Consider the following 144,179-nt stretch of genomic DNA (forward strand, 5'->3'; position numbering starts at 1 on the left):
TTTTATTTAGTGATAGAAAAATGCTTGGTATGTATAAAGTAGTACTTAGTTGTATTGTAAGCTGAATGGAGGTGACACAGCTTGTCATTCTGAACAACTTTGGTAAATTCTTAAGTCCCTGCCTCACTTACGACTTACTATACATACTAGACAACTTTTGCAATAACCTGTAGGTACCTAAAGCTATGACCATTTCTTTGCCATCTATGCCACGATTATCTCCTTCAAAAGGTTATCTTTTAAAAACATCCTCACGAAATACCCAGCGAAATCCACATTCATATAAAAACCCTCCGAACCTACCTATGTACAGTCAAGCTTCGATAATTCTTCCACTTGTAAAACGAGTCTTACGGACCAGGTAATAAGATATATCGTTTAAAGTTATGGATGACTGCGTAGCTGTAAGTCCCCCCCTCCGTTGCCATGGCAACCGCCTTGGGGCGGGGTGTATTATGTACTAGGGTGGAAGGGACCATAGATACAAGAGGGTAAGTTGAGTTTTCGTGGAAAATTTTCGATTTTCATTTGTTTTGAGTTTTGACTGGTTGACGTTCGAATTGGGAATGCTTTTGGTTTTTTATGAGCGCTTCTCGGAATGAAGCAGTTGATTTTAATTTAAATACGAGAGTTTCCTAACAATATGTACATTAACATTGGAATTGAGTAAAAACACTCACAAGCAATGAAACAGTTTCTCTTACAAAATTACGAATTTGACCAAAATATTTACTTTGTTAGTTAGTACTTAATACATATTCTGATGCTCTATTAAATGTACCTATTCCAATACATATAGCAGACGGCATCATTAAGCGTGTTTTCAGTTTAGGAATAATTTGGTGCATTTGCAGACGACCGAATGGCGTAGTGGTTAGTGACCCTGACTACTGAGCCGATGGTCCCGGGTTCGAATCCCGGCTGGGGCAGATATTTGTTTAAACACAGATATTTGTTCTCGGGTCTTGGATGTGCCCGTAAAATGGCAATACGCCCGCCCCCTATTACATTGGGACTAACATAACACTCTGGCGAAAAGTGGGTGCAGCAATGCACCTCTGCCTACCCCGCAAGGGAGTACATTAGTACAAGGCGTGAGTGCGTGTTTTTTTTTGGTGCATTTGCCACTTGAAATTTTTCATTTTGTACTAGGAAAAACTACAAAAAGTATATCTAACCTGTGACTGAAATACCTTATAAACAAACGTAAAAATAGTCAATATTTACCAAAAAGTGGAATCTATTTACTTATACTTTCAAGGAAACAAATACTTGAAGCAAGTTGATATATTATTGATCAAACAAAACACAAATACTTGTAGTAGATTGAAATATTACAAAGGGTGCCTTTATCGCCATAAGTTCTCTTCCAGGCCACCTTTACGTGGAGGAATGACTTTTTGAATAGATGAGGTAGGCGTTCAAATATTCCACATTAAAAAAAAAAACACGCACTCACGCCTTGTACTAATGTACTCCCTTGCGGGGTAGGCAGAGGTGCATTGCTGCACCCACTTTTCGCTAGAGTGTTATGTTAGTCCCAATGTAATAGGGGGCGGGCCTATTGCCATTTAACGGGCACATCCAAGACCCGAGAACAAATATCTGTGTTTTAAACAAATATCTGCCCCAGCCGGGAATCGAACCCGGGACCATCGGCTCAGTAGTCAGGGTCACTAACCACTACGCCATTCGGCCGTCTAATAATACATTTTAATCGGACTTTGAGTTATAATTTTATGCTACTAATACACTCACGAGCAATGAAAAAGTTGTACGTAGTCAAGCCAATATTGAAGTAGGTAGGAACATTTAACCTTTCATTATACATAAATTTCACCATTTAATGCACAGAAGCGTCCGTAGTCGAGCGGGCCTCAGTGATCGTAACTGATCGCTGAGGTTAAGCAACAACTGACACGGTCAGCCATTGGATGGGTGACCAATTTCAAGTGGTGCTTTTCTGGACGCTTCCGTGCTTCGGACGGCACGTTAAGCCGTGGGTCCCGGTTGCTGCTTCGGCAGCAGTCGTTAAGCCTAGTCAGAGGCCTTCGGGCGGCTTGAAAGCATCTGACAGTCGGGTTGCCCACTTACCCGACAACTCTCTCAGCACAAGCTTGCTTGTGTTGGGGTCCACCAACCCGCACTTGGCCAGCATGGTGGACTAGGCCTAAACCCTTCCTTCATTGGAAGGAGACCCGTGCCCCAGCAGTGGGGACGTAATGGGTCGTGATGATTTAATGCACAGCGAAACTCTCTAATCCTTTATACTTTTGGAAGCATAATATTATGTACATTTCATTAAACACAGAGACACACTAAAAACGTAACTGCAACACATATTATTATTTTCAGGCCAGATTTACAAATAAAGCAAGACATTTTATGTATCGATTGCGGCAAGTGACCCTGTAACCCTCACGCGAGGAGGCACAGCGATTAACCACTTGACCTACGGAGTATGAGGGCTAGAGAATGCGTACTCGATTGTACTCGTGTATATTATCTGTGAGTGCAACAGTACTCAGTACTCAGTGGGTTACTGAATGGTGCTTAATTTTAGAACTGCGCTGTTGGATGTTTTTGAGGCGAAATGTATTTTTTTCGTTCTTTTCGGTCGGAAAAATGAGGTGTTCTCATTCTACATATGAAGTTTGACTGCTAAAAAGTCTATTTGACTGGAGCTACAAAATAAATACCTATAACTTTTATCTTGATTTAGATATTGTAAATACTGAATGTCAATTATAAAAAAATATTGATGTTGATTCTGAAGGAGGAAATTCTAATTTTAACGCTGTCAAACTAAAAAATTTGCTAGCATAAAATGAAATTTACGGAAACAATCATAGAGTCGAATTTTAAACAAAGAAATTAAGGTTTTGACATCGCTAAATTTAAAATTTCTGCCTTCAGAATCGATATCATTGATGTCGATTCTGAAGGCAGACATTCTAATTTTAACGCTGTCAAAACCTTAATTTCTCTATTTAAAATTCGACTCTATGAGTGTTCCCGTAAATGTCATTTTTTGCTAGCAAAATTTATAGTCTGACAGCGTTAAAATTAGAATTTCCGCCTTCAGAATAGCTACCAATGTCTATATAAAAATGATGACTGTAAATTGCGTTTGTGTATAATTAATATTAGGTACTTATTGTCAAATAGCTAAATAAGATTCACAGTCACTGAAATCAATAAATAATTAAGTAATACAAGGTTTCCCTAGTTTAGGCATCAGAAGATTACTACATACTTTTGAAACTATTCAACTTAATCAATTACCTACTTATTTTAACATAGTTAAATTAACTAACTTTACACTAAATTCATTATTCTGCTAACAATCGTATGTTTTGTGAATTATCTTTTGCAATAAAGTATTACTTCTCAAAGGCTCAACTTCAAAATTCACATTATAATGTCAAACCAAAACTAGTAATAGGTATATATGTAGGTATATATAAAACTAGTAATACTTAACTGAAAAGCTGAGCTAATATAGATAATATATACTTATTGAAAGTTAAATTCAGACGCTCGAAATATAAACATACGATAGCTGAAAAGTCACTGAACTTAGTTACAGAATGGAAATTAAATACATAGTCACAGGGCTCTTTAATTTTTCTTATAGTGCCTACACTTCTTTATAATGTGTGTGTAAACTTGAAGAAAACTTAAGTAAGGTAAGGTCTTAAACTTATTTATTCAGTAAAAGCATTCCCAAAACATGACCTAGGTAAGTATTCTTAGTTTCAAATAAAAACATATTTTATATTAACGTTCATCTCTTCTACTCCTTGCTAACCATTTCACTAAGTAGAAAAGGGACAACTATATTCTATCTTGTCCTATTCACAACGTTAATGATATGCAATGCGACCCTCTTTAAATAATCTGTCTCTTTCACCCTTGCAAAAGTTATGCGAGTGAGAAAGAGATGGGTATACTCATTGAATTTCATCGTTTAGTCACAATATGATGTGAAATGATATCGCCACTTTGTATTGACCTGTCTTCGCATGACGTATTTGCTGTAGACAGTGTCTTTTTAAGCTGGTCGTAGTAAAGGTATGGTTGTACTGGAGGCTAAAATAACTTAAGAAATTATAAAGCTATGCTTGGTCTTTCTCTGAATGATCCTATAAGAATAAGAAATAAGATAATTTGGAGAATAAAGAACGATTCCACATAGTTATCACATCTTGAATAAATACCTCTTAAAATCTGCTAGCTTTAATTCTTTGTGTCAGGGCCGTCATATCTGCCAAAGAACCGATAAATACGTAATACACCCACGAGCAATGAAAAAGTTCCAGACTTTGGTGAAACTAGGCATAAACTGAAATATTGAAGAAAGAGGAACGTTTTCGTAATTAATTCCTTAAAAAATGTCGTGCTGCTATTGGACTATACAGTATAGGTATAGCCATCAACGACGGTGCGGCCGTCGTCGTAACTCATAACCCACGAGCGCTGCAACAACCATCTACATAGATGCTGTGGCCGATGAATAATTAATTAATGAATGAACCTACCTTTTAATATATTTCTTTTCTTAACAGAGATACTCTGTATCCTACTAATATTATAAACAAGAAAAGTTTGTGAGTAATATTATGGATGGATTGATTTTTTATTAGTTGTTACTCTTACACGATAAAACGGCTGGACCAAGTTTAATAGTTTATAAGCTTTTTCGACAGACGGGAAAACTTTTTAAGGCGAAGCGAAGGTTAAAGCTAGTAAGCTACAAGCTTAGCTTTTACTACACCTTGCCCTTACGTCAGCGAAGCGTGAATAACAAATGAAGGTAAAACATGAATTTTATTTATGTATTCGTCTGTTGACAGCACATAGCGTTAATGAACTTTTAATGTATACTACGCTTAGGTCATGATAAATCACTGTAGGTACGCTAAGGCTATTTATGTAAGGGTTTTGAAGATTGAAGATTTGATAGGGTACTGCTTATTTATAGAAAATAATTTTTTTTTTCTTTTTTTTAACATATATTATGTAGGTATTTAAAAGAAATTAATTAGTTACCTACAATGATTTACTACTGTTTTCAATAACAATATTAGTTATGTATTTGCAGGTTCAAAACTTTGTCACCAAACTTTCCTGAGGCAGATAAAACACAATTTAACATAATGTTAAGTGAAGGAAAATATATCACTACTAGCTGTTCCCGCGAGCTTCGCTTCGCCTTAAAAAGTTTTCCCGTGGGAATTTCGGGATAAAAAGTAGCCTATGTTCTTTCTGTGGGTTTAGACCATCTGTATATCAAATTTCATTCAAATCCGTTTTAGTTTTTTGTTTTACTCTCAGAGTAACAGACAGAGACAGTGACTTCATAATAAAAGGAAGTTAGTATTAGGATTGAAATCCTTTAGGCACTAGGCAGTTATTATATTGCCGTTTTTTCGAAATTCTCTTGTGGAAATTCCGTCTGAAGAAAAAGCAACGTCATTCTTATCATAAATTATTATTTGTAAGACACAATAAAAAAATACGATGTTGTTAATTGGAGCGAATTTAAATGCATTATTTTAACCAAAAATAATATTTTTATATGGAATGAGACCTTTTTCACCAATTTCAGTTTCATAGAGCAAAAGTTGTTCAGAATGACGACTTTCGGATTGCAATATAGAGATTTATTATTAATACTTTATTGCACACAAACACAGAAAATGCACAACATAGACGGTACCTACAATTGGCGGCCTTTTTACTAAGAGATTTGTCTTCCAGACTAGGTACCTCAGAGCAGAAATATACCACTTTTGCAATAAGTACCCATTGGAGTTTAGTAAGATGTATACAGCACTCAAAAGTGTAGTAAGTACTTAGATATATTGCAGGCATATTTCATACAGGTTTTTTATTATTATCAAATTCTTTACTGCACAAAATAATACCTACTATAGTAGCATACTCTACCAGTTAACCTTTTATTCTAAACTCCCTACCCTAACCAACAATAGACATCATGAACAGAGTTTCCACTAGTTTGACTCTGAAAATTGGCACAAATTTTCTTTCTCATATTTGCCTGTTTCACAAGGGACCAATTTACTTATTGTGTGAAATTGGCCGTAACTGAGGGTTGAAAGTTGCGAATCAAGATGTATTGTGCGAACCCATTGGTCCAGAAGTGGGGTGCGTAAGGGTACATAGTGTATACCTAGGTTAAGACGACGATTTTTGGTTAAATCTGTCGCTAGGGTAGCCCCTGTGCTAGATAATTCTTTGATGTAGTGCATCAGAAATGAGTTTTAAAGGTCCGCCATAAATGTATGCAGAAAAGGCGTCAGCAATGCCGATAAAGTGGAAATAATGCGATGTGTCCGTTGCGTACCATACCAAAAGATGGACGTTTACCCTAATTCCGATGAAGAAATCTTGATCTTATGAAAATGGTGGGTGATCATGCTATCTAACACTATTCATGTCTTCTTAAACCCAAGAGAACCAGGCAATCCTACTTTGTATTTAATTGAAATTAAGCTGAGATTGTTAATCACCACGCTGCCCGATGCCCTAGTGAGGGATAGTGGACCCCAACAAGCAAACTTGTGCTGAGAGAGTAGTCGTAAGGGGCAACCCGACTGTCAGATGCTTTCAAGCTGTCCGAAGGCCTAGGCTTTACGACTGCTGCCGAAACAGCAACCGGGACCCACGGCTCAACGTGCCGCCCGAAGCACGAAAGCGCCCAGAAAACCACTTGAAATCGGTCACCCATCAAATGAGTAGCCATGCTATGTATCACACTGAAGCTAGCTCGACTACGGAAGATTTCTTAAATACGTTTGGCACACCATAGGCAGTCAGCAACTGACACCTAATCTGACGAACTACGATAGAAAAAATATCAAGAAAAAAAACAACTTACTTGCGAGTTACATCTGACTACCCCTTTTGGGATTAGGTACAGTTGCATAAGCACTTTATTTACCTCTACACCCACACAAGGATCACCCTCACGTCATATCATGGTCATTTCTACCAACCCCTCATTTCAAACCACTAGCCAACCCCGGAAACTAAATTACATAAATAAACCATAGACATTTTCTTTTTTTTAAACCGCAGCGGCGACAGACGCACGGCGCCTAGAATTGGTTCCTTTTTTGAAAATTTAAATTTAAAATTAGAACGTAGCACGTAATGGCGTCGTCTGGCCGCCATCATTAAAAATAGATCATAGACGTTGGATTCATGTTTTTGTGTAATTCTATATCGATGTTTTTATTATTATAATCATCATTGTATTTCTTTGTTACAGTCTTTAAATTGTGTAGGGAATATTCTAAGATTTGTGTGTAGATTTTAGCTTTAACACCAGCAAAGCAACTTTAGCGTAAGTTCTATGTGTCACCCACATGCCAAGAAGAAGATAGTAAGTAATTTAAATAATGTGGTGTAATTTAATGATTCGATTGAATGAAAAAAAAAATACCCTTAAGCATAACACTTAATAAAAACAGTAGCCATATTTTTATTAATCTAACATAGTCCCTGGAGCTAGAATTAGAGATGTAATTTAAGTTTAGTTTTATTATTATTATCATATTAGTAAAATTTAGTTATAAAAGGTCATAATTCTATAATAGTAAAATAGGATTTAAAAATCAACAGTACCGTAATCAACAGTATCAAAAGTAACCTAATAACTACCAGTTTCACTAACTGTATCTCTGTCTCTCGAATTATATATTTGATATGTAACTGTTCGTAATTTTACTAGCAACTACACTCACAAGAGCAATGAAAAAGTTCCAGTTATAAACACACACACACGCACTCACGCCTTGTACTAATGTACTCCCTTGCGGGGTAGGCAGAGGTGCATTGCTGCACCCACTTTTCGCCAGAGTGTTATGTTAGTCCCAATGTAATAGGGGGCGGGCCTATTGCCATTTTACGGGCACATTCAAGACCCGAGAAAAAATATCTGTGTTTAAACAAATATCTGCCCCAGCCGGGAATCGAACCCGGGACCATCGGTTCAGTACTCAGGTCACTAACCACTACGCCATTCGGTCGTCAAGTTTCAGTTATAATGGCACCAAATTACTCCGAAACGTAAACTAATGACGCCGTCTGCAATATTAAAGTGCATTTAAATAAGTATAAATATGTGGGGACATCTCACACACGGCCATCAGACCCCAAACTAGGCAGGGCCTGTGATATGGGTATCGGACAGCTGATATAATATTTATAAATTTTAAAAAAAATATTTATTAAATATAAAATAAATATCAACACCCAAGACCCGAGTACAAATATCTGTCTTTAATTTAAACAAAAATATCTGCCTCAGCCGGGAATCGAACCCGGGACCTTCGGCATAGCAGTCAGGGCATTTAACAGCGCATCAGAATATTATTAATAATAATCTAAAAACATAAACGTTTAAATTAAAATTTATAAAACATTGCGGCAATGAAGTGTCGGCATTTTGTTAAATTTTGACATATTGTCCCAGGAACTATCAAGTCGCTTGGACCCAACTAAACAGTGAGTTAACTGTCCCCACATATTTATTATATTTATTTAAATTTAACTAATATTGCGTGTTCATAGGTATTCCTATAATTACAGAAAACAAACCGGACTCAGTCATTCGGTTTTTCAAAAACAACTAAGGAGTATTAATGCTCATAGTCTTGATATAATACACTTCCAAAAACTATCAGCCCGTGATTATCATAATCTATTCACAAAACTTTATTCGAAAGACGCATATGATTATATGGAAAACATAAAACGTCTAACCACTTATTTCCATACATTGTTAATTCAAACTTTGGGTTTTGAAGGAAGTCTGGCGCCTTTTAAATGGAGCCGTCCGCAAGTTTACTGGTAGAGAATGCTGGCAATAAGTCTTCTTCATTCTCTGTTTTATAGATGTACAATGTACCTACATTGTATTAAATTGGTTTGGTAACTAGTTAAAAGTTAACTTAGACTTCATACACATAATCTATTACTTATAAGTTACGGCATAATCAGTTATGGTCGAACCTATAAAACCCATTTAGACAACATAATTATATAGACTTAGTTCCCAAATCAGCCAGAAAGAATCACATAAAAATCGAAAGCGACTTATTTAATTACTGTAAAATTTTAAATGTATTTATTTATTTATTTGATACTTTATTGCACAAATATGACATATAAGTGTACAAAAGGTGGACTTAATGCTAAAAGCATTTTCTACCAGCCAACCTACAGGAGGTACAGAAAAACTAGTAGTTTAATTTGTTTAAGATGTCTATTATTTGTGAAGGATGTGATAACATGGATTCACTGGTGAGACGGGAGCGACCAAAGCAGTTGCGTTATTTGTCATACTTGTCTACATACACATTACCAAGGTATATGAATGTATACGGTTCTAGAACATGGGAATACCTACTACCAATGATATTATTATTAAATGAACTACCTACTGATACAAGAAAGTCTCCTAATAAACAGGAATAAATGTAAAACTATAATGAAACAATACTTTCTCGTAATACCTAATTAGCTATTAGTAACATTTATCAACATAAATTTTATATAGCCAACCATTATTATTGTTTAAGGCACAACTTCTGACTGCACTTGCCACACATAAACCCTGCGTGGTTTAAGCGGCAGGTTTTTGTTGTAAACTTATGTACCTATTATAATATATTATGTTTTTGGAAAATAAACGAAATAATAATAATAATAATACAAAGTTAAAAAACTGAATGACGTGACACGTCGCAAAAGTCGAATAACTTTTGAACTGCTTAATCGATTTTAATGAAACATGGTTAAGAACACTCAGTTTAACATTACCTATGATCTTAGTAATACAAAACGAAAATCGTTTCAGCCGTTTCCACAGACAGATACACACGCACAGTACACAGAAACGTTAAACTTTTAACACCCCGCTTTTTCGTTTGGTGTTATTTATGAACAGCATCAGTAAAATGTCTGTAAAGAAGCCTCCACGAGTGACGTATCAACCTTACACACGTTCGAAGCACTCTGTAGGCAGTCAGCTCACCTGACTGGTCAATCCTGTCACCACGGTGACAAAGCTTCGTCCAGCTATTGTGTTTGTCACCGTCATTATAAGATGACGAAGAATGCCATCCCCATAGTCCATAATAATATTAAGATAGACCTTAGATTAACGATGTATGCACATGATAGTGTGTCACATACAAAAACAAAGCAAACATCTGTCCGCTTTTTCTTTACGGTCAAACCGATTTACGTTCAACCTAATGACAACCATTGCACCAATGAATCAAGTCTAAAAGTATCATCCAACCGAACTACAGTGCCACAAACTTATCTGTTCCGGTGACAGTTCAAGTAAATGTCTAATATTTCTTAAGTTTGCCCATGGTGGTAATTTGCCCTTGCGGTTATAATAAACCCATCTAATCTATATCAATATACAATTAATTAGTAAGTAATGAGATATGGATCAATTTAGTTCGTTCTCACCGGAACAGATAAGTTTGTGGCACTATAATTCAAAATAAAACCTCAGTGGCAGAAGTGGGGTGTTATTTGCCGAGACGTTTCTTTTGCACTGACACTCCATGTAGCTCGTATTAAGATATTGCGACAGACACACACACTAACACTTTCCACACACATTTCTGAACGACACTTTTCCACTCAAAACTTCGCGGAGGTTACACTTTCACTTTCGCGCTGTCTGTCTGTCTGTTCTCTGCCAAGTGTCGGTTTGTAATGGAGCTAGCTCGCGTCACAGGGCCTGTGCGGTTTTGAGACAATTATGCGTCAATTTGTTTGACTATGGAGTAATTTTGTGGGGCCCAATAATCTGTCTGCAATAAGCTTGTATTGGTCATTATTATGTTCAGCATAAACTGTTCTGTGTTGCGGTGCGTGCGACGGATAAGGGTTTGTTCGAAATGTCTGGGTTTTTTTTTAGAGGAAATGCGATTGAGTTTGTGGGTCTGTGAGTCGGTTTGTTTGGTAATAGGCAATGTAGCTCGCATTACAATTTTGTTATTTTATATTAATCTGTGTAATTCATAAGTTCTGTATTAGTTTTATAATTTTTACATAGAAAAACGAATTTATAGTCGACAGATTGGATGAATTGGCTTTAGAATACATAGATTTTTAGATTATAGATCTGACTACTGTTATGCCAAAGTTGTCGGATTTCATCCCTGGCTGGGGTAGATAGGTAAGTATTTGGTTTAAAGCCAGATTTCGGGTCTTGTGAGTTAAATGTATTAATGAATTAAATGTATTGTAATATGTTGTGAGTGTTAGAATAGAATTAATATTTATTCAAAGAAAACAACTTATGTTATTACATACATCCCACAAAACCAAGTTTTAATATGGTTTGACTGTGGGTAAGGAGTCGCACTACATAACAAATACATACTACCTACCTAAGGTTTAAAAATAAACGAAAGCGGAAACATACCAAAATGCACAAAATCATTGACTTTGACCGCAACATCCAATGATTTACAGGACATAAATTCAGTCACTAAGTGTAAGTAAGTAGTAACTATAAGTTTATAAGTAATTTTATGACTTAAATAAAGTTATTTAGTGATGGTAAAGTATGATATTATGTTGAACTAGAACGCGGCCATGACTCTACTTAATATGGTCTTTTGTAGTGTTGTTTATATTAGAATTATCACACTCACTAATAACAATAAAAGTTACAATGATACTTATATATTTTTAGCTGTCATAAAATCTTTTTTTTACATTCTTACCTTAAATTGTATTGTACTAAGCCCTGCGAAAGGAGCGGTGGTAGCTCAGTCGGGTAAGCGCCCGCTTCTCACGCCAGAGATGCGGGTTCGAATCCCGGCGCTGACATGTACCAATGAGTTCTTTTCTGAATTTAAGTACAATGTATACCATCGCTCTTACGGTGAAGGAAAACATCGTGAGGAAACCTGCATATCTAGATTTAGCACATCTAGATATGTGAACCCACCAACCCGCAGTGGACCAGCGTGGTGGGAAAATCTTCCAAGCTTAGGAAGGCAGTTTAGACCTTGGGGATATGCACAAAGGTTCCATTCGAGAGAGCCAGGTGCAGGTACTGTTACCCCCACAGAGAATAGAATAGAATAAGCCCTGCGAAAAAAAGTTTGCACAAAGATATGGTAAGCAATTAATTAATTAGGATATAGACATAAACCAACTGACTTATGTAGGTAATCTTGCTGTGTAACCAGACATGTGTATGTGTTGTGTTAAGTAAATAACTAACTTATCTATGTATCTATCACAGCGACTAGGCTTCTTATTTCAAGTATAAACTCGAAAAAAACCTAAATTAAATTAAATTCATTTATTTCAGATAACTTGATCCATATTCAGTAGGTACATGTCATAAATTTCAATTCAATAATTTATTTAATTCAATTAATATACAGAATCTTAAACCAAGTTTGTCCCAACCAACCCCACATCTGAAGCTAAAAAGATTCGCACAAAAACTGCCGAATTTCCGAAACAGTATTACTCATAAGGCCAACCTATATTCAGGTTACAGAAAAGCATGTAGGACAGATGGGTATCGAAGCCAGATTATTAATATTATAATGCTAATCCCACATTAAAGTTCGGCCGGCCTAGGTTACTTCGGAAAATTAACTTTACATTAACATAATGAGAACATGGTCTTTGTAGAGTGTTGAGAAATACAGTGGATACGTCTTTGTATAACACAAGATTCATATTTTATACAATACAATACACTTTGTTTTCACCAAGAACAAAAATTACAAAAAAAAAACAAAACTTAAAAATAAAACAGTACAAATAAGAGGCAGCCTTATTGCTTATAGCAATCTCTACCAGACAACCTTTGGATGGAAGTGAGTTTATATACTCTAGTTAAGTCTTTTACTATTTACATATTTGTGATTAATGCATATAATACACAATCATTAGTACATCGAAACAAGGTACAGAATTGTTCTTAACTAACCCCCTTATTCATAGAGAAGTTACAGAACGTTTTAACTAATAAACTGTTTTGTCCCTCTCTATCAAAGAACAAATTGTTCTATGTCGGAGAGGGACAAAACAGTTTATTAGTTAAAACGTATTGTAACTTTTCTATGAATAAGGGGGTAAGTATGTAAGGGCGTACTTACTATCGCCTAAACGCGATTTCTTGTTATGTAAGGATAAATCTACCGATGTGGTTCATGAAAGGAGCTTTCCCTATTTAGCTTAGGGAGCTTATTTCTTTCAGCTTATTTCCCTTAGGGAGTTTCCCAATCAGGGAAATCTGAGTCCAAAACTGACAGAACAAAAGAAAAACTGAAACTTTAAATACTTATATATATCTTGTTTTTACACGTTACCCATTTTCTTAATTTTATTTTTCCTATATTTATGTGGTTGTCTGAAAGAGATTAGGTACTTTCAGTAATAAAGGCCGCCGATTCTGTGTCTATTTATTTAATGTTCTATGTTTGTGAAACTGTTTCTGTTTGTGTGCAATAAAGAAAATTCTATCTGTATCTCTTCAAAATATATTATTTTCCCTACTCTATGGCATCCCAACTTGAATCCCAGCTTGGGCCGTGTCAACACTATGTTATATTATACAAAGATATACATTATGCTGTGTATATTATTACCATGTACTATATGTATTATTATATTATACCTACCAAAAGGAAATTAGGTATGTTCGCCGTTGTGACCCATAATTTCGTTCTTTTTAAAAACGTTTCATAATCATATTCATGATGTTGTTATTATTTTTGGTATTTCCGATTAGTTCGTTTAAGATGGAGTGGATTATTGTTGTTATGAGGTGGGATAAGTTTGGGCAGCTTTATGGAAAATATTTCAGTTCATTTACTTTATAGGTGAAAATAGTTTCTAATGAAAATAAGAATTCAAATCAAATTGGTAGGTATTTATTTTGTTGCTTTATAAGCTGTAACCTTTTAACAGCATTATTTTCCAAGAAGGTATAGGCAACTTTGAATTATATACAATGTAATCGAAAAACTGACTGTCTTATAAATATCGAGAATACAACAAAGCTTAATAATATTCGTGGATTAGCGGTTAGCTATGGAAACGGTTTTGTTCTCAAAAACATGTTGCAAAATTTTGAAAATGTAATTAATCTACTTTGAGTCAGTTTTCTTTTTTTTGTAAGTAAGTACAGGTAGGAATTTAAGTTTGAAACAATATAATATGTCTTAGGGTTTTCTTTGAAAATTTGACCAGTTATTTACGAATACATCTAAATAGTCCTTTTACATATTTTACAACATTTCTTGACTGAGATAAGTACCTTAGTACTCTATGTAGTTCATTGATAAATATTATATACACTTATATCCCAGCAGCCGCTACACGGGTTCGTTATAAACTTGTTTAATGCGCGTTCCACAAATCACAGTGTCGTGTTTATGTCAAATCACGATATACTGACGTTTATCTACGTCCATAACGAACCCGTATAGCGGCACCAGATACCTAAGAGAACGGGGTGGCTTGTCATATGATTGACACTTTCGATTGCTGGCAATAGCTCCATTCTCTCATCACACCACATCAAATTAAAGAAACGTAAAATACGGTAATTTATAAATACTTTTATTGATTTAAACGCCTGCCACCTAGCGCCGAGTAGCGGTACTAGCGCCGTCCACTAGCGCCACGTCACGCAGCGGTAGCTTCGGGAACTAACGCTCAATACATCAAACAGCCGACTTGAGCATTTTAATTGAACAAATTAAACAGATTTATTGACGTTCACATGATATTATCGTATGTTCGCGCGTGTACATTTGCTATTACTCGTATAATTTTGTTTACGAACATCACACTATAGTTGAGCCTTTTTTTATTAGCGTTTGAGGTAAGTAAGTAAATAAGTACATAATTTAGGTGATATATTTGTTTACTTTCTTGAATAGCTTGTGGCTTTGATTTATGAGTAATCTTCGGGCTGCTTTCATTATTTGGTAATGAGCTGTGTGTAAGTAAGTACATTTAAGTATATTATTTTATTTGGATGTTTGCTTGTATTGATTATGCTCCAAAACTACCGACTAAATCTCTTCAAATTTCTCTACCAATAGAATTTCAATTCACATTATTTCTGAAGTGATAAAGATACATAAGCTACCTCATGTCTTTTATCTCGGAATTTTTACTGTACAGTGTACACCTTTAAAAGTTAGCCACGATTTAGGCCGAGTTTTTTGATCGCATGTGTCAAGTTTATATGTCATTGTCGTATTTTATCTCTCCTTTTGTCTTTCATTTTTAATAGTTGTGATATTAATATTATGATATTTTAAGGACTTTGCTATTTAAAGGTGAGCGTCCACTATCGTACGTATCGGACCAAACGAATTTTCATAAATGTATGAAGAAACAGCGTCGGCAATGCCGATGAAGTGGACGCACTTGTGTGAATTTCTTTACAAAGAATACTGAATGCGATGCGTCTGTTGCGTAGGATGCCGAAAGGTGGAAGCTTAACTTTAACCAAACAAAAGCGCTTTATAATTATTCAAGCCAATTCAAAATGCTTGTGCCTGTTTAATTACATTTACAGTAATAAGTATAACGAGTACATTATATGTAGCTCCGATACACATTCAAGTTGTATCAATATAATGCTAGAAGTGGACCACACACGGTAAATAGGCAATAACATTTTATAGCCACAGGTTGCTAGCTGTTTCACCAATGTATCTAGTCATTTACAATTACACCGGCATATCTGAAATAACTGTAGCTGTGGGGTTACCACCACCGAGCATTAGCACTTAACAATCCTTAAGGTGCGTCGTTCGACTGTCAAACAGCTGTCAGATTCATACAGGTTACGTCAGGCAAGTCATGTCCAAACGGGAGGTTCTCAGATATTGAGAAGAATAAACTAGTGCTTCATCCCACAAAAAGCATATTATTATTATAGTCAAGAAGCTTTTTCATTTTATTTTTCCTTCTATAAGGTCGCTTTACTGTGATAAAGGTACAATTAACTACAAGTTTTGCTTAAAATTATGGAACAGTACGAGATTACTTAGGTTTTCACGCAAAATAAGGGACGAATATAAAGTAGTAAGTATATCTGTGAAATAACATAAGCAGATAGGTAGGTACGTACTTTCCTAATTCCCGAATTGAAATAGCAATTTCAGAGGTTAGCTTATACAAAATATTGAAACAAATACTTTTAACATGTTTCTGAAAAAATACTCACTGCTTCTAGAATTCCAATTTTTTCTAGCCTCCTGTCAGGGACTTTCAGAGTTTGTTACCACAATATTAGGTACCACTAAACATAGCTATTACATAAGTTGTACATATACTTACTTACCTATATAGGTATAGTCGATACAACTATGTCGTGCAAATAATGACTTTTGAGGAAAACTATAAGAAACTACCAATGACGTAGGTACCTACCTACCTCGGCACTTTAGATATTACAAATACATGCTAAAGTTTATTTCTTCTTACATTTATAAATAAATAGTAATATGTGGGGACATTTCACACACGCCCATCCGACCCCAAGCTAGGCAGAACCTGTGTTATGGGTGTCGGACAGCTGATATATCTACACAAATACATAGATAGATAGATATACCTATTAAATTTAATATAAATATCAACACCAAGACACGAGTAGGTACAAATATGTGTCTTTAAACAAATATCTGCCCTAGTCGGGAATCGAACCCGGGACCTTCGGCGTAGCAGTCAGGGTCACTAATCACTACACCATTCAGCGGTCGTCGATTTATAAACCTGAAGACACTGATAATACTGGGCGATAAAATTTAAAAGCCAGTAAGTGAGCGATATGCTATTTCAATCGGATTGTTAAAAGCTGATCGTAAAAAAGCTCAAATAAGCCATTTCGCGAATTGTTGTCATTGAGTCTTTATCTATCATCCTAAAGTTAGAGACAAGGGGAGGGCAACCAGTGCCCATTCGCCACTGCGACCTAAAATATCTATTGTAAAGGAACTACAATAATCCTAGTTTGTTCATTATAAAACAAAGAGCGTCATTTTATATTGGGAAGTTAGTGGTAGCAGTGAATAAAAGATATCTGCATAATTATTAGTATCAAACCCCGGGGCAAATAAGTTTTAAAGTAAAAATTACATCAGAAAGATTCTCGGTGTTTCATTTTAGTATTTAATCATACTAGTTTATTGAAAATAATATTGAAAATAAAGTAGCTACGTATAATAATACAAAGTAAGTTTTGTAAAGTTATTAATCATAACCGGGTAGGTATAAAGACAAAATCTTAATTTCATCCAAAATTCACATCGCGATCAATAGATGGCGCCACTAGTCATAATGATAGTTCAATTGATTTATAGTAAGCCTCTTTTCAGCAAGGATGATTGCTGTGACGTTATGGAGACATTTTGAATTTTTGAGATATTCCTTGAGGAAATTTTATAATATTAACATTAAGTGCCAATTTCTCCATAGTCGGTTATCTAACCGACCAAGGATTGGTTATCAATTATATGTCATCTACATATAAAATTCTTGACAGATGTGTCAAAAGTCCACCACTAATACCTGGTTATGCTCTAACCGACTATGGATAAATTGGCACTATTTGAAACAGATTTCAGAACAGTACCTATTTGTGCGTAATTCGCTAAATTGAAAACTGACATATAAATCATAACTACTTGCTGAAACGAGGCATAAATTATGATAAGTATAATTGTAATAATTATTATTAATACACTCACTAGTAATGAAAAAGTTCCACTTAAAAAACGTCGACACCAAAATTACCTACCCAATTTTTTTACACATTTAGTAATAGTAATATATTATATTTATTCCAACTATGTAAGTGTTACATTGGGCTTAACATTATGATTTAGTTTAGAATATGTACGTTTTAGTTGGGAATATTCTGATGCGCTGTTAATGATTTCTTAGTAAAATTATTTAGACCACAAACATAAGAGAGATTTTGAGGGCCCGTTAAAAAAAGTTTCAATAGAAGAAAAAGCTTGAAATCGTATCAAACCTTGTCTAAAGCTAAGCTTCCACCTATTGGTATCGTCCTAATCGACCCAAACAGATTTTCATAAATATGTATGGCGCTATGGAAACGGCTAAAATGTATGGATTTGACAGCTATCATAAAAAAAAACACGCACTTACGCCTTGTACTACTGTACTCCCTTGCGGGGTAGGCAGAGGTGCATTGCTGCACCCACTTTTCGCCAGAGTGTATGTTAGTCCCAATGTAATAGGGGGCGGGTCTATTGCCATTTTACGGGCACATCCAAGACCCGAGAAAAAATATCTGTGTTTAAACAAATATCTGCCCCAGCCGGGAATCGAACCCGGGACCATCGGCTCAGTAGTCAGGGTCACTAACCACTTTGCCATTCGGTCGTCACAGCTATCATAGGGTTCCTATATTTTACAAAGTATAGTAGGTTGGAAATGAGACCTGAAGGAAGGCGTAAGAGGGGAAGACCAAGAAAGACGTGGCTTGATCGTGTGAAAGAAGATATGAGAGAGTGTGGAGTGAATGAGGATATGACAGAGGATAGGGTAAAATGGCGTGACATGACGCACAAAGCCAACCCTAAATAAGGACAAGCCTAGGAAGAAGAAGAAGAAGTAGGTCTTCAGATTACAAACTTGCTTCAACAGCTCAGGTTGAGATAGGTTCTTAATTGCCGGTACATCGGTACAAGTACTTGCACAGGTTCAAAATTGGAACAGCCAAAAATCTCGTCGCAACCGCTATTCGCCAGAATTAACTATAATTGAATTTTCCTGTCACTTTGGATGCACTTGTCCATTCGCACCGAACTAATTCCAACCTTATACCGCCCAGTTTAAATACTACAATGCTCTAGCCGTGTCAGAGGCGAGGCACCAAATCACGGTTTTACATTGCTGTGGTAGAGTAGGTTTTGTTGGGTTTGTAATAGGGTTTAGTTTGGAGTGTACTTTGGGGGTCTTCTTGATACTTCAATTTGGGTTCATAGAAGGAAGAAGGGTGAGCCAGTATTAATAAATTTGTTTTATTGGTATGAGACGCTATGGGAATTTTGACGTTTTGTTTTGTATTAAAATGTACAGTTTCAGAAACCTGCATCTACATTTGCCTTCTATTCTATTCTATTCTCTGTGGGGGTGTAAGTACCTGCACCTGGCTCTCTCGAGTGGAACCTTTGTGCATATCCCCAAGGTCTAAACTGCCTTCCTAAGCTTGGACCATTTCCCACCACGCTGGTCCACTGCAGGTTGGCTGGTTCACATATCTAGATGTGCTAAATCTAGATATGCAGGTTTCCTCACGTTGCGACTACATTTGCCTTATTCCCATTGTTTCCTATAACAAATTTAATGTCCGGGAATTGTTAGGTAAGTTGTAAGCACCAACATTTGAGTAAAAATCAAAGTAATTACCTGTTTAACTATCTGTTCTTTATATCGATGGCTACGAGTAGTAGTATCTATAATAATAATAATGTACGAGTAACTTTTACACGTGTCAAAGTCACTTGAAAGCAGGTACTTAACTCTTACTATTAGCAGCGTTTCTTGAAACTGGCTAATGCACTTATTTTTACTAAGATAATGATGATTCAATAACTAGGTAGTAAAAAAATATAATTCTTTATAGAATTTCCCAAAACACTCTCATCTAAGCGTATACAATACGTATACATCCTCATTTCACTATTACTTTTTTACATACAAACTCTGTCACAATACCCCACTTAACTCAACGCACTCGAGTTGTTTAAGTACAGCACTCGTGTGTCATCTGAAGAATGTGCCCCGATGTAAGCACTTGAAAACATACTTGAATTCAGAACTGTTTGAGGGAAATTCGCTCCTCTGTACATTTCATATACAGGTCACGTTAATGAACTATTAGAAAAGGATATAGGTACCTACTGAAAGAGTTTATCGAGATACCTACTTTGTTACTTTTAGAAGTAAAGAATGAATTTTCCTTTGGCTATTATTGAAATTTAAATTACATACTCATTTACTTATTGTTAAGTATTACTGATACGTTTATAAGTAGTACAGTCAATTTCATTGGCCACATTTTAATATGACCTATGAAATTATCTCTAGGTACAATAGATTCCGTAAATACCATTAGCAGATACCTAGTATAAAAAAAATGTGTGACTAATAAATATTTTTACTCACTTTCACCATTTATAGCTTAATTTATAACAGAACCCTAACTGTTCCGTTCCATTCATTCAAGTGTCCTTCAGAAAAGTAGCGGTGGCTGTATCGATGTATGAATTCAAAGATTATTATGCAATTACGCATCTGTTACGTGTGGTAATTTGAATGTGTTGTAGCTTGTATGATTTGTAAGGACCCTTGAATGAGATTTGAGTGGGGATTTTTGAGATTGACAACTGTTTAATATTCATATTTGAATGTTTTGATCTAAGTATAATCAAAATACATGTTATAAGTAAATACAGTTCAGTGCTACCGTACCACCAGCAGCACCAATATATTTAATAGTCAAACATCTGTCAGATCCATACAAATAAAGTCAGATTTGAGAAGCTAGCGGCACTGCTGGATTCCTTATTTTAATGTTCAGTGGTAGTAGCCCCGCAGATCAACCTTATTATAAAAAAAACAAAGAGGTATGAAAATACGAATACATACGAAAATAACTTTTTCAAATTGGAAATATCGGTGACAAATACAAGAGTAGTAGACTTGGGTTTGGCAGTTTTGGCACCAAAGTGAGAGGTTTGTCTAAGCAGTCAGATTAGCCTTAGTACCTAAACCTGACCATTTTTTCAGAGGGCCTAGCACGGGTCGCAATATGCGCGTGAGTGAGCGTTCACATACAGTTAGCAGCCCATAAAAATCACAAGTAGATACAAAGATCACAACATATTTATAAAATGTTTAAGTTAAAATCCATATCCACAAGCATTTTTTTTTCTACAAAAAAAAACTTTTTGAATAACTTGTTGCACCTGATAATCTTATTTGTAAGTTTCAATTCACGAATGTCTATTCAGAAATAAAATATTGTATTACTTACTCTAAAAGTCTAAACCTTACATCACAATGAACTTGGAAAAGGTAGCGTTGTGTAAATACGCATTATTTATCATAATATTTGCAATAATAACATTATTATATTGTGTGGTGTACTTTGGGTACTTTTAATCGACTTCAAATAACCTAACCAAAGTTATAAACGCCCGAGATTCAACACTAAAAATACTTAACTATCGAACGGCTAAGCCGATTTTGATAAAAAATTGTCTAAGAACACTCGGAGTAACCTATGATGACCCTAAAACAATTGTTTCAGCAGTCTGGGAGCTACGATACATATTACATACACAGATATGCAGAAAACTATAACTTTTTGTCGGGGGTTAAAAACAATACTTACAGATTTTTGAATGTTTGAGAGGACTTAATTTACTAACAGAACACTCTCAAATTAATTACATCTCAAAAGTTTAAATTAGTCCTCCATACACTGGACAGACACATGTCAAACTTATTACACCCTGCTTTTGCGGTCGAAGGATTACAAATAATATAATATTACAGATAATAACGTAGTATATTTATTTATTGAAAGTGGAATAATCTATTGTAATATTATTGTTGGTGCATCATGGATTACCCTTTGATAGAAGCTGACGTTTATACAGGGTGTTGAGAGAACAAATGGGATTTGTGTACAGGATGGTTCGCTTTTAAGTTTTTAGTTGGAAGAGTTGCCAGCGTTTGTTTTTTCAGTGTGTTTGTAGTAACAAATAATAATAAAAATTAGTATTACCTACAAGTATGTAAGTTATGGAAATCTTTATAAATCCAAGATTACCTTTCAAACATCTATCGGATCCGTACAAGTTACGTCAGATTCGACAAGCGAGGGACCCTGCTTATGGATTGTTAATTGCAAATTCGGTGTTCGGTGGTGGTAGCCCCCACTAGTTTACAAATTAAGTTATTGCAATATTATTTATCATCATGAGAGTTGGGAAGATTCTGCCCTATACACAGGTAGATCTATAGGCACAACATACTTAATATTGATTTATTTATAGATGTGTATGTGTATGGACATTATTTCATCATAAGCCGCACAATACTCACTCATGTTGGTAGGGTGAACATGACTTATGATTTTTCTGGGATGAAAATATTTTTATTATTGTTTGATTTTTATAGTAACACTAGCTGTTCCCGCGAGCTTCGCTTCGCCTTAAAAAGTTTCCCCGTGGGAATTCCGGGATAAAAAGTAGCCTATGTTCTTTCCCAGTGTCTAAACCGTATGTATACCAAATTTCATTCAAATCCGTTTAGTAGTTTTGGCGTGAAAGAGTAACAGACAGACAGACAGACACAGTTACTTTCGCATTTATAATATTAGTTAGATCTTCATTTCGGCTTCTAATAGTTTCACATCATGGTACATTTAAATTTTGCCACACTTTTTTTTTTTCGGGACAGAGCCAAATTTGTACTTATGAAGAAAGAAAAGAAAGAAAGAAAGAAAGATACATTTATTTGACACACTGAGACAGAATAATAAGACAAAAAAAAAGAAAAAGAAACAACAACAAAATAAAGAGAATACTTAATACAGAACAAACAAAACAAATAAAGGTTGCTGTCCAGAGTGTCAAAACGGCACCAGCTCAGCATATGCTATGGACAGTGAGGCCACAGCGCTGGTTTTCAGCTGGCCCTTGTGTTGAAGAAAGCCACAAATCTTTTAACCAAATCAGTGGTAAAAATGGAGTGTAATTTTTCCAGACATTTCTTTTGCACTGACACTAGTTCGTATAAAAATCTTGTTGCAGTAAGTTCTATTTATACAATACAATACAATACACACAACATACATTAAATAACAAAAGGAGTAAGCACAATAGGCGGCCTTATCGCTAAAAGCGATCTCTTCCAGGCAACCTTTGGGTGAATGAGAGACTTATTGAGTAGAAGAGGAAGGTGTACACGTATTGCATTTAAATACTAGTGATATTTTTATGTTTTAATAATAAATACTTAGATACATACATACAAATATAATAGATACTTATATACATACATACATACCATATACTTATATAAAGATTTATACGTAGGTAGGTACTATTAAATGATGGACAGATAATATTCCTTTACTTGTCTTTTGAAAGCAAAAGCTGATTTTGCACAACGGATTTTATTTATGTACATTGTAACGTGTCCTTCAAAACTTTTGTAAGTATAAGACTGTTTTAAGTATTTACTTGTGAAATAACCGTCGTAAGCTAGTCGGTGTCCCGCAGAATCCCGCACTCATACGCACCCTCCCCGAGGCCACCAGTAGCTGACATAAAATGCATTAGTGCCACCGCATTATAAACCTGGCTATGCAACAAAAAGACCAACATATTGAGGGTTGGTCACGTCTCGGTACTACAGTCAGTGATGGATTGACCAAATGACCATCTAAAGATAGGTGGGATAAAATGATTGGACTTGTTGATTTAAGGTAGCTTCCACCTATTGGTATCGTACGTATTGGACCAAGGATTTTCATAAATGTATGAAGAAACGGCGTCGGCAATGTCAATGAATAGAATAGAACACTTTTTATTTTGCACCATTAAAGAAAACATTACAATATGACAACATTACAAAAAGGCGGTCTTATTGCTTACAGCAATCTCTACCAGACAACCTTGAATCTTGTCCATTTCATCAATCATGAAGTGGAAGCATTTGTGTGAATTTCCTCCAGCCTGCTGAAAATTACCCAGAAAATGTTAGAATTGATTTTCAAACCATTACTCAAAAGCTTCTCCAAACGCCACAGCGCCGAGCCGAAACGAACCCTCAGTCGGTCGCTTTGTCATCCAACATAAAGGTGAGTTCACACGTCGCCCGCCGCGTACATTAGCTGGGTCGCCGTGGGGCGCCCCGCTGTCTGCTATTGTGGCCGCGGCCTAATCTCCGGATTGGGCGGTGGTTCGGTAGATTATCTGCTGCATGGAAATATGTAGCACATGCTGAGTGTGGACCATTTTGCTATCACTATGCATGATATGGAGATTGGCAAGCAGAGGCAGATAGGCAAGCTGTGTTGTGATGTATTTTATCTTGTTATGTATTCTGAAGGCAAATAAAATAGTATTTCATTTCGTTTCATTCTTTCTGGAAGCTACAGTGGATGGTAGTCCATGGAATAAGTAAATAACCCAAGTAACATTTCATTCGAGCTTAGGTTGTAAGAAATGCCTTTAGGTTTTATAAGGGTTGTGAAAAGGTTAATGCTTTGCTATCTGGTCATATTGAGTACTTGAGAATGATTACTAAGTCCTAAAACTAATTGTTTATTAATACAACCTTGGAGCTGCTGATAAGAGTTTATATTAACGTTATTTTAACATGTATTTCAAGAGCATATAGTTCTAGGATCTTATAGTTGTCGTAGACTCCTGAAAAAGTTCTAGAAAAGCTAGCATTATGCTAAAGTGAGAGCTTAAGGTTATTTTTTTTACCTTGATACAACCATAAAGTTATGGAATATTGAAATCACTTATAAGTATTTTTTAAAACCTATCTTAAACCTTTAGGTTGATGAGAGTTGTATAGGCAAACAAATTAGGACTACTTGGTGAAAACCAAAATAATCAAGCACTGGCTATGAGCTAAAGGCATGATTTAAGTCCTTCAAGAATATTTTAAAGCTTTAGAGGCATCTTCAAAATATGTTTAATGCTTTTTAGTAATTTCCTAACGGCCGCCATATTTTTTCACTGAAATAAAAAAAAAAACTTAGCAAAAAGATACATTTTAATTAATTAGGGGAACATTCAGTAGCGTTTGCTATACTATTCCAAATATATGTTTTTTTATATAGACACTACTTTTATTTCTAATATAATTTTACACCAAACATAAAATTTTATCTATTTTTTTTCATTAAAATATCTTCAAATTTATTATTTACAAAAGGCCCGTCACGTATACAGAACTATTATCCGAAAGTATCACAATAAAGTGCTAGTCGCACAAGGTTTTCATATTTCCTGACTTCAGCCTAACTACTTACTATATTTTGTATTAATACAACACTTACAAGTTAGCCATTTTGAGTCTTGTAAAATGTCAGGTACCGGCGCCATTTATTATAATAATTATTAAAATCTTACACAGAAACATTTTAAAACCCGAGAGTCCTGGAAAGGCATTACAAATATCCATCAAATGTGTTTCAAGTTGTAGTAGAGTTACATCCAGGACTAATTTAGAACTTAAAAGCTGTCTTCCAAGGTTATGTTAACGTTAAATTAAGGTTGTGAAGGTTTTATTTAGGTTCTGTGTAAGTAGTTCAAAAGGTTCTGGGTTTGAGCTATAGGTTTTGCTGTAGCTCTCAGAAAGGTTCTAAAACGTGGGCCCTTTTTGCACTCAGGAGGTTAATATAAGGTAATCGAGCCTTCTAAGTCTCACAAGTTGATTTCCATACAAAGGTTCTAGAACCTGTTTAAAACCTTTCTAAAACCAAAAATGTTACTTGGGAAGGCAATAGGTTTTGCATCCGAATTCTAGCTTTCATGTGTATTTTACAACCTACTTTCAGCTTCAGCTTCAACTGTAGTAACTATTTCTAAATAATTCAATTTAATTAACAATCAAAATATCCATAAGGAGCGCTAAAATCCGACATAACATGTAGGTATGAAGCTAATAGATTATTTGACAGAAAAGTAACATTTCCGACATACTTTTCAAAATCTGCATGCTTCTAAGCCACTTTTGTCCCGAAATTCTAGCAGGAATAACTACATTTTCAAGTGACAAAACCGAAATCTGGATTCCCTGTCGCTTTACAATCGCTCGCTGGTCAAATCTGACGTAACTTGTATGGATCTGACAGATATTCGACAGGCGAGAGACGATGCTTACGGATTGTTGATTGCTAAATGTGTCGGTGGTAGTAAGGTAGATCTTTGTATCATGGGGTGGACGAAAATGCAACTAGCTCCTAGAGTAGTTTACTAACTTTGTTCCAGAAATATTGACATACATACCTGTTCCCACGAGCTTCGCTTCGCCTTAAAAAGTTTTCCCGTGGGCATTCCGGGATAAAAACTTAGCCTATGTTCTTTTTCTAGACCATATTATTATGTATACGAAATAACATTCAAATCCGTTCAGTAGTTTTGGCGTGAAAGAGTAACAGACAGACAGACACAGTTACTTTCGCATTTATAATATTAGTTAGGATTAGGATTAGGATTAGTTAGGATAACATTAGTATTATCATATTTTAACTTGATCCAAACCCAATATACACTTCCATTCGTCATCTTTCGGTGGACATATCAAAATTCTTCGCCCGAACTCCAAAAATCATTACAAAAACCGTCAGTCCTTTCCGCTCCCGATTCGCTTCTGTTTCAGAAGACACATTAATTTACGGCTGATGGATCTCTGGGGTATGTAGAAATGACTTTTTTCTCATTCGTGCTCGGTCAAACGAAATAAATCGCTTTTTGAGTCGCAGGAAGAGGCGTGGTGGTAGGTTCCGCTTTGCCCTTAGGTTTCATCTTTTGTCAGTCATAAAACACTGTTTTAGTCTGGGAGAGGGGGTAAAGAGGGTATATTTTGGTTACACTAACAAAACACCCACATCACATGGCCACGATTTTTCAAAACATTGAATTTAAAATAGTTTTTTAGATGGTACCTACATAATAATATAATTATATTCCTATACGCTGACAAACGTTATTTTATACTACAGACGGCGTCACTAAGCTAGCCTTTTTTCCGTTTTAATTAGAAGTAAGTACCTAACTTATTGATATTGTCACTGGAACTTGTTCATTGCTCGTGAGTGTTTTAGTAACATAATATAAGATCCAAGTTATAAAAGGAGCATCACAACTCATCCTAGCCTTGCCAAGGACGCCTTGTGGATTCAATCATAAATTATTTTAGGTGTTGACTCGAAACGTTAAAAAGAGACAAAAACCACATTTCGAATTAATCCCGAGTGTTGATACAAAAGCGGTGGTATAGCAAAAAGTATTTATAGTTTTGCCGCGCTGTGTCAACAACCTTGGAGTCCGGTTGTGTTTCTTAAAAACTGTTTTCGGCAATTAAAAAAATATTGCACACATCGTAAAAAGTAATTTTTTGATTGGTTGGTGGTTTTCGAACGGTGACACAGGTTTGTTGTTTTTTTTTTACTAGGAATATCTTATTGGTCAATCAATAGATGTTAGGTATTGGTAATTTACATACTTACCTGTTATAAGTAAATAGGTACATTTTATGTGTCGGTAGTAGGTATGTGTAGTTGATATAATATCTATCGCCCGAAGTCATAGAGCGTTTGACACTTTATATATGTACTTAGCTTTAAAATTGTGTATAGTGCCACAAACTTATCTGTTCCGGTGACAGCTCAAATAAATCTCTAATATTTCTTAATTCTATAAGATTTTAAGTTTGCTCGTATTGTTATTTCGCTCTTGCGGTATTAATAAACCCATCTAATGTTTTAAAATATACAATTCATTAGTAAGTAATGAGATATGGATCAATTAAGTTCGCTGTCACCGGAACAGATAAGGTTGTGGCACTATATACGTTGTGGTATACGAATTTCATCTATTTAACTGACGTAAAGAGAACTTGTGTGTTTCAAAGTCGATTAAATTTACAATACGGTCTATGAATTTCAGTGTACATGTATTTAGATTAAGATAGATGTAAGTAGGAAAGGATAGGTACTATTAGGTACCTAGTCTTTGGTAGGCTAACCAAAATATTTTTAATTTTTTTGGATAAACAGAAAGTACCTACCTACTTCATTCTTTCTGAAAACTCATCTGTCAACTCGTATACTTTTGATAAATATAGCAAGAACCCTATGACAGCTGTCAAATCTATGCATTCCCAAAACTGACAATCAAACGTCATTGGACTCTTGCTAAATTATACAACAAAATATAGTCCTTTTTACTAAAATTATGCGTAGTCTAGGCAAGCAAAACGATAAAACAAAAATATATAACATAGAAGCTTAATTGTCATTGAATGATATTTCTTAAACATAAAAAGTAGACACTATAATAGTCATGTGAAGTTAATTGCCAAGAGGCTGCATTAGTCAACTTTGACAAGCAAGAGTAATAAGTGTATTGTTAGTGGTGTAGGGTGACCATAAGGTCTTTTTAAACATAAAATTTAATACTTGTAGGAGCATTTCAAGCTTTTCAGGAATTTAAGTACAATTGTACGATTCGTGATTATACGGTGAAGGAAAACATCGTGAAGAAACCTGCACATTCAGATTTCCGGATTTGTAACCCAAGATATATAAGACTCATAAAAAATGGCGATACGACTCGCATAACCTTTCACTTGAGTATATACAGCCTCTAACTACTCATTCCTGGATCCCAGTGGCTATGTATATAATGAACCTGAGTTTTCTGCATTTCCTTCTACTATTCGCCTGTTCCATTTCAAAACCTAGTAAGCGCCAAGTGTGAAAAAACGGGTCTTTGATTTATACAGTATTTTAGGCGATTGCGCACAAAGTTAGAGTTTTCTTTTGTGCATTACAGCAACAATATTACTCATATTTGACTCATTGTATCACCATATCATAGTTTTACCAGGCCCTGTAGCACGGGGCGCTATTAAGACGTGACAAGAGTTCTCCGACGCGCTCGCTCTTGAGGCTGCGCGATGTGAGTGAGCGCGACGCAAAACTCTTGTCACGTCTTAAATGCACCCCGTACTAGCCCGTCAGGGCATTGAAATGAAAGGACAAAAACGTTATTTGGCTCTCCTGAACAATTTGTCTCATGGTTCTTACTATGTTTTAAAATGGTACAGCCGTATTTTATACCATGTGGTTATGGTTACCCTAGTTATTAGTAAAGGCAAACTGTTAATAATTGTATTTCCTCTATCTTTCTATTAGGTGTGAGTGTTTTACCATTTATCATATTTTTTATTTACTTTCGTCGTAGTAATAAGTATCGTAACACGCAAAAAAAATCCAAAATCTCTTATACTCAAACAAAATTATAACACCCGTCTATTTAAATTTGAGTTTATAAAATAAATACAGTGAAATATTTCACCCGTAGCGAATATGCGAAAAGGTACACTCAGAATCAAAAGTGCCTATTTCTATAGCGCTTTTTCTACTGACCACACCCCATCGTACAGTCGAGCACAAAAGGGCAGGATGAGAGGTGTATTATTACCTCATTGTATTTTGTTTGTTATTGTACTTTTAGATTTCTGTGATACGGATTATGTATGAAAGGAGCTTGAGCCCATTTTTGGATTATAAATATTGATTCTACATCTACAAAATACGTCTAATATAAAATTTGGCGTGGGACGCCCTCAAGTCCGCTGGACTGGGGTTACCACCACCGAACATAAGCAATTAACAATCCTTAACTAGCGTCGCTCGCTCGCTTGTCAAATCTGACGTCACTACCAAGTAACTATTCGTAACTATTCGTAACTACCAAGCATAGAAGAACAACGCGGACATGGGTGCTAACAAGAGCCTGCCAACAGTACTTAAACCATTTTAATAATAAAGCTAAACTAATACTCAACCCCAATTATAAGTGAATACCCTATCTAGAATCCCAATCGAAATGGGCACAGCAATTTTGATATCACATTTAAGGCGCGTGCCGTACAACAAATAAAGAATTTGACTCCAAAACGGTTTAGCTCTTTAACGGTTATTAATTGGGTGGTCTAGAGTTACACAACTGCACAAGGTAGTGTGTAGGCACTTAGGCAGTTGTTTAGGACGTGAAAAGATGTGTGCTTACTTATCCTAACTAATATTATAAATGCGAAAGTAACTGTGTCTGTCTGTCTGTCTGTTATACTCTTTCACACCAAAACTACTGAACGGATTTGAATGAAATTTGGTACACATATGGTATAGACCCTGAGAAAGTTAAGTAATTGAATCATTAATGTTATACAAACTTTCAAATAGATACCTACTAATAGACACAAGTTGTTAATTGTATATAAATTATAACACAGTATGAAGGTGCTGCGCACAATCCTGCGAGGATTATTGTAGTATCCTTAAGCTTGTCTTTTTCTTATGTATTATTACCTATAAATATATAAATAAATAAATAAGAACATAGGCTACTTTTTATCCCGGAATTCCCACGGGAAAACTTTTTAAGGCGAAGCGAAGCTCGCGGGAACAGCTAGTAGGAATATAATTTCTGGTTTATTGCTGGGTCGGAAAATTGGAAGTATCCATAGTTGAGCTAGCTTCAGTGATCGTAAATATCGTAACTGATCATTGAAGTTAAGCAATACATGGCACATTTTCAGATTTCAAGTGATGATATCCTGCCCGGCAAGGCACATCAGCCAATATACACTCACGGGCAATGAAAAAGTTCCACTTAGAAAATGCCGACACCAAACGACACCCATTTTATAACATTTAATAAAAAAAATGAACAAAATATTATTGTTTTTAGTTGGTAATATCCTGATGCTCAGTAAAATGTACTTCAATGTTGCAGAAGGCGTCATTAAGGTAGCTTTTTCCGTTTAGGAGTACCTATCTAATAGGTGTTTTTCTCAGTGGAACCTTTTCATTGCCCGTGAGTGTATTATCGTAAGCTGCTGTACATAGGCCTCTATTCTATTCTCTGTGGGGGTGTAAGTACTTGCACCTGGCTCTCTCGTGTGGAACCTTTGTGCATATCCACAAGGTCTAAACTGTGCCTTCCTCTAAGCTTGGACCATTTCCCACCACGCTGGTCCACTGCGGGTTGGTGGGTTCACATCTCTAGATGTGCTAAATCTAGATTTACAGATTTCCTCACGATGTTTTCCTTCACCGTAAGAGCGATGGTATACATTGTACATCAATTCAAAGAACTCATTGGAACATATCAGCGCCGGGATTCGAACCCGCATCTCTGGCGTGAGAAGCGGGCGCTTTCCCGACTGACCTACCACCACTCAGTGACATAGTAGGCCTCTAAAGGTCGAAATAACTGCTGTCCTCGGCCTTACCCATCGCAGAACGGAAGTGAATTTTCCTCTTATTTGATTATTCCAACATCTACCCTAACAAACTTAAAATGGTCCCAAATTGTGATTAGCCGATGGGTGCCAACAATAGGCGCTAATAAAATGAAAGTTGAAATTAGGTCCACGCGCCACGCCGGTCGGGGTTCGAATCCCCGTCGAGACGTAATGAGTAAATCTGTAAACACTATGTTTATTAGTTGTTTATTTGTACAACCCCTGTGATTGTGAAAAAAAAACTGTTTTTATTTTTTTATTTCATATTAGATTTGGCGTGCGTCTTTTAATTCGTTTGTTTTTTATTGAGCTTTGATATCTCTTTTGTTGATTTTGATAAGTTTCAAGAAAGTTCTTAAATCCCATAAACCACGGCTATAGATGATGACGTCACAGATAATGATATAGGTAGTTAATTCGACCCCTTAGAAATCAGTTACCAGGGTCTTCAAAGAATTACAATGTATATTCTACTCGTAGTTACTCGAAATAATCCCATCCTAAGTTTGGTCTTCTTCTTCTTCTTGGCGCCCTATGATGACCCCCCCGTGGGGCAAAGGGCAGACACAACGGTTCTCCATCTCTGTATGTCGACGGCAGCGAGCTTCACCTCGGACCACGTCATATCCGCGTCCTGCACCTCCGCATCGATTGAACGGCGCCATGTTTGTTCCTAAGTTTGGTACCAACATATTATCATATCCCGTGACGCCAGCCCGGTGGATGTGCATGAAAGGATTGACGTATTCAACTGTACTTTAGATACTTCTGTTACACCCTGGACATTTTATATTAAAAACGAGGAAATGACATAGTTATTTGCCTACAAAATGACATTTCTTTGATCCACGACTATTTCATCAGAAGAACATCTAGAAATACTGGCACAACGTAAATCCTCGTTGGTCTCGTGGAAGAAGAGAAAGAAATTTCAAATTTGGAATCAGTCGCCCGTCATGCAGAGACCCGTCGGCCGGCGCGCTTTGTCCCGCCGCCATGTCCGTATTTCTACAGCTTTTTTTCAACGCAAAAATAACTCTTTCTTCAGACGCGGTCGGGAACGTTTGTGGGACAAATATGTGGCCTTTTTTGTATGGCCGCCTGAGACATAGCTACGTGTCGCGGCCGCTATTGTTTTGTGAGGTATATCAAGGTATCAAGTGCAGGTTGTTGCCCAGAATTATGGCCGTGGGTCAGCGCTTTCCGGTCGTATTAATCTACAGCTGGGCTGCGAGCGTGATTTCTTTTTTTTTGCGAAAATTACCGCATAGAGCGTTGTCTATGAATTTTGTTTTTTATTGAGGTTGTTTGCCTCTATGATACAGTGTGACGTCACTTGGTTGTACTGTCGCGTTTGCAGTCAATTCATCGAGGTCATCATCATCATCATCAGCCAATAATCATCCACTGCTGGAAATATGACTCTCCCGAGGAGCGCCACAACACTCGGTCCTCGGCCTTCCTTATCCAGCCACTACCGGCTACCCGCCTAAGGGCTCCCACACATAAACACGACACGATGTCGCATCGTGCCACGACGCGGCGTCGTTTCACGATACGACGTCGCGTCGCGTAAATTCACGACGCGACGTCGTTACGTGTCGATACACGAACTTGTTGTGGTCTATTTTCAAGGCATTGTACTTCTTTAAAAAGTGACTCCCATTATTCATTGTTGAAAGAAATGGGTGGATCCAGTATCTTCTGAGTATCTGTCTTTTCTTTCTTCGTCTTCTTATTAACAGCAGAAGCAGTACGCGTCTACTGCGGTCCATTTTTAGGGAATGAATGTTGTATCGACGGCATCGTGCCACGGAACTTTACGTTACGATGTCGTGTTTTTTTTACGATGGTATTCGTTAATTTCCGCGACGCGACGTCGTATCGTGAAACGACGCCGCGTCGTGGCACGATGCGACATCGTGTCGTGTTTATGTGTGGGAGCCCTAAGGCTGTCGGTCCAGCGGGCAGGAGGGCGTCCCACACTGCGTTTGCCTGTTCGTGGTCTAAACTCGAGAACTCGTCATCCATCTAGTTAAGTGCTTAGAATGTTTTAGAGCTCAGTCAGAATATAATAAGGAATAAAATGAAGAACCTTTTATTTTTATTTCGCAACAGCAAACCAGAAGCCAGATGGCATTAAAAGTTTTTTAGTCTTTTGTATCGAAACTTGAAAAAAGTTTTGTATTATATTTTTCCCCTATGCGTTTCTTTCGCTTTTATTATTTTTTAAAAGGGTTCTGTAGGTGGCGCCCACTTCCGTTAAGTTATTGAATTCAAGTTTGGGGTTCCATTTCTCTTTTTAAAATGTGACACGGAGTGCGTAGGCGCAGGAAGCGGATCTAGTTACTTTTTTAAAATGGCGTGGCAATGTGGCAAAAGTTGCATTTTTATTATGCCACCTTTTTGTTGGTGATATTTTTTTATACTTAGAGTAACTACGTATGCGTACCTACACATCCTCATTTCTTTGGTAGTGATTTTAGCAGCAACTCAGTTCTTAGCAGAATGTAGTGAAAAATTACTTAGATACGTAATAACCTAATTACTTCGTCCGTATTTTTTAAAACTATAAGAAAAAAAATACTCATATTGCAAATAGTGAATATAATAACATGTAATAACTTACCACTGTGATTCCCAGGTGTAAGTAGAGAAGACCATGTCCCATGCACTTTTGTCAGTAAACTTATGCTAGACATGTCGACATAAAGTCGTTGTTTATGTCAGTATAGTTTTACTTATCCTAATCCAATATAACAGGCATTGCAATCTATAATTCTTGCGCCTTGTCACACATAGTGATACCCCAGTGTAACCAAGCCTTTAGCAAGCACTCACTCAATAACACTGACGGGCAATGAAAAAGTTCCATTAAGAAAATCACCAAATTATACCAAAACGAAAAAAACTAACTTAATGACGCCTTTTGCAATATTTTTATACATTTCACGGTGTATCAGAATATCATCATCATCATCATCAGCCAATAATCATCCACTGCTGGACATAGGCCTCTCCCAAGGAGCGCCACAACACTCGGTCCTCGGCCTTCCTCATCCAACCACTACCCGCCACCCGCCTAAGGTCGTCAGTCCAGCGGGCAGGAGGGCGTCCCACGCTGCGTTTGCCTGTTCGTGGTCTCCACTCGAGAACTCGTCTACCCCAACGGTTATCGGTTCTTCGGCAGATATGACCAGCCCACTGCCACTTCAGCTTGCATATTTTGACAGCTATGTCGGTAACCTTAGTCCTCTGACGGATAACCTCATTTCTGATACGATCCATCAGAATATAACCAACTAAAAACGTAAATAGGTATATTGTCCAAATTTCCTATTAAATCATTATAAAATTGGGGCCATTTGGTGTCTGAATTTTGTAAGTGGAACAGTCTCTTTGCCCGTGAGTGCAATTGTAGCACAATCTACAATCAATCCCAAACAGAATCTTTAAACATCAAAACAACCTGTCACTTTGCGAATTAAACTGTGGTTCGGCAACTGTTGTAGGTACCTATATTGTTGTCTTTACCTAATTTATGGACCTAATGTGGTGGAAGACTAAAAAGAAATAAAAAACTTTGTATTCACTTGTCTATGTTTTACTTTCGGTGTCTTCCACTGCGCACTGTGCTGAATTTATGTAATTCTGAATTTTGAACCACTGCCTATTTCTATCTAGGTACTTACCTCCCCAATTAGTGAAAAATATTTTATAACTAACTATCCATACTCCATTATCATTGCATTTCTAATAATTAATAAACATACATGACTTATTAAGTCATGATGATATTAAAAACATCATAATAATGATACCATAAGTCATAACAGCACGGATGCATATCACCTTAACATGTCATCCCAAACACTGGCCTCCAGCTCATAAGGGCGTAAGAGCAAAAAGGTAGTATCTGCGAACGCATGAATCCCTTTGTACCTGCGCCGGCGCAACAAAAAGCGGTTACTATGAGACCATCTGCTGCTCGACGTTTCAATAAAGTCTTTTAATTGGACGCCATTTTAATTACACTTGCGTCGTTCTGCGTGTACGCTGTTGAGGTTGTTTTTTTTATGAAAACGCTCGGCGATAATGTTTGATCGGAAAATGCTTTTGAAGATTGTTTTTTTGCTGTTCGAATTTTCTCAGCTTTGTAGTGATTCGAATGTTTCAAGTTTTGAATTGTTGTTTCTTTTGGTGGGTTGTGTTGTGTGGTGTAGATTATTAGTTTTGTTATTATTTAATTTTTTATTGAAATAAATTGTAGCTTACCTTTATATTTGTCTTTTATCTAATGTAGGAAAACGCATTGTACACAGAGAGGATACTAAATAAAATGCAGGAATTTTTTAATCTTTTTTTATTTGACAAAAGAAATTAATTCATTTTTCTCTTATTCCGTTTTTCTTATAGTACATAGTAGTAATAAAGTAATTTAGACTATCTACCTATATTTATATGTATACTTTTAATCCGCTATATATTACAAAAATATTTACAATGTTAACTTCCCGTTTAGACCCTTTTCTAGAGAATTAATCCTAACCTCAAAATCAGATTGCAACTAGAGCTTTGTAAAAAAACTGAGACACATTTTTTGTACAAAAATGAAAATAAATATAATTTAAAAAGGTGCACAACATCTGTGAGAGAAAAAAAAACTTAAAATTATTTATCACAACAGACTGGTTTGTGTAAAATACTTTTTTGATAATTAACTTTAAAATACTAAATAAATAAATCAATTTTTGTTAAAGCTTAATTTAAGATTAAAATTCTGATTTTATCAATAAACATAAAGTTACAGTGTAGGATTTGAAACAAAATTTCGTGACTTAAGACTTACAAAAAGGATACAATTATTTTGACAAAACAGAAGTTATGCCCGTTTCGTAAATAGGACCAAGGACTTTTAATACCAATATGAATAAACCACCCTTCTTGTTGAAATTAAATTACCTAAGTTAATAAAACTACATACACAAAAACGTAAGGAACAAAAGTCTTCAAAAATAAGCACTACGTTTGAGCACAGTACCAATATGCCTAAAAGATTGGTTTATTCATTTAGTAACAATTTCCTCACATTTTTTAAACAAATACAAACTTCAAATATTTTTTTCAATATTTTTGCAAACAACGAAGGCGCGCCAAAAGCTAAAATATTGAATAAAAATATTTAGCGTTTGCATTTTATATTACACATACATACATCATTTCACTAAGCACATTATCGATTTCAGATACCATTTTCGTCTATAATACACAATTATTCACTATTCTTTATAATTTTAATCAATAAAAATTTACAATGTTTTTTTTATTAAATAGTTTCTTAAATTACAGTTGGTTGTGCCATTACAAGTTAAATCAGACGCCATATTAGTTTTTTTAATTCAACTTTGCGCCTTTTAATTTTGACGTTATAACATCGTCAACATACATTTTTAGTATAGTTTTTCTCTGTATTTGTCCATAGGCTGTTACACTGCCGGCCACACCCTGTCGACAAAGAATTGAGCATTAATACTTTGTGTTTAGGGTGCGTTCTCATGAGTTCTCGTAATCGGCTTTGTCATTCTGTGTTGGGGTTCGAGGTCGGTACTGGTGATAGGCGGCAAAGTTCCCACTGTAACGATTTATAATGTTTTAAACCCACTGGTATTTATTTACTATAAGAATGGATAACATTATTGTGAAGATAAAAGATTGTGGAGTGAAAATTAAGATAGATATTGAAAATTAAACCAACACCCAAAGCCAAGAAAGAAAACCTAAACATAATGAAGTGTTCTATAGGTACCTAAGCAACTCAGTTAAAATGTCAACTGAAAATTGTAACGATGTCATCAGTGTTTCAGATTCTGACATTATTTTACTCAAACACCAAAAATCTTAAACACAGGGAAAAAGAAATAACAATGACTGAACAATTTTCAGAAAGAGCATACAAGCACTTAGGTTTTACTACACTCACGGCCAATGAAAAAGTTCCAGTAACAATTAAATAGCACCAAATTACTAGCTTCATGAAGCCGCCGCTATCTCCAATATTGAAGTAGGTACATACATTTAACAGCGCATCAGTATATAATATTGCCAACTTAAAAAAGTAAATATTTTGATCAAATTCTAAAATAAATGTTTAAACAATTTGAGGTAATTTGGTACACCGACACCAAGTAAGTGGTGGTTTGTAAGTGGAACATTTTCATTGCTCTTGAGCATACAAAGACAATGCACTCAATAAGAAACAAAACACAACTCACGTCAAAAGTCCAGGGTTGGCGTCAGCGGCCTGGTACCAGGAGTACTGCGGCACGTAGGGGGGGTGGGGCTGCGGCGCGCCCTGGTGATGGAGGGCGTGGGCGTGAGCGCCCTTCATGTCCCAGGGTCCGGGCGGCGCGCCCTGGTGAAGAGGAAGACGGGTTAGGAAACGCTGAGGTTATACGAAGTCTCGTGTGAGAGGTAAGATCAAATTCGTAGGTGGAAACGTATAAAGTGAAAAAGTGTATGTTTATTATGTTGAATACATATTTAACGTTAGATTTTAATGGAAAGAATATAACTATGTATTTGACAATAAGTATTGAATAAAATATTTGTGAAGAATATTGAATTCGTCACAATCAATTACAAAACGAAAATCATCGTAGCTCGCGTCTTAATAGCCTCCGATTAAATCAACCACAATAAACATTCATGAAACATTATTTTATAGTTTACTAAAGACTTCTTAATTGAAAGTAAACTGTATAAAAATAGTAATTTCAATGTTTACGATATAATAATACAACCTACGCATAGAACTAATCATGTTAACAGCTAGGTGTGCCTCAGGGGTCACGGCTGGGCCTGCCGCTTTTCCCCATATGTAATAAAGCATATAGCGAATTAACTTGATAGACCCATGGCGATAATTGCTTTGGACATGCAACAAGTGCTAGAAGTAGGTCAATCCACGAATCCTAGATAGGAACCCGAGAAATTCAGCGTATTCATACCATAAAATTACCTGTACACTTTTATACTGTTTTAATTGCAACCCGTGTATCAACACGTTATTTCAAAATATTATTTCCTCGGATAGTCGTTGTTAGCGGATGATAAAATATTATTTTTCCGGTCAATAAAACTTTAAGATGCTTTGCCGACATAGATGTTTATCAACTAGGTATTTGTTGTTTAACGAACATACACCATTTTATTACTTTACATATTTTATTTCGTCAACGTCAACTGAACAAAATACTAAAACATGTGTATCTGATCTGACACATAATAGTTTGTCTGTTAGAGATTGCTATAAACAATAAGGCTCTTTGTACTGTTTTCTAAGCTTTGTTTTGGATTTTCTGTTTTGGGTGCAAATAAAGTATATTGTATTGTATAATAGAGTGTGAACTTACGTATCCGACTCTGGGGTCCCAGGACTGGCTGTGAGGAGGCTTCACGTCACAATTCGCGCCATCCGGAGATCTTCCGGCGTTGGGCTGAAACAACAGTCTCTGTTTAGTATAATCTTGTCCTTTTATAACAGTATTGAGTTACACCCGCACTAGTCAGAGGCCTTGGGGTAGCTTGAAAACATCTGACAGTCGGGTTGTCAAATCACCCGACAACTCTCTCAGCACAAGCTTGCTTGTGTTAGGGTCCACCAACCCGCACTAGGCCAGCGTGGTGGACTAAGCCTAAACCCTTCATTGGAAGGAGACCCGTGCCCCAGTAGTGGGGACGTGATGGGTTGTGATGATGATCATTAAATGCGATTAACCAATGAGATAGTAAATGAATAAATTGGCAGGGTGTTTATTTTTTTATTATTGGCGATATGATTGTAGGTATTCCTAGCAAGCTATGCAAACCTATGGACCGCAGTATGTACTTATTTATGAAATTTGTATAATAATAAAATTGTACAAAATAAGCTACTTATGTCAGTATTAAAAATATTCGTCCACGTTCTGTTGACTTCATTAGTTATAAAGTTTAAAATAAACAAGTAATAAATCACCTAAGTATATTCTTCATTTACTTGGAAATAGCGAGAATGTGTATCATTTCTTAGATAAACTTTAAGATAGCGAATAACTTGATAAATAATGGAAACTGGTTTCTTGCATAGTAATTAGTTTGACTTGTAATGTCAATCAAGCTGTTACTGCATATTTAATGTGCTACGTCTAAGATTCTGTTGCAGCTTGCGATTATTATATATATATTTTATTACTTTATTTATTTTTTATGTTTCAAACAATGTTGCTATAAGTATCTTAAGCGTCTCATAATAATAATATACATATACTTATGATACATAATTATAATTAATTAGTCTTAAATTACCATTGACGCTTTTGCATTGGAAAATTTCGGAAAGCTAATTCTAACCTAAATGAAAACTAGAGTATTATTGTGCAACTTTTTGTGGAAACTTTATGCCAATACGAGCTAGTTCAATCTAAGTACTGCAGATCTGGAATTCAAACTCAGATCTTCCTAGAAAGTTGACAGTGGCAATGTGCCGGTGGTGGTACGGTTGCTACTACAGAGTAACTTAGTAACTACTCTAGTGTGTGTTAACCATTGGTTAAAATAGCTATTAGATATAATTAACAAAATCCGCATGCAGCTGTCATGCTTGACACTTGACTTGACTAATGGTTAAAGTGGACCACGGATCAAAAACCCGGCCGGAAGAAGAAGTCTAGCGAAAAAGGCCATCTTACATATCCAACCTTGACATCCCAGTTGGGTTGCTGCGGCTGCTTCACATCCCACGGGGTCCCCGTCGGAGACAGGCCTGGACTCAGCTCGGAGACAGGCGTGGAGCTGGGAGTGGGGGAGTGGGCCTGCGTCGGACCGGACTGGTAGGCTGATGGGGAGTGCTGGGAGCCGCTGGAGCTGCCGCCGCCGCCTGTGGGGGAAGAGGGGCTTAGAAGAGGGTAGTCAAAAGTCATTCGTTCTTTCGTTTATTTAAATTTTGGTTCATGTTAAGAGTGATGAGCTGATGAGCTTTTGGAAAAACCATAGGTACAATGTTTAGGAGTTGACAAGTGTTGGCTGCGTAGGGTAGCAGCAATAGTAGTCTTCATGATGATGATTATTTCTGTATTTAATCGTTTACATTGAGTGGCAAATAAGATTCTGGATTTGATAGTATATCCTATCAAATCCAGACATACTTAGAAAGAGGCAGACATAGATTTAAAGCCAACATTATCTTAACGCAAATTTGTGTAACTCCCCATTAGGACAGACAGCATGATACTTCGTAGACATAACTCACTTTAAACCGTCGGAAAAACCTCATATTTTTCAAGCTTACTACTGATTATTACATAGAAAAAAATCGCTCATTACCGTAAAACATACCGTGTAATAGCTGGTTGTTGTTCGGGGGACTCCCGGGGGCCAGCCCCAGCCCCGGCGGGGGCGCCCCCACTTGCGCCGCCTTCATCATCTTCTTGTATTTACTCCGCCGGTTCTGGAACCAGATTTTCACCTGCAAGAGGAAAGTGAGGTTAGAACAGGGTTTTTTTGGGGTAAAAGTAAGTTGGAATTTGTAGCGGTCAGAAAATCTGCGTGGCAGAGTATACAGGTCTTACTCTCTCTCTCTCTCTCTTCTCTCTTTCAGCCTTCTATAGTACACTATTGGACATAGGCCTCTCCTAACGATCGCCACCCCAAACGGTCACCCGCCATTTGCATCCAGCTGCTTCCCGCTACCTTCCGCAGATCATCAGTCCAAACAGGTCTTACATAAGGAAATAATACCAAAGTATTTGAATAGTTTTAGGGAAGCGACCCGAAGCCCACGACTGTAATCCCGAAGGCGTAGTCAGAGGTGACTCGCAAGCGAGCCACCCGCTTTTCCTTGTGCTTTTGCTCTTACGTGATATAGGTTTGCGAGCCGTATCGCCTTTAGATAAATACATATCTAAATAAAACATACTTAAAACATACCTAAACAGTACATACATAATGCTCACGACTGTAATCCCCGAAGGGGTAGTCAGAGGTGACTAGCAAGCCTAACTAAAAGGGAGTGCTGAAATACAATTTAGAATCATAAACAATATACATTTTCCGTACAGCTTTTACAAAGAATGAACTTTGTAAACACGCATTTTTAAAATTCGAACGGCTTCACATTACCGCCAATAAATGTTTACAATCGAACCATAAACAATTCGAGTACCATAGACAGTGCACATAGAGGATAGAATACGGAGAGACAACATAATAATGGAAAACTCGTGTCTGGTTGTAAATGGCTTCAGGGGTGGCTGAATGGTAGCATTTCCATGGCATGATTTTTTATTTTTATACCCATATTATAGAACACCTAAAGTGAAAAAATACTGAGTCAGGAACTTTGTTAATTACAATTCAGATAAAAGTGCAGTAAAATCTAATTTCTGTTTTTTTATAAATAGGTACTTATCGGAAAAGTTAATAAGTATTATGTAGGCCATTTACTCAAATACTTACAGATACAAGCGATTTGTTTGTTTGTTTGTTTCAATGTATTTATTAAGTAAACATAAAAAACATTGTCTCAATCAGTTTAAAAACTTCTTCTAAAACTTAGAAAATATGTCTAAAACTGAAACCGAAAAACTATAAAGGCAATTTTCATCACATTGCTGGCAACCCTAGTTATAAAGCGGCGTACATACTAGCTATGTGCGGGGGTAGATGTGGCAGGGCGGGGCGTTAGGGGCGCTCGCCCGCCGTTACTCCACCGTTACTGGTTTAGGGATGGGAAAAGTAACGATATTATTACGTCATCGATAGGTGAACACGTAAATATTAAGATCGACATGAATTAACGTGAATTATAACTGTCAAACTTAGTTGGTATCACCTAGTTTTCATACGCGAAAATGAGGGTCTTCAAACATATCTTTTACATTTGTTTTTTTATAACTCTTTAAGAATTAAGAAGAATAAGTTTTACATTTAGAAATCCTGTAAGATAATATGAGTACCTATTATTATTTTTTAACTACTAACTACCGAGTGTTGAAGTGTCTTATCTACTGTGAGAATGACAGTTACATCGCCCAAGACTTAAAGGAGACACCTGTCACTTCTTTTACAACTGCTATGTTCTGATAACTGTCAACTTATAGTTATGTGTGTCGGATGTAAAAAAAAATGCTATAACATAAATAGTATACCTACGCCCTCGGATTTTGTATGTGCTCGAAATATGGCAGTATACTACAATGGCTACAACTCTGCAGTTCAAAGAGTTGATTTTGAATATATTTTGTTACTATGATTTTTCTGTTTACTTCCTTATGCTAACTTTATTTATTGGTGTCGTGACTTTTGGTTTACTTCTTTTGCAACAGCCAGTATTATGCTATTTTTTTTATTTATGTTTGCCCAGTGTTTTACTATACACATTGATGTCGATTCTGAACGCACAAATTCAAATTCTAGAGTTGTCAATATTGCCTTATTTTCGTGATTTAAAATTCTACTCTATGAGTGTTTTCGTAAATTAAATTTTTAGCTACCAAAATTTATAGTTTGTCAGCGTTAAAATTAGAATTTTTGCCTTCAGAATAGCTACCATTGTTAAGTTATCGATACTCAAGCGTGTCCCATCACTACAGCCGTCTGTCGTAACCCCACCCCTATTACTGGGGTCACAGGACGCGGTATGACTTAACCTCAGCTACCTAACTTAACTAAGTTCAAAGAAACACAATTTTCCAGTTAAACTTAGCGTATTGACTTTTCTACTTGCGATTAAAGTTTTTTGAGTAGGTGGGTTTAGGCGAAGGGTTAGTTGGTATTGGTTTGTTTGGTATGTAAACAATAGTTATTAATAGAATTAGATGTTTAGTAAATAGCCACTGAGTAAAGTGCTTTCACTAGTTTCTAAAAAGGTAGGTAGTAATTCAAATTAAGGTAATGATAGAAAATATGGATTATTTATAAAGATTATATTGTTGAGTTTCCCTTCACGTAAAACTTTACTAGTTACCTATAGATTCACGGCCTTTCCAAAACTGATTGTACATATAAAAAAAATATACTTACTAGTACATGCACCAATACCTAAGTAATTATCCTGTTACCATACTTTGATGCCTGTTACAATATATTTGTAAACTAAAATCAAAAATGTTCAGAGGATGACGCAAAAAATGAAGAAATAATTGTACCCAAAACAGTATTGACGTGGTATTCACAATAAAATGAAATGGTTGCCTTTTGTTGGAATAAAAAAACCCTATTCTATTCACCGATGCGGTCTGTCAGGTCAGAAAATTGAATCTGTGATTTTATACTCGATATCTCTACTTCTGCTCTGTGAATTTTTGATTAATTTACTATTTTACTGTAAAATATTACGCAATGTGTAAATATTTTAGTAACTGTTCGAATACTATATTTAGTGCCAATTCCATATTGATTGGTATTGTTTATAAATTAAACGTCATCTACATATAAAATTCATGACAGATGTGTCAAAAGTCAACCACTACTCCCTGGTTATGCTCTAACCGACTATGGAGAAATTGGCACGTAACATTCTTGCAAACAGAATTTAAACTACGTTTTTCACTGGGAAGAGCCTGTTCCACAGTACTTATTTATGTTATCTGAATGTTTTAGACAGTATTCGGCATGATTTTTACACCACAGATAACCGTTACACAGATACTGTGAAAAATACGATAGTGTTAAATTCACAATGTTAGTGAAGTTGAAAAAATGTAAGTGAAGTCAAAAAATACAATACGAAAATTATTATTATTATAAAGTATCTAAAGCACCTTTAAATCCGTTTAAATTTACAATTATAATTAACTAATTACATTTTTTAAACCGCCTTTTAGCCTGTGATAAGTACAAATGAAGGAAATCATTTTTTTTTTACCACTACACCCAATCTACATAGCGTGACAGATAGTATTTTTTTTCACTTTTGTATAAATATAAATATTACTTTTATACAGAACTTGTGGTTTCTCTGCCCATATGTCATTCATACCACACTGCGTGCTACAAAAATTTGTGGGAATTGGGATATTGTAAAATACGTTTATAAAAAAAAAAAACACACACGCACTCACGCCTTGTACTAATGTACTCCCTTGCGGGGTAGGCAGAGGTGCATTGCTGCACCCACTTTTCGCCAGAGTGTTATGTTAGTCCCAATGTAATAGGGGGCGGGCCTATTGCCATTTTACGGGCACATCCAAGACCTGAGAACAAATATCTGTGTTTAAACAAATATCTGCCCCAGCCGGGAATCGAACCCAGGACCATCGGCTCAGTAGTCAGGGTCACTAACCACTACGCCATTCGGTCGTCTAACGTTTATAAAGTTAGTAATATTTTAGGTTTGATACCAGCTATTCCCGCGAGCTTCGCTTTAGCTTACCATGGGAATACCGGGATAAGAAGTTGCTCATCTGACAATCGGATGTCTATAAACTGTATTCTTGTAACGTGTCATCCAAATCAGTTTAGTAGTTTTTGCGTGAAAGAGTAACAAACTCACAACCTCAATTCAATTTCACCTTTATAAATACACTCATAACTAAAAAAGATAATATTGTGTTCAAATTTATATTTATTGTATATATATAGGATGTATGTATGTTTGTATGTATGTAAATAATGGTATGTAGGTATATTAGTTAGAATATGTAACTTATGTTAGTATTTATGTAGCTATAGTATGTATGGTTTATTTAGCTATATTATAAGTAGTTAGGTAGTAGGTACACTGCCCTCAAATTTTCTTTACTTTTATTTATTTATGTTTAAGGTTACCTGTAAGAGATCGCTCTAAGCGATAAGGTCGCCTATTGTTCATTGTTCCTAGTTTATAAGTTCTCTTTGTATGTTTTAATTTGTGGTGTTCAATAAAGATATATTCTATTCTATTCTATTCAAATTTAAATTGAATGTTTCTAAAATTTAGGGCAATTTTGGGGTCGGCATTTTGTGGGTGGAACTTTTTAATTGCTCGTGACTGTGCAACAATGAATAAAAGGCTCGGCGTTCAAAGGGCTAAGCCAGTTTGGACCTCGAAAGGCTAGACTTACACACATTAACTGCACCAAGTTCCTAGAACTCACAACAAAACCCGCTCGAAACCCGTATTTTTTCGCAAAAACAAAAAAACTCTACATACGCAATCGCATGACACAGAAAAAAATTCGTCAACGCAAGACGCAGAGGGATGGAAGTATGCAGTATATGCGAAGCGGCTTTTACACTGGACGGTGGTATGCAGTATATATAGAGGCGGCAAACACAAAGAAATATCCGGCATAGACAGAATAACCTGCTTGAAAGTTGGTGCCCTGTCGAGAACTATTCAGCCACTTCCATGGATAGGTTTATGCGCGAGCGAAGAATTAATGTGTGCAAGTGAACGTGTATGAATGTATGAACAATGCCGGCACAGGATGCGTTGTGCTCAATTTTCGCGTCAGACTTGGTGGGCATTTCATGGATTCTTTGGAGGCTGTGTGTCGATCGTGTAGCGGTTATTGGGAGAAAAAAGGGAAATCAATTTGTTTCCGTACTGATAATCAATAAAACATAATGTCTTTACATAAACAACGTGCTAGTTAAACCCGAACCTGGCGAAGGCAATTTTTCAGACAGATATATTATTAATTTAACATGTGAAAAGGCAATTCGTATGAATTTCCTAGGCACTCTAAAATACATGCTGCACCAAAAATGAACCCAGATCTCGTAATGTACATACACGTGCGACGCACCCTGGGTAGTTAGCGAGTTTAGCGACTGATGCTAATTTAACTGACAAATTCTTTCACTGCGGTGACAAACCCTAGACCAGCAGCGCTAGTGTTTGTCATCAACACGTTAAGTTAGTATATGACGGACGAACGGCTTAAAATAGGTAGTAAGCAGTAAATGTCTTGATCGGAACTGCAATTTTCCCCATTCATAAATAAACTCAGTAATTTGTAACGCACTACCGTCATTATATCTAATCATAATCATGTAATGAACAAACTGATTGATTCATTAATACATGTCTATAATAAATTAGAGGCAAAGATAATGAGTACTGTAGAATTGATACTCCTTGTATATAATGTATATGTTTATTTACTCTTCAATCATATAAGTACAGTTTACAGGTATGTACAGTTTCAGTACTTAGGCATACTCTTACATAGGTACGTCGGGAGGTGTTGCCTCCGTGGCGGCTACCGTACGACTGAGAGCCGGTCGCCTCTGCGCTGGCCTTTTATAGGGAAAGGTTGGTTTGCCGCCACGTGCACACTGACCGATAGTTTCACTACTTATACTTGTTATTTGGTCATGTCAGCTGATACATGACACTATCAGCTGTCATGACACTTTACATACATAGCTTATATATATACTATAGCTTATATACACTACATCTCTTCCTTTTTCAATAAAAAAATACATAGCTGATAAATTACTAATTATCTCATAATTGTATCGCTTAATATTATATTTATTAGTTTTGATATTTTTAATAGATTTTGGATCAACTTTAATCAATAGTTTTCTTATGCTACCAAAATATAATTTACAGTTTATGTTTTCCTTCTATTACAATATACATGCTTATTTATCTTATTATCATAATCAACAATTCTAACTATAAATTTTGTTTATTTATTCATTGCTTTCTTCTTCATCTACTTCTTCATTAATGGTATCGTTTTCATCTCTATTCACACTCTTCCACTGTCCCTCTACCTTTTTCAAATGTACTACATTCCTTCGGTATTGCTGACCTGTTAAGTCATTACGTATTTCAACATCACCGGTATTACTCTTTGCCCTAGTTACAGTGTGAGAAGCTGGGGAAAAATTAGGTGTTAGTTTGTTTTCTTTTACCAGGGTTTTAACATACACCTTATCACCTTCCGCCAATGTGTGTTCTGTCGCTTTCCTTTTATGGTCACTGTAGATTCTGCCAAGTTCTTTTTGCTTTTTATCCTTATCTCTAACTTCCGAGTCGTCTATACTTTGCTTGTTTGCTATGTCAGCCACGCAAGGTATTTTGTCTCTAAATTGTCTTCTGTAAAAGATTTCAGATGGTGTCTTACCCGTTGTTGTGTTCGGTGTACTGTTGTACATCATTAAGTAGTTAAAAAGTTCTTCCTTCCAATTTCTCCGCTCAAGTTGGCTTATTTTGATTCTTTTCAAAATGCTCCGGTTTTGTCGCTCCACTTCTCCATTTTGCTGGGGCCAGTATGGTATGGTGCTGTAAAGGGTGATACCACATTCCTGAAGGTAAGTCTTAAATTCTTCACTAGTGAATTGCTTTCCGTTATCTGCGGTAATGCTTCTAGGAAACCCTAACCTAGAAAACATCTCTTTCAGCATTTTGATTATTTCAGCTGAAGTGATGTTCCTTGAAGTTTTGACCTCCTTGTAGCGACTGTAGTAATCAATCACCACAAAAATGTATTCTCCGGATGGTAAGGGGCCCATTAAGTCCATGGCTATGTCAACCCATGGTTCTACAGGTAGTTCTCGTCTCTTCATTGGATTTGGTGGGTTGGGAGCTGATACTAAAGTACACCCTTTGCAATGCTTTACTAATTGTTCAGCTTCTTTATCCATTTTAGGCCACCAAACTTTCGTTCGTAATCGATTTTTCATTGCCACAATACCCGGATGTCCTTCATGCGCAGCTTCCAATACTCGCTGACGGAGTTTTGTTGGGATAACGATCTTATTACCTCTCAATAATACATTATCTTGGAAACAAAGTTCGGTTTCAAATATTTTGAAACTGCTCACAGAAGGATCCCAACTTTTTTGTTGATATAAACCTTGTTTCACTTTTGTTATCTCGTCATCTTTCTCAGAGAATCTCTCGATATCCTGAAGTGGTACTGCTACAGGTCTTGCATATTCGACAATCTGATTTACATGATTAGTAATGTCGAACTTTTCTTTCTTGCTACCGACACATAACCTGGATAAGGGATCTGCAATGTTACTTTTCCCTGGTTTGTATATTATTTTATATTTATACGACTGAAGTCGCAAAACCCATCTTTCGATGCGAGCACACGGTTTGGAGTGTTTGCCAAATATGACTTCTAGAGGTTTGTGATCGCTTACTAGCTCAAACTCCTTGCCATACAAATATATGTTGAAATGTTCAACTGCCCACACCAATGCTAATGCTTCTTTCTCAGTCTGACAATATCGTTTCTCACAATCACTCAAACTTTTATTTCCGTAGGCTACGATTCTGCTTCCACTAGAGTCAGTTTGAATGAGGACTGCTCCGAGACCCACTGGACTTGCATCGGCAATTACTTGGGTTTTATCGGCTGGGTCATAGTATCCCAAGGTCTTTATTTTGCTCAGGCACGACTTCAGTTCGTTAAAAGCCTTGTTCTGTTCTTCGGTCCATATATTGGTAATATTGGCATTTTTACCTAGTTTTAACCGCAGAAGTTTCCTTAGGGGTTCTGTAAATGTTGCTAAATTTGCAATCCACTTTCCCACAAAGTTAACAAGTCCCAAGAAGCTCTGTAACTCTTCTAAAGTAGAAGGTGCCCTGAATTCTTGTATTGACGTCACGTATTTGGCCAAAGGTTTTACACCATTTGGAGAGAGCGTGTGTCCAAGGAATTGAATTGACTTTATCTTGTAGAGACATTTCTTCTGGTTTAGTAAGACACCATTGTCGTCCAGGACTTTCAGAGTCTGTTGAAGTCTTTTATCGTGTTCTATGTCATCAGATCCGAAAATAACAATATCATCTATGAAGTTTACTGTTCCTTCACACCCAGCTAGTATCCGTTCTAAAGTCTTTTGGAATATCTCTGGTGCACAAGAAATTCCGAACATGAGCCGTTTGTATCTGAACAGTCCTTTGCTGGTAATGAATGTCGTAATATAACGCGAATCTGGATGTATCTCAAGTTGATGAAAAGCATCCTTTATATCAAGTCGAGAAAAGAGTTTCGCTTTCCTGAAATTTGGCAGAAGCTGATCCATTGTTGGTAAAGGATGGTTTTCTCGATCGATTGCAGTATTTGCGCGTCGCATGTCGATGCAGATTCGAACTTCGCCGTTCTCTTTGAGAACCGGTACCATAGGTGAAACCCACTTGGATGGTTCTTCAACTTTTTCTATGATCTCTGCTTGTACGAGATGGTTTAATTTGTCATTTATCTTTTGTTCTAAGGGTATAGGAACCCTCCTATAAGGTTGGACAACTGGCTTGACAGTCGTATCGATTGGAATCTCAATGAGCACGTTTTTAAATTTTGGAAACGGTATAGCTGTTTCAGCTGTGTGTAGCACATCCTGCACTTTTAATCCAATATGCAATACTCCAAGTGCCATTGCTGTGACTTTTCCAAGAAGATCTTTGGTGCCATCTTTGATCACGAAGAATGTAGCTACTTCATTTTTATCATGAATCCTGATCGTTGTTTTGAATGACCCAAGGACGACCAGTGGTTGGTTACTGCCGTATGCCAGAAATACCTTGTCTGGTGACTTCACTTGGTCATGCACGTTGATTTTCTGGCTTTTCAGTTGATTCCAGGTTTTGTCCGTAATGAGATTGCACTTACTTCCCGAATCGATCAATAGGTTTGCTTCTATTCCCCCTAGAATGCATTTAATGTTTGTGTCGTCATCCAAGTGGAACACATAATCAATCTCTTCGTTATTTGATTCCGAATGACGGGCTTTTTTTTCAGGCACGTTCAATTTGTGAGAATCTGGGTTACTGCGCTTGAAAAGTTTTCCTGACAAGCAACACTTCGCGTAGTGGCCCTTTTTTCCGCATTTATTACATTTCACTCCTATGGCTGGACATGACTTTCCAAGGTGATCGTTGCCACATCGAATGCATCTCCTTTTGTCATTGCTCCTCCCAGAAGCAGAATGGTTGAAGGTACTTTTCCTTGCATGGATTTTGTTAATTATTACCTCGGAATTCTTGTTGCCAAATTCATCCAGTTGACGAGAGACGCTTTCAAGAGTGTTGGCGTCATGGATAATGGAATCAAGTGTGACACTATCACCGGCTTGCAGTATTTTCTTTCTCAACTCAACCGACGCACATTTTTCGGTGATTTGGTCGATTAGGCTTTCATCCTTGTTAGCAAACTTGCATCGGTCGGCTTGCTTGCGCAATCTGATGAGAAATTTTTCGAACTTTTCACCTCCTTCTTGTTTCATCAGTCTGAAAACATGCCTTTCGTAGACCCTACTTTGTTTGGGGGCGAAATATTCATCTAGTTTGCTTACGGCAATTTGGTAGATATCGGTGTTTGGGTCTTCGTTGCTCTCTACATGGGCGCCAGGTACGTTGTAAATTGTAATATATCTCTTGTAAAGAGAGACCACCCATGTGTAGTAGCGTAGCTCGTTTCTTCTCTGGTTTATCGATATTGGCTGCCTCCAAATAGATATTTAACCCACGCTTCCATTTCTCCCATTTTAGGCCTACGCCAGAGGGATCACCATCACAATCAAAGTTGTCCAATGGTGGTAGATTGGACATCTTGAATCTAAAATTAAATATATATCAATAATGTAGGTCAATATATCAATGCAACAGATTCTATGGTTATTTTATTCATAGGTTATGCACGTGTTATATCCGAAGAAAAGGTTTTTTTTTTTTTTTTATATATATATAGGACATCCATGATATTTGGACCTTCCATTCAATCATTTGCTATATTTAGGACAACCATTACATGTGGTCCTTCCTGTAACTTGGATGACCATAACATGTGGTCCTTCCATTAACTAGGACGACTATAACATTTGGTACTTCCATTAATTTGGATAACCATAATGTTTAGTCCTTCCTTTAAGCAGGACGACCATAAAGTTTGGAACTTCCATTAACCAGGATATCCAATAACGATTGATCCTTCCCTTCTGTTTATAAGTTATATTAGCTGTTACCGAAAATAACACGCGCATATTCCTTATATGGATTATTAAACTCAACATAATGCATATGAAACATACATTCTGTTATGTACCACATGTATTTTTTTTTTGTATATAGGATAAAATCGATCATATTTATTAGTTTTATAGATAATATACCATAGATATGCTATATAAAGTATGTAACCCTTATATACATATCATGTATTTGCCCATATGCATTATGACGCTTATATACTATTTTTTATATAAATTATATGCATTGTTATTTACTATATACCGTATATATGCTTGTATATAGTGATAAAACACACAAGTATTTCTATACTCTTATATACGTATGTGTGTATGTATATATATATATACATATATATATATATACATACACACACATACATATATGTTTACCTAGTGTTTAGTACCAATGTAGTTTATATATTTACCCTCGTCACCAATGTAGAATTGATACTCCTTGTATATAATGTATATGTTTATTTACTCTTCAATCATATAAGTACAGTTTACAGGTATGTACAGTTTCAGTACTTAGGCATACTCTTACATAGGTACGTCGGGAGGTGTTGCCTCCGTGGCGGCTACCGTACGACTGAGAGCCGGTCGCCTCTGCGCTGGCCTTTTATAGGGAAAGGTTGGTTTGCCGCCACGTGCACACTGACCGATAGTTTCACTACTTATACTTGTTATTTGGTCATGTCAGCTGATACATGACACTATCAGCTGTCATGACACTTTACATACATAGCTTATATATATACTATAGCTTATATACACTACAAGTACTGTTCAATTATAATACTTGTACAAATTTAAACAAAACCATTTCTGAATTGATTTTTTATGATACATTTATTACGTCACCTTCACTATAATTCAATTATAGTTTTTCGAAGTACATTATGTTGTTTCATTATTATAGTTACCTAGGTATATTCTAAATAATTTTAGTGTCATTTTCAATGCCACCCTTGATGGTGACAATGTTAAAAAATACTTATATACGCATCTATAAAAGACGTGACCACATAATGCATAATATGTTTATAAGCCAGCCAAAAACCGATGCGCCGGGCTAGTTAAGTTTGACAATCTGATAGTTTAAACTGTCAGAATAATCAAGTCATATAGCGCGAGTCGCTATATCAATCACTTCCACAACGACTCAATCTTCAAATGGCCGACGGAACACATAAATAATTAATTAAATTGAAATAAATAATTATTAATGCGCGGTGCGTTCTTGCATAACACCGTTTCGCAAAAAAAAAACGGTAGCTCAGAACAGTAACTGCATTGCGGGATAAGATGAATGCAGTAGCCATTTATTACGTTTTTTTTCTGAATTCGTCTATGGTTTTCATAATTTGTATGTATGTATGGATAGGAAAGGCGAAACTGGCGCCTACCTAATTTGCAAGTTGATACTTAATTGGCGTTTTTTTTTGTTTATATTTTTATTTGGACTTGGTTTATTTAGGACATAATAATACATTTATTATTTATTAAAAACAATGATTAGGGATATTATGTTATAGGAGTTTAGTATTCCCACGATAAATTTTAGGCTCACTTTAGTTTCTTGAAAAAGAAGAAAAAAGCTATTAACTAGGTATAATATTTATTAAAAAAATAAGTAAGGTTTTTTTCAAAGAACTAACCTAATTAATTGTACTTTATACACATTTGATTGCAGATGCAAACATTGGCTCCAACTCTCAGAGCCAACAACCAAAGATCCCTCAGTCATATCTTAGCGATCTCAGAATTAGTGATGCATGTATGCATTTATGAATATTCAAGTTATATCGATAGATAGCTTGTGACGGCAACTTGTGACAAGTGAACTAGATAAAACGTATGTCTATTCATACGCACAGCATGATTTTATTACCATACATATTAGATGGTTCTATTAAGAAATAAATAAGAAAGGGGCTGAAATTTACTGGGCTGTTTTTGATTAAAACGAGAAGATTTATATACTGCAGAATTTTAAAGTAACAATATTCTATATTTTTTAAGTTTAAATGCTACTCTACAGATTTGGAGAATAATTCTCACTAGCGCAATACGTCCAGTTGCCATCGGAAGAGTCAGCGTATGTCAATAAGAGTTATGTTTGTTTACGTTTACCTACTTGCTGTAGGGACCTTTTTGATAAATCATCATCAGCCAATAATCATCCACTGCTGGACATAGGCCTCTCTCAAGGAGCGCCACAACACTCGGTCCTCGGCCTTCCTCATCCAACCACTACCCGCCACCCGCCTAAGGTTGTCAGTTCAGCGGGCAGGAGGGCGCCCCACGCTGCGTTTGCTTGTTCGTGGTCTCCACTCGAGATAAATACATTAAAATTGTTTACATACGTAGGTAAAAAATCTTTTATTTTACCTCAGATACCAAAAGGACTAGTGCAAAAAGTCAAGTTTAATAAAGTCTAGTAGGTATTAATATATCACAACTTGAAATTTTCACTTGTCTATTTAGTATCAGATTTTTTTTATGCCACCTAGAGTACCTAGATTACGTGATGAGATTATTGAGCGTTCTAGATTTAAAGAATGATTATCCTTGAGCGGTAGGTATACTAGGTATGCTATGATTTATTATACGACCGACCAGTTTTCTAATATCATACCTGTTTTACTGGAAAACCAAGCTTGGATATTGGCAAAGTAAATTAAGTAACTAAAAGATTATATCAGACTGCTACTGCTATAAGTCTTGAAGGGACATTTTTAATGTTTTTTTTATGTTTATGCGTAAACACTTAATAAAATACCGAACTTATAATTATCAACTTAATTAATTTTTACTTAGGTGAAAAGTATTTTATAAGACAAAAAATATCTTTTTAATTCATTTTGTGTGGTAAAAACATAGGTTTCCGTTTTAGAGCTATAATTCCACAGACAAACATAACATTCATGATAAGATTCATGAGTCAAATGTACTTATAACACCCTTATTTTTCAGTGTCAGGGGCTAAAAATACACAACTTATTCTTTCACTCTTTGCGAGTAGGTATGATGTTTTTATATTAAACCTATCTAGGTTCTTACTTAATACAATTTTCTTTGCCTCGGCTTATAAAACTAAAGTGTAAACTAAACTTTTATTACCTACCATTATGTCACTTTACAGAAAAAGACATGAGATAAAACTCGTACCTATCCAGCACTACTTGGCAGCTAAAATTGCCGTTAAATATATTTAAAAAGTTAGAGAATAAAGTTAAGCCACAAATAAGGTCGGTACAGCCAGCCAGTATGCAACCTTCGCGGAGGAAATACCGACTTTTTACGTCAAAATCGGAGATGGAACGCGCGCGAACTCCTCTTTCGAATCCAATGCTGAATAATTCAGAGAATCGACGCCTCGGAATCGATTTTTTGCCGACAACGAATAATTTTCATAGATTTCCGACGTGGAAGAAACGATGTCTTTGTAGTGGCATTGTGATAGAGATGTTGGCGTGAAAGCGAATTTGGCCAATGAATAAATAAATATATTTGTCGTTCAGAATTTGATTTGGGAACAAAATAAGGGAAAGGATACCCGATAACGACTTAACCTAAGCTTTAAAAACACACAACAAATTAACGACTAAACCAATTTGAAGCACGTAACTTTATAAAATCAATAAGTACTTTTTTAAATAAACTCAAGCTTGAAAACATCATAAAGACAGCGATAATTCAAAGCCACACAAAGGTCCTAATCAGACAAGCTGTTCCAATAATGTAGACTAATTGTAATCACCCGTCTACTGTTCGTAGATGTATCATCACTAGGGGGTTACCCGGGTAACCCTGAGATAATCGGACTAACCATATGGATCGGATTTTGAAGGTTAATTTTGAAGGGTAAATTGGGGTCGTCGGGTGACTTTTTAGTGGTTATTTAGAATTTTGTTTTGTTCGTGTACCTAATCCTAATCCTATCCTAACTAATATTATAAATGCGAAAGTAACTGTGTCTGTCTGTCTGTCTGTTACTGAACGGATTTGGATGAAATTTGGTCTACATATGGTCTAGACCCTGAAAAAGAACATAGGCTACTTTTTATCCCGGAATTCCCACGGGAAAACTTTTTAAGGCGATGAGGATATTTTTCTTTAGTATGCCAGTGAAAAAGTTAAGTGAATTATGCATCACACAGAGCTTTAATGTATTTTATTTTACTGTCTTTACCTGACATTAAAATTTAAGACAGTGTAGTTAAAATATTGGTAAAACAATATATACAGTATAATTATTATTCCCACACAAATCCGTACAAATCTAATGAAGCAGCAAAATCTATTCGTCAGCCTGTCTCAAGCAATAAGATGTAGGAAAATTGTACGATATCCTGCCTTGTAATTCTTTATGCAACGTTTGACTGACGTTGAACACCTTAACTGACACATCAAGGATTTGGATAAAACGGTTGATTTACCGTTGGACTTTAAATACGATTTCAAAAGCATGTTATTCTAGATTATTGTTTATTTGTGTTCCATTCCTTAATTTAACTGTAGGTAGGTAGGTAGTTAGGTATTTTTAGGGTTCCGTAGCCAAAATGGCAAAAACGGAACCCTTATAGTTTCGTCATGTCCGTCTGTCCGTCTGTCCGTCTGTCACAGCCGATTTACTCGGAAACTATAAGTACTACAGTGATGAAATTTGATGGGAATATGTGTTGTATGAACCGCTACAAAAATATGACACTAAATAGTAAAAAAAAGAATTGGGGGTGGGGCCCCCCATACATGTAACTGAGGGATGAAATTTTTTTTTTCGATGTACATACCCGTGTGGGGTATCAATGGAAAGGTCTTTTAAAATGATATAAAGTTTTCTAAAAAACATTTTTCTTAAAGTGAACGGTTTTTGAGATATCAGCTCTCAAAGTCGTAAAAAGTATGTCCCCCCCCCTCTATTTTTATAACTACGGGGTATAAAATTCTAAAAAAAATAGAGGTGATGCATGCTAATTAACTCTTTCAACGATTTTTGGTTTGATCAAAGTATCTCTTATAGTTTTTGAGATAGGTTGATTTAACTGTAATTTTGCTGCTACGGAACCCTTTGTGCGCGAGCCCGACTCGCACTTGGCCGGTTTTTTAAAGATTAAAAAGTCATATCCTTATTCAGTGACACGATACTTTTTTTCTTGAAATCCGAAAAGCAAGGAGGATTCATTGTCCAGTGGCATTGAAACCTCCATGGTCCTACCTCTTTGTTGTTCAAGTTTTATTCACATTGTTTCTGTGTGACACGCAACGCAGCAATTGCGTATTTTTTCCCTCCAACCGGAAGGCACTATAATTATTTTCGTATTAGTCACAAAACGTAAGATTTTGGACGTCTGCAATCGTCTGATTTTTCGTTTCGGACACGACAGCTCAGAAATAACGTGAGAAAACGTGAGAAGATTTAAATTATGTTTTAGAAGATTGTAAAAAAATAATTTAGCCCAATCATTATACTTAGATAACGTACCTATCACCAGCTGTTGATGCTTCTAAAGATTAAATTGTTTGCCTCATCTATCTTTCACCTCCGAATCTTACCATGAAACTATTTTACTGTTTTTATAGATCCCCAATACGATTTGTTGTCGCTACATAAAGTGCATTGCAATTGCAAGATAAAACGGCCCGAATACACAGTTTCCATTAAACAACAGAAATACTATATTAGCTTGGAGGCAGCAGTGTATCCGTTTTCAGCGTTCATTATTTTGCAACGAGAAGCTTTCATATCAAATAGCTCCAAGTCTTGCTAGGGGTTCAAACGAGGGGGTTAAATGCTCAATAGTAATTTATAGGGTGTTGTTGGTAATTTTAGACGTGTTTGTGAGGTTTTTGTATTAATTGGCCAGTGAATATTGTGCTTATTTATTGATGTTAATATAAATAGTTGAAGGAATGCTGTTTTGATGCGTGGAATTTAGGATACGGTGCATTTTTATTGCATTAAATTGCTGTCGAAATTCTAGTGCGTATAGCTACAAACTTCATTTGTCTCTTTACAATAACACTTACAACTTTGTTGTGTAAACTCATACGCTATATTTTTTTACATTACCTAAGTATCTATAGGAAATTCCAAGCACAAGATGGCAGCACCTGCAACTTTCCTCATTATTTATGAATGTCTTAGTGCAAATCTCAGCTACAGTAGAGTTGCGGTAATTTATGCCGTGATTCACTGTGTACAAGGTCGCGCTGTATTACTGTGGTGATTGTGATCGGAGAACCTCTTGGTCGGCCATGGTTGCCTGGTACTTTTAGATGAAACTTGGCTAGCCATCTCAGTGAAGGAGCTTGGTTAAGGATTCAAATCTTCTGCGTTCTATGTGAGCCTGGTACATAAAGGATTTAGGTTGGAAGCTTTTGATACACCTGGCTTAAAAGCTCGATGTTTTTTTTATCTATTCATAATAAAATTTAACTGTTAACTTAATTTAAAAATGCAATTGTAGTAAAATTAAAACAACACTAACACCAATTTATAGCACATGTATGTAAGTCCGCAATAAAAATGCGGGGCCAAAGCTTCATTCATAAAAACTAGTTCTGCAAAGCTCGCCTCGCAATTAATACTGGTTTTCTCACTAAATGTCAAAGTTTTTGCATTCGCATGAATAAATCGATTTTTATTGATCTACGGTACTTAAAGTTATGTAAGGCATAAGTAGGTCCAGTTAAGTGATAGCTCGAGGCATGCCCTTTAGATGTATGCGACTGGCCATTAAAGAGGTTAAAATAAGCGCGCTTGATATCAATAGGCCATTAGGAATAGTATTTAAATTAATTAATTGCGTGTTTTTTACTGTTTTAATGTGGGTATTGATGTTAGAGAACTCATGTGTGATTGAAAGTCCCTATATTTTAAAGTATTTAATATTTTCTTTTTTTCTCTCTGAAAACTAAATATTGATTTAAAAAGATTTCTCACTAGAATATTTTGTATAAGAAAAAAAAAGGAATATAATCACATCAATAACATTATGGTTAGTCAATAAAACGGTGTATTTTCTCAAAAAAATAAAACCTCATTTCAGGTATGGCAAAAACGTAATTATAAGGCTTAGCAGAGTTCTCAAGGTACCAGGGCACTATAAGTCTGCGGTGTTCCACGGCACGTCCAGTCGAGATCTGTCATTATTCTGATAACACTGCTGTCGGTACGTGCCCAGAGAAACTGCGACTAGTGATGGGGTAAAGTATCGATAATTCCCGCCTTCTACAGTCTCTGTTACTCAAATTATGATGGCCGAGTTTTGAGGTAAGTCTGTTATGAATACAGTTGTGGCATGCTTTGCGAAATGGTTGGGTTACGTCTCTGTGGGTACGGGAATAAATACAACATGGGACAAAATAAGATAGAACGTACTGCCTAGTCAATGAAAAACTTTTAATTTTACAAACTTAGATTAGAGTTATTCTAAGGTTCGAATATCACATTTCTATTGTAATTGTATTTCTTCTTCTTCAACTAGAATAGAATAATGAAAAAGCTTCTACATGGTAATCATAAGCATAATTACCTTATATTGTTTGAAATACCGCAAAAATTCTTTTAAAAATAATATAGGTAAGTAAAATTAATGAATGCGAGAGATAACTGAAAACGTGGGTTATCACCGTGACTGAAAACCGTAAATCAGAATAATATTTTTGTGTTTTTTACAAAAAGCAATAACAGTGCCGAAAGTATTTTATTTCATGCTAAGAACCAATTTAGTTTGATAAAAATGTTTTCCTGTTAACCAATGCTGACAATTCGGAGTATTTCTAAGTTACTGCCAACTATTGCATGCACACATCATACTCTGTTGGAAATTTTGCATCAGCAAACGTAAAAATAAATTAAACAAATACAAAAAAATTGTGGTTGGTTAGTTTGATGTATACCGAAGGTCCCGGGTTCGATTCCTTCCCAAGGCTTATAATTATTTTGTATAATTAGGTAGGTACCCATTACATTTGGTTCCAGAATTTAGAACTTTTGATGATCTGTGATTATAATACTGGAATGTGCTTCAATTTAGTTTCTTTTTTGTCCCAACCCTAACTGCTTTGACTGTGTATATGTTGTTACTTATAGATATAAATGTACGTATATAGACTGTAGAGTCTGTAAACATATAATTACTAAGTAAGTTGATGCATATCGGTACAGCTAACGACAAATGTCAGTTACTGTATGCATGTATTTTAAAAGAGTGTGTGTGTTTGTGTGTATGTGTGTGTGTGTCTTGGCGGAAAAACTCAAAGGCTTGCAGCTATGTAGGTAGCTCCGATAAGTATGTTTAAAATTTTGAGGTCAAAGATTACGATCGATGTTTTTAAAATAGTGTTTTTGTAAATTAAGGAAATTAAAACTTAGACATTGCATTTAAAAACGGCGGATTTTTTAAAATATTCTTGTCTAGGGTTTCTTTATCAGAGGGCATGGCTACAAAAAATCCTTGTCTTTCACCCATAACTTGATGCGATAAAGATAAAAAAACCGGCCAAGTGCGAGTCGGGCTCGCGCACAAAGGGTTCCGTAGCAGCAAAATTACAGTTAAATCAACCTATCTCAAAAACTATAAGAGATACTTTGATCAAACCAAAAATCGTTGAAAGAGTTAATTAGCATGCATCACCTCTATTTTTTTTAGAATTTTATACCCCGTAGTTATAAAAATAGAGGGGGGGGGACATACTTTTTACGACTTTGAGAGCTGATATCTCAAAAACCGTTCACTTTAAGAAAAATGTTTTTTAGAAAACTTTATATCATTTTAAAAGACCTTTCCATTGATACCCCACACGGGTATGTACATCGAAAAAAAAAATTTCATCCCTCAGTTACATGTATGGGGGGCCCCACCCCCAATTCTTTTTTTTACTATTTAGTGTCATATTTTTGTAGCGGTTCATACAACACATATTCCCATCAAATTTCATCACTGTAGTACTTATAGTTTCCGAGTAAATCGGCTGTGACAGACGGACAGACGGACAGACGGACAGACGGACATGACGAAACTATAAGGGTTCCGTTTTTGCCATTTTGGCTACGGAACCCTAAAAACGATGTAGGATCATTTTGCACAGTTGAAGGGTTAAAAAATATTTATTCAAATAGGATTTTTAACGGTAATTTTAAATACCTTATGCGATTGAGTGTCCCATTCTGTTAGTGTGAGTGTGGACTCAGAACTAGTCGGGTGAGATTATGAGTGATTGTGATATTGCTATTAATTCCTCGACCACACAGGTTCGAGTCCCGACTGTGTCTTTTTAATTAATAACCTTAGGTGCTGTTGTTCCTTCCAGTGTCAGTTGAGTTGGTGATGCTATTAGATTTTCAAACAGCGTGTTCACTTCAATGCGTTTTTTTTGATAATGCAGAAGTTGCTAGTGTAACTAAGCAAATTTGTAAGGAAAAATGCAATAACTACGAGTACCTACCTACATGATATTATTATGTAGAATGTATGATAGACGAATAACACATTTGTAAGTTAAAATAATTTTATTAGCATACTCTCGTAGATATTATAAGTTTTTCTTTATTATTATAGATTAGCTGTTCCCGCGCGCTTCGCTTCGCCTTAAAAAGTTTTCCCGTGGGAATTCCGGGATAAAAAGTAGCCTATGTTCTTTCCCAGGGTCTAGACCGTATGTATACCAAATTTCATTCAAATCCGTTCAGTAGTTTTGGCGTGAAAGAGTAACAGACAGACAGACAGACAGACACAGTTACTTTCGCATTTATAATATTAGTTAGGATTAGGATGTGTATATGACTGGCGGTGGTGACTATAATGATAACTTGTAATTTTAGGATCAGAGATAAAATAATTCATTTTTACAAATAAAAATATTAAAAATAAAAATGTAACTTATTTTCAATTTGAAACCTAAGGAAGACATCGAAAAAGATCTCATACACATTATTTTTAGTGTGGTCTTAATGTTTTACTATTCAGTTACTTATTAAGTGTCTACACCTACAGCAATTTTTTGGTAAATAAGTTTTATTACACAGATAAAACTATGAATACAGATCTAACTACTCTACGGTACGTTAAATATGTAAAATCTGCATTGCTGGCTACGATTCGACACAAAACTAATCTGATTGTTATCTGTTAGCTGAATAACAGTGGTTTAACAGACAATTAGGTAGGTAAACGTGTATTTTTCATGTGCGTGTAATTGGTACTTGATTAATGGGATTAAATTACCATCGACATCTCAATTTTCATCTTATTTTAGCGGTGCTTTCTGTTTAACGGTGATAGAGAAAATTAATTTGTTGCATACTTACTTACAAACTTACAATTTTAATTATTTTTGTTTTTTTATTATTTTTTTATTGTGTATAATAAGCGTTCTAATGTATCTCTTGTGTACCTTTTAGTTTGTTCTTGGCAAGTGCATAAACAAAGTAGGTTGGCACTCTGGGTACCTATACTTGTTTTTTACTTGGTCAAATCTTTAAAGGTTGCTTTGATTACCAGTGTATATGTATAACTAAACCAACCTAGACCAAAACTTCACGAGTAAATTATGAATAAAATAAGTATATACCGAACAAGGCAACAGTAATTACAATGGTCGACACTTGTGCCTACAGCCTACCTACTTGCCCACAGCCTGGCAAATTGGGCATCAAAATAGCCTCGAAACAACCACAATGCAACGGAAAAATTAATATCTGTCCCCCACACTTATCTGGCATAGCAATAATAGTGCGGGAAGCCAGTGCCCACAAAAGAAAAAAAAATAACAGACCATTGACAATTGTTGGACGTTCCAACACAAACGGACAATGCGTCCAAGCATCAATTATTACTTATTTTTTAAAATAACAGTTTTGTTCCTACAAAATATGTTCGCGGTTGGTTGCGCAGAAGCTTGGTGTGTGTGTGTGTGTTTGTGTGTGCGTGTGATGTGTAAGCGAGTGTACAGGGTGGTTTGAATTGACTTGGTATACGGGGTTATTTTAAATACATGCATAGATTGGTATGTTTACTTACATTTTGTTAGCACTTTTTTTTCTTGCGACACAAGACTTGAATAAAGGACATCGGGCATTTTAGCCCCGCTTTTCGAAAAGTCGCGAACATAAACCAAAAATACTTTTAAATCATAGTGTCACCTACCAGAATTACAATGGTTTTTATTCTGTAGTTATTTTGATTTAAAACAATGGGAAAACATATTTAATTAGAAAATTTTAATCATTTTCCAAGGTGACTTTTTCGTAATTCAACATCACTGCTCAGTAAGTCAAGATATCACTCCTACCCACAGAGATTTAATCTCCTATTCATCAGAACTCATTTTATTTCTATTCGCCGTGGTTAAATTTTCTCTACAAAACGCCCAATGTCCTTTGACATCTTACGGTAACCGTACAATTTTTAATTTTTTATGTGATTTTTCGGAGCCCCCTGTATAAGCCGGCGTGTTTATGCACATCAATTATAAAGGCACACGGCGGAACGCTTGTCCGTCTGTTCAGGGGAACTTTCGGAGGTCAAGTCGAGCCTATCGTAAGTGGAACGGACTGTACAGGCGACTCTACATTCACTTTGGCGCGACTTTCTGGAGATCTCTGCGCGCCTGGTACATTTCGGTGCCGTTAGATTTTGAAAGTCTTAATTTTTTTTTAAATGAATGTTTTTTAATAATTTTTATTGTGTTAAGGGGCTTGCTGTAACTGGCAGAATAGATAATATTATTATCGTCAGACCGCAATCATCCGCTGCTGGAAATAGGCCTCCTCCAAAGAGTACCTAAACAATCTATCTATGGTTTTTCTCAACCAGCCACTATCGCTACTGGTCTAAGGTAGTCGGTCCAGTGGGCCGAAGGGCGTCCCGCGCTACGCTTGTCCCTTAGAATATCAAACGCTTATTCAACTTTGGATGTAACATTTAACTAATATACTTAAATAAATGGACAACAGCTATTTCATGAGTACTCCCATCACAGTCACGTCCAACCCATCAGCCAAGCGTGGAGTTTATATCATTATACCTCCAAACTGAATACTGAAGCCTTAATGTCCTAAGACTGCTACTGCTGTCAAAAACTTGCAGATGCAAAATACCAAAATACGACTACAATTTGTAAATGGCCAAACAATATTAATTAACAGTCAAATACCTATACCTATTTGGTAGTAAAAATACTGAATGCAATGAACGTTGTTGTTTTTAAAGCAGACCTTATTTAGACGACGTAAATTAACTGGCAATGTAATGAAATAAAAATTTAATGTAAATTGCGAAAAGTCACTGTCAGTTTGGTTTAAAGCTATCGTTTTTGGAATAAAAAAATATGTTAAGTTTGTACAAAAAAAGACAGCGCCGTTTGCGCATTTTTACTACAATGTTTATCATTTACACCTATTAATGTCTTTGGTGCTGTTTTAATTTGTTTTTTTTTTGTGCTCTGTCCAAATTAGTGACATAATTATTGTGACATTGTGTGTATTAAGTGACATAATACTCGTAGTACCTGGATTAAAATTTACATAACAAAATAGCTTACATACATACTTATAACAATGTACAGGTTGGAAATGACATAGGTAAGTACTTACTACAAAATATTTAACCAGACATTAGGTATACCTACTACTAAAACTGAATAACTTTCTGACGATATATCTTATATTATCAATTGAAAAAAAACTAAGTGAAACAAAAAAACTTGTACATCAATGATTTTTTTTAAATTAATTCCTACTTAAAAGGCTCAATAGCAATAAAACGCGAATGGGGGTAGCCAATGGCTCAGTCATTAAAATCCCATAAATTAAGCCTCGGAGTCGCCGGTTCGATTCCCGATCGACATCTGTTGCCTCGTCAGAAGGCTTGTTGTATAAATAAAACTACGACGACATATTGACGTGGTGACTTAAGAGTGGCTTTGAAATAAAAAAAAATAGAGATTTACCACTTAAACTTTGTTAGTGTGCAATAGGATGTTTAGTGCCAATTTCTCCATAGTCGGTTATGTAACCGACAGGTACCTAATTTAATTAAAAATTCTTGACACATGTGTCAAAAGCCAACCACTAATACCTGGTTATGCTCTAACCGACTATGGAGAAATTGGCACTTAACGTGGATGTTTAATGCCTTATAAATCTGTCAAATGCTAACTGCTAATGTTTGGTGGTGGTGGTCATACAAGGCCCACAGTCTGCAAATTTTTGCAGATGTCAATAGCATGGCAATTGGATTTTAACACAGGGAAATGACACATTTGCCTACCAAATAAACTGTCAAATATGACATTCCCTAATGTTTACACCCAATTAATATAGATCTATAAAATTTAGCAGACTTTATTTTAACAGGCCTTAAGCTCGTGAAAAAGGAGTCAATAACACCTGTGATTTTTTATAGATTGAACTAATTGTCGTGTCTAACACATTTCTAAGACATAATTTAAAATGGTAATTGACCTTGTTGGTACAACGCAAGGTGTGAGACATCAGTTTATTTATATGCCCAAGACAGTGGCAATTTTTGTCGACCCTATAGTCTATTGCATAGTGGTTAATTATACTATTAGTGGCTCCTGAGCTGAGTGTACCGGGTTCGAAAGTCAAATAAATAATGAAATATTCGATCACTTTTACCAAATGGTAAATAATTTTAAATACATTTTGTGACAGACGTTTGACAGGCTACTAAATACGTTTAGCGGTTGGTGAAATTCCACCTAAGTATAAGAATTGGGATCACCGGAATAAGTATGTGTAAGACTGGCTTGTCTATGGTAAAATCATAGAAAAAGAATAGAACTGCCGCATCCGGTATGACCGAAGAAACACGAAATGGTTTTCGAAGCACAATCGCACTATAACAATTTCATAGAAATACCTAAGGCCAAGTTCACATTGACTGCGGATGCACCTAAGGCCGATGCCACACTTAAGATAAAACCACTATTACTGTGTGTGTCACCCGTGAAGCGGCCATTTTGTCTATTAAGTACACCACATAGCGTAATAGTGGGAAAAATATGGCGAAACAGCAAAATTGGTTTCACATTTTAGATGATTTGTTGTTTTTTTTCGTCGAGTTTCGAAATCGTTAGGTCCCGTTAAGGATGTTTGCGAAATACCTATGCGTGATTGTCTAAATTATAAAACTAACCTTAGTAAGTTTTATATAACTCGAAGATGGGAGAGGACGCACGCAATCACATTATGTGTGGTTATTCCATAAGACACGCATCATTCAAGACTTTAGCTTACCTGCAACAAAAAGAAAAAACAATTAAATACAAAACAAAAGTCAATTTAGTTAAAACTACAAAGTTTGACGGTGATAAGTCGGACGTGGCGCCAAAACAAAGATCATAAATTCTATTCCAATAAAAAAGCAATTAGAAGAAAAAATAAATTTGAATTTGGAGCCGCTCGAATTGTTCTGAGGGCACGGCACTTGTTTTTAAAAAGTGAGGGGTCTGTTTAGATTGGCTATGGGCACAAATGCGCGGGAAGCGTGACCATTCGCTCGTCTTCACTGTAATGCCTCGCTCAATGAACAAACGTTATACCAGTGCTTGCTCACTTATCTCGAGATTATCGATAAGAATTGTTTTATTTGCAGTAAAACCGGCCTTTATTCCTCCTGTTTCAGCAACCGTTAATTTAATAGCCATTTTTACTTTCAATAATGCTGTTACGACTGTATTGCATTTTTGTTGTTGCGCGCCAATAAAGATACATAGTACTTAAATATTGAATCATCGATGAACTAATAGGAGATCCTTATTGTTTGTTATTATTAAGTAGGTATTGACAAATATTGTACCGACTTAAGTTACATATGTTTAATGCAAACTCCTTAAACACCGCCCTAACGTTCAGAAACTAAGAATAATAACTTTAGAAAGAACATTTTGACATTTCCGGTTCCTAAGACTGACAGACGTAAATTAAAGAACGCGCCGTAGGTTTTTCGATTCCCGTTATTTTGATACAAAAAGCAACTATCATGCTTGTCTGGTATTTTTCCTTTCCAGTGTCTTTATTGTATTGTTTTTAAAATCTTGTCATGTTTTCTTGTTAGTTAAATATTGCAGAATGTTTTTTATGCATATTCTGAAACTCATTATGTTACCTAATAACAAATTAAAAATTAAAAAGTTGAATGAATCTATAACAAAATAGGAAACTGGCTATAAATTCTCACGTGACAAAAAAAATCATTCGAATATCGAAGCATGAATGAAGGCACCCGAACATCTTTCTTTTGTTATTTTTTCGAGTTGTCCGTTTTTATCAAATAGAGAATGATTGATAGAATAGTTGATGTCTTTTTTTTGTTTCGTCATTAGTAGTTAATTACTTGTGAAGTCGATCATTTGTAACCTTGGTCCGTTGGGCTAGTGACACGGAGGAAGGAAGAGGCGGGAATTGGAGGAGTTTTGCTTGTTTATGGTCGCGAACGTTGACCCCAACAGTTGGTTTTTGTTGCAACGGTTGATACGAAAATGTTTTTTGATATTATTGTGTTTTTTTAAATATATGAGTCACCGGGAATCAAACACCTAGTTGTTAAAAATATCACAGATTTATTGCGAATGCTATACCTACCAGTGTTGCATAAAGAGTTTAGTGGGTAGTGTAGGTACCTATAGTAAGCCATGGCAAGACAAGACTCAGGGAATAACTCTGCAATAAAATGCATCTTTTGAAACATTCTGTGTTAAACCATTTTTTTTTTATTTGAAGCCTTTACAGTTGTATTTATTATTGTTTTTACGAACATTTCATACTGTAGTAACGTAGATTAGATAGTAACCATATATGCCTTATCCATTTTAGCTATAGCTTCATCATTTAATGAACTGTCCAAGTTTCCACACTTGATATTAATGCAGGTGTTTATTAGGTACTTGACGGAAATGATTTATGGCAACACCGAAAAAAAAACTAATGTATTTTATTGGAGCACCTTCCGTTTGCTACCATGCATAGATATGCATAGATAACTGTGTGATTTCTGATTTCATTCATGGATTATAAATATTCAACAAATTTTGTGACTACTTAATTTTGATTAAACTCGCGAGCAATGAAAAAGTTCCAGTGGCGTAGCACCAAATTACTCCTAAAACGGAAAAGGCTAGCTAAATGACGCCGTCTGCAATATTGAAGTACATTTAACAGGGCATCCATGCTTATATAAATTGGGGCTATTTGGTGTCGGCATTTTGTGAATGGAACTTTTTCATAGCTTATGAGTGTATTTTTGAATCGACAACCATCAAAAACTAGGACAAATCAAAGCCCGGTCACATCGCTACCTAAGTAGGAAGTTCCTATTAATCCCGTAATACGCTCAAGTGAGCTCTTTCGACCAGCTAACTCAGGTCTACCTCGGCTCCCCTTGTCACTACTCCTTTTGGGTCATCAGGGGGGCTCTCCAGCGGTACACAGCTCAGGGTATGCTGGTTTCGAGGATATATTGGCTCTATTGCTCCACAGGAAACCTTGGTCAAGACGTCCCGTCGGCTAGTGACCTAACTTTGTATCGCTCTGTATGATTGAGGTGAGTTTCGGGACATTGCTGTAGTGTTTGTTTAATACGTGACACGTGTCTTCATTGACCAGTGACGGAGATAGGCCTCAGACCTAGGTCTGCTCAATAACCATGGGTTGTTCGTTTTTTACACCTGAGAATGAAAAGTTAAGCAGGACTTTAGTATGGATTTCAGCGCTGCTATTTCGGACTTAATTTCATGTTTAGCTGTATTTACTCAAGTGAGAAACGGGGCTTAAGATAGGTACTGTTGTAAGCTGGCACGTTTAGTTTGCCTGTCTGGGGCGTCAACTCATCATCATCATCAGCAGCCAATAATCATCCACTGCTGGACATAGGCCTCTCCCAAGGTGCGCCACGACACTCGGTCCTCGGCCTTCCTCATCCACCTTCCTCATTCCTCGTCGTCGGTCCAGCGGGCAGGAGGGCGTCCCACGGTGCGTTTGCCTGTTCGTAGTCTCCACTCGAGAACTCGTCTACCCCAACTCAATAACTGGTATTTATGATGATCTTGTCTACTATCTACATGTAAAGATCTCAAAAAAACTGCACCGAACAACACCTTTTAGAGCAGTAGCTGACACATACATGATAATTATACTTTTGCAGCCCGCACACAGAGTATATTAAGAGGAAATAATGTCATTATCGATCAAGCTGCTCTGTGACGCAAAAACTTTATTACATACCTACCTAGACCGGGTAATGTGTAAGATTGGATTTTGTCACAACATAAATCAAGATTGAAATAATATTATTGAGACCTTAAACATTGTGTTACCTATTGGTAAATAAATTAATACATACAAATACATTATTTTAATTTTTTGGTCGCTTTAGTTTAGTAAGAAAAAAACATGGGAAATTATTTTTTAAGAGCAAAGATAAGAGCCACAGAATGCGGATTTTTGGCGCTGGAAACTTTTTGCGTTATATGAATCACCAAAGCAATATTTATTAGTGACGAGCTCTTTCGCGCGAGCTTCGCGAGGTTTCCCCGTGGGAATCACGGGATAAATGGAAGTCTGTAGCACCCACGGATAAAATGCCATTATTTTGATAAACTCTTTTTAAAATCAGTTGAGTCCTTTGTTTTTCATGTTCCTAATAAGTTGTTGTTTTACTATTTTTTTAAGTAATAAGTAGACAAATCTATCCTCTTCATAATATTAAGTAGGTACTTACCTACTTCTTTATGATAAATCATGATAAAACCGTACAGCCTACTACATTCGTAAACCCATTTTTGCTAACATATTCTGCTTACATTATAATAAATTCTACGCTCATCACTGCATTATCTAAAGATTCTAAAGGTTATAATATTATAATAAGTTATTATTAATAAGACCACCTGTCTTGTTAACTAGAATAAAAATAAAACAAAACAATAGCACCCTTAAGTAAGACATGATATTAATATACGTACTAAAAATGCTAAGTATGGAGTTTTGAAATACATAGTATGAAACTTTATATTACTAACAGGGAAGATAAGTTAGAAAAATGATAAGTTACGTTATAAGTAAAATTTTGTATAATTTAAACCCCTAAAATTCATAATATATACTTACCGTTTAAGTTAAGTTAGTTTATAAAAAAAATTCATTAGAAAAAATATAAGTATCATACGATGAATTAAGTTTGAGTTTGATTATAAGTATACAATTCCATATTATGTACGTATATTATCAAGTGTAAAAGTATAGGCAAACCATCAGTGAACCTAGGTAATGCGGGCTTCCCAGAATCTAGGTAATACGATAATAGTTCTAAGAAACTTTTACATTAGTATCCAATATTGTTGTCATCATGAAGAACATTATTTTATATTTAATTTTGCATTAATCTTTATGGCATTCTCTTCCCATAAGGTTGGAAAAAGGCAAACAATGTAATATAATATACTATTTGTAAACCTATTGAGTAATCTATTATCAAATCTATATTATGTACTAACTTACCTACAAAAGAAGAACCAACAAATACATTGACAGGATTAGTGCCAATTTCTCCATAGTCGGTTATCTAACAGACCAGGGATTGGTTAATAGTCAAATCATTGACTATTAACCAATCCCAATAAGTGCCAATTTGGAGAAATTGACACTTATCCTGTCACCGGATTTGTTGGTTCTTCCGTTGTAGGTAAGTTAGTACCTACATAATATCACACGGTTGAGTTCGGTTTTATCAGTTATCATCTCAAAGCTAGGTCATTGTACCCGATGCAATGAACATGTAATTTTGTAAATCTGAATGAATCAAATGACCACACTCTCCATGTCTTTAAATTTTAAAATTGCTGACCAAATTCTAGTAATTACAACACTTAACTGTGTATGATCCGTGTGTTTCGTACCCCTTAGCGCGCTAACTAAACATTAAAAAGAAATAAACTGGTACTAAAGCTACTTGTATTGAAACACCATAGAAATCCTTTGAAGTTATCGCTTGGGGCGTATAGTAGGCTGCAGACTATCTTGTTATTAAGTTTCTTTTCAAACTAGTATTACATTAATGTAATGTCCTCCTAGCCGAATTTCGACCACGGCGGCCAATCTCAATTGAGATCAGCCATCTACGCAGGAGTAGATTATAGTGCCCAAGTGTGTGCGCAGTACACAGGAGCACTCTCTGTTCCATCACTCTCATAACCCAATGGGACGGATTGACCGACACGACTGGAGAGAGCTAGGCGCAGGACCGACTGCTTTACATGCCCATCCGACAGCATGGATCGTTACACTGTTTCGGACATCAGGTGATCAGCCTTCTATGTCCTAACCAAACTTAGAACCACAATTTAGAAACACAAATTGATGGTTCCACCCGGGAATCGAACCCGGGACCTCTGGGTCATGAAGCGAAGCTTCTACCACTAGACCACAGAGGCTTACATTATACGTTTAATATCATATTTGCTGTTAGATATCACTGGCTCTAATCTGACTGACTAAGCCCCAATTTCTCCATACTCCATAGTCGGTTAGATCGTAACCAAGGAATGGTTGATCAATTATACATCATCTCCATATTAAACTCTTGACGGATGTGTCAAAAGTCAAGCAATAATCCCTGGTTATGCTCTAACCCACTATGGCGAAATTGGCACATATCCTGTCACCGTTTGTCACCGACTAGCCTTTTTGACGCGCTGTTTGCAGACCTTACACAAGACCCCTAGTACGAGTTTTGCAATTTATATAAACGAAAAAAGTAGTTTTGGTATTCTTCTGTCACCTGCATACATTATCTGTTAAAGTTTCATTATAGTTTCCGCTAGAGGCGCCACTTTGTGTGCGAAAAACTGAAACTTTTATAGTTTTCGACAAACTATCAAACCTGTACTTGACGTACAGGTAGCCGATAGTGGCTGGATTAGGAAGCTCTTGTGACTCTATTTCGAAAATACCTATACATCTGCTTTGCATTTCGGTACTGACTGACTGAGGTGCAAGGTCTTTCCATTTCAACCTGCACCCGACTGTACATTGCATTGGGGGCACAAGACACGCCCGCCGATCCATTCATAATACCCCCTGTATATAAGTGTATTTATAGCTGTATATTCTATAGACTTGTATAATACCTATGCAACTTGAATATCTACCGGTTTAAGCAAACTTAGTCGAAGGTTTTGATGATCAGAAAATGGGGATTTTTGAATAAAAGTAATGACATCCGCAACTCAAAACTACATAGTTAAAGGTCGACTGGAAGAAATAGTATAAATCTGCATTTTTTCTCATTTTTCTTGTGTAAAATTTTGTACCATAAAGTTTCTACAAATAAATTAACAGTAAGTAAGTATATACAGTGAAATAAAAGCCGCCAACATTTTTATCAGCCAACAAAAATCAAAAGATGTTTGATTAAAAGTCAATGTAAGCAAGACTTATCATGGCGATCTCCATTGAGGAACGGCAAGAAAGAGTTATAAATCTTACAATTATTACAGTGAACGCATTGATAACACTGTAATAAATTAAATGATTAATTTATGGTGAAAAACCCGTCTGTAGATGCACACAATATTACATATAGTTCTTGTTTCAGTAAAATATACTTCAAATAGCGTTATTACTCGTATGGTAAAGTTTGTCAGTGTTTATCCTAAAAATATTATAATATAGCAGTTCCCGCGAACTTCGCTTCGCCTTAAAAAGTTTTCCCGTGGTAATTCCGGGATAAAAAGTGGCCTATGTTCTTTCTCAGGGTCTAGACCATATACATACCAAATTTCATTCAAATCCGTTCTGTAGTTTTGGCGTGAAAGAGTAACAGACAGACAGACACAGTTACTTTCGCATTTATAATTTTAGTTAGGATTAGGATGAGCCTTTTAAAGCCTTTGATAAACATAGGTACATACATACGCTCATAACTGTAATCCCCGAATGGGTAGTCAGAGGTGACCCCAGTTTTCAGTTTTCAGGTCAACCTTACTTTAAAGTTCATTCGTACAAATAGGCATTCTAAAATTGTTATGATTTACTTTCTATTTCAGCTGACTTTTTTTTATCAGTAGAATAGCATAGATTCTTCCCATTCATTCAGTAAAAATAGAAATACCTAAATACATAGAAATTCATAGGTACTATAGGTTGTTACTATCTGGGAATAGTGCCGTACCCTAAAGGTTAAAATCGCTTGTAGCCTGCCCGAGTTTTCACTACAAACACAACGTTCGCACGAAAAGTTGCGCACGGGATATTGTTTTTTATAGTCATTAATAAGATAATAAGGCAAGCATGGATTTCCCCAGTACATAGTAAAATAACAAATGTTTGCCATTTTGAAATGTGTCAAAATACAGAGAGTGTCGAATAAATACGACCTTTGTATTACAACACTTGGTATTTATTTGCACACATTTTCGTATCGTGTGGTGCATGTTGTATAACTTCTCAGTAGATTGTACAGTTAACCGTTAGGGTATCATTGTAAAATTATAATACATCGCACCCGTAGAAAATAGGGGGCGTAACTCAAAAATCAGAAGTTTTCAATTTTTATGATCCAAGTTGTAGATTTTTAGATCGTGTGCCAGTTTATAAATCATTTAAATAGATATACCAAAATTGTGGAGTCCATCAGCATCAGTTAAGTGGAGGTACGTAATTATTATGTTGACTGCTAATGACGTATCTATAAAATCAATATCTTGTCATTCTTTGACCTATAAACATTTAGGCACGCTTTGTTTGACTTCAACACTACAACGACGCATCATCAAAATTTGCATAATTTTAAAAGGACGCAATTTAAATGCCACAGAACCCTCAACCTTAAGAGCGTGGGTTCACCCTTGACCGGTGGTTTTTTCCTCTGTATCAGTGGAATCGCCAGTTTTTACCGCTGGCAGCAAACGCAACAGGCGAGCGGCCAAGCGTGACGATTTTTTTTTACCGGCGAAAATTATTAATTACTTTATTTCGATTAAAATTTTCGCGGCTTTGCTTAATTAAAACAGGTCTCTTTAGGATGTAAGAAGGTTGTTTGTTTTGTGGTCTGTGTTCGGAAAGAATTGTTTTAATATTACAAGTTGCAGATTAAATAAGAAGTGAGATTTTAGTCCTAGTCTAGTCTTATCCCATGTTATGCAAGAATGGTTGATAAATTAATATTCCTTACTTAACGAGACTATGTGGAATTATCAGGTACTTCTCAAATATGTTTATTTCGACAAATTCACTCTACCTTTTGAGGTCATTTTTTTTAAAACAAAATTAAGCATTTTTATACAAAATGCCAAGGCCCAGAGATAACGAAGGAAAGTTGTTTTATACTCTTTCGAATGAAGAGATTTAAAAAAAATCACCGACCACACCCAGAGATCTTGTGAGCAAATGGCTTTTACACTTAGCGAATTGTCAAATGTAGTATGGACGCCCTTAGAGCCACTCTACTGACGATTTATATGCGGGGACCTATTAATGGCATCAAGTTATTATTAAGTTATGCTGTGAAGTTTTTAGAAAATGCTGTTGGTTCTCCATGAAAATGTTAAAATAAAAATAAAATACTTAAATAGATTTAAGTACGTTAGTCGTGTGGCAGGTTGTAGGAGCTACCGTAGTGCGTTCAACTGCGAAACATTAGCAATCAGAAATGCTTTGGTAGCAAGCCTATCCTTCAAAACTGACATAATCTATATGGATGTGACAGATGTTTGAGAGATAAGGATTGTTGTTTGCTTATTATGTTGGTGGTAGAAAGGCAGTGAGTTCGAGAACAGAGTGTTTTAGTGCTATTCTAACTATCCTCCTTATGATCTAGAACCTACTAAAGTTCTCCCCTTGTATTTTTGGCCTATATGTACTCTAAGTTGCAATGTAAAAAGGGGCTTATCGCGATTTTTAGTCGATAATAATAATTAGTTCTTATGGGGAATTCAACACGACTCCTTACTAATTTTTCCTCATTTTGTAATACTTAAGAATACTTAAATAAATATGCTCGCATGTTCGCGCGGTGTAAACGCTCCCGTCATGGGTGTGAATGTGTCTGCAAGTACCTGTTTATGAGATGCGAAAATTAATAAATAAAATGATGTGACCGCCCAGGCCAAACTTTCGTGTATTAATAATATTATTACAACAACGCGTCTTAGTTTTATTATTTTTAAGAAGAACCGATAACCGTTGGGGTAGACGAGTTCTCGAGTGGAGACCACGAACAGGCAAACGCAGCGTGGGACGCCCTCCTGCCCGCTGGGCCGACGACCTTAGGCGGGTGGCGGGTAGTGGTTGGATGAGGAAGGCCGAGGACCGAGTGTTGTGGCGCTCATTGGGAGAGGCATATGTCCAGCAGTGGATGATTATTGGCTGATGATGATGATGATGATGATGCGTCTTAGTTTTATTGGTTGAGAAGGTATTTTGTATAGCATAATTCAAATCTAAAAACCGTTTGTAAGTGAGTAAGATATTTGTAATTTTTTGTTGCATAATGTTTAAAACCCAGAGACCTTTGCTTGACACTGGGTCATAATAGGTCAAGATAATAATATATATATTTTAATACATTAAAACACTTGGGTACGCCCCTAATCGAAAAAAGTTTACATTATATATTATTATTAGTAAATCCTCCTAGTTCTATAAATCGTTCCAGAGTTCGAATCCTAGGATTCGAACTCAACGAGGCTAAGTGCCAATTTCTCCGCAGTCGCTTATCTCTAACCGACAGGGATTGATTTATAAATTAAACGTCATCTCCATATAATTTTCATTCATGACAGACGTGTCAAAAGTCAACCACTACTCCCTGGTTATGCTCTTACCGACTATGGAGAAATTGGCACTAAAGTGACTACGACATCCCGTGGTCAAAATCTCAAAAGGAGAGTTCATCAAAATATAAATAAATCATCACTGTCAAATAACTAGGTCGCATGCAAAACCGGTTTACGGTCAAAACGCGTTATGTCCATAAATTAACACAGAAATTAATAAATGTTAATCAGCCCGCGTTATAATTGGTTCTTCTACAAATAGTAACTGACTGACAGAGAATAATGGGTTAGCGGCCTTATATGGGGTATTGTTTGTACTCGTAATAAGAAAATTAAGTTGTTTTTTTAAATAAATTTCGGTGAACTAGGCAGGTATAGTATGAAAAGATATTTATCAGAAATCAATCAAACCTTAGACAGGTGGTTGATAGTTTCTATAAGAAGAATGCTGAGGACATTTATTTGTATTTTGCAAAAACAACATCATAAAAATAGATACTTGTACATAATACAGGTTTTTTGCACCAGAACCCTTTATCCACTTAAAGTCAAAGGAATTAATTACTACAGAATAGTTTAATTAATTTATTGCCCTAATTTAAATTTTAAACGCAGTTTAAGAGCAACAGTTGGTGAATATAAACATTATTTATAACACCTTTTTTGTATAAACTTTTTGAAGTAACATCTTCATCAAAGGAACCGAATTTAATTAATTCATAGGTAATTGTTTTTGAAATATCTGACCGTGAAAAGTAGACGATTTGTGAAAAGTAAAGATTTTAATTTGAATACAACTCAGCATTAAAGTATTAGGAATACGATTATAAACTGTTTTTAGAAAACGCACGCATGCTCTCTCTCTCACACATTTCTTAAAGGGTAGGCAGAAAGTGCATTGCTGCATCCAATATGCATGCTTTTCGCCAATATTCACATGCCATTGTAATACAAATCACACTAAGTACCACCAAGACCTCGAATCGAACCCAGGACCCTAGGCTCAACAGTCTGACTAACCACTGCGCCGCCCGGTCTTCTTGTATAATAATTAATATGTATAAATAAAAAATCTTGTAGCGAGCTTGCATACATTAAATGTATTTTCCTTTATAAGTACCCACACACTGTAGTAAGCAACTTCTCATGCAAGAATGGTCATAAAAAAATTACAAAGAGTCCGACTAAAAACGTAGAGTTGCGGTAAACACACTCATTTATAATATATAAGTAACTTAAGGTCCTATGTCCATCAGTGACCGTTATTTACTAAATGATGAAGTTATTTAAAAACATTTTATTTCTTTAAATCTGGCACAAAATTTGTTTACTTTATATTTGCCCACAAAGTTATAAGAATTTTAAGTAAGGTATGTAAAGTAACTGGTTATAGATTTCCGATAAAGTACTTAAATATCTTAGAAACATTATTATTATGATTCAAGATTGATTCTTTCTATTGAATCCTTACAACAAAAAAATCCAAATTTTCAATAAAAAATCTACTTCATATTTTTTATAACTATCAAAAAATTTCATCCAACTACAGAAGCGCCAACACCGCGGGTCAAGATTGGTTGGTCGGACTACAAATACTTGGAACTACTCGCCACGTTGCTTACCTTGAAAGTGCATTATTTCTGTCCTTCTCTAACTCATTGCAACTGCACATAAGAGCATCTCGCTCCCTCTCTTACGCAAACGTTCGTAGTAGAGAAAATGTACACGTTTATTTTAATGTAGAATCTTAGTATGAATGAATCGGATTGCTTATGTTTAGTATTGGTGAATTAATTATAATACCTCTGAATGATTCATCTTCATCAGTACGCAATCGTCCACAGCTGGACATAGGACTCTCCCAAAGAGCCACAATCACTCTGTCGTTGGCATTCCTCATCCAGCTACCACCACTTTCGTCTAAATTACGATTAGTACTTAATTTAAAATTTAACACGAATGAATAAATAACACAGTCAAAAAACTCCGATAGAGACGAAAAGAACAAAACCTTTTCATAACGTGAAATTTAAAATAACTTATACAACCAAAAAAAACACACTCTAAAAATATAATATTTTCATTAGCTCTGAACCTATGTACCTATGTGCTAATTTCTTACTACATATAATAATATACTGTACGGAGATACATAAATAAATTCAACTAAAAGCCAATATAATTTTCAGTAGACTTACCCAAAAATAAAATAATTATCAATTTATCCCTTTTAACTGTGGATCTCTAACTGAAATTATCTCTACAAACACGCCAACGGAGGCTGGTCAAAGACATTTTTCAAATGATAATCTTTTTATGGATCGACTAATTGAATCGAATAAAAATGGCGAATCGATTCCTAAGGTAACTGTAAGAAGATTTATTTTACTCAAGGCTAATTCCAGGTATTTCAGGCTACCTAGGTATACGTAGATATAACAAAATAAGATCTAATAAGCAGGATGATCGATTGACATGAAAATGTTTTAAAGATAATTGTGGCTCAAACGGTCTCGATACTATTTTTTTTTATAATGATGTATTCAGGGTTCTAAGCTTGACTTGAATTACAGGGGAAGTACCTTGAATATTAATGATGAATTTTAGTGAAATGGGACTTTATTCATATTTTTAAAACAGTAACAACTGCATTCAAATTTCAAACCAGCTCAATACAGAGATTTTTTTTAAATTTTAGTGTGTAAAGTAATTGTCACCTGTAGTGTAGTGTAGTATAGCCTACTCATTTTTTTTATATGACATAAAAAAATGAAATATTTCTTATCTTGACTAAGCATCTTAGATCCTCCGCTGCGTTAAGAAACTTATGAACATAGTGTTTTAATCACAGGAAACGTATAAAAGATGGCTGAGTAATCTTATAGCTAAGACATTTATGTGGTGACTGTTCTAACATAGCTTCGGGTGTTAACCACCAACGCGAAGAAAGAGGTGTTATCATGTTGGCTATCCTAACTATATAAATGCGAAAGTAACTGTGTCTGTCTGTCTGTCTGTCTTTCTGTTACTCTTTCACGCCAAAAGTACTGAACGGATTTTGATGAAATTTGGTATACATATGGTCTAGACCCTGAGAAAGAACATAGGATACTTTTAATCCCGGAATTCCCACGGTAAAACTTTTTAAGGCGAAGCGAAGCTCGCGGGAACAGCTAGTCTGTAATATTATTAGATTGTCACAGACACCTTAAGTCCGTATTTCTGAGCATTTCGGATTGTGATGTTCCAAAAATTTACCTCTTCTTTATAACTATACTTACCAATATTTTTGCATAATTTAATAGCAGTAGGTACCTACTACGAAAACTACAACATGTAAGTTTTGAGTTTTAATTATGATTTACCTAGTTTTAATTACTATATGAACTGAAACTTGGAATAACTTTGGAATACACGGCACAAGTTAAATTTAATACCAACAAAACTTTCTTAACACGAACTTTGAACATCAAATTGGATGTCATTTATACAAAGAAGGCTAGTTTATCAAAAACTGTTCAGCAACATGTAAGAAAGCGTGAGAGTAGATCCAACTGGAGATCCTGAAAGGGATTGATTAAGATGGAGTCATATATTTCAATATTGTCATTTGCAGAAAAGGCTACAATGCTACAGTAATGTACCCTATTCCTTAGCAGCCTAGGCATTCAGCGACCAAGCCAATCTGACTGACCAATGTTTTCATCACACTGCAAACCCTAGAAACCTAAGCCCTAGTGTTAGACAACTAAGACATCTTAAAACCGAGTCCAAATAAGGGCAAGGTTAAGAAGCCTCTCATCCCATACCTGACCCGTAAAGGTCTTCAAACAGCGTTAACATCAAAAATGGTTAATTACTACACAGATGCCTATCGCCTGGACGGAGGAAGGCCAGCATCATGCCGGCTGAAGGACGTGTCAGCCATTGTATGGTAATTGTGGCTGGTGTAGGGTGACGGCAATCTACGGTGTTTGGTGGGACTCTTCGTAGAAGTGGTTAGGATAGAGCAGTAGAGTCAATAGGGCAAATTTTAAAACCTTATGCGTAGATAAATTTGAAATGATCAATTTACAAAGTGGGTAAATGTCGTCTGTCAGATGTTTGCTTTTTATATTGACAGATATGGCTGTACTAATGGTAATGCATTTATTAGTCCTTGAAGTTTGTATTTTCTTGTGTATTATTTTGGTGTGTGGTGCCGGATACCGAATAAAGATTTTTTTTATCTTTTATCTGAGTTAAGTATAGCAAACTATGTTTTTTTTTGCCAATGAAGCCGAATCGCTTAGTTTCTCTAATATTTTTCGGCATAAAAGAAGAGATAGCACAAAATAGTTTTTAAACTTTAACCCATGCTCATGGAGTTAAGAACGAATAGTTTATTTTTTAATTAGCCATGTCTTCTCAAGGTAAATAAATATGGTCACCCTACTCGTCTCGGTGTATGACTTAGTAGGTAGAAAAGCTTGTAAAAACTTGCCACGCGGTAGCTGGTGGAAAGTGTTAACTATATTTAGTTATTACTGTGAGTACCTTTAATGATTGTAAACTTTAGTTTAAGTTTAGTATGACAACTGAATGGTGTAGTGGTTAGTGACTCTGACTGCTATGCCGAAGGTCCCAGGTTCGATTACCGGCTGGGGCAGATATTTGTTTAATGACAGATATTTGTACTCGGGTCTTGGGTGTTGATATTTAGTATCTATCTATCTATGTATTTGTGTAGTTATATCAGCTGTCCGACACCCATAACACAGGTTCTGCCTAGCTTGGGGTCGGATGGCCGGGTGTGAGATGTCCCCACATATTATTATTATTTATAGGAATCAAAACTGCTGGGATTGGCGAGGTTTCGAATGGACACTACGAACAGGCCGACGTAGGGTGGGACGCCCCTTGGACCGACCAGGGAAGGTAGTGGATAGACGGGGCGAGGACAGAGTGTGCTCTTGGGAGATTCCTAAGTCAAGCATTGGGTGAAGATAGTAAAAGAAAAAATTTAATAATAAAGACTATGGAACAATCCTAACAAACATAATATCACTGCGATGATTTTGAAAAATCAAAAACTTGAGTTTTTGAGTTGTGTCCCTATATTACCGAGGGTGCAATATTACTTAATATTGCTGTGGTACTAACTAGGACTATAGAGTTTGGCCCTGGCATATCATAGGTAACCTAGACCCGTAGGTACTGAGGTGAACAAAAACAGTTACCTACCAATATTCCCATACAAATCTCACAATATGCATTTAAGTACAAAGCCCACACAAATGAAGGCAGAGTGTTGATAAATATAGTGGGTTAAGAGACAATATTTTAAATAGAGAGAATAATATTTTAGCTAGCTACGTATTTTCATTATTGTCTTAAATTTTTTGGTGTTTTTTGGTAGATGGATAAGTTATGTAAGTTTAAACATCAAGTAAAAAGGGTAAGTGTAGTAAGTGCATCTATAGAATAAGACAAGTAACTAATTCCATAGAACATAAATGTATAGCATTTACACCAACCTACCCAAATATCATGTAAAAATAATATAATTTCTTGTGAAAGTTTTTAGTCTTCAACTGCAATTTTCCCTATAACTTTTTTCCTGCAAAATTACACTGGTATTTTTTTTTAATTTCCTTTGGTAAGCAATTACATATGTACTCACGACTGTAATCCCCGAAGAGGTATTCAGAGGTGGCTCACAAGTGCCCACTTTTCGCAGCACATTTGTACTCACGTGATTGGTTGCGAACCATATCGCCGTTTGGTAAGCAATTAATTAATTATTATTGACATCACTATATGAATCAATAATCTATCCTCCTTATAGCCACATCATTGTTTGGACCCCTGCGCAGTCGCGTGAAACAGTTTTTGTACTTACCGACATTTCCCTGATAATACCACTAACACATTCAAAATCCACCCTTATTTGCATGAAATAAAGTTAACTTTCAAACGCATCGGACTGTCCAGAATACTAAAGAAAAACTCGCCATACTGATGTCTATCAGACTTGCCATTGACTAACAGTTTAACTGAAGATAAAAATCTGCAGTCAAATTCTTGCTGTTTTTAATTAATGTTGGAAATTGTTGCATTTTTTGATTGAACCGTTATGGTGACTAGGTCACTCCGACAAAATCTGGACAGCTACCAAACCGCCATCGCGTAATACCAAGAGCTATAGGTTTCATGTATGTACCTATAGATAATACATGTATCGGCTGTGTATCTTATATCTTACAGTTATTAAGTTTTTTGATGTGTTACCGTCATAGATTTTTATGTAGGTAGGTTATTATATCGGGAGGGTTCTTTATCAATGATCTATCTGTACTTTATATGTATAAGAAGATTTCAGGTGTTTCAATGTTTATACCCTGATTGAATTAGGGAGTATGGAGTATGAGTAGGGAGTAGGGGCTAACAATTGAACGAGTGCTCGGTAGAGGATACTGTATGTAGGTGTACTTAGGGTAAGACTTATGGTTATGATGATCTATGATAATATGAGATATTGGTATTTCGCTTCATTGAAGACACTTGTCTTGATAGGTATTTAACTTGATTCTGCCAGTGTCCACTACAAACAAATATTATCCTAACTAATCCTAACTAATATTATAAAAGGGGAAAGTAACTGTGTCTGTCTGTTTGTCTGTCTGTTACTCTTTCACGCGAAAACTAATGGACGGATTTGAATGAAAATTCGTATGCATATGGTCTAGACCCTGAGAAAGAACATAGGCTACTTTTTATCCCGGAATTCCCACGGGAAAACTTTTTAAGGCGATGCGAAGCTTGCGGGAACAGCTAGTATGGGATATTGGTATTTCACTTGATTGAAGACACTTGTCTTGAGAGGAGAAATTAATTAACTTCACTTGATTCTGCCAGTGTCCACTACAAACAAATATTATCATTACATAAAATTGCGTTTATATTCTAATTTTAATTCGCAAAGGGCACATAACTTTCGTTTCGCGGCAGATACAAACATGAAAGAGCGGCAATTTTATTAATTTGCTTAACAGTAAATGAGTCATATCTAGAAACTTGTTCCACAGGATGCGAACCTGTCAGCGGGCTGGCGCAGCTCCCGTACGACCTAGCAATACTGACCCTGTTTTGTAAATATTATTGTAAACATATATGTGTCTGCTATGACATGGCCATAGTTAAACTAAAGAAGTAGATGCAATAGATATAGTTTAGTATGAAAAGTGCATCCACTGAAGGCTATTTGAGGTAACGTGCAGCAAAAACTTTTGAATGCCTTAGGAAAGTTTGACAGTAGACTGCGATGGCTGTGATGGTGATAATAAATAATGAATTGATAATAGGTAATTATTACCATTGTTATCTGATATCTGCCCTATTGAGTGTGAAAGGTACTCGCAACATGCCAGGTTGGTCATAATTTAAAATACTAAGATGTTAGAACTAATATTTATGTTACTTTTGGATGTAACAATTAAAATAAATGTTTGTTTGTGTAGGCGCCCGTGGGATGATTTCGTATTGCATGAATCATAAGATTCGTATTGTACGAGTAAAGGAAATAGGTACTAAATTATTAATGTGATGATTGATAATAATAATTAATATATTTTTTTTTTAATCTACCTTTCATATTTTTTTTCAATTAGGTACAAAATATAATTATGGTCGAATTGGGTCATAACTTCAGTTCCCAGTTGGTCTCACACGAGATCAACATTGATACGCAGAGCTAATATCCTGGTCGTTAAATGCAATATTTCTAGTCAAGTCTAGCTCAAAGGGCTGCTATCTAGATGACCTGATTTTTAATATATTTTTTAAGCATCGTATGACGCAAATAGTATAATTAATACTTTGTGTTTTAATATGTTTAAATTTAAATCAAAATACAAGCCTAAAGAGGTACCTTTATTGCCAATTCGGAGTAAGTATAATATGTAATGTAATACAGTGTGTTTAACCATAAAATTTATACGGACCCTTATTTACACCTGTCCCCTACGTTTAATTTTGTTCTACAGGGTGCTGCCAAATACTTAATAATACAAAAGGAGATCACAGAATTGCAAAAGGTAAGTACAGGTCATAGAAATTCATATCCCCATAAGTCCAAACAAATAATAACCATAGAGTTTCTAGAAGCTTCACCGACAGTATGTCAAAACTCTACCTGTGCTACCATAATAAACTTTAAACACTGTCTAACAAGTGTTTAAAACGAAATTTGACAGATTTTGTAGGCGTTTGACAGCGGTAAACACCTGTTAAAAACTCTCTAAGTTTTTGTGTTAAGGCCCTACAGCTCTACATATTTCATCATTAATGCAACACCCTGTAAACTGGCTTATGCACGCTGTATTCCAGAAGGCTTATAAAAGGAGGTTGTTCTAGAATTAGAATAAGGTGGGCGTATTAGCTTCTGCATAGAATTTATTATACAAAAAGATAATATTTCAAACACTTGTAGCCGTCCTACAGGCTATCTAGGTATCTAGTCAGTGTAGAGTGTAGACGTTAAGTAAACCAACAGTCCATAGTCTATGGTCAGTTTAAATGATAATAAAACTGAAATACTTCATAAACAAAAGAACGTGTGGAATAAAAACTGGCAGCCTGTGCCGTCATGTATTTTAAAAATATATTGATGTCTATGGCATGCATCAGGCAGCTTGAATAAAGAACACTCAAATGTCTTAGGCACAGAAGCTGCCCACTTTAACAGTAGCGTATTTTTTTCCTTTTTGTTCCAAAGACAATATTGTCCCTAAAGTGCCTAGTCATAGATATTGACGAGCGGCGATTGGTAGACGGCGGCAGTTTGACAGCCAATCAGGGGCGTGATTTTGAAATTCGAAAGTCATCTTTCTTAACATTTGTAAAGGTGACGCTGCACTATGTTTGTTCTTATTCTTAGCCTCTTACCGATTGGCTTGAGATTTTGTTATGTATTCAAACTTATGTAGGTATCGATCGATAGTCGATACACATCCTTATATTTTTGCTTGATTTTTTTATTAGCATTTTTTAATCTCATCGTATTTTAAGTCTAAGGTCCCTTGGTGTAGTTTTTTATCTGTTTCATCTTAGTAACTATTTTCAATCTAAATTCGTAAGCCATCGCGGATGTGTATAGCCGTTCCAAACATTAGATAGAGAAGAAACAATGGTCTAAATTGGAAAATCGCTCGGATCCAATTGTAAACAATTAAATTCGATTGAGGGTTCGCAGCTTCTGCGCTACCGACGAATAGAGCGCAGTGCTGCCAACTTTATAAAACTTTAATGTCTAAAAAGTTTGGTACTCAATCTATGGATATTATAAACCACTGCATAGCTAAATATTTAAATGAATTTTCATCATTGAAACATCATTGACAATCAATCTGCATAAACCTACATTATGTTCAATAAAAAATATAAGTAAATACTTATAATACGTTATTTATGTTGTACTTATACGATTTGACAAAGTTTTTTTTTTCATAGACAAAAAACTGAATATTTTTTTAACAAAAGTGTGTCAAGCCAGCAAATTCATATTTTCGGTGTCGGTGACACAATCGGATTCAAACATGGCACAGTCACGCGACGACACCGCTCACACAAACTTTCTAAATTCAAATTCGAACACCGTTATTCTTCTTTTTCTCACTGGCCATTACTATTTTTGTGCTCATGCAATGTACACTTTTCGTCACACTCGCGAGTTTTATTAAGTTGAGGAATCAAAGGGGAGACGGGCGGTGTGACGTAAAAGTCATCCATCATAATTTTGTTCTGAGGAATGATGTTTCCAATGGGCACAAATTAGTTTTTTTTTTTCATTGCACAAGGACCGTACAGCGGTAGCTTTACTGTCCGTCTGTTTTTTGTTTTACTGTAACTTAAAGTTTTTTTTTAAAGTTATTTGTGATATTCCTAGTTCGTCAAAAATCGTCACTTATCTACTTTTTTATGGGAAATATAGTTTTTTTTTCTGTCGTGTTGTGACAGTCGCTGATGGCTTTAACGATAATATTAACAATCAATCAAAATAAAAAAAAACCTCGGCTCAAAATTGACGAAACACCATAAAGACACTTGCTCTACAACTTGTTCGAAAACCAAAAAAAAAACTCAAAACTGGTCGGAAAGTTCATACCCCAAAACGGGTATTGTTGTCATGTAAAGTCGGTCATGGTATTCTGGACCGGCCAGCTGGTTTGATTAGATTTTTATAATTACTTATAGGAATGGGCGTGACCAATCATAGAGATAGAAATTTTGTGGGAAATCGATGAAGACGATAGTATTTTTATGTTGCATAAAGGTTTAGTGTACTTACCTTAAAACCCCCGATAGTGATATGGAATCGGGTCTATAATAGATGTTTAATACACTCACGGGCAATGAAAAGGTTCCACTGAGAAATGCACCAAATTACTCCCAAACAGAAAAGAATAGCTTAATGATGCACATTTGAATGAAGTAGGTACATTTATCAACATCAGGATATTACCAACTAAAAACTGTAATATTTTGTTAAAATTTAGAATTATATCTTTTTCATTGCCCGTGAGTGTAGCTGAGCCAATTTTGAAAAACATGACAAATTTATCAATTTTGCCCAAAGACATACACAGCTCACAAAATAAACTTGTTAAGTATAGTAGTTAATTGAGAATACTTAACAATAAACATCGAATTATTCAGGCAAATGGTAAAAACAATTAGCATTTAGCACAAAATCGAGACACAAACTCTGACTAATGGCGGAATGTAAATGGAAAAATTACACATGCTACCTTATTAACTCATAATCGGATTAAAACACCGCACGATGCTGGTGCAAAAAAACGCAAGTGAAATGTCAAATACAGAGAAACACTGCAACAATACCCCATAAACATCACTAAGACAAATCCAATAATTTATTGTCTATTGGCAAAAAGTTCGTTTCTTGAGGTTGGTAAGAATTGCACAAATGTTGGTGTCAGAAAGAGACGGAAAGTGTTCTATTCCGCTGTTTTTGTTTCACGTCGAATCGAATTGATGCACTGGTAGGGATGGGATAGGTTATCGAGATAAAGCAAAAGTTTTGCTAAAGTGGTTGGTATAGTAAGCCTACGTGGTTCAGTGGATGGTGGTTCATCCTGAAAAACTTTTTTCTACGACTTAATAATAATATAAAATTAGTTATTGGAAAAAAATTAACACTCCGTAATGATAAATTTTGATGATATTAAAATAATAATCTGCTTTAAATGTGATTTTGTAATATTTTTTTTACTGTGCATCCAAGCTATTATTAAAAACATTATACTTACAAAAACATTACCGTCCTCCTTCGGCAGTCGGGTAAAAATACAAAGAAGGACGAATCGCCTAAAAACAATTCCTTCCAGTCAAACATTCAGAACATGTTTTAAAACTGTCGATATCGATAAATAAACATAATCTAATATCCACATCTACCCCATCACTATCGTTCGTCGGGCCGGGCTCATCAAAGCCAGACAATAACTGAGAAATATTAAATTATAATAAAATTAACTCGAATACATTTTTTACCCCGATAACGGGTGTAGTAATACGAACAAATAGACATTTCTTGTTGCTCTTTTACATATAAGTATTTTGAAAAACAAAGCAGTGTTTTGTTTTAATGAAAAAAAGTTAGGTTATCTTTTTAGATTATCTGTAATTAAAGTCGGTGGTTATTGGATGTAGAGGTTCTAAGTAGGTTCAAAATAATATCGATGGCGCTTATTTATGTTTTTGTTTTTACGTTTTTTAATATAGTACCTGAATGAAATTAAATGCAAATTTATCTGACGTGGTTAACAGCAGTTACCTAACGGATAAAATACTATGAGTATGAAGTTTTTCTTTTATTTAAAAATAATAATTTTAGTGTACTTAATAAACTTCATGAATTTCAGCCTTTAAATCGGTATACCAAACTGTAATTTTTTCTGCTAGGTACAGTATAAGAAATCTGACCTCTCTCAGAAGCATTGTTACTATGAGAGGGCGGTCAGGTTTCTCTGCACATGACCGTACCATCCTAACTAATATTATAAATGCGAAAGTAACTGTGTCTGTCTGTCTGTCTGTCTGTTACTCTTTCACGCCAAAACTACTGAACCGATTTGAATGAAATTTGGTATACATACGGTGTAGACCCTGGGAAAGAACATAGGCTACTTTTTATCCCGGAATCCCCACGGGAAATCTCTTTAAGGCGAAGCGAAGCGCGCGGGAACAGCTAGTATATTATATTTTTCACCTGCCACCTCTACCACAACGTGTCTCTACGTAGCTCTCACGGATGCGCCTCCACACTCGAACTCGTATACGATAACGATTACTAATTCATCACGGTGACACGACGATGACGAATCAATCCGAATCGAGCGACGAGAATCGAATTGAGAATCGAATACGGCTTCGAGTCGGCATCGTATTGGGCAACGGAAACTTACTCTAAAGGTTGATAAATAAAAAACGAACGAGTGTTGACGAAGCTAGAGCCCGTTGGATGATTAGTAGCTTTTATATTTTTATATGTAGTTTGCACCCTCTTTTGCCAAAAAGGTAAAGAAATTTATACAAAAATACTTATGAAAAAAGTTCTCAGTACAAAAGTTCTCAATACCTATGTTATTTTCATGATTTCTGGGGCTTTAGTTGACAACTGAAACTGGATCTAACCGTATACATATAGGTCTAACTTACTTACCAAAATCAAAAATAAAAAACGTATTCTTAAAGCACATGATTTTCATTAAAAAGTATTTTCTTTAGCAACCAAGCTGTTATCGTCACTCTGTTGAAAAGAAAAAAAAACATGTCTTTTTAATTGCAGGTTACGGAGAATCTACGCACCGTACGTTTGACGTTATCCTTACAATCTATATTCACTCGTATTATCAAGGATTAAGAGCTATTTTTGAGTAGCGGTTGTGTTTGTAGAGGAAAAATATATTTAAAAAAAACTTGAGTCTTTAATTATATGCCTAGTGACATGATGGCTGTATGTTATGTTGTCTATAGTATTTTTTTTATCCACAGCTGTTAGATAAAGTTGTGTTACGCATTTATCGTATCCGTTATTTTAGTCACCTATTTTTTATATGAGACTTAGGTTTTTTGGGACCTGTTTCCTTTAGTGTTATTAGTTATAAAACAATGCTAAGTAGTTTGGCTCTTCTGTTAATCAAATCAATTAGACTATTTTTGCAATTTTAATGAAGAAACTTGACAGCTTGGCGTGGCTTGGCATTACTATAAGCCTACTATAACCAGCATTCAGCCTTAAAATATACCTTTCATGGTCCTCCTCCAAAGACAAAATCCCTTTTACAAACCGAGATAAATTTGTAAAAAAATACGTCAGAGGACTAAGGTTACCGACATAGCGGCTGGTCACATTTGCCGAAGAACCGATATATTTTATACGATGAATAAAAAAGCAAATTATTTACTTTGGTACAAGTAAACAGTAAAAAATAAAAAAAAACAAGGAGGTACAGTAAAATAAAACATACCTGCGTTTGCGTTAACCCTAAACTGGCCGCTAGCTCCGCTCGCTCTGGCAACGCCAGGTACTGAGTCCTCTGGAACCTTCTGTTGAGCTGCTGCAGCTGTAGACTGGAGTATATGGTCCTGGGCTTCCTCATCTTCTTGCCTTTCCCGTTGACCCGGAGCCCGGGGTCGTCTGACAGACCGCATTTCTCTGTTTGACAAAAAAAGTGGGGTTAGGATTTTAGGGTTGGCAGTTTTGTTTTTGGCGGGATTGTAAAATAGATGTTATTATTATAGTGTTAGCAGTGGTAATTTACCACCCACGAATATTTAAATACTTAGGCCCTGTATAACAATGTCTGGATAATGTAGGATAAAAGACATGCTGTCATCTGTCTAAAACATAACAGAGAGTGACAGCATGTATTTTTATCCCACAGATATCTTTTATCCAGACATTGTGAAACAGAGGCATAATCAAAAAGTATTTTTTACTACATAATTTAATAATTTATTAGAAAAAATATTACAAAAACTCCATGTTGTGTGAATGATTCAATACATTGTTATTGCACCCAATGACTAATCCGTCACTGATGTGATGACTGATGACTATCACCCGTGACATTTCAAAGGTTCCGATGATTTATTCTAGATTAATAATATATACTGCCTTAGTACTTATAATAAAATATATATTATTTTATGTACTTTGTTTAAATCACCATTCATCATAAGTATCATTCCTATAACTGTATAAAATTTTATTATTTTTAACAATAATTTAATGAAGTACTCATACCTACTTAATTATAAAAAAATCTAACTTATATCTATCTTGGGCTAGAAAATATAAAAACTATTATTGCTAGCAGTTTTTATGACCAAGTAATCAGTTGTCCTCAAAAGCCAGAAATTCTTTGACCAACTGAATATTTTGTGGCACTTTAATTCGCCTCATTAACTTCAACAATCACAAATGAAATTCTGCCCGTGTCACGTATTGAACAGAATACAGTGACGGAAAATTTTCATGTTTTATTTATGTGCCTGTAAGCATTCTAAATTTGAATTTTCGGCCAGCCAAGCTGCCAGCATCAAAATGCATAACTCAAAACCTCGCGCGCAATAAATCTACAATATAAATATTTCCCCGATCCGTTGCCGGGCGTACGTTCGCCATCCATTTTATAAAATATATGAAAGGCATTCGCTACTTGATAATAATAATGGTTGCTGGTAACATATAATTACTTGGCGGTATCTGTACGTCGCATCGGACGCTCCAGCGCCAACACCCGTGCTTTTTGGCGGTATTTCTGAACGGGCGATGTGCCGTGTTCTGAAATTTCTAGACGGAATACGGATGCGGACATTTGAAAATTTTGAATTTGTAAATTATTCGATGAAAGGTGATTGTAGAAAAAAAAAGATTTTGTTAACTTTCATAAGTACGTAGGTAATACAAATTGTGGCCATATTGACTATTTTATTAAATATTTTTTTATCAAATATGAAATCAACAACATACCTCACTGATAAAAACATTTGCGAAAATGCTAACATACGAATTTAAAAGTATGGAAAAGTAAATTACTATGCTTTGAACGCACCTTGATTCTGAATATCGAGGCCTGTTGCAATCTGCCGCCGCCAGCCTGTTTGTCTGACTGTCACGTTATCATTAAAAACTTTATTTTTAAAACCAAATGTCACGCGATTTCGGTGGAACAAAATTATTTGACCTTTCATTCAGCTGCTGGCTGGTTTCGTAAAACCTGCGTGCGCAAAATGATTTTTACTTTTAAAAAAAAATTTGTGTGTGTGTTCCCTATCCCCATTCTAAATTTGAATTTCGCATTCAAAAGTTTTATTGTTTCCAATTTTCCCGCCCACAGACGGTGTCATAGACACCGCCAACTTATCATCCTGGCTGCAACGAGCCATTATATCACTTATGCTAATGCGATAAGAGTTATGGATGCAACAAAAATATCTTCGCACGTTATTATAAACGGCCGGCGGTTTCGCGTACAATTTTGCATATCTCTGGAATCGCAACACTGGTGGTTGAATGATAGAAGAAGGAGTGAGCGGTTTAAAATAATCGAGATTTTTATTCGATTATATCTGGTTAGCTAATTTGGCCATTATTTGAATAGTTGTCAACTTATAGCATAAATAAGGTGTTGGATTTTAAATTATTACATTCTCGTGATTACGGTTTTGGATTCACTATGTTTCGGACCATATTAAGAATGGTATACTTCATAAAAGAAGGCTTAACCAATTTTAACCCTTTCAAGGGTTTTTTCTTCAGGGTGCGAATCAGCTCACACTCATTCAGTAATGTTTGCCGATAAAGAAACAAAAGAATCAGTACATTATGCGAGCTCTAATAACACGTTCAGAAACGCCACAGTAGCGACAAAATTAATAACGCCATATTGATTGAAAGTTGCGTTCGGGAACGCATAATCGCCGGTTACAAACCATCGACGCTTAAAACTTTTTAAAAGTTTTTTTTTTACATTTTATTGTTTTTAAAGTTGCCTCGTTTTATCTCAGTTTTCGGTAGGCGTCTACGGGTGGGCGGGTTCACTGTTTTAAAAGTCTGAGGTGATGCATGGTGTATGGTGTGGTGCTCTACCTCACAAACGATGTTGGGAATTTATCTTGGAATATTTTATTTGTAGTTTTTGCTTCAATCTACTATTAATGTACCCTTGCTTGACTAGATTAGGTAATATAGAATATGCATAGGTATTTAAATGTTATTTATATTTAAAACGTTTCAAAAACAGGTTCAATGAGTAAACCTGCAGGATTTTCTGTAGTATTTATGTAGAATTTTACAAAAAGTGGACTTAATGCTAAAGGCATTTCCTACTAGCCAAACTACGAAGTTAAAATACGTAAGGTTTATTGAGAAATACGGAAAAATCATCAGATGAGTAATAAAAAAACATCAACTCTAATCGATACTATCAGAATGAGAGCACATCACTAACACCCATCGACAAACAGCGTCTCATCACTAGAGCATCGACAAATATCATCCCATCACTGCTCGGGGGTGTGGTTACCTCAGGCCCCATGGCATTGTTTTGTCTGTCCGTCTGTCCCGGCCGACGTATTCATGTGAACATTATTACGTATACTATAGCCGCAACCAGCTTCGAGAATTGATTCCCAGAACAAAAGTAATGGCTGGACGTACGATACGATACGACGCGGTATCGTAAAAATGTCGCTCGCTACTTACTTACTACTTACTGTAAGAACGTAAATTAAAACAAAAGAAGGCTGCATGAAACGTGTGACGTTGGCGCAATTCCAAAATGGCCGCTGTGACTTTTTTTTGTGAGAGTCATCTTCGATGCAAGGGTAAGGTTTTTATACAGCCAAGGGATATTTCACTAAGGAGGATTCTAATCAACGGCTAACTCGTTCTATTTTGGTAACTAGTAAACAGAAGCCAGAGATAGCCTAGAGATATTATGGGAATACTCGTTTTAATATTATTAAGTCTAGTTGGTAATGTAAAGATATAAATAACCGATTAAGAGGCCTATTATAAAACCACAACTTGCTAAATTATTGTAGGTTAACAAGAAAGTTTATTACAATACACATACTTTAATAAGTTAATACGAAACTAATTAAAAATTATAATTAAAGTTACCATAAAACTGTTAGTGCATCAAAAATGCCGCGTAAGGTTATAAGCGGAGTTTATTTTTTATTATTCTGTGAAGCGACGAAAAAGTTTTTAATGTTTTAGCCGGCATTATTAAACTTTTTTTGCTAACTCCTATTTTGCTTTGATGACTTTGGAATGCTTACATAACTATTTTATTACTTATCTATTTGACTTTTTAAACTTAGCTAATAGTATCTAATAAAAAGCAAACGCAAAAATTTTTTTTTTTGCATAATTTGCCAGTTATGTCTTCATGCTGACACCTACTTACGTTATTTTCTAATTTTATTTTTATTCTGTTTGCCATACTTACTAAGAGCTTAGTATATGGTATTCTAACGATACCACGGAGTGTTTAAGTGAAATTAATGCGATAATAACGGAGCATAGTGAGGACTCAGTGTTTATCCTGGGAGACTTTAATGCACATCCAGGTGAGCCTTTCCATAAGGAACTTTTAGACTTTTGTGCTGAACAGTCGTGGTGCTGTGTGGACATGGAGCTACTCCCATCGGACACGTATACTTTTGTGAGTGAAACTCATGGGTGCAAGCGATGGTTGGACCATATGTTAGTGACCAATGCTGCGCGACAGACTGTACCAGGTATCTCTGTACTGTATGACACGTACTGGTCTGACCATTTACCTGTTCAACTCGACTGTAATTTCAATCTAATTCAGCCTAAATTGAGTACTACTAGTAATATTTATAACAAGGTAAAGTGGGGCGTTAGAGACGCTGTTCAAATTATAAAATATAATGATTATTGTAATTCTGAATTGAAAAATATTGATTTCCCTATTGAATTTACTGAATGTGCTGACAAGTTTTGCTCTGACATAAATCATAAACCAGTATTAGATAGAATGTATGAAAGTTTAGTTGATATTCTAAGAGAGGCTGCTCGCATCAGTTATTGTGAATGTAAACCAAGACGGGGCAAATATGTCACCGGCTGGAACAGGCACGTCGGGGACGCTCATAGGAAGGCTCGGCTTTGTTACAAAATGTGGCGTCTGCACGGCAAACCCAGCTCCGGTTTAATTTTTGAAGAAATGTTTGAATCAAGAAAATATTTCAAAGCTAAACTAAAATGGTGCCAGGCTAATGAACAACAAATAAGAATGGACATTATTGCTAAACATCATATGGATAAAAACTTTTCTAAATTCTGGAAATCTACAAGCAAAATAAATCCTAAACCGAGTCTCCCTGTGAGCGTCGCTGGTGTGCATGAACCCACTAACATAGCTGAGGCATTTCGAACTCACTTTAGAGTGGAATCTCCTCTCGGACAGGCGTCGGTGCCGTTGCTCGCTGCTGAGGCTCATACTGGTGATCTGAATGTCAGATTTACTGCTGAGGAGGTTGGACTGGTGATTAAAAATATGGTAAGAGGAAAATCCCCCGGTCACGATGACCTGAGCATCGAGCATCTGCAGCACGCTGGCATCCATCTTCCCAGAGTACTTGCAATGTTCTTTAATTTGTGTATGGCTCACTCTTACCTACCTGATAAGTTGATGTATACATTGGTAATACCGATCATAAAAAACAAGACTGGTGATGTTTCTGACATATCAAACTATAGACCAATTTCACTTGCCACTATTATTGCGAAGGTACTGGACAGTTTGCTTGACAAACACCTGGGCAAGCATCTCAAACTCCATGATGGTCAGTTCGGGTTCAGACCTGGACTATCAACGGAGAGTGCTATTTTCAGCCTCAAGCAAACTGTTCAGTACTACACCGCTAGAAGTACACCCGTTTTCGCATGCTACCTAGACCTATCTAAGGCATTTGATCTGGTTAGCTACGATGTGTTGTGGGATAAACTGGATTGTGTTGCAGACCTACCACCTGAAGTTGCCTCAGTATTTAAGTACTGGTATGGTCACCAAAAGAATAGTGTTAGATGGGCAGGGTCGCTCTCTGGCGAGTATAGGATGGTTTGTGGGGTGAGACAGGGGGGGTTAACCTCCCCAAAATTGTTCAACCTTTACATGAACCAGCTGATCGAGGAGCTCAGCAGTACTAAGGTCGGGTGTCACATAGACGGTCTTTGCATTAACAATATATCGTATGCTGATGACATGGTACTGCTGAGCCCGTCGCTCGGTGCTCTGCGAAGGTTAGTAGGTATGTGTGAGACCTACGCGGAGGCCCATGGGCTTAGGTACAATGTGAAGAAAAGTGAGCTTATGGTGTTCAAGTCAGGCACGAAAACATACACAAATGTGCCTGTTGAGCTTTATGGCACTGCACTTAAAAAAGTCACAAAATTTAAGTACCTGGGCCACTGGGTCTCTGAGGACATGAAGGATCACCATGATATCGAGAGGGAGCGCAGGGCGCTGGCTGTTCGCTGTAACATGTTGGCTCGCAGGTTCGCTCGTTGTAGTGCAGAAGCGAAACGAACGTTATTTAGAGCTTACTGCCAGTCGTTCTGCACATGCAGCCTGTGGGTCAACTACACGCAGGGAGTATACAGCGCTCTGCGCGTACAGTACAACAATGCGTTCAGGGTGGTGATGCGGCTGCCACGGCACTGCAGTGCTTCAGGTATGTTCGCGGATGCAATGGTCGATGGCTTCCATGCCATTATTAGGAAACGCTGCGCCTCGTTGCTAGGTCGCATCCGTGGCAGTGGCAACTCCATCCTGCGCACATTGGCCGACCGGTGGGACTCGCCGCTGCTGGGGCGCTGGGTCCGTCTGCACGCCAGTAAGGCTAGCACCTGTAAGTAGTCGCGAGTGGCGCACCAGCGGTGGAGAGTTAATCCACTAATTATTATTATTATTATTATATATTTTTAATTACCTACAATTTATGCTGTGTTTGTCTCTGTATATAATTTACTGTGTTTGTTTATAATTTTTTATTTTTATGTTGTGTGATTATGAGCCATGCTCGAAATAAATGAATTTGAATATTTATCAAAACAATGAAGACATGACAAACCTGACCGAATTTACAAGTTTTAAAATCCTGGATTTAATAATTAATTACCACGACCACCTTTCATTTAACCCGAATTTCTCTAGCAGTTCCGAGGGACCCTAAAAGGGTTTTTTCTTAGCATCAGCTTTGGAACATTTTTATCATAATATCTTGGGCCTAACGCTGCCAGCGAGGTCAGGGCTACCCCGCCCCCTGTTGACGGGTTGAGCTGAAATGTTGCTCAACTTGGTGCTTTTTAAGTTTAACTTACTTAAAAATGTTAAGATTGTAGTTGGATTAGTTTAGAAAAAATATTGAAGCATATAAGTATATTATATAGATTTTGAAATATAATAGCACTAGTGATGACAGCTGTCAAATCCATGCATTTTATTGGTCATGTGTTCGTTTGATAGGGAAAAAGAAATGTTTATTCACCAGGCCTAAGTCTGGGAGTCTATAGTTCAGTGTTTTATTGCATGGTGGATAATGTGTTTTCAGTTAAATAACTTTTATTCAATTGCATACAAACAGAACATGAACCTCGATAATATTCAACAAACATAATACTCGTATAAAACCAGCCAGCATTAAAAACTCATGTCACAAGAAAAAAAACAAAACTCATTTTTTATACTGTCTATGGCCGTCGAAAAAAGTAGGTGGTACAAGGTACAACAACTGTCCCTTCTCATACATAGCTCTAGGCGTAACTACGGAAAAAACACGGTTTAATAACATAGAACACACTTATAAGCCATTTTTAATTAGTGACTAGGAATCTAACGCGACTTTCGACATTTTGGGAGAAAAATTCAATGCCGCCGGCGACCGAACGCACGTGTTTTTGGACGGTCGCTGTGAAAAGCGCTATGTTTATAACCTCAAAAACAATTGAGTAAGTAGTATTGTTTTTATTTATTTACTAAATATTTTTTTATATTGTAAGTAACATGTTTGTTATCTTAAAACACCACGTAAGCCTTTTTCCTGTGTCTATAAGACAACCAAAGACTGGTACTTAATTATAATTTTATCCTTAAATTCATCTTTATTTTACATAACACTTCACGTAGGTACCTACGAATATATTAAGTATCACTATTTTTTAACTTTTTTCATCAGATGTAACAATGACACTGCATACGGCAGACTTTAAATACACAATACCTAATTATTAATTTATGTGTAATCCTCATTAAAAAGCCATCCAGTGTGGTCATTATTCCGAGGTCCGTACATAAAATACCAGTTTCCCGGCGCTTGTCTGTCGGCTGTCACCGGTCGCTCTCTCTGCCATAGACAACTAGCCAACGTTTCTTAACTTTCCTTTGCATTTTGTTTAGTTCAAATGGCTATATTGCGGCGATGGTAATGTTATGTTATAGGTATGGGTTATGATATGACTGTACGGGACGCCTTTTGGCTTAAATAAAAACTTGTGACTTAAAAGTACCTAAATAATATTATACGAACCATAAAATATGAATATTGTTCAATGTACCTAAACTTATTTTGTAAAAAGTACCTATGAAGGTAGGTATAAAGATCACTTATCACAAAATTGAGACCAGTTTCAAAAGTGACTTTTGTCCTACTATCCTTTGACATTTTAATAAAGATAAGGTTTTTTTTTTCATTTTAGTGAAAGTACCCGAACTGTATTTCTTAATTACCTAAGTACAATGCATCCATTGCAATTAACATGACTAAATCTAAATTTATTGTATCGTGGCCAGTACTGGGTTGTTATTCAATTTACCAGTTTACTTTACTAAGTCTATGTAATTACTCAATTAAGGTTCTAACAAAACCATTAGTTTCTATGATTTATGACGATTTTCTCGTTTGTTTTTGTAAGATCACTATATCCTAACTAATCCTAACTAATATCCTAATCCTAACTAATATTTTAAATGTAGTAATTATAAAGTAACTGTGTCTGTCTGTTACTCTTTTACGCCAAAACTACTGAACGGATTTGAATGAAATTTGGTAAACATATGGTCTAGAGTCTAGACTACTCTAGACCCTGAGAAAGAACATAGACCACTTTTTATCCCGGAATTCACACGGGAAAACTTTTTAAGGCGAAGTGAATTCGCGGGAACAGCTAGTTGATAATAATTGATAACAGTTGTGCTAAGAGCACAGTAATATCAATTGAACTATTAGATTAAATTATCCTAACTAGATTCCTAACAAAACATACTACAGTGAACTGCTAAACCAACCAAATTAAGATGATAGTATCTTAAATCGATCGGTTTACATTGATTTATGTATATATATAGTGCCTAAGACACAGGCTCTGTCTAGTTTATATGCTAGTAGTATCTTACTGTGTAGTTGTTGTGTACCTATAAAATATTCTTGTCCTATTATAATTTCTTGAAATGTAAAACAACTGAGTTTTATAATTAAGACATTGTACCCATATTATCTCAGCTATGAAATAGATTAAGATACAAAAATGTAAACCTTTTAGTGCCAATAAAAACATTTTATTATTATTATTATATCTTTTTCAGACTAGTCTGCTAGACTTACTTCAGGCAGCTAGCTTCATATCTTCACAGGTCAAGTTATGAAGTTACTAATACTTTCACTATAGGATAGCGTGCAAGCCAAATTTGACCTTATTTACTACCGGCCGGTACAAACGGAAACAGCGAATACGAAATATTAGGGAAGCGAGGGAAAAGCGACCTTCGGCCACCGGTATTAGAGGAAAACGTACGTCGGATGGTGATAATTTATGTTGTGCAATACCGCGTTTTCGGACTGTAAAAAGAATTCCTGAACACAGCTTCAGCGGCCGTGGGCAAGGCTGTATGTTACGCAATTTACGCAAGCTGTATGCCTTACAAACGCAGCGTGGGACGCCCTCCTGCCCGCTGGACTGACGACCTTAGGCGGGTGGCCGGTAGTGGTTGGATGAGGAAGGCCGAGGACCGAGTGTTGTGGCGCTCCTTGGGAGAGGCCTATGTCCAGCAGTGGATGATTGCCGAAAGAGCGTAAAGGATCATTATCATCAAACCTTAGGTTGGTAAATTATATTTATTTATGTATATAATATATTATATATGTATGTATTAACATAGTTAGTCGGTATATATTAAGTAGGTATTTTTTGTCTTTTAGTTTTTTTTTTTTTATATGTGTATCTGTATTTATTATTATTATTTAAGTAGGTTAAATAAATAGGCATTAGTCATTCTAATTTATAGGTATATTTTGGACATGTTAGTCGTTAGTATAGTTCTATGTCTAGTTTAAATTGTTTTTGATTTTATTTTTATTATTGTATAAAAGAGTTTCGTGTGAATATCACTTTAGTTTTCCACCAACCAAGGGTTGGCTGGAAGAAATTGCTTCTTGGCAATAAGCCCGCCTTTGTGTACTTCTTACTTTTTCTGTCTTCATGTTTTTGTCTTTGTTTTGTGTATACAATAAAGTGTCTATAAATAAATAAATAAATAAATGATTATTGGCTGATGATGATGATGATATGCCTTACATAAAATAAATATAATATATATGGTCCAGATTTATAATTTTTCTATTCGATATTCGACTTTCTACATATACAGTGCGGTTACCACCACCGAACATTAGTACTTAACAATCCAAGTAATGCAGCTTCGTCGCTCGCCTGTCAAATCTGTCGTAACTTGTATGGATCTGACAGATTTTTGACAGACGAGCGACGCTACATATGGATTTTAACTGCTAATGTATCGGTGGTGGCACGGTAGCAGTTAACACTTTTATCCAGATAACAAAATTAACTGTATGACGCTGTTTTTTTAAATATAAATTACGATTAATATTTTCAACATGTGTTGTAAAATAAAGCATACATATAGCTCAGTTTTTCGTATATTTTTACTGCGCCCGAAACAAAATTTGTCATAAAAAATTTAACAGAAAAATGGAAGGCCCGTGGCTAGCGCATTCAAAAATTTACAAGGTTAAAACAGTGTATTAATTCCTACCCAGAAAATACCAGTCAAAGGAAAGTAAGCTTTAACGAGAGTAGCATTAAGACTGTCGAATAGGTGAATCCATTTACAGGACCGTAACATTCCATTCCATTTACATTCTGTAAAGCTGCGTACAGACCGGCCAAACGAACGCCAACGAACGGGTTTCGTTGACCTTCGTTGCTGCAATCTGCCCCTGTATTATGTATGATAAATGTGGGGTTTGGAACTCAGAGGAAGTGTCTATGGTGAGGAATGACAGAGTGTGAGAAAAAGGAAGAAGAGTGAAAGACGAAAGACGTGTATTATTTGGATTAATTTTAATAAAAAACTGAATAAAAGCCGATTAAATCTAAAAGCCAGTATTTTCAATACCACAATTGGGGGCTCGTCCGGGATTTAAACCTAAAAATATCAGATTGGCAAGATTTATTTGGCGAAATTCAAAATTCTAAATACGGTGTAGCGGCCATTTTTGGAGATTGGCCGTGGAAAAGACGGGAAGACGACGGGGGCAATTTTTTTAAAGACGATTAAAAATTGCACCACTACGACGACGACGACGACGCCACGACGGTGAAAACCAAAAAAAAAAAAAAAAAAACTCCTCATGTACGACGACGGAGAACGTGGGGACTCAAGGAAAACGACGACGAGGACGACGAGGACGGGGGCGGCAGCAGCGGCAACGGCGGGGTGTTCAGCAAACATGATGAACTACGCGGAGGAGCTGGTGCCGAAATTCAGCGGGCAGGACAGAATGTACGTGGCCTCGCGATGGGTGGAAGACGTAGAAGATAACGCTGAGATCTTCGGATGGTCTGCGTTACAACAGCTGGTGGTGGCCCGTAGATCACTGACGGGGACGGCGGCGCTATGGCTTCGGGCTGAAAAGCCATTCAAGACATGGGACGCACTGAAGTCGGCCATACTAAATGAGTTTCCAGATACGGTGGATGGGAAGGCCATTCACGAAATCATGAGTGCTAGAAAGAAGCAGCAAGAAGAGAGCTGTATAGACTACCTCCTAGTGATGAAGGAGCTAGCAAAAAGAGGAGAATTAGTTGACAGTGTGGCTATACAATACATTATCGACGGGATAGTAGACGTCGAAACGAATAAAATTATGTTGTACGGCGCTACAACCTACAGTGACCTAAAAGAGAAGTTGAGAATCTATGAAACTGTGAAAAAGAAGATGAAGACGCAGGAAGCGCAGCACAGAAGATGGCAACCTAGAGATGAAGCTGAAAAGAGTGACAGGAGAAAGTGCTACAGTTGTGGAGGAAGCAGTCATATTTCCCCTGAGTGTCCACATAAAAATAGAGGGATGAAGTGTTTTAAATGCAACTCATTTGGTCATATTTCATCAGAATGTCGGCAACAACCAAAACACGATGAAGTTTGCAACGGTAGTGGGGTTCAACGATGCAAATTTTCGTCCAACGATGCGATCGGAAAGAAGTTCCCAACAACAGCCGACAACATCACGTCAAACGTTGTGCATTGTTGATTCACTCAATGAAGGTGTGAACGAAAAAGATGGACGATGTCAATGTCAAAAACAACAACAAACAATCATGTCAATAAAGAGTGGCAAAATAAAGGAAAACAAGACGATTAATGACGAAAAGAAGGATAGTGAGGATATTAAAAGACACACGACAGTAGTGCAAATACGCGGAAAAGAAGTGAAGCAGATCGGTTCGCCGGAGTGTTCCGACGACAACAAGATATACACAGGACTTGATGAGCCAATACCTACCAATATAGGTTATCAGGTGGACAAGGAAGTTAAACAAAAGGTGAAGAGGATGGTACAATCCTATGAACCAAAGACTGAGAAGGAGGTGAACAGAGAAGTACATCAAATTTTGAAGGATGAGATACCAGCTCAGCGACCGATACGGATACCTTTGAAGGAGCAACAAGGAGTAGAAAAGCAAGCAGTGAAACAGTTACCAGTGCCAAAAATTGAATACCGCAGTGGCAGCAGAATGCAGCTTACAGGTGAACTAAGATGTAACCGAACTAATGGCATAATTTTAGAATGTCAAAGAGGAATAAGGAGAATGCAAGCAGAAAATGAGTGTCTAAAGGCGACCATCAAAGTATTAGAAGAAAGAGAAAATCAAGATTATTGTATGAGCAATGGACTGTTACACAAGGGCATGGAGACACAACTGATCACACCAAGAAGTCTAGAAATGATAATAATTAGGAGAGAGCGGGGACTTAAGGATAATGCCCACAGAAAGAGCAGAAAACTAATAAAAAATATGAAAAGAAAGGAGGAAAAGAAGATGAAACGAAAGAAGACAAGAAAGAAGAAAAGAAAGGAAGTTATATTGGGGGAAAGAAAGATAAAAGTGATAATGAACGAATGACGATGAATGTGTGTGTTTTAAGGTGTAATGTACTTGTTTCTTATTATTAGTTGAGGTGTTAATATTGTATAGTTTATATCGTTTTTAAAATGCACATGCTGAGGGCAGCATGACTGCAGGATGGCCGAGTGTGGGGTTTGGAACTCAGAGGAAGTGTCTATGGTGAGGAATGACAGAGTGTGAGAAAAAGGAAGAAGAGTGAAAGACGAAAGACGTGTATTATTTGGATTAATTTTAATAAAAAACTGAATAAAAGCCGATTAAATCTAAAAGCCAGTATTTTCAATACCACATAAATATCCATCGTTGGGCAAGAAAACCGCTTACGATGGTTCGGACATGTCAAGAGAAGACCACCTGACTATGTTGGAAACGAAGCACTGCGCCTGTCCGCCCCCGGTCGGAGATCCCGAGGAAGACCTAAAACCAGATGGATAGACGTAGTGCAAAAAGACCTACGACACTGCCAAGTCTCTGAAGACGACGTTGGAGACAGGGCGAAGTGGAGAGAGAAAACGAGGAAGGCAGACCCCACCACCATATGGGACACATAGCCTGAAAGAGAGAGAGGGCGTTCGTTGGGCGTTCGTTGGGCCGGTCTGTACGCAGCTTAAAAGATAGTGGCAGGGCATAGGTTTAAATATGCAAGGTTCTACCAACGATGCGACGTTACCGTGGTATGAATTTTTCATTGCGAGAGACATTGTTTTGACATTAATCATTTACAGAACGAGGCGAGGCCTTTTTAGTGTCAACGATTTGAAAAAAACGTTTCTTCATCATCATCAGCACCCAATAATCATCCACTGCTGGACATAGGCCTCTCCCAAAGAGCGCCACATACTCGGTCCTCGGCCTTCCTCATCCAACCACTACCGGCTACCCGCCTAAGGTCGTCAGTCCAGCGGGCAGGAGGGCGTCCCACACTGCGTTTAGGTACAATAACTTCAACTTTAAACAAGATTGGTGCAGGCGTACCCTGGGTCCTAGGACTCCTAGGTCACATTAAACTGATAAATAAAGCAAGTTTGTTTCCAACAATTTCTGCCAACGTTGTTTTTATTGGAATTAAGGATTAGCATGCAGGGTTTTTCGTTTAATAGTAATTTGATGCTAAAATCACTGTTTTTTTTTCATTTTCTGTGAGTGTATAAGTAATCTCATATTATGATTTATTTTGTATCAATAATGTGTAAAAATGGACTGGACTTTTTTAAACCCACGATTCCAACAAGCATTTCGATAAATATTTTTTTCCGAATCATCTATAAGTACACAGCATAGTAGGTATAGAAACAAAAAAAATACTTCCATATACCTATTCCACAAGGATCAATACACTTACCAACGTACCTATTCATATTTAATTTTGTTCTTTACTTTCTTCCTAGCACGAATTTTCCTTATACGATCACTTACCGACGCCTTCGTAATATACAATTTGTAATTTCTAACTATCATAACACCTTTCTAGTTAACCCCGCATTATCTAACCACTACTTACAGCCATGTCAAACTATTTAATATTGGAACACCAGGCTAAAATTACAGTTATTAAGAAAGAAAAAGTTCGGAAATTTTCGTTTTAAAAATCGTTGTTCGGAAATTGTTTGCTGCCTGGGAAATGTCATCGCATTGCCACTTTAAATGTTATGTAGATTGTCTTTAAATTGTTGGTAACTTAATAGGTAATATGTAAGTTTATACAGTGACCTAAAAACTATTTTATATTATTTTAGTCAATATTCTAATGGAAGTAGGTTATGTGACTGACTATAATATGACGAAAAACTAAGTTGCCGATTGCACGACAGCTCACGTTCGTTAGTTTTTCGTCAGTATAGAGCGACCCACCAGAGACATTACGGCACTATTTATATTATGAATTATGAACAATACAGGCAAAAAACCCACCGTCTCAATTCATATTATACAGTAAAATTAAGAAGGTAAAAAAAAATACTCACCATCCTTCGGAGGGCTGGCACACTGCGGCGCATACGACCCTAAATGATACCCGTACGTGTTCTGATGCATAGGAGGGAAGGGATACCCCAGCGACCGAGGACTGGGAAACCCTGAGGCCTCATGGGGATTTTGCTGCCCAGCCCCCACCGGACTCCCAAAATGATGAGGATGCTGATAACCCCCCTTAAACGGCCCGTAACCATGCTGTTGTAACTCAATAAAAGCAGATTTTGAGGACACGTTTGTTGGCGTGGAATTGGCAGAATCGTGGGGCGTTTGGGAGCCTCCCAGGTGGTGGTGGTGGTCCAGGGTCTCCTGGGAGGTCATGGTGGGCTGCGGGGTGGGAGGGGCCCCCCCGTCGCTCGACTGGGGAGGCCCGAACGGATCGGAGAAACTCAGGGTGGTGGATTTGGAGTCGGGGGTTTGTATTCGGGTAATTTTGGAGAATGGAGTCGCTGGTGGATGGAGAGCCGCGGAGAGCCTGCAACAGAAAGAGGAGAAAATTAGGTTGGTGAAAAAGAGAATGGTGGAAAAAGGTTGCTAGTTGCCCAACAAACATTTTACCCTCAGTTACAGCTATTTTTAAAACTTTAACCTGTATAACTGTGTTATAATTATCTCAGTTCTAACATAAAGCGATAAAGATGAGTTAACAAATGAAATTAGTGTTAACAGCAGGTTTAAGTGTTAAAATGGTATTAGTCAAAGCAATTATAATTAAGATGTTATAGGTTTAAACTGTTTCTAGAACCTAAAGCTATACAAGAGTGCTCACTGACACCTGGTAACACTTATGGTTGTTAAGTGGTTTCCTTTAATACTCATATAAATCTTTAGGTGTCATATTGAATTTAGGCTGCAGGAATTGGTTATAAAAGAGATTTTGTCAAGAGTGCAGTAAGTCAAGATTCATACAGTGTTGGAAAACTCAACAATGCAGTTTTAATCTTTAAGGTTAACTTAACTTACGCTTATTGCGTTAAGCAAGTAGACTGTAAAAGTAACGGTGTTAAGCAAGACTGTGCGGATCGACTAAGACTGCAAAATACCCTTGGCTAAGGGTGTTCTATTTCAAAAAGTGTAATAGATGACTTAGGTGAGTCTATTTGTCTTAAATGTAAGTTCGCCATTTGCATTGGCGACCTAACCAATAAATTTCTGGGATAAACAATATTTTGCTTTAAAATACTTACTTATTTATGTGAATTTTGTCATTCCAGTCATGCCAATCGATTTATGAAACTAATGAACAAACAGCAAGGATACAAAAAAAATACAAAATTGAGTCGTCTATTTTATTTTTACTTGTGTTTCATTTGAAATCCTTAATAAATTCGGAGCGCATTAAAATTGAGGTGGGAAATATGGTATACATTACAGTAAAATTACAATGGCATATTATTTTCAATTCACAAAACATGTTAAGTCAAGGTAATATATTATATTTACTGTTATTTAGTAATGATCAATACTGTCACTCTAATAATGTCGCGTATGATTGCTGTTGACACTATTATTTTCAAAGACATACAACTTGTATGGTAAAAGTGTATTCGAAAAACGGTAACATACTCACTTAACCCTTTTTTACCAAACAAATAAGAGTCAGGGAGTCAAATAACCATTCTACAACTACAACTATACCGGTAAAAGTTCTAGCTGAGAGGGATTAAACGCTCTTCTACAGTAACTTTAGCACTTCAATGACACCGTACTACAGGCTTTCTATAACTTAAACACTTCAATGACACCGTTTTACAGGCTTTCTAAAGCCTTTACTCTCAAAATCGTGGGCCTCTTTCGTGGTTATAAGTGAGTTAGAGCACTCTCCTACACTCTTATACAGCTATGTCTTAACACTTTAATTTTCGAATGGAACCATTATACAAGTTATATGAGAGTTTTTTTAACGCTACGGTGTTAGTTGGGTGGTGGGCCTCAGAATAAGGACTGTACGTAATGAGTAAAAATTTGTGGACAATATTTATCTACGTATTTCGTTCATTAAGCAAATTAGGAAAGTTATTGTGCAATAATCCTATTGAAAATTGCCATAACTTTTATTTGCTTTTAAGATCTAGACTATACCGTCCAATCGAATAAAAACGCATTCAAATATGTCGAAATACGCAAGCACCACCACTCATTTTAGATCAAGCGTTAATAAATTGCAATTATAACTTTTACACATTCACCATAAAAGTACAAATTCAATTATTTTGAACAATTCCTTGCATTCCAATGAATTAATTTCCCATCTTGTTTTCCGCTAATAAACAGAGTGCCCTTATTCAGTTAATTACTTAACATGGATAGCGGCCATGTTTGATTAAAAACACATAAAACAAATGATCAGTTCAATTTAAAAAAGGGTTAAAGTAAGCGTTTCATTTATTGATTTCCCATCATTGTTGATCGTGACAGAAAGAAAGAATGAAAATACATTTCATTCACTCACACCAAAACAACACAGAAATACGAGTAAGTAAAAGGAAAAAATATATCTTTTGAATACATAGTAGAATGAGCATGAATTTTGCCTCTTGATTGTGAAAAGTATTTTAGCTCAGCTTGGTTCTATGGTAGACCATAGAGCGCTGGTTTTCAGCTAGAAGCCTGGATGATTGGGACTTCACGATTTGACACAAACATTTCACCACCAAAGACCCAATACCAAATAGGGTGTCTAAAAAAACTGTCACATCCAGGGATGGAACCCGGGGCCCTCGGAGTAACAGCAGTTGTTAACCTATCACTAAAAGTTGAAACACTGGGCACGTACTCATGATCTAGTGATGCGAAACGCTAGGGTCCCCTGTGGGAACCTTTGAAAAACCTTGATGTACGGACTCGATACAACGGTATTAAAAAGTTTATTGCTATACCAAGCTATCGTTCTTTGCAGAAATAGGCTTGATTTTGATTAGAAAAATCGGTAGTTGCAGATTTGACAAAAAGTTAGAGTAGCTCAAAAAAGTAATCTATCACGTTTTACCCGCTACAAAGATAGCATTGTAAAAAAATGTCGCAGATGTAATATTAGTAATAAATAAGTTGGTACATATTTTATACATATATATATAGGTATTTGGGAGGAGAGCAACTTTATCGGTGTGTTGTTGTTGATGATGGTTACGTTTTGACCATTCTATAGCTATGTACATCCTGCCCGCTGACGACATTAGGCGGGTAGCCGGTAGTGGTTAGATGAGGAAGGCCGAGGACCGAGTGTTGTGGCGCTCCTTGGGAGAGGCCTATGTCCAGCAGTGGATGATTATTGGCTGATGATGATAGCTCTATACATACAAGCGGAGGTGAAAATTCTAGCGTGTATATAATAAATCGCGTGAGATAATACAATGGAGATGTTATCCATTGGACATGAGTAGAAAAAATGTGTTTCTTCACAATCATTAGCCGTTATCTTTTCTGGAAAATCTTGGCTTAGCCATCGAACAATTCTTTGCTTTTTTTCTTGTGTATTTTCCTGCCTTTTTTATTGTTATTTTTTTCATTTTCGATGCTTTTGGATATTTTTTAAATCTTCTTTAATTATTATAAGTACTTATTAGTATCTACACATATGTATACTGTGTCCCAAGTAACATCACACGAACAATGACATCGAAATCCAGTGCGTTTTGGCAAACATTTTTTCGAAGATGATAGAGACTTTGGGGAATATTTTTATATTCGTTAACCATTATTATAACTTGCTCGTATAATCATTACAAGTAAATATTCAGAACAATAACAACGAATTCATAGACTGTCAACGCATCCTTAACTCTTTTCAAAGGCCACATAATAAAGCAATAAATGGCCACACTCGACCGAACTTCGCTATTCCAAATTCAAATTTAAAATTCTCAGCTCCAACCCGTTGACGCGTAACGAGTTCGAAGTTTAAATTTTAAACTTGGAATCGACTCCCACAGGGGTCACGGAAGGTCAGGGTAGAATTGGTATTTTTCTGGAAACAATTGAAGTTTGTACTCTCATGGATACGGTCAATTGGTCTCAATAAAACGGCTGGTGACTAAGAATTTAGATCCTAAGTAGATACTCGTAAAATGCGTTTGGTTCTCGATAAGATATTTATTTCAGTTTTTCTTAAAAGCTAACCAGGGATATGCTAGCCACTGGATTAGAACTGCAATTTTCAAAATACTTAAGTACATACGAGTATATATGAAATCTGCATCAACCATATTTTGCGGGGCAACAGGAGGGTTCAATGGATAGTAGTGAATGTAAAGTCGACACAAAATAATATATCTGTCTTTAAACAATCTGCCTTAGTCGGGAATCGAATCCGGGACTTTCGGCATAGTCCGGTGTCGTCAAATTTGAAATTAAAGATCCTACATAGTCCAGTCAATAAATGACTCAAAATTAGGTGTAGAGTGCGTGAGCAGGTAACTAAGCGATTCCTTCAGAAACTTGTTCAGGGGGCTTAGGTTGTTAACATACCAAAAGTCCTGACTCCTAGGTGATGAGCGGGGGGGAGGGGGGGGAGGGGGGGGATAAAGGTACGAATTTTTGGTTTTTAGCTTATATCTCGAAAACGGTGCATCGGAGAGAGATATTTTCAACTAATGAAATAAAGTTCTTAAAATTATCTAAAACTTTTATATCATATGTTTTTTTCTAATTCCTAACCGTTTTCGAGCTTTGGTACTTTTGGTATGTTAACAACCTAAGCCCCCTGAACAAGTTTCTGAAGGAATCGCTGAGTTACCTGCTTACGCACTCTACACCTCATTCCTTGACTGGACTAACACCTATCAATAAGGCTTGGTCGCGGAATTCGAATCCAAAACCGACAAAAAAGTCACCCATTGCAATTACAACTAAATCTTCAGCTATAGTCGACTAATAAACACATTAATTAGAAACTAATAGCTGAAATACGAGCTACAAACACACCCGACAATATTTCTTAATAAAAATTTATACCAATCTGTTGTAACTAAACATTGTTATTAAACACAACCCATCAACATACACACAAACAAACAAACAAAAAACCAAACGATTTGACCCGACCTTACGAAGCGCCGCGAGAAAGTAAAAAAAAAACATTAAAAAAACACGAGACAGACACATACGAACACTAATATGCTAGACAAGGACAGACCATGTTGTAATTAACTCAAAGAGCTTGCCGAAAGGTTTTTTTTTACATTCGTAGGTCATTTGTTTTAATGTTCAACAGCTCTTTTTGGATTTTGAGAAATGCTGCGCTTGACCCACGGGTCAAAGGGGTAAAATGGATATTTGTGTTTCTAATTTTTGTATTTAAAGTGCTATAACGTACGTTTGTCTCTACATGTCAGTACCTAGTATGTACCTAGAGAAGATTTTATACCTGAATTACTTTGTATATTTTTGAGATGTATCAAATAAATAAAGCTATTCTAGTGTGGTGCAGTCCGGTACGCTTCAAGGGTACCCAAAATGCATGTCGCATTCCCTCTCAGGACATCAAGGGACAACCTTTCTAAGAGGAATGCTTCGGACCGGGAGTCGAGGTCTAGGTCCCTCATTCTTCGTCCTATTTCTCTTATACAAAGGCCTTCCAGCTCATACTTGGAAGCGGTCCATAGTCAGCGGGGCCCAAGAGAAAGGGAAGTCGTGGCCAGAGCTCAACTTGCTGGCCACCGACAGAGAAGGATGGAAGCGCCTGGTGTCAGCCCCAGACTCCTCGGAGGAGTAGCGGGATTTAAGAAGAAGAAGAAGAAAGGCCTTTCCCTGCTTTCCGCATATACCAATAGCCATGCAGTTCCCGCTGGCCAGAGGGATATAAATGAAAGATCCTAACAGATTTGGATATTTTAAATAAAATTTATCGTTGAATTACTTATATTTTTTTTCGTATAAATATGTACAAAATGGATCTGAAAATATAGTTTTAAGTTAAGTTAATGCATTTGCAATTTTTATGCAGTAGTTAAGTAGGTACCTACTCAGCTTTTAATGCGTGGTTCAATACGTTTAAAACGTTTCTACTTAAGTACAGTTTTATATAACTTAATAATGAACCTGCTTGCTTTGTAATAAACACTCAATTTACATGTACAGTTATTTTGTACTAATATTTTATTTTAATTGATTACGTATAGGCTATAAAGTTGGAAAACACTAACGTAGGCTATAAACGGCCAACGGCGGGTAATATCAAAAGATTTTTATTAAATTTCAACTACTAATATCAACTAATAAACCACCAAAAAGGCCGGTTAAACATAAGAATTTTTTTAAAAGAAAAACCGGCTTTTGGTTGTTGCAGCACCTATCTAGCGGGATTCAAACTAATATGGGTGTACTCTTGAGTTTAACGTTTTACCTTTTTTTTGAGATAGAGAGACAGAGAGAGAGACGTTTTACTTGATGAGATACTGATGTCGGTTCTAAAGGCACAAATTCAAATGTTAATGCTTTAAAAACCTTACATTCTTTAAAATTCGGCTCTCTGATTGTTTAAGTAAATCTCAAAATGTATAGTTAGACGGGTTGACAGCACTAAGATTAGAATTTGTGCGTTAAGAATCGATACCTTTTTTATAAAAAAAATATTGCATAAATAAATGCAGGTTACAAACTGTGAAATTTGTTTTTTTTTTTTTTTTTTTTTTTTTTGTTACAAACTGTGAAATATTGTGAATTGTACAGTTAAAATTCTCATATCAACTTAATGAGTTGTTGGTTGCAATTTAATAAATTAAAGCTAGTTCTTCTTCTACCTTCAAGAAGTCAACAGAATATAGGCCATTTTTGGAAGGTGTCAAAGTAACGCAACGCAATCCAAAATTTCAACAGTACGCCGACTGCCCGTAAGACCATAGCTAATTCTAGTATTTTTGATCATAAAAAAGGCTTAGCACGCGATCGAATTAATATTCTTACTTTTATTGTCTCTACTAATTAGTACCAGTTTTTTTTTATTTATTCCATCATGCGATTTTGTGACTACATTGTTCGTTTGTCGCAAAACAAAGTATTTTTCCGTAAAATTTTGTGTCACGGAACTGGGCAAGTGATGTTAATGAAAGAAACATTAAACTTTATAATGTTTATCATAATATTGTGGATGCGCCATTAAAAAGAATGCGTTAAATATATCACACAATATCAACCATAATAGAGAATCATTAATATACTTGCAATGCACATACAAATAATTTCTATTCGTAGCCAGGACCAAAGCACTTAAAAATCCTTTCACGAAAATTATAGGTACTTACTTACTACCTCTTGTTGGTTTTTGTTACACAAACCTAAATAGTAGAATCATATTATTATCTGCTTTGCAAAAATTTTTGTAACCTTAAGCCCCATCCATACGCTTGCTGTTTGTCACAAACACGGCAAACAGCAAACAAAGTCCCAAACACCAACCACAATCACCGAACACAAACAGCCATCTACATGCTCGGCGAACGCTCATAACATTCCGAACCGGCAAACACGGCGGACGACGAGCTATTACTTTCGGGTTGACATATTTTTATTATATAAATTAAAGCAAGAGAAAGAAAAAAGGAAAATAAGAAGAAAGCAAAGACGATGGTGGGATAATAATAATAAAAAAAACTGACTTCTTCTTTTTAATTATTATTTTATTTTATAGTTTTTATTTTATTTGCAATAATTTTTAATCAAAAGTAAGATGCAAATGATACCAAAAAGTCCTACCAATCAATACGAATCATTCAAGCCTAAACACGAGGTAGTTGCTATATACCGTTGAGGAGTTCCCTTGACTGCCTTCCGTTTCCATCATCACATCAGCTCAAGGTCACCATCATATTTTTTTGTTACAAGAACTATATTTAGTTATGTTTTTAATTTCATTAGAATCGGTTAATATGTGTCCAAAATGGAAATTCATACCCTGTTTTTACCCCTTTACCCACCCTTAGGGGTGAGATAAAATTCTGAAAAAAAATGGGACCACCTGGGAGCTCAACCCAATACAAAAAAAAAAGAATTTTCAAAATCGGTTCATAAACGGCGGAGTAATCGGTGAACATACATTAAAAAAATGCGCGCCAACGAAAAAGTGTAGCAAGTTGATACGTCCGCCTCCCGCAATGCTAGCGCGCATACTGACCGCTGCCAGACGTGTGGAGACGTAGCGAACTGTTTGCCGAACATCCTTTGATCCGGCAAGAAAAACCGACACCGATGCCGAACACTGGCGAACACAAACACAAACAGGCAAACAACGACAAACACCCATCCACACGTCAGTGTTTGCTGTTTGCTGTTTGCTGTTTGCCATTGTTCGCCGAGCGTGTGGATGGGGTATTAAATCATTTTTAAAAAATTGACATTATGTCATTTTGATAGTCATGAGACTTTTATAAGTAGGTACGTACCTAAACTTAACATTTAATATAAACAAGTGATACTAGCTCACATAACTAATATATTTACTATCAACACTGACTGGACAAAAAGTATATTATTATTTTGTCCTAAAGTACAGGCTAGACCTAGTTTAGGTGAAATAAAAGTTGTATCCAACATATTTTTACCATTGCACGTACGAGTATAATGGGTACATTTGGGCCAGGTACGATTCGGGGTGGCCTTTTTGAGTGATTTTTGACGAGGCATATTGCTGATAACATTTGTTATATAGGTTAATGACGAAGCTATTTGTGGATCGTAGATTTTGAATACACAGATTAAAAAATTTGCACGTACCCACTTTACTCAAGTTAGTGTAAAAGCAGTGTTCAATAAAAATGTTGTAAGTACGTACAGGTTCTTAATTGTTTTAAATTATGTTAATAAGTCAGTATAAATAAGGTAAATAAATGTAAACTAACTTAGTTTAAGCTAAGATGATTCCTGTGGCGTTATGGAGACGTTTCTCTGAAGGTAGAAAATGCTTTTAGCATTAAGTCCCCCTTTTGTACACTTATCCTAACTAATATTTTAAATGCGAAAGTAACTGTGTCTGTCTGTTACTCTTTCACGCCAAAACTACTCAACGGATTGGAATGAAATTTGGTATACATATGGTCTAGACCCTGAGAAAGAACATAGGCTATTTTTATCCCGGAATTCCCACGGGAAAACTTTTTAAGGCGAAGCGAAGCTCGCGGGAACAGCTGGTACTTATTTCATATTTGTGCAATAAAGTATCAAATAAATAAATAAATAAACTGAGCCTAGGCCCGTATCAAAAATCCACCTAGCATAACCCTCGCTAGCTAGGCTTCTAGACTATAAAACTCGGTCTGAAGCCCTCAATAAAATAGACTTAGTAAAAAAAGCAATTACAATGAAAGACAGCTGCTGCTACTGAAGCGTGTATCGTGCTAATTAAAGAAACATAATATATGCTTCATCGAACGACAAATTATTGCAATAATTTCGTTCTTTTGCCGATATTTCGTAAAGTGAACGCAGTAATCTAGTGTTAAATAGGTAAAATGAGGATTTAAACATTGTATCTTCTTCTTGGTCTTCTTATCTTGTGGGTGATTAACACAGGACTAGGGTTTGTCACCGTGGTGAAAGAATAAGTGCCAATTTCTCCATAGTCGATTAGAGCATAACCAGGGGGTAGTGGTTGACTTTTGACACATCTGTCATGAATTTTATATGGAGATGACGTTTAATTTATAAATCAATCTCTGTCGGATAACCGACTATGGAGAAATTGGCACTTAGCCTACCAGACTGTCAGTCGTGGAATGCCTACGGTGCGACCGACGTATCATCATCACAACCCATCACATCATCACTGGGGCTCGGGTTTCCTTTAAGGAAGGGTTTTTAGTCCACCACGGCCTAGTGCGGGTTAGTGCTCCCAAATAGCAACCAAATTACATTACTTATGGCTAATCCTCTATTATCATAGAAATTTAGCCGAATTTGAATTGTTTAAAAAACAGTTTTAGAGCCGCATATACACAGACAAATACAAATCAAAAGAACATACCTCATTTTCGCTAGGGGGTTAAAAATACTTCGTCACATGACCCGCGTAAACAAACACAGGATGGTAAACCGTAAACCTCATAGGCTATAATTTCACAGAGCAAACAAATTTGTACAAAATGCTACCCTGAACGGAAAGCAACTTTGCTTACTCTGTGTCAACAGATTATAAATCAATATTGTAGAAAAAGTTCATTGGGTTTTCATTTTTTTTCTGGTTGTCATGTAAACTTACTGGCTGGTAATGGTTGTGCGTTTTTCTTCTTTTGGCAAACAAAAAGGACATAATTTTAAACGTATTAGTGCTGAATAGCCTGAGCTCTTTTATCTGAGGTAGATAATAAAAGTAGTTGACAAGTGCCAATGTAAAGTTGTAAAATATTAATACCTACCAGTTTTAATATAATTTTAAATTTGCACTTATCAATTTAGTACTTGAGGTACCTATACCTACTAATAGACTCGACTTGTTTTACACACGAATACCTACCAATCATACAAAACAAAATGAAACAGCAAGAAAATAAACAATATAATTACAAATAATTGGCAACCTCTCTGTGTATAACAATCATATTATATATCTTGTATCTACATTTATTTTGATTCTCCAAGTAACGAACCTTGGTCGGATTTTTCAATTGGAAACTTATTATCAGAGGAATAAAGTTGAAGTACCTAATTTAGAGCATGAAAGGATAGTCCGCTACAGACAACTAATCTGCGTGGCTAAGTGCCAATTTCTCCATAGTGGGGTAGAGCATAACCAGGGATTATTGCTTGACTTTTGACACATCTGTCAAGAATTCAATATGGAGATGACGTATAAAATAATTGATCAACCTTTCCCTGGTTACGATCTAACCGACTATTTAAAAATTGGAGCTAATCCTTTCGCCAAGGCGACCAACCCTTGACCAGCCCTTGTATTCTGTAACTTTTTGGGTGTTACGTAGGCTGGTGATAATTGGAATCGACTTAGCGACAAACTAACCAAAAACAATAAATTTTAATGAAAAAATATGAAGGGTATTTTCTTACTCAATAATATACCTATCCTTACATTCAAAACGTTTTTGCAATTAGGTAGATTAGTCATTAAAAATGTCTTCTTAGTTAATAATGCTCTAAGTTGACCGCCATTGGTTAGCAACCAGTCCCATCTCGGAGTTACGGAATACAGGGACAGCTTTAGTGAAGCTTAGTAGAAGTTCGCAGTAAAAAGAAAAGGCGGCCAAGTACACTTGTGTTTTGACATTTAGCCGCCATCGAATAAATCATCTGTCAAATAAGACGCCGCCATATTGGATAAGTATTAGCCATTTATGGCGGCCAATTCTAGCGACATTCCAGCTCATAATTATTTATGGTCAATGCGTCGTTCGATGAAGACGTCACTTATTGGTTCAAGTTTCTAGTTGATTGAGTTTTCTGTGAGTTTATTTTATCTGATAGATAGTGTATAGGTATTAGGTAGTGCTTAATTTATTGGACTATACATCGCCTTTGAGTAAGATTATCCCGTGGGAATAACAGTAGGATGAAGACCCTACAAACCGAACCACTTGCGGCTTTTGCGTCAATGCTTCTATGAAGTGCCCGTAAACATATTTCATCAAAATCGGAAGAGTAGTTCAAAATATAGCGCTCTTTTGTCAACGTGGTTGGAGTTTTTTTTCCATCGCTTTTTTTCATAGTCTGGTCTTTTTAAATAATTTATGTACAACCATCGAAAGAGACAAGTCACCACCAAGAACGAATTAATACCAAAGAAAAATGGAAATATGGTTTATTAGACAGATACATAAATTATTATTTTATCAGACAGGGTTGGACAGGGTTTACAATGACAGGGCTAATTTTATTGTAAGTATTGTTAGATTTTCGGTAGATAGATTGCGAAGATGAACTTGTCAAGATGTCGTTTTAGATCGGATTGACTTCAGCCGACACTGAAAGATTGGTTAAAGATGAAATTGTAAAGTTTTTTTAGAGTTCCGTACCTACTCGTACCTCTAAAAACGGAACCCTTATAAGGTTACTTTGTTAAACTCCACCGTAGGTACCTACAGTTTTTATCTATATATAACTAGGTACCGCCGGGTAAAAACAGTTTATATAGGTACTTTGATTTTAGTATTAAGCACTAAACAGTATAAGATACAATGACAATTTATTGTTAAAATCGTGAAGACAAAAGCTAAATCGTTTCTGCCTTAGGTTTGTGAATGCATTATTTAGTACAACCGACTTATTGATTTGACATCCGACCGATTGCCGTTAGGTTACTTACTACAATAACTTGGATAACCATTACGAACTTTGTTCTCGGGTCATTGAAGTTAAATGTTTGTTCTGTGTGATATAAAGAAGGCCAGAAGGGCTAGCACGGGGCGCATTTAAGACGTGACAAAAGTTCTCCGTAGCGCTCGCTCTTGAGACAGCGCGATTTGAGTGTGCGCGTTGCGAAACTCTTGTCACGTCTTAAATGCGCCCCGTACTAGCCCTACGACAAAAGACAGAAAGCCGGTTGGTTGAGGAAAGTCGAGGGTAAAGTGTTGTGCACCACAACCTTAGAAGGGGCCTATATATATGTCCAGCAGTGGACAACTACGGCCAGAGGGGGTATCATGAAGTCAAAACGAAGTAACATTTTCTTACTAACTTGCAAATAAACCGTTCCACTTACAAAAAGGAAGACATCAAATGGTCCCAATGTTGTTTTTCTCAGTGGAACTTTTTCATTGCCTGTGAGTGTAATTAAAGTGACAATTTTTCAATACATTTTGAATCCGAAAATAGATGTTAATACCAATTCGCGATCGGAGGTCAGTAATTTCACGGATAGAAACGGATGGAACACGGACGAATGTGAGTTTAATGGTGTCCGAAACCATTACCAACCAAGCAACCATATTGTTGTCTGCTATATAGAGATGGCTTTAAGGAATAAAAGCCGCGTTTTTGCGCTGTTTAACTTGCAAGTTGTTATTTTGTAAAAAATTGTGCCTAAATAATATTCTATTCTATTAGGTCTACACTTTATTCTTATCTACTTTCTGACACTCACGTGGCTACGTATTCTTCATCATTCATCTTATTAATTAGTTTAAGGCTACAAGATCAAGAATAAAATTATTACCTACTATCTGTTCCCGCGAGCTTCGCTTCGCCTTAAAAGTTTTCCCGTGAGAATTCCGGGATAAAAAGTAGCCTATGTTCTTTCTCAGGGTCTAGACCATATGTATACCAAATTTCATTCCAATCTGTTGAGTAGTTTTGGCGTGAAAGAGTAACAGACAGACAGACAGACACACACAGTGACTTTCGCATTTATATATACCTATTAGTTAGGATGTATCTAAAATGTTTACCCCGTTGACTAGTAGCTAAATATAAATTTAATGTTACGGCTAATCTCATAATTACCTAAATTCTCTCCTTTTATCCTCGGATACTCAATTTACAATAAGTGCAAATGTCAAATTGTGAAATATTTGTACCATTTTTTTTTCAACTTCACATTTGCACTTATCAATTTAGATTTTACCTATACCTAATATTTTGTAAAGACGCTGAAATATTTTTAAAAGTTAGGTACAGTAGGTGGTAAAGAAACCTGACCCATTTCAGATAACATTGTCATTTTGAGATGGGTTTTTTTTCTGGAGAGTGAACCAAAGCTATCCGATAAACGATTCTAAGTACCTACTCTACCTTTTAGACCACAATTCTGCCTCGTTTATGTAGTTGAAGAAATATATTTTTTCAATGGTCTGACGTAACTGAGTAAAAAAACTGGGTAAGTACTTATAATTTGGTATAATAAAACAGTCCTTACTTATAAAAAATATGATGGGACGGATGATTTATAACTAAATAAGTAGGTGCCAAAAATCCAATTGGAATCAAAATGGATCGAAGAAATATCAAAAGCAAATTGTAAAATTTCTGGAAGAGATTACTTTTAGTAATAAGGCCGCCGATTGTGCTATTTATTTATTGTTTATGTTTGTAATACTGTTTCTTTTTGTGTGCAATAAAGAGTATTTTATCTTTATCTTTATCTTATTGTTGCTTGGTCTTGGAAGTAGGACATAAAAACTATCTATACTTAGCATTTACCTATTAACCGTCTTAACAACTATCTTGGTCTGAGAAACAATGCCTAGGCTATTATTTTGGTACCTAGGTATTGAAGATGAGTTAACCAAAAAATATGCCAATCTGACTAAATAACTGAAAATCGTGTTGGCTTAAATTTAAAATATTTGTATTTACATAGGTACATATAAGATATCATTGTCAAAAAACCTACATCATTAGGTACTTACTTATATTTAAAATAATACCTACTTAGTGCGTATGAAAAGTGTAAAAACGATGTTTTCGTACTTGATGTGGATTTATATTTAATTAAATAAAGAATAGAGTTAGTAGGTACTTACGGTTATTAGCAGGATATGACAGAGAAACACAGCATCACTTTTCCACAATTTTTGTAAAAACTTTTAATGTCACACAATTTTTCACGAATAAATCTTCGTTGCACTTGTAGAAAAAAACTAAAATTTTTGGTCACGGAGTGTTTAAAGATAACAGTATTGAAAATTTTAAATGGAAGTGTCAATCGAAAATACGGTAAGATAGATTTTAGAAGAAATTCAATTGGACTCTAAATTTTAAGGGTCTACTCAAGATAGTAGCTCCAGTTAGCGAGAACGGGACAGAGGTACAATTTTGTCTCAATTAGTGGCCCACTCATAACTTTTCAGCAATTATTGGGCACGTGGCAACACTGATCCAGAATGTCACGACCGTCCGCTACGTCCCACTACGTCCCGAGAAAATCTTCGTCACGTCACAAATGTCATTTTTCCACACACAATCCCTACCGACCAATCCATAAGCCTTAAACTCCTAGTTGGCAGCAATCACAGTCATCAGATCAACCCGCGCGAGATAGCGAACCACAATCGGAAACACAGCCGAACACCGCTCACTAAACTAAGAACAAATGATAACAGTCATCAGGCCGTTTCGAAAAAACCGAACCGTCACAGAAAAAAATTGAGCGCGGACGCACACAGACACAAATTTCTGTCCAATTAAAGATAATGTTTGTGGATATTTTAATGGTTCCCCTCTACGCGAAGAAACCCGACACAACCAACTCCCGTTGAATTTAAACACTTAATGATCGGTTGGGGGAAATTGTCCGAGAAACGAACGGCCTACTGTAGCGCTGTCTCGCTCGTTTTAGTACGGATCTATGCCGCTTGTATGGGCGGCTTGGCGCTAGTGTCGCGCGGGGGGCGGAGTTACACGGTGGGAGGAATGATTAAGGGGCGGGGCCGCGCTGCGATTGGCCAATGGTGGCGGCGCGATTTTTTCCGTTTGTACGTGCCTCGGAAGCGGGTTGGTACGGCGGCATCGATCGGACACGCGGGGTTGCCATTATGTGTTTTTTATGGATATTTTTTGGCGGTTCTCGGGACTTTAGTAACCTGTTACGGACGCCACGCCCTCGGGTCTTAGTGGAGACGTGCGGAGAGAGAGCGGCGCTTGCGATCAATCCAGAGTCCGCCGAAGGCTTTTTTGAGTTTTTTTTCCAAGAGTGTTTTTTTTTTCAATTCTGTGACGGTGTGACTTTTCGATTTTCGAGTGCAGTTGTGGAAATTTAGCGGTTTAATATTTTTTTTCGTTGACTGAAAACTGCGTTGTTTTTGTTTGTGTTGTTTTAGTTAAGGTTATTAATAGATGAGTATTGTTAGGTTAAAGTTTATGGCGTGACTTCGGCTCGCTGTATCTTGTGGGTTCAAATGTCATACATTGTGTGTTGTAATATCCACATCCATGTTTGTGTGTGCAAAATGTATTTAAATGCCAAGTTGCATAGATAGGTAGGTATATCGCTAGGCTACCAAAACCTAGATAGCTATTTGTAAATTGGAGGTTTTTATTTCTTATTAATACGGGCCAACGATAACAAAACATGCGGCAGATGAAGACAAAAAAAATAGGTTATACTAAATGCTGATAAAGGGTGATTATCAGTTGGTCACAAGCTATGTCCACATAACCTTTTTGTAGGAGGACTTCATAGGTAAAGTGCCAATATACGTACATAGGTATTATGGTAGATTAGGTATACCTACCCACTTACTCTTACGGTGAAGGAAAACATCGTGAGGAAACCTACACATCTAGATTCTAGATGTACCTACCTTAGATAGATAGATAGATAGATAGATAGATAGATAGGTACAGAAATACCCCTTTCGGGATTACAATCATGAGTATCTGTATGAATAATGTACCTAGGTATGTATAAATTTAAATTCTCGTTGCTTCCTTACATAGCAAAAAGTAAAACTAAACTAACGTTAGGTCCTGGTTCTGTTTTCCTCACATCACAGTTTTATAGACTATCTCCTTTAGAACTACCGTCAAAAAAAGCAAATCGTAAATTAAAAAAATACACGACTGATGAGCTACAAACCGACTTTACAAAGCTTATGAGAAACAAACTTTATAGCTCAATAAAGACGGCAAGCGCCGGCGTTCGACGTTCAAAATTGAACCGCGTTCTAAGAATGACTAATGGGGTTGCCAGTCGAATAAAAGAAATCAGTTTTATTTGTTTATAGTTTATTTATTTTACTCGGAATCATGGTTTTAAAATACTGTTAATTATTGAGTAATTATTGTCGAATTTACGCGGCGTGTGGTGGTGTTTTGGGGTAAATCTTTTATTTAGAAGCTACGTAGATGAATGATGTGTAGGTATTCATGTATTGCCTATCTTAGACTGGGTCGGATAATTTTTAATATTCAATTTATTAATGATCATGAATCAGCGCCGACAGGTTAGTGTAGAGGTACGTTTTTTTCCAATAGGTAAGTAATTAGATTTAGGGCCTGTCTGGTTAGTGGCTACCTGTCGGATAAAATACATGCTGTCACTCTCTGTCATTATTTTTTAGACAGTGACAGTATGTATTTTATCCGACAGGTAACCACTAACCAGACATTGTGGAACAGGCCCTTAGCATAATAAATCAGTAGGTGTCACTTTTTTTAATTATAAATTGCGGGGGTCTTAAATCTGCATGACATACTATTACGAGTAAGTATTCTACACATTCTTCACAATTTACCTAAAGGTACCTAAGTAGTATACATGTAAGTACCATTTTTACGGCAAAGAACCTAAAGGTCAACCTATCGTAGATAACGGACCAAACCGATTGACATAAATGTATGGAGAAACGGCGTCGGCAATGCCGATGAAGTGGACGCATTTGTGTGAATTTCTAAACAAAGAATACTGAATGCGATGCGTCCGTTGCGTACGATGCCAAAAGGTGGCTTACCTTAACACGGTAGAAGTAATAAAAATCACGCAGAATTATCTATTTTGATTATTTTAACGACACAAAAACTATTTTATTACGATCCCAAATCTGTACAGGAATAGAAAAAAAATGTCCCTTCACACCTTTTTAAAGATAATGGCATTGTGCGGTATCACCAACAAACGATAAATGTCACGAAGTCATAAATAAATGGCCATAAAATATCCTTCGGACTTTATTAAAAAACCACCTACCGTTTTATGAACAAGTTCGTATACTTATTTGTTACAAGATGAAAATGAAACGTGGACTAACTATACATAGACTATATATAGACTAACAGAGGTCAAAATTCAAATTCAAATGGTCTGTTTAATTATTAGGTTTTTTTTACAATTAAAATCGAAACAGGTCGCTTGCAGCGTATTGAGTTTTCTTATCAGGTAAGTATTTAGATATCTTATTTAGTTAGAGTCTTAGTATGTCTATATAGTTTTACACATACACATAGCATGACCCTATCAATAATAATCACATCCATTTTTGTTTTAAGATTTTACATGTTAAGTGCCTATACTCAACCCTATTGTATCCGTAGTAGCAACATTTAACGTATCATCATCATCATCATCATCAGCCTATAGCAGTCCACTGCTGGACGTAGGCCTCTCCCAAAGCACGCCACTGCATGCGATCTTTAGCTTTCCACATCCAATAATAACCAGCCACCTTTCGCAAGTCATCACCTAGTCGCATTTAACGTACACTATCAAATTTTTAAAGTCCTGATTTGAGCAACGTTAAATAATCAAACAATTCATTATTCGAAAGTCCTTAAAAAAAAAAAAAAAAAATAATTATTCGAAAGTCCTTAAACATTTGACAAAAGCCGTACTGTCACGAATGACAAGCGCCATCGTAGGAAAAAAAACACAAAGCATCGTCAAGTGAGGTCCTTTTGGAAATTACTTTAAATCATAGCTAGACTATTTAGCACTGTGCGTATTTTTTGCTCGAAATAGAACGGATTAGTGCCGGTGTCTTGCAAATTTCTTCTCTTTTCTACGCGGGATCCGTTCCGTTTTGTTTGATGTTTTATTGGACATTAGACTATGTTAGAATACAATAAAATTGAATAAATACATTTATTTGACACCAAAAACAGACACTCACACACACAACTCACAAAATAAATATACAAACATTACTTAACATTAGTTCGGTGATGGAAAACATGACACAAGTGTATAATTCGATGCCATCGAAAACTATAAATTTTATCAGACTAACCTATACCTAAAGATCGCATCCAGTGGCGTGCTTTGTGAGAGGCCTACGTCCAGCAGTGAACTGCTATAGGCTGATGATGATGATGAATCTATACCTACCTTTAATGGAAATTAATACGCATTCATAAAAATTCAGCAAAGATTCACACATATTTCACCGCTTAAAGTTATATAAGACACCTTCAGAACTTAACATTATAATATTATTACGATTTACAAATTCATCTCAAAACGGCTTACCCTAGAGCTAACCCAAAACTGTAAAGGGGCACTAAGTACCCTTACATACATTGTTAACCCATTATGGGATATTTTCGGTTTTATTCACCTATTGTGGGGTCTATTGTGCCTTTGTCGCTAATTTTTCGGTCCCTTTACGGACGCGTGGCGAAGGGTTAATGTTTTGAAGGTAATAAAAGTATCAAACTGTTGTTGTTTATATTAAATTCTATGAAGCTACTATTTTCTATTATGATTATTTATAACATTGTTGAAAACGAAACAGGCGCGATAAACCTTACTAAAATATTTTTAAAATTTTATAAACAGCCTGGTTTTTACGGGCAGTATGTTTTGTTTATCTTTGGACGCCTGTGTAAAACTTATGAATTGAGTATCTATAGAGTCTTGAACTTTAGCTATCAGAATTAATCTTTGTAATTTATAAATCCAATAAACCACACAAAGAAAATTTAATAGTAACACTTAAAAACGTACCTGCCGTGCAGTTACTTAACCTACTTATACATTGAATAAGAATAGATCTATTATAATTGACTTCTTACAATTGAACCAAATTCACTCTCACTTACAATGTTATTATTAAATGAGTATAGCAAACGCCATGCGCAATTTATAATGATAGTTATTCAGTAGTGTGGTAGCGCTTTATCGTTCATTCGATCTCATGTTATTTAAGTATTTAATAGAAAAGTGTAGGCAAATTTCGGATAAGCATCATAGTGGTTGTGAACTACGATTAATTTCGTAGCAGCAGGTTTAGCATTGTAAGAAGTAAATCGATATAAGTACAAGCTGTGAAAAAGTTCCACGTACAAAATGTCGACACCAATTAATAAAGCCCTCTATTCTATTCTATTCTATTCTATTCTCTGTGGGGGTGTAAGTACCTGCACCTGGCTCTCTCGAATGGAACCTTTGCGCATATCCCCAAAGTCTAAACTGCCTTCCTAAGCTTGGACCATTTCCACACCACGCTGGTCCACTGCGGGTTGGTGGGTTCACATATCTAGATGTGCTAGATCTAGATATGCAGGTTTCCTCACGATGTTTTCCTTCACCGTAAGAGCGATGGTATACATTGAACTTAAGTTAAAAGAACTCATTGGTAGTATTGGTACATGTCAGCGCCGGGATCGAACCCGCATCTCTGGCGTGAGAAGCGGGCGCTTACCCGACTGAGCTACCACCGCTCTTAAATAAAGCCCTATTTTTCATATTAAATTTTAGGGGTGTTATAAGTTATAAGTGAACGTGTCTGTGTAGGTATGTCCTGTGTATCTGTAATATCTGTGGCTACTACCGAACGGCTGAACCGATTTTCCGCTTCGCTTTCTTAATTTTACGCTGAGTTCATAGCCATTTTTTATGAAAATCGGTTCAGTCGATTCAGGACTTTATACAGGGTGTTGCAAAAAGGGTATACCTACTAAGCTGTAAGGGGGTAACTCAGGGGGCTATTCTGAATAAAATTGCGAATTTCAATAACTCGTAGAACAAAAGTTGTTCAGAATGACCCCCCTAAGTCACACTCTTTCGGCTTAGTATACCCTTTTTGCAACACCCTGTATAAGCTCCTTTTTAGTGGATTAGGGGATCTTATAAACTTCCTGATGTCCGATAGATTCCAAATTTCGTATATTTTATTTAGGTAGGTACCAGACAGAAGCCTTGTAACTTTATTAATAACGTTTTACCTAACAACTTTTTTGGCACAGTTTTCCCTTTTAGTTGTTATTATTTATTTATTTATTTATTTATTTAAAAAATAAATAAATAAATAAAATAAATTATTTACCTATTATTATTTTGCGATCCAAGTCTAGGTACCTTAATTAAAAGCTGTACCTAAGTAAATATTTTTTTAACATATTTCTAATTTGTATTCTTAGTAGGTAGCTAGGTAAATATGTAGTATACAAATAGGTATGTCTTTATAATATTGTAATTGCATAATCCCATTATTTTAATATGTAAAATAAAAGAAAAATAAACGATGTCATTTATTTTATTTTGTGTTCTTCATTTATACCTATTCCCAAGAACGTAGGTACTTACTTAATTATTTTTGATCTCCACATACCTACCTTAATTCGGGGATTAAAGTCGTGAGCATAAATTTGATTATTATGTACCTATTATGTGTAGCAGATACCTACATTTTATAAGTATGTCAGAATACGATATTTACGACTGTGTTTTTGAGATTCTGTAGAGCGATCCGGAAAAAACGCAGCACATTCTATTCAATAGTCTATTCGAAAGTGCTGTCAACCTGTCAACAACAAAATGGCGGTGTATAGATTTGCGAAAGTTTGACAGCTATCATTCCATAGGTCATTGTCAGAATAATATTATGTACTCTGTGGTCATTCTTTTCGAAACTCATTCGAAAGGTAAAAAGTGTTCGAAAGTGCTGTCAAGTTGACAATAGTCGCACTCGCATTCGATTCTATTCGTTAGCTCGAATTTTCGTGATACGGGTACTGAAACCTTCAAATTCATTTACACTCCCGGGCAATGAAAAAAATCCACTCACAAAATACCGACATCAAACGACCCCAATTTTATCAAACATTTAAAAGTTTTAAAAATGTTATTGATTTTTCCTTTTTCCTGATTCTCTGTTTAATTTATTTCACAGTTGAAGAAGGAGTCATTAAGCTAGCGTTTTCCGTTTAGGAGTAATTTGGTGTTTTTCTCAGTGGAACCTTTTTATTGCCCGTGAGTTTATTTTTATAATAATTTTTTGTTAAACATGCATCTGATTCTATCCACATCCTATTTTAAAATAACAAAACCCTTTATTAATATAAGGTAAGTAGCTACACCATTTTTCAGAGCTTATGATATGTGGGACGTTTTGAGTTTGACCGTTCTAGAGATGTCCGAGAGTGAAATCCTATCGACTTGAACCTATCGATTTGTATATACTCCATAGATTAATATAAATATGAATTTATTCGTATACAGGCATGGGAGAACGAAGATATAGGTGCTGAAAAATCAAGTGGTATCGAATTTTTACTAAGGTCATATTACGATATCCTGCCACTCCTGAGCTGGCCTATCAGCCATTTAAGGGATAACGTTGACTTTTCGGAAAACCTGTATAATACAATGTTGTAAAAATTCTAATATTGTATAAATTTTAATCGATTTCAGAATGTCGACTTAGATGTGTCGCATCTCTAGTACGTTCCATTTTACCAAAGTGCGTACTCTAGAAATATATATTATCTGTGGTCATTGTCAATAAAATGACAGATTTTGCATATATGTATTCATGCGTTAAATGGAAAATTTTAAAGTGTCACCCATGTCTTTGCCCCTGGAAAATGGTGTAAGTACCTACTTATAATACCTAATTGAACCAAGCGCAGTATCAAATATTGGCAACTATAGTATGTAGACTATGTATATAGGTAAGGTAAGCATGGCGTAGTGGTTAGTGGCCCTGACTGCTATGCCGGAGGTCCCGGGTTCGATTCCCGTCTGGGGCAGATATTTGTTTAAAGATATAAATTAGTACTCCGGTCTTGGGTTGATATTTAAGCCTCGTATTCACTAGGCGACAAATTGTCGCAGAACCTGTCTAGGCACATGTCGTCTACGTGTCGCCGCGACGTCGCGCTCTGTTCTGCGACGTCGCACGCGACTATACAGCGACATCTACGTGTCGCAGAACAGGTTCCGTGTTTTGGCTCGCGAGACAGAACTTCCTGCGACATCAGTCTAGCGCATAGAGTAGGTATATTTTTTTTACTAGGTCTAGCGACCGCTGTTGCAGAGTGTGGACGCGTGCGCGACTTCTAGCGACAAAATGTATCACGACATGTTACCAAAATGTTCTGAGAACACGCACCGTAGATGTTCTGTAACAGTCTCAGAACTTGTGCCCTAGTGAATTCGAGGCTTTATATTTAATATGTATCTATCTATGTATTTGTGTAGAAATGTCAGCTGTCCGATACCCATACACCACCAAAGCTAGGCATACCACACAGGCTCTGCTTAGCTTGGGTTCGGATGGCCGTGTGTGAGATGTCCCCACATATTATTATTGTATTCACAATGCTCGATCTGTCTTCAATATCTTTCAGCCATGAAAATATTATGTACGAGTACTTCTGCCGCGTTCGCCGGTAATGCCAAGCCAGGTTATGTAAGTACCTATGTTAGGTAAGTATTGTAGATACACTCACATGCAAAGAAACAGTCCACTTTCGAAATGACCCCAATTTTAAAAAATATTTAATAGGAAATTTCAGTCGGTAATATTCTGATGCACCGTTAAATGTACAAAAATATTGTAGAAGGCGCCATTAAGTTAGTTTTTTTCGTTAAGGAGTAATAAGAGGTTTTTCTCACTGGAACTTTTTCATTGCCCGTGAGTTTATATTACTCTCACGAGCAATGAAATAGTATTACTTAGAAAAAAGGCGTCTCCAAATTACCCAATTTTTTCAAACATTTAATTAATATATTGATTAAAATATTTTTTAACGTTTTCAGTTGCTACTTTTCTGATGCGCTGTTAAATGCTAATCATAATATACATGGTTAGTGCCAATTTCTCCATTGTCGGTTATCTAACCGACAGGGATTGATTTATAAATTAAACGTCATCTCCATATAAAATTCATGACAGATGTGACAAAAATAAACCACTACTCCCTGTTTTTGCTCTAACCCACGATGGAGAAATTGGCACTTAATATTGCAGACGACTTTAAGCCAGTCTTTTACATAGAAGTCATTTGGTGCTATTATTGTCACTGGAACTTTTTCATTGCTGGTGAGTGTATTTTGTTGTTGGTACAGAAGACCTACAAAGAATGACATGTCATGAATCAAACTATTATTTGCTTCTTTATTCAAATTCAAATCTTTATTGCATTCCATAATTAGTGTTACTTACATAATGTGTTAAAATAATAAAAAAGCGATCATACGGACACGGGAGGGCACAGCAATTTCCTATTAGGAGAAGCATGTACCTATTCTCGGGTGTAATATTATTATCTATCCATTCTAAACGGATTCTGCATAGGAAAACATAAATAAATGCATTGACAACAACAAATCAAAATGACTGGAATAACTGCAAAGGTCGCCAATTATTGGCCTATTACTTAACGCTGCAATGCAACGACAGAAACTGGTGACTTTGACAGATTTTGAACCTTTGTACGCACTTATTTATAAGGAATACTTATATACTGTGTATAAGATCGCGAGCGGTCCTTGGGCTAACTAGCGCCACCTATTGAAACAAAATGGTAACTTCCCAACAAACATTTTTCCCTCAGTTACAGCTATTTTTATAACTTTAACCTGTATAACTGTGTTATAATTATCTCAGTTCTAACATAAAGCGATAAAGATGAGTTAAAAAATGAAATCAGTGTTAACAGCAGGTTTAAGTGTTAAAATGGTATTAGTCAAAGCAATTATAATTAAGATGTTATAGGTTTAAACTGTTTCTAGAACCTAAAGCTATACAAGAGTGCTCACTGACACTTGTTAACACTTATGGTTGTTAAGTAGTTTCCTTTAATACTCATATAAATCTTTAGGTGTCATATTGACTTTAGGCTGTAGGAATTGGTTATAAAAGAGATTTTGTCAAGAGTGCAGTAAGACAAGATTCTTACAGTGTTGGAAAACTCAACAATGCAGTTTTAATCTTTAAGGTTAACTTAACTTACGCTTATTGCGTTGGGCAAGTAGACTGTAAAAGTAACGGTGTTAAGCAAGACTGTGCGGATCGACTAAGACTGCATAATACCCTTGGCTAAGGGTGTTCTATTTCAAAAAGTGTAATAGATGACTTAAGTGAGTCTATATGTCTTAAATGTAAGTTCGCCATTTGCATTGGCGACCTAACCTATAAATTGCTGGGATAAACAATATTTTGCTTTAAAATACTTACTTATTTATGTGAATTTTGTCATTGCAGTCATGCCAATCGATTTATGAAACTAATGGACATACAGTAAGGATACAAAAAAATACAAAATTGAGTCATCTATTTTATATTTACTTATGTTTCATTTGAAATCCTTAATAAATTCGGAGCGCATTAAAATTGAGGTGGAAAATATGGTATACATTACAGTAAAATTACAATGGCATATTATTTTCAATTCACAAAACATGTTAAGTCAAGTTAATATATTATATTTACTGTTATTTAGTATTAATCAATACTGTCACTCTAATACTGTCGCGTATGATTGCTGTTGACACTATTATTTTCAAAGACATACATCTTGTATGGTAAAAGTGTATTCGAAAAACGGTAACATACTCACTTAACCCTTTTTTAACTAACAAATAAGAGTCAGGGAGTCAAATAACCATTCTACAACCACAACTATACCGGTAAAAGTTCTAGCTGAGAGTGATTAAACGCTCTTCAATAGTAACTTTAGCACTTCAATGACACCGTACTACAGGCTTTCTATAACTTAAACACTTCAATGACACCGTTTTACAGACTTTCTAAAGCCTTTACTCTCAAAATCGTGGGCCTCTTTCGTGGTTATAAGTGAGTTAGAGCACTCTCCTACACTCTTATACAGCTATGTCTTAACACTTTAATTTTCGAATGGAACCATTATACAAGTTATATGAGAGTTTTTTTAACGCTACGATGTTAGTTGGGTTCTGCCTTAAAGCAAAACGAAACTACTATTCTTCATGCGTTTTTTTTAGAACCTTATACCCAGTAGTCTAGTAGGTAATCACCTATAGTCTTGAAGTTCGCCAAAGTAACGCCTTTTGTTGTAAGACTGAAAATTCAGGAATAAGTATTCTCCTATTCCTCAACTTGGCGTCGGCGTAGTCAGAAACTGCAAACTTAATGGTTTAAGGTTTGTCATCTTACTTTAGATTCGTCACCGATACCATTTCGTAACTACCGCTAAGAATAAAAAAGCATAAAAAATAAATGATTCACTTAATTAATTCAATAGAATCCCAAAGCTACACGTGCACTAAAAGTACAGATTTTCAACCTTAACTAGGTTGCAGATATGAAGTTGTGCATAGCAGCCGTCTCAAAAAATGCAACATTTTTATTGAGACAAAAAACCCCGAGCTTCTCAGCTCTAGTGGTTCGACCATTCGCGTGTAACCATAACAAGAGTACAAACAGACAGTAAATAGGGATATCATGGTGATTTGTACGCAAAATTAGTATAACATAGCAAATTGATCGACAGCACGACACTACACACTAGTTATCCCATCCATAGATAAATTGCTGGGTTTTTTAAAGCATTTTTTCTGGCTATGGCTGATGTTAGATTCGTTTTTAGCAAAGATACTTTAATATGAACTAAGTACATTTGTACACCATGTAAATGACCAAGTTTTGAGTATGTTCATCATCATCATCACGACCCATCACGTCCCCACCCCCACTGCTGGGGCACGGGTCTGCTTCTAATGAAGGAATGGTTTGTTATAAGTTATAATAAATTTATAAATAAAACAGCAATAATCTTAATCGTCATTAACCGCTTCCAGCCGGCTATCTGTCTAAGGTCGATAGTTCAAGGGTTGGAAGGCGTCCCACGCTAAGCCTGGATGTAAACAAACAGTTAGTCATAGTAATCTAACAGTTTTAAAGGATGTTTGGTCAGCAGGCGTCGTCATCATCATCAGCTAATAATCATCCATTGCTGGACATAGGCCTCTCCCACGGAGCGCCACAACACTCGGTCTTCGGTCTTCCTCATCCAACCACTACCGGCTACCCGCCTAAGATCGTCAGTCCAGCGGGCAGGAGGGCGTCCCGCGCTGCGTTTGTCTGTTCGTGGTCTCTACTCGAGAACTCGGTCTACCCCACTTTGTCTACATGCTGAAAAAATCACGTCAACGTACGCATTCTGCATTCCCATTAATATCAATTATTGCAACAAACCCCTTCACACAACCAACTAACACATTTATTGACAGTCATCTAGCTACGATCTATCAGAAAACGCCAGAAAGACCAATATTTTGACTCGCTTTTAACAAAGTCGTCAAATTTTGAAGCTACCGGAGTCATTTTAGCCTTAAGTGATGACGTGACAGAAAGTGACCAGTCACTGAGTGAAAAAAATAAAGTGCATAGATTTTTATGACGCAGCACTTTTGAGTTTTGACATTTTTATTTTGTTGCGTTCATTGCAGTCAAAAGTGGCGCCAGGAGTCAATTTTTTTTTACGATTTGGTACCTAGTTACTACAAGATTAATTATTGAGTTTTTATTGTTGTATACCTAAATACCCATAGTAGGTAGGGTAAAAGGTCTACCACTACAACGACGGCAGAATGAGAATTTTCACGCAATCGGTATGATTAGTACAACTAGGGTGAACCCTACTTCGTATTCAGCCAGTAAACGTCCACTGCTAAACATAGACCTCTCCACGGAAGCGCCACAACACTCTGTCCTCAGCCTTGCTCATCCAGCCACTACCGGCCTCCTGTCTAAGGTCATCAGCGGTCCAGAGATATTTAATACTGAAAATAAAATATTTTAAGATTTAGCCAATATTACTCTACGATTTAGCATTTAAATGGTCTTTCTGTCTTCGATCATAACCTCAAAGCAGCCGTAAACCGAACTTCAATCACCATAACACCTCAAAACTATAACCTCGGAACAATTAAAAACAGGTAGTAGGACTTGGTCAATAATACTCACAATATCTCTGTCTTTCAACAAAAGACAATCAAATAAACAATAAAATCTTAAAACCAATCTACCTCGGCACTTCACGGGGCAAAAACATGCACTAACAAGGTGCCTTTTAATTATCAAAACTGGACTCTTAATTTCTTTTTTTTTCGTCTTGGCTGAATGGCTGCGGTATCTTTGCCAAGCGGCACCTTTGCCGAGTTTTTTTTTTTCGTTTGTATAATTTGTAAAATGCCATGTTAGCGCCGCGACTGATGGTATTTAAATTGTCGTTGTGTTTGAACTCGTTTCCGGTTCATATTTTGATAATTTCGGCCACCCATGGCTCAGGAGCTGGCTGTTACTGATACCACCTACCTAAAGACAAGGAAAAACTAAACAAGAGCCAGAGAGGTTACGTAGAAAAAGTACGGACTTCCTCAAATGCAACGTACTACCGAAAATATCATAAGAAAATCTGGATGCATAAATTCTATTCCTATTACTAGCTTGTTTACTTGCTTTTTCTACATTATTTACGTAGTAGTTTATAAAAATTTAAATTAGAAAAAAATTAGTTCCTTAAATAAAACAGTAAAAAACGGTAGGTAGTTAAACACGTACTTAGTAAGTTAGTGTACGAGTAGAAAAAATCAGGGCATTCTAGACTAACTAATAAGCAAATAAGACGAATGATCATGGCTGTTTTCTTTTCTTTACAGCCTCTATCATTAATATCAGTCGTTTTAGTCTAACAAAGAGCCGTTACACAAATTCGCAAACGGAACTATTTCGGCGCGAAAAGGTTTTTTCTTCTTTTTTTCTGGCCAGTATTTTTTTCTTGCCATCTTTGTCGGTACTTTGGTTCAACTTTCGTTGGAGAAAGGTGAGTTTACCTGCTTTGTGTCACCGCCAGGAATATGATTGATGTGGCAAATGCGTGGATTGAAGTCATTGTTCTTAGGATTCGGCCTCAGAATAATAACGGTCTCGCACTTTTTTCGGTGGGTTTTTTTGCCAATTTGCGACGGTGTTCTTTTGTGGTGGTCTAAATTTATTTATGATGTTTAGTTATATGTGAATTTTATTCTCAAATACTAGTGTCCGAAATAGTTCCTAGGGTTAATCTCTCATCTACACTCAATGTTTATTGATTAAGGCTGTACCTACCTATTGTAGTGAGAAGTCGGGCAGGCATCAAAGTAATAAATTCATTAAGACCCAAATATATACACTCACGAGCAATGGATACTTATAAAATTTGCCCACCCAATTTTTTAAAACATTGCTTCAGGATTTGCTCACAAAATTCACGTTTTTAGTTGGTAATATTCTGATGCGCCCTTAAATATATATCAATATTGCAGACGGCGTCATTAAGCTACTATCGTTTTCCGTTTAGGAGTAATTAGGTGCTATTGTCACTGGAACTTTTTCATTCCTCATTAGATATTTCATCCATATCCTACGCAATACTTATCCACGATAATACCAATAACCTGCACATCCTGAGGGTTGACTGGCAGAAAATGCTTTTAGCAAGTCCACCCTTTGTACTTTTATTTATGATATTTGTACAATAAAGAGTTAAATAAATAAATACTTAAACAAGCCAACGGTATTTCGGGTGTTATTTTTTTCCAAAATGGCTTCCATCTCTTGCACTCATTGTACTTTACAATAATTTACTTTGTAATATACACTAATCATATTATTTGCGGCTCGGTAACGCCTTTGTAAGGAACATAGTCCATTGCGTATCTATACTGGGATTAGAAGCAGAGACAAAAAATATGTAACTAGCTAGAGATTATAACGGGTTCCGTAGGTAATTTAATTTTGTGAGTCTGTCAAATAGTTTTTCAGGTGAATTATAACCAACTAGCTGTTCCCGCGAGCTTCGCTTTGCCGTAGAGTTTTCCCGTGGGAATTCCAGGATAAAAAGTAGCCTATAGTCAGCGGGCCAATCCGGCTCGAAGGACCATGTTTAAACGATAGATGTAGACTGAGGGAGCTGGAGTTGAGTTCAGTTCTGAGTAGACTTGTGGTAGAGGATGACTTCAAACACGACTTGTATAATTATTTATAAAACTGTTTTATTTACTGAACACACACATATTTACACCAAGATGGAAGAAGAGAGACAGGAAGCGGAAATGCCTACATAGGTTTTTAATATTAATGTTGGTGTTGCCAACAGTTCTTTCTCAGGGTCTAGACCATTATGTATAACAAATTTCATTTAAATTCTTCCAGTAGTTTTGGCGTGAAAGAGTAACAGACAGACATACACAGTTACTTTCGCATTTATAATAGTTTAGTTAGGAGTTAGGATAGGTATAGTGTGTAGGTAACTAAGCTATGGTTTAAACATTTAGGAACGCATAAAAAACAGAAGGGTGTGCCAAAAAAAAAATAAAGATAAACCTGACCCACCTGTTATGGAATTGCAAAATTCATCTTTACTGCTACGAGATAGAGTTTCGGTTCGTGCAGAAGTGCTCTGGGGGCTTATTGTAGGCTTCTCATTACTGATCAAAATGCATGGTGCGGACCTAGTGCAGCTACTTACCGCTAGGTGGCATTTCGGAAATTTATTTTTTCGCAAGCTTCACAATGACTCTATACCCCCAATATATTACCTATATGGCTTTCGCTATCAACCATATATTATTTACCTAAATTTTATGTCAAATGTGGGATAAGACAAGGAAGAAGAAGAAGAAGAAGGTATATACCTAATTACCTACTTACCGCTAAGGGTACCGGACTGTCTGATTATAAGAAAACATTTAAAAAAAGGTTTACTTACGATAAGTTTACGGGACCCTAAAACGAGTCGAAATCTATAGAAAGCGGTGTTTGTTATTTGAACAAAGGCATTGTCTTGTAGCTACTGTATTTGAATATTACGAAAAGGTTAAAAAAACTACAAGAAAGGTTAAAATAGATTCCCGCTGGTAATATAGCTATACCTACACATTTGAGATGTATTTTGTCTATGGCCTAGCGTAACTGCATTTCTGGACATAGGCTAGTTCACACCTAACTACTGAAGTTATTATTCTATGCTACCTACTAATAAAACATTTTTGAAGGTTACAAACTTAACGAAACCATTTTCAGTAGATCCTGGCTTTAACATTACATGTAACTTTTATACAGGGTGTCCCAAAAGTCAACGTCATCCCTTAAAGGGCTGATAGGTCAGCTCATGAGAGGCCAGAATATCACAATATGACCTTAGTAAAAACTCGATAATTTTCGAAATATTGACACTTTTATAAATTTGCTGAAAATCGACACCTTGGATCAGTTTTTTGCGTGCCGCCGGTACAAAAATCCATATTGTTAGAATTTGTTTGGTGTTGCATCACCCTGTATAGCCTTGCTATTGATCGCGGTCAAAAAAAATATCGAGTAATGCTGTATGTTTAAAAAAAACACGGTTTTCAAAGTCATAAAAGGTAATCGTATTTTTTTATAAACAACTTTGACTCTACATACTGTAAAAAAAATATAGCACGCAAACCTGGCACCTTATTTGAAAAAATTGCTCATTTAATGCAGTTTCCAAAATGGTATAAAACGTTGCTATGGTTGCAATAAACAAAAAAGTTATTGCTATTTTAGTACAAAACGACCTCGATGTAAAATTGTTTGAAGGAAATTTATCTGACTGAATTTATGAAGGGTTAGTCATGTAGGAATGAGTAAAAGTAAAATTGGTGGTGTGGCCGGGAGTGGGAAAAGAGACAACCCAAGTAACATTTTTGGTTTTAAAAAGGTTTTGAAAAGGTTCTAGAACCTTTGTATGGAAATCAACTCGTGAGACTTAGAAGGCTCGATAACCTTATATTAACCTTATATTAACCTCCTGAGTGCAAAAAGGGCCCACGTTTTAGAACCTTTCTGAGAGCTACAGCAAAACCTATAGCTCAAACCCAGAACCTTTTGAACAACTTACACAGAACCTAAATAAAACCTTCACAACCTTAATTTAACGTTAACATAACCTTGGAAGACAGCTTTTAAGTTCTAAATTAGTCCTGGATGTAACTCTTCTATAACTTGAAACATATTTGATGGATATTTGTAATGCCTTCCCAGGACTCTCGGGTCTTAAAATGTTTCTGTGTAAGATTTTATAATAATTATAATAAATGGCGCCATTACCTGACACTTTCCAAGACTCAAAATGGCTAACTTGTAAGTGTTGTATTAATACAAAATATAGTAAGTAGTTAGGCTGAAGTCAGGAAATATGAAAACCTTGTGCGACTAGCACTTTATTGTGATACTTTCGGATAATAGTTCTGTATAAGTGACGGGCCTTTTGTAAATGATAAATTTGAAGATATTTTAATTAAAAAAAATAGATAAAATTTTATGTTTGGTGTAAATTTATATTAGAAATAAAAGTACTGTCCATATAAAAAAACATATATTTGGAATAGTATAGGAAACGCTACTGAATTTTCGCTTATTAATTAAAATGTATCTTTTTGGTAAGTTTTTTTTTTTATTTCAGTGAAAAAATATGGCGGCCGTTAGGAAATTACTAAAAAGCATTAAACATATTTTGAGGATGCCTCTAAAGCTTTAAAATATTCTTGTAGGACTTAAATCATGCCTTTAGCTCATAGCCAGTGCTTAATGCTTTTGGTTTTCACCAAGTAGTCCTAATTTGTTTGCCTAGACAACTCTTATCAACCTAAAGGTTTAAGATAGGTTTTAAAAAATACTTATAAGTAATTTAAATATTCCATAACTTTATGGTTGTATCAAGGTTAAAAATTTAACCTTAAGCTCTCACTTTAGCATTAATGCTAGCTTTTCTAGAAGTAAATCAGGAGTCTACGACAACTATAAGATCCTAGAACTATATGCTCCTGAAATACATGTTAAAATAACGTTAATATAAACTCTTATCAGCAGCTACAAGGTTGTATTTATAAACAATTAGTTTTAGGACTTAGTAATCATTCTCAAGTACTCAATATGACCAGATAGCAAAGCATTAACCTTTTCACAACCCTTATAAAACCTAAAGGCATTTCTTACAACCTAAGCTCGAATGAAATGTTACTTGGGAACGTTGTCACAGTTAATAAAAAAAACGCATTTTGAGTATCTTTCTCGAAAAAAGTGGACTATAGCAACTCCACATTCCCCATAAATGTAGCGCATGGTAACGTACATTCCTGAGTAGTGCTAATGTGTGATATTGTACAAGTAAAACGCTTACACATGTAGGTACATTGTACACCCACAGTATCCAAAAAAGGGACAGATCAGTTTGTCATTAACATTACCTCTAATTACTTGTTATTTATTTTAAAGTTATTGTTAAACAAAACCAAACTCTCAAAATTATGATTATGACCATTAATGAGTATGATTTTTTGTTGCTGATTATGTACTTAATATAATAATGAGGTGTTATAATTTTGAGAAATAAAAAGTCAATAAATGTTTGTTTTTTTTAAATAAGGTGTAAAAAACGCAAAATATGTTTTATAAGAGTTTGGTATGTTTTTTCTTAGCTATTTTTGCGTCATGTATGTTGCCACGGCTGACCCCACCACCAATTTTACTTTTACTCATTCCTACATGACTAACCCTTCATAAATTCAGTCAGATAAATTTCCTTCAAACAATTTTACATCGAGGTCGTTTTGTACTAAAATAGCAATAACTTTTTTGTTTATTGCAACCATAGCAACGTTTTATACCATTTTGGAAACTGAATTAAATGAGCAATTTTTTCAAATAAGGTGCCAGGTTTGCGTGCTATATTTTTTTTACAGTATGTAGAGTCAAAGTTGTTTATAAAAAAATACGATTACCTTTTATGACTTTGAAAACCGTGTTTTTTTTAAACATACAGCATTACTCGATATTTTTTTTGACCGCGATCAATAGCAAGGCTATACAGGGTGATGCAACACCAAACAAATTCTAACAATATGGATTTTTGTACCGGCGGCACGCAAAAAACTGATCCAAGGTGTCGATTTTCAGCAAATTTATAAAAGTGTCAATATCTCGAAAATTATCGAGTTTTTACTAAGGTCATATTGTGATATTCTGGCCTCTCATGAGCTGACCTATCAGCCCTTTAAGGGATGACGTTGACTTTTGGGACACCCTGTATATGAACGGCTGAAAACATTTTGGTGAACGTCTTTAACCTACGTTGCCATAGACAAAAACACACATTTAAAACAGAAAACCCTGACCAAGTAGGTTGCATCCTTCCATACCAAGATTCGAAATTCAAAAACGAAATCGAATTCCATCGGAGTTATCGCGTGAGTGAACCTAAGCACATAGCTACATAAGGCCGGTGTATAATTGTACATAATGCTTATGTATAATATAATTTGCGTCCGTGGTGTATAATGACAGGGCGCTGGTAGCTGGCCCGAGAGTGCGCTCACACGGGGGGAAAAATTCATGCGTTTTCATTTTAATGTAACTATACTAGCTGTTCCCGCGCGCTTCGCTTCGCCTTAAAAAGGTTTCCCGTGGGAATTCCGGGATAAAAAGTAGCCTATGTTCTTTCCCAGGGTCTAGACCGTATGTATACCAAATTTCATCCAAATCCGTTCAGTAGTTTTGGCGTGAAAGAGTAACAGACAGACAGACAGACAGACAGACAGACACTATAGTTAGGATTCTATTCTATTCTCTGCGGACCTGCACCTAGCTGGCTCTCTCGAATGGAACTTTTGTGCATATCCCCTTGGTCTAAACTGCCTTCATGCCACGCTGGTCCACTGCGGGTTGGTGGGTTTCCTCACCATGTTTTGCTTCACCGTAAGAGCGATGATATACATTGTACTTAAATTCTAAAGAAGTCATTGGAACATGTCAGCGACGGGATCGGAACCCGCATCTCTGGCGTGGGAAGCGGGCGCTTACCCGACTGAGCTACCACCACTCCTCCACCGTAACTATGGTGTGTGGCAACCGGATGGTGTTGTGTAGATTATAGTGACCTGACTGCTATGCCGAAGCTCCCGTAAAACTGAATAAACTTTAGGTGGGACACCCTCAAGTCATCTGTACCTACTGACGATTCCACGCAGATTTCAGATAAAGCGAAATCCTAACTAATATTATAAATACGAAAGTAACTGTGTCTGTGATAGATATTTATAATATAGATTAATTATTAATTGCAATGAAACAACCGACCGTATAATTCGACTTGGCGCTTTATTACTGAAAACCATAGAGTTTGACCATAGACTATAAAGGTCTTACCAAAGAGTATAGAGGGCACGATGCAACGTGCCAGTGCTACGTCTACACAGAGTACACGACATACACATCAGTCTGTCTGTCTGTTAATCTTTCACGCCAAAACTACTGAACGGATTTGAATGAAATTTGCTATATAAGTACTGTATTGTATGAAAACACCCCGTGTGACCACGCAGAGCGAGATGTAAAAACAATCGGGTTTCCTCTCGAGAACGTGATTGAAGTCGTCTATTTGGGTACAGTCGGCGCCACGGTGCGTAGTACTGTCGGCCCCATGATGTGTATAGGATGTTGACGTTATGTAGGGGATCCCTTAGATACATTCTTCTTCTTTCGTGTCAGTGAACATGCGAATTTTTAAATTTGTCAGACCAAAAAGTAGCAACTTTGATAGCATTCTGGTTGGCCTAGAGTGAGTCTTCCCGAGTGCAGGTGGAAGGGCACAGGAAACAGGAGAGTGATTGCTCCATAGTCTGGGGGGCGGTACCACAGTTGTAAACTCTATGTAGAAAAAAAACTTAGAAAGTCTTGTTCTATTCTATACGTGACTAGGTAGAATAAAATTACAGGTGTTACAGAAGTGGTAAGTAATAATATAGCTGTTCCCGCGAGCTTCGCTTCGCCTTAAAAAGATTTCCCGTGGGAATTCCGGGATAAGAAGTAGCCAATGTTATTTCTCAGGGCCTAGACTATACGTATATCAAATTACATTCAAATCCGTTCAGTAGTTTTGGCGTGAAAGAGTAACAGACAGACAGATAGACAGTCACACTTAGGTACTTTCGCATTTATAATAATATATATATATAAGTTTGGATTAGGATAGTTAGGATTATATTGTATGTACTTATAGCAAGCTGAAATGACTCAGGAAGTCTTTCTGAAGGCCTAGCACGAAGCACGGGGCGCAAGACGCGCACGCCACACATCGCGCGAGAGCGTGCGCGGCATACTTTCGGAAATCTTTGTTCATGTCTTGACGGCGTCTTGCGCCCCGTGCTAAACGACTTTTGTTATACGACTGGTGAAATTCACTCAGATAACTTATATAAATGTACATAAGTTAAAATCTGGAAACTGAAAAGGCAGGGGGCAGGGCAAGTACAGAGTCCACGCCACTACCTATCTGACGTTTGCCTGTTCGTGGTGTGCTTCACCTTTTATTTTTAAATGTCATCATAACCGTAAAATCTTTGTCGCCATTTAAAAAAACGAATAATCCTATTAATAAGCGACCAAATTAAATTATCACAACCTTTTATGGCGGGCCGCTTCGACGCCTTTGCCCCGACTAGCGCAAGAAAAAAAGTAAAAAGTCAAAGCGGAAAGGTTTTGGCGCCAACTGACTGACACGGGGTTTTAAAAATGGACCACGCCCACAACGGCGGCGCCGGTAAAATGGACCACGAATGTCTATGTAGGTGTGTATTTTAAAGCTTTTATTAGATCACCGTACCTATAGGTAAGTTCGACTTATTAGTCGTTAAGCCTAGTCAGGGGCCTTTCGCCAGCTTGAAAACATCTGACAGTCGGGTTGCCCACTACCGACAACTCTCTCAGCACAAGCTTGCTTGTGTTGGGGTCCACCAACCCGCACTTGGCCAGCGTGGTGGACTAGGCATAAACCCTTCTTTCATTGGAAGGAGACTCGTGCTCCATCAGGACGTGATGGGTTGTGATGATGATGATGATGTATTGGTAAGTATGCCAACTAACACGGGCGCGAGCGAGGTGCTAACTAGACCTTGACATTGTCATTGTAAATGAGACACAATTCCCCGCCGCGTCTTAAAGCCGATGCATCGCCGCCGCCGCCTCGAGTAGCAGTGAGTGGAGCAACGCCTATGGTCGTGCTATGTCCAGCAGCAGTGGATGACTACAGAGCTGATGATGATGAAGATGATGAAGTAGTCCAATACACATCACTTCATTAACACAAATCCGTGTAACAAATTCTATTAACGTACCGTCTCTCAAGCTTACAACTATCATCATGAGTCATCTAAAAACACCACTTGCCATCGCAAAATGGGCTTTAAACCAACATGGTTAAGCTCAATAGGTGTTAATTTGTAATTTAGTACACTTGCGGACAATGACTCGTCGAATTTAAATGTAAAGACACCGCGGGATGGCGCCGCCGCCGTACTGTTTAAGACAAGGAAATTGAGACACTTTTGTATGTATACCAAACTGCTACTGATAAACTGATAAATTAGCAATGAACAACCCTTAAGCAGCGCTGCCAATCTATCTGATAGGTACTTGACGACTACGCCTATTTATTAAACCCCAACAGCAAAAGAGGGGTTTTATGCGTACTTATTTGTGTTTGGCTACCATGCCAAACTAGCAAACGCAAATGGAAAAAATAAAAATGTAGTGTTAGAACAACAAAAAATTTACAGTCCCAATTTCTGTATAGGTTAATAATATCATAAACAAACTATGATACACTCACGGGCAATGAAAAGTTTCCACTGAGAAAAGTACCATATTACTCCTAAACGGAAAAGGCTGGCTTAATGACGCCTTCTGCTACACTGAAGTACATTTAACTGAGCATCAGGATATTACCAACTAAAAACGATAATATTTTGTTCAAATTGAATTTTAAATATTTGAAGAAATTGGGGTCGTTTGGTGTCGACATTTTGTAAGTGGAACTGTTTCTTTGCCGTAAGTATTTTTCTTGTAAGTATGTCAGATCGAAACTTGTTAAGGTAAACTATGACCTAGTTATCCTTTTGAAAATCATTAGCTTTATTAACCTCCCTGCGGTCGTCAGAACAAAAACCCTATTTACCTATACCTCTATATATTTTTTGAGTCTTACCTTACGCTTTTTCTGCACGCCACTGTACAACTCATACGTTACACTGACTTGCGATTCTCTTTAACATTAAGAAATTAATTAATGCATCATATTTTAGCTACCTGGCCGGGATGTTTACATTACGACCGATGAAAAGAATTCTTATAATGGATCGATATTTAAAAGACAATTATTATTATGAGTGTCGACATGGCGTGTTTTGAAACTATACAAGGCCAGAACGCAGAGGTTGGGACTGCTCGCGTATATTTTCAAATTAAAATGGTGCCAAGATTTACTTGAAAGTATACAAGGCCATTACGCACTAATCGCGTATATTTTCAAGTAAGTTGGGCCAAAATTATGGCTTGAAAATATACTGCAGCAGTTACCACTGCGTACTAATCGTGTATATTTTCAAGCGCCAAGCGGCAATGCGAGCACTTGAAACTATACGTGATTAGTTACCAGGTAGCCCTTTTTAATTGTTGCTCTCTCTTTCTTTCATGCGAAATAGTAATAAGTCTATTGCTTTCTAAACATTGCATCATCATTCCGCACTAGGCATTAATTTCGTAACGTGTTTTTTGTTTACACCGTAAGTTAAAAAGTAAATTGATATTAAACTGTAGAACTGTTGTTAATAGTAAAAATTATCTCATGAGAGGGTGTAGAACAATTAATAAAAGACAATTACGGTGAATTCAAAACTTGATAAAAAATATGTCTATAATAGGTCTATAGGGTAATACCTACTACACTCACGAGCAATGAATAAGTCCAAGTAGCAAAAAGTCAACACCAAATGACCCTAATTTTTTTAGACCATTAAATTTAAAATTTGATCAAAATTTACTATTTTAGTTGGTTTTAATAATATTTTGATGCGCTGTTAAATGCACTTTAATATTGCCGACGGCGTCATTAAGCTAGTCTTATCCGTTCAGGAGTGTAGTAGGTATTACTCTTAATTCATTTAAATAATAAGATATTAGTAGGTATGCTTACTTGCAAGTATGATTGCTATAAATATCAATTTGTCAATCAAATTAGAGCTTGTTCATCTTCATGTATTATCATTTTATAGGTATGACAGGCAGAACAAGTCAATTGTAGTCATTTAAATTTACCGAAATAGTTAAGTAAATTAGAATCAGCATGTAGGTATAAATTATATGCGACAAGTACGCCAATCAAGCAATATGCCTAATAGCAATGTATATTTTCAAGAACGATTCAGTAAATCCCAACTTGAAAGTATACGCGATTAGTACGCACAAATCGTGTATATTTTCAAGTAAAATATTTATTTTTTTCACTTGAAACTATACAGTGCTAGTACACTATGGGTGCGTTCTGGCCTTGTATAGTTTCAAAACACGCGTCGACATGACGTGCTACTAGGGAAATATTAATATTAATGATTATTTCTTGCTTTCGTCATCTGTTGTAGAGCCGATGACTGTAGGGGTAAGCGTGGGACACCCTCCTGCTGGTACGACGACAGAAAGCTGGTACTTGGATGAGGAAGGCCGAAGACTTAAATGTGTTGAAGTGTGTTGTGGAGATCCTTGAGGTAAAGATTTATGTCTATAATATAGCAGCGGTAATTTTTTTACCCCCGACGGTAAAATAGTGGTGTTATAAGTTTAACGTGTCTCTGTATCTGTGTATGTTATCTCTGTCTGTGGTAGCTTAACTCCCAAACTGAACCGATTTTCGTTTGTTTTTTAGGGTCGTAGGTAGGTACTGTTACCTAGAGTGTAACTAGCCATCATCAGTTCAGTAGTTTAAAAGTTATGCGACTTTTAGTGTTGAATGATAGGGGTTTTTGGGCAGTTCTTCTTTTTAACCTACATAACTGTGTCTCCACCAGTTGTGAGGAAAATATCATGAGTTTTACAAATATTTATTTATTTATTTATATTTCAACGTGCATTGTACTAAAAACACAACGGCTGTGAACGTTTACAAAAATATAAATTTATATTTTTGTATTTAAAATTACGTTACAGAGTGGTAAATCCGCGTGACAGAGGTGTATTTCATACGAATCTTGGCTGTCTCCTGCCACTTCATCCTGCGTATATTTCATAATGTTAGAAAAAAAATATATGACGAGATAAAATATAAAATTTTATTTAAACTCCAGAAGGTATTACTTATTTAGTAAAACAAAATATATATTTTTAAAATATTTCTGAAATATTTAAAAAAATTGTTGAAAAATTGTCTCTCACTACCCAATGTTTTAGTAGTTACACTCTGTCACGTAGGTTGCCATTTAAAATATTTGTTTGAGCCACTCGTCCTTATTGCCATCGATCAGAGTTTAAGATCTCCTTTTCCCCCTTGGTAAGATTTCCCCTTAGAGATCCAGACACCGCGTATCGGCCACCCGCAAAGTGTGACAGGAGGTGCGTGTGTTTATTCGGCGACAGCTTCGTCACGTAGGTAATTGTTAAAATAAAATATATTTAAATTATTATTTTGTTATTTACTCATCGGTAATAACGATTACTTTGCAATCAACATGTGAATTATACATTTTATGTTACTGTTTAAATACTATTTGACTTTGCAATACATTTTACCCCTCTGTCACACGACAAATCTGTCACATTCTTACTAAACACTCCAACCTGAGGATATTCATCAACGAAAAATTGAAGAGAAACTACACGTTTTGGTTAAAGTACGAAGCGAAAGGAACGTCCAATACACTTGCGCTGCAGTGATAAAAAGTTTCGTTAGTGAAAAAGGTGATTTCGTGCTATTGTTCTCAAGAACAGACGATGAATGTGGTAGACTGTTTAATATGGTGGAGATTGATTTATCGGATGTTTGATGATTACATTAAAGTCCTTCCAGCTTCTAAGGTAATTAAAAAAGTAAAAAAAATAGTTTTTCAAGTTCTAAGAGCCACTTCTGTACTTTCGAAATATGGCTGATTAAAACTTTAAGAAATTACGTAATTTTTCGTTATATTACTTAAATTTTAGTTTGTCGAAAATATTATTTGTGCAGATAAACATTAATTTATGTAGTTGGAACAAATTTGTCCTTTAAGTTCCTGAAATACGGATATTTCAGTCTCCAGAGGTTCTCAAGTGTGATTTTAATTAGTTATACTAATTATAAAGATATC

General features: G+C 36.2%; 1 protein-coding gene across 7 annotated transcripts; it reads right to left on the minus strand.

The window, feature by feature from the left end:
- Positions 1 to 36,578: 36,578 nt before the first annotated feature.
- LOC105388481 (homeotic protein distal-less) lies at positions 36,579 to 118,582 on the minus strand. Of its 7 annotated transcripts, none has more exons than XM_011559401.3 (8): positions 117,829 to 118,582; positions 103,420 to 103,901; positions 88,455 to 88,642; positions 40,531 to 40,660; positions 39,885 to 40,072; positions 38,568 to 38,666; positions 37,428 to 37,567; positions 36,579 to 36,787 (listed from the first exon to the last, which is right to left on the minus strand). In XM_011559401.3, exons 2-8 carry the CDS (start codon positions 103,745 to 103,747, stop codon positions 36,709 to 36,711), a joined length of 1,152 nt encoding a protein of 383 aa, XP_011557703.1. In that variant the 5' UTR covers positions 103,748 to 103,901; positions 117,829 to 118,582; the 3' UTR covers positions 36,579 to 36,708. The 7 variants fall into 7 exon arrangements, with proteins under 7 accessions (XP_011557703.1, XP_011557705.1, XP_011557704.1 ...); XM_011559403.3 differs by having other exon boundaries at positions 38,568 to 38,651; positions 39,894 to 40,072; positions 40,519 to 40,660; XM_011559402.3 differs by having other exon boundaries at positions 38,568 to 38,651; positions 40,519 to 40,660.
- Positions 118,583 to 144,179: the final 25,597 nt, after the last annotated feature.

The sequence above is a fragment of the Plutella xylostella genome, chromosome 2 (genome assembly GCF_932276165.1).
Source record: "Plutella xylostella chromosome 2, ilPluXylo3.1, whole genome shotgun sequence".
NCBI classification, from domain to species: Eukaryota; Metazoa; Arthropoda; class Insecta; order Lepidoptera; family Plutellidae; genus Plutella; species Plutella xylostella.

Excerpts from the sequence above, each read along its gene's own strand:
- LOC105388481 (XM_011559400.3), bottom strand. The coding sequence starts at position 103,747 with ATGACCTCCCAGGAGACCCTGGACCACCACCACCACCTGGGAGGCTCC. Across the intron at positions 38,667-39,884 it reads GGGATGTCAAGGTTGGATAT|AGACTGTTGTTTCAGCCCAA; the intron begins GTAAGATGGCCT and ends TATACTAAACAG. Across the intron at positions 37,568-38,567 it reads GGGACCCCAGAGTCGGATAC|GGCGCGCCGCCCGGACCCTG; the intron begins GTAAGTTCACAC and ends CCTCTTCACCAG.